The 138,632-nt window shown below is 44.5% G+C and overlaps 1 protein-coding gene across 1 annotated transcript; it reads right to left on the reverse strand.

The window, feature by feature from the left end:
- Positions 1-16,083: 16,083 nt before the first annotated feature.
- LOC137323079 (claudin-10-like) lies at positions 16,084-108,866 on the reverse strand. The gene is made up of 5 exons (XM_067986478.1): positions 108,441-108,866; positions 62,264-62,425; positions 49,986-50,067; positions 42,128-42,235; positions 16,084-16,776 (listed from the first exon to the last, which is right to left on the reverse strand). Exons 1-5 carry the CDS (start codon positions 108,658-108,660, stop codon positions 16,641-16,643), a joined length of 708 nt encoding a protein of 235 aa, XP_067842579.1. The 5' UTR covers positions 108,661-108,866; the 3' UTR covers positions 16,084-16,640.
- Positions 108,867-138,632: the final 29,766 nt, after the last annotated feature.

Consider the following 138,632-nt stretch of genomic DNA (forward strand, 5'->3'; position numbering starts at 1 on the left):
GATTCTTTGCCCCTAAGTCAGTATCTTGTGGGTTCAAGCACAACATGAGCTGACACTTTAGTACTTAAGGAGTTCTACATTGTTAGAGGTGCCATCTTTCGGATGAGACAATAAACTAAGGCCCTATCAAACTGTTCAAGTGACCATAAAAGATCGTAAGGCATTATTAGAAGAAGAACAAGGGTGTGCCCTGGCTGGCATCTATGCCTCAACCAACACTACCAAAACAGATTAACTGTTTATCTCATTGCTGTTTGTGGAACCTTGCTATGTACAAATTGGCTGCCGTGCTTACACTTTAACTACATTTTAATAGTAATTCTTTAGCTATGAGGCAATTTGGGACATCCTGTGGATGTGAAGGATGCTATATAAATACAAGGTCTTCTTTCGTAAAATTAGACCATCTGATTTTTGGTTTCATGTTTTTCAAAATTTGGGTCAAAAATCAGGTGAATTCAGCTACAAACAAATATGGATCTTTTTGAGTGAAAATAAACAAAATGGGGGTTAAATTGGATAAGCCCGATACTGGGTGTAGGGGTCACGATGTGCAATTAACCCGCGCCCGCTGTTACCGATGCAGGCAGCACGCGAGATTCATGCTGCATCTTCATTACCATGATTTCCACCTGCAGCCAGCGCCACCTGTGCTGTTGAGTGGTTGAATGCACCAGCAGGATGCACAATATGGGATGTGGCCAGCACTAGGTAAAGGCAGCCTGCACCTCTTAAAGGGGAGGTGCACTGTCAATGGAAGCAATGCAGGATGATAGGCAGAATGGCTGGAGCGGCAAAAGAGCGTGCCCCAACAGCGCACTAGAGGCCTTAGTGGGGGGAGTGGAGGAACGGAGAGTCATCCTGTAGGGTGGCAGGAGACCCTCCAGACACCAGAAGCGGAGGAAGTGGGAGGAAGTGGCCGTGGAGGTATGGCAGGAGCATAGCACCATGCACGTGGATACAGTGCCAGAAAAAGTTCACTGATTTGAGACGCGTGGTCAAGATGAGTGAATGCAAGTGTGGAGTGAAACATCCTACCAACCGCAGCACTGCTCCATGCATGACAACCCCCCCTCACCCACCCACCAACAAACGCTGCTCATTCTTATGCATCGCTGCACTTCAGAAGCTGCATCTCACCCTCACATAGTAGCACACTTGCAATCCACACACCCACCACTCACAGGTCACACACACTGGCAGCTATTCAACCATGACAGCCACATCACCCTAACACATTGCAGGACATTCACTGACACACTTCCCTCTGTCTTGTAGGAGAAGATGGCGCATAACAGTTGGCAGACCAAAAGACCCGAGGGAGGACAGGCCGCCTACACATCCTTACCCCCATGGAGGAGACAGTGCTGGGGATCATCGGGCGGGCCCTCACTGCAGATATGGCAACCGGCAGCATTGGAGGTCCCGATGAAGGGAGTCTCTGCATACCTAATCCTCCTTCTCGTTTCCCACATCTCCCTCATCCCACAATTTTTTCTGACGCACTTGCTGAAGATGGTGTCAGCACACACATCTTACTTGCTTCTATCCCCTCTCCACAACTGAACCCATCTCCCTTTGTCATTGCCGATACGCAAGAACTGGAGCCAGCACCGTCCGAGGTGGAGGAGGACACCAGTAATGAAGCCGCACCATCACTTGATCTGACACTCGCATCCACCAGCTCAGATACTGACACTGCGCATAGTGTAGAGGCTAGGATAGAGGAGGGATCTGCACGTGGTGAGACACCAGGCACAAGTGCGCAGGCACCAGTGCGGGGGGAATGGATACCATAGCTGCCAGCTCGCCAGAGGGCGAGGTCATATTTTAGTTCTGCTGCCGAGGAGTAAGATGAGGACTTCGATGGGCCAGACTACAGAAAATGGCTGATGGACGTACACCACCAAATGCTTGGTGCACTGGAAAGCCTGTTAGAAAGCCTGCGCACAATGTCAAGGGGCATGCCAAGTCCACATCGAACTTGGCACAGGGCATTGTGCAGAGCTTGGAGCCCATCCTTACCCACATGGTACAGCGGTCACCTCCATCAGCACACCTGTGGAACCCACCATGATGCAGCGTCTGATGACCAATGTCATGGCTTCCATTGCAGCACAAACCAATCTCATCAAAGGTCTGCATGCTTCAGTTAAGCTCAGACTGCTGCTTTGGAAGCGCAGACTGCTGCCACCGTGGCTTTGGGTACCACTGTGGAAAGTTGGTTCTGGGGCATCACAGCACTCCAGCAACCCATCTCCAGCTGATCACCAGGATTGCTGAGGCGCCGCCCCGTGCAGTGGCAGTGGTGCCATGACAATTGCTGTCCTCTGTCCAGACAACAGCATTCCTGCTCGCACCTCTGCCACTCTGCCAGTGCCCTTGTTGTTGCCTGTCGGCCAACCAGGCCAAACTGCTGCAGCCCATGCCAAGATGGTGCAGTCTGAAGCCAGGCCCTCCCGGCCCAGAGCTGCTCAAGATTGTCCTCCAAGGCCATCTGCACGCTCCTGAATTGAAGGCCACCAGCCCTCACCATCCATACTCCAGCCACTGGAGATGCACCTCGTAGGAGTTCTAGGAAAGGCAAAGGCACACAAACGACAGGCACTGAGGGAATGCACAAGTATGAATAGTCTAATGTTTGATACTTGAGTTAATGTGTTACGTTATAAATTGGGATTTGAAGTCACATTTGGTGGTAGTTTTTATTTATGCGATGAGCTGCAGGAGGAAGCAATGTGTAATCATATGGAAGGCGATTTGATGGTCATGTGGGAGAGGACAGGTGGGGAGTGTAGGATTGTTGTTGACTTGGGAGGTGGCATTGAGGTTAGTGCTTTTGCTCACGAATAAGGTGAGCACGCAGAGCACTGGCAGACAGGACCTGTGCACCTTGTTGCCTCCTTGCATCTTCCTTCACTTCCTCCTCCATCTCCACCCCTTCCTCCTCAGCCCCATCCTCCTCTTTCACTTCTTCTTCCTCCTCCCCCTCCTCAGCATCTTCCTTTTCATCCTCCCCTTCCTCTGCCTCTGGCTCAGGGTCTTGCTGGATAGGCAGTGTCAAGGGCTGTTCCCTCATAAGGGCGAGGTTGTGCAGCATGCAGCAAACCACGCAAATCTTGACACCCGCTCAGCGGAGAACTGTAGGGCGCCACTAGAACGGTCCAGGCAGCGGAAGCGTTGCTTTAGGAAGCCTACCATATGCTCGACAACGTTCTGTGTGACCGCATGGCTCTCATTGCATGTGCTCTGCACATGTGCATGCGTACCTCACCGGAATCACGAGCCACCTCATGAGGGAATATCCCTTGTCACCCAGTAGCCAGCCTTTGACTTGCCGAGCTGGTGCAAAGACAGTTGGGACATTGGACTGCAGCATAATGAAGGCATCATGACAGATACCAGGGTAGCGGGCATTGACCTGCATGATGCGTAGCATGTGGTCGCACACTAGCTGCATATTGAGGGTGTGGAACCCTTTTCTGGTCATAAAGATTGCCAAGTTGAGATGTCGAGCACACATGGTTATATACGTGCAGTCAATGGCACCCTGCACCATGGGGAAGCCTGCAATGCAAGCAAACCCTCATGCTCGCTCGTTCTGCTTCTTCCTGTCAAGAGGGAAGGCAATGAACCTGTTGCGCAGCTCATACTGTGCTTCCGTGACCTCCCTTATGCAGCAGAGGCCTGAAAGGATCCAGAGCCATAAAAGTTCAGCACCACGGTTACCTTGACAGTCACAGGCAATGCTGTCCTTGCCGTGCTCTGAGGCTGTAGTTGTGGCTGCAGCAGGTGACAGATCTCCATCACAACCTCGTTGGTGAACCTCAGCCGTCGGATGCACTGATCTTCGCTTATGTTGAGGTAAGAGTATTGTTCCCTGAAGGGCCTCATGGGTTATGGCCTCCTGCTCAGTGCCCGGTGCTTCCTCCTCCTCTTCCTCCCTCTCCTCGCAGCTTGACCTGGGAAAGGGGTAGAGGGAGGGGAGGGGAGGAAAGAACAAAAGGGAAGGTCTGTGATAGGGTAGAGGACAAGAGTGATTAAATGACAAAAGGGATAAATGGTGCAAGGCAAGGACGGTGGTAATGGAGCAGGTTAAGAAACAAAAGATCGGTCTGGAGTAGCTGTGAATTTTTTTTTTATTCGTTCATGGGATGTGGGCGTCGCTGGCGAGGCCGGCATTTATTGCCCATCCCTAATTGCCCTTGAGAAGGTGGTGGTGACCCGCCTTCTTGAACCGCTGCAGTCCGTGTGGTGACGGTTCTCCCACAGTGCTGTTAGGAAGGGAGTTCCAGGATTTTGATTTTGGCAACAGCAGAACAATTACCAGCACTTGCTGTCTGAAAGAATGGGAGCAGTGGTTATGGTCTGAAATTATTGAAATCATTGTTGAGTCCGGAGGGTTGTAAAGTGCCTGAACGGAGGATGAGATACTGTTCCTCGAGCTTCTGTTGAGCTTCATTGGAACAGTGTAAGAGGCCGAGGACAGAGAGGTCAGAGTGGGAGTGGGACAAGGAATTAAAATGGCAAGTGACCAGCAGGTCAGGGTCACGCTTGCGAACAGAGTGCATGTGTTCAGCAATGACATCACCCAATCTGCGTCTGGTCTCCCCAATGTAGAGAAGACCACATCGTGTGCAGCGAATACAGTATACTAAATTAAAAGAAGTACAAGTAAACTTCTGTTTCACCTGGAAGGAATGTTTGGGGCCCTGGACAGTGGGAAGGAAGGAGGTGAAGGGGCAGGTTTTGCATCTCCTGCGCTTGCTCGGGGAGGTGCCGTGGGGAGGAGAGCGGGCGTTGGGAGTCATGGAAAAGAGGACTCGGGTGTCGTGGAGCGAGTGTTCTCTTCGGAATGCTGAAAGGGGAAGGGAGGGGAAGATGTGTTTGGTGGTGGGATCGTGCTGGAGGTAGCACTAATAGCAGAGAATGATCCGTTGAATGTGGAGGCTGGTGGGGTGGAAGGTGGGGACAAGGGGGAACCCTATCATGGTTCTGGGAGGGAAGGGAAGGGGTGAGGGCAGAAGTGCAGGAAATAGGATATTTACTGATGCTTTGAGGGTTGAATTTCACAACTCTGGCCATTATTGTGTGAAAACTGTAAATGAGGGGCCTTTACATATATGTATTTAATTTTGATACCGTACAATTTTGAAAACTTAAAATGTGCGACAAAATGGTATTTCAAAATGTAACAAATGGAGGTATATAGGAACAGGAGTAGGCCGTTCAGCCCCTCGAGCCTGTTCCACCATTCAATGTGATCATGGCTGATATGTACCCTAACTCCATTTACCTGCCTTGGCTCCATTTCCCTTAATACCCTTGGCTAGCAAAAATCTATCGATCCCAGATTTAAAATTATTAATTAGTCATCTACTGCTTTTTGTGAGAGAGAGTTCCCCACTTCTACCACCCTTTGCGTGAAGAAATGTTTGTTAACTTCTCTCCTAAATGGCCTGGCTCTGATATTGGGGTTATGTCCCCTTGTCTTAGACTCCCCCACCAGTGGAAAAAGTTTCTCTCTATCTACCCTATCAATTCCTTTCAAAATCCTAAAAACCTCAATCAAATCACTTCTTAACCTTATACATTCCAGGGAATACAAACCTAGTTTATGTAATCTCACCTAATAATTTAACCTTTGGAGCCCTGGTAACATTCTAGTGAATCTGAGCTGCATTCCTTCCATGGCCAATATATCCTTTCTAAGGTGTGCTGCCCAGAACTGTACACAGTACTCCAGATGTGGTCTAACCAGGGCTTTGTATAGCTGTATCAAAACTTCCTCCCCTTTATATTCTAGCCCTCTAGATATAAAGGCCAACATTCCATTAGCCTTTTTGATAATTTTTGGTACCTGACCACTACATTTTAGTGACTTATGTACATGGACCCCTAAATCTCTTTGGACCTCTACTGTTCCTAGCTTTTCACCATTTAAAAAATACTTAGGTCTATCCCTTTTTGGCCAAAATGGATGACCTCACACTTATCTGCATTGAAATCCATATGCCACAGTTTTGTCCACTTACTTAATCTATCAATGTCTTTTTGTACTTTTATGCTCCCGTCTACACTACTTATGCCACCAAGCTTTGTGTCATTGGAGAACTTGGATATATTGCTCTCCATTGTGTTATTTAAGTCATTAATAAACATAGTGAATAGTTGAGACCTCAGCACATTTCCTTGTGGGACACCACAAGTCACTTCCTTCCAATTTGAGTACATACCCATTATCCCTACTCTGTCTTCTACCGCCGAACCAGATATCTGGTACTTAACAATACTGGGAGGGGAAATGTGATTTAGCTGCACTTGGGAGCAGTTGTGGGGGTAGAACTGGGGAATAGTTTTGGGGTTTTGCAGAGCTGGAGGTGGGGATCCTGGAATTTGACAGTAATGCACTGTTGAGGGGGAACCTTGGGGGGCGGGGGGGCAGAATTGTAGAAGGTAAACTTAAGGTTTGGCATGACTGGAAGTTTAATGTGAGGAATGGCTCACTGGTGGTGTCTGTAAGCAATGAGGGAAGGAGCAGAGCATAGGGCTGACAGCACTGGGTGGGGGACCCCGTGTATGCTCGTACTGGTTTGTGACATTCCAAGGGATCTCAGCAAATTGGTGTTTAGTGATTGATTTCTGGATGTGTGTTTCTGTGTCTGCCCCTCTCCCTCTGTCTCCTATATACACACACGCACACATAGCTATAAGAAAATGTAAACATTCTAATTGCTACCAACAAAACACAAGTGGTTATTAGAGCTTTCAAAATTCAACATTTTTTGACAAAACAAATTATGTGGAAAGACATTGGGCTCGATATTACCAGGGCGGCGGGGGGGTCTATTGGGCGCGTGGGTAACGCACCCGGTGAAGTCAGTCTGCCCCGCGCGCGATTGCAGGCTAATTGGATCCACTTACCTGGTCTTCCGGGTTCCCCGCTGCTGAGCTGCGCGGTGGGTGGACTGAGCATGCGCAGTAAGGTCTGTCAGCTGGAGGAGCTCTATTTAAAGGGGCAGTCCTCCACTGACTGATGCTGCAACAAATAGGAAAAATTACAGCATGGAGCAGCCCAGGGGGAAGGCTGCTCCCAGGTTTAATGATGCCTCACTCCAGGTATCATTGGATGGGGTGAGGAGGAGGGAGAGGACAGTGATCTTCCCCCCGGCGGGCGGGTGGAAGCGGCCTGCCTCTGCCACCAGGAAGGCCTGGCTCAAGGTGGCAGAGGAGGTCACCTGCACACCAACATATCGCCCATCTGCATACAGTGCAGGAGGCGCTGCAATGACCAAAGTAGGTCAGCCAAAGTGAGTACACTTACTCATTCCCCTACACTCCGTCTGCCACATCACCGCTCCCACCCCACACCTCCTTCTGCACTGCCAACACTACTCTGTCACATCACCCCTCACACCCATTCAAACCTCATCCTCATCTTACCTGCACTTACTCACCTCGCCAGGACTCATCCCGCCACTACCACTCAACCCAATCCTCATACAATCTCATGGATTTATCTCATACTCACCCTCTCATGCATCTCTTTCACGGTCAGCCTCACTCAACCTGCCACTACCTGTGCTGCAGCCACAGGGCATGCATCACATATGTGCAGTAGGCAGCGTAAGGCAAACGTGTCATGAGCATGAAGTGGATGCACAAGGGTGTTTGAGAGTTTGTCATGGTTTTTACTGATATTTAATTTCTGAGCAACTCACATCACATATATTGGTACCACTACTGCCACGTCTTTGCGAATCTTGTCTGGTTTGTGCAATAATGCCCTTTCCTGAGGATCACTATGAAGACCCACAACTGATGCCACCCATTGTGTCACTGCAGAGTGGGTGTAGGTGTATTTGCAGGGCTCTTTTGTGCAGAGGACTGAGAGACATCGGCAATGTCCCCTGTGGCACCCTGGAAGGATGCGGAGGAGAAGTTGTTGAGGGCAGTGGTGACTTTGACAGCGACAGGTAAGAAGATGGTGCTCGGGCCAGCCGGGAGCAGCTCGGCATGAAGGAGGCTGCAGATGTCCACGACTACATGTTGAGTGACTCTGAGCCTCCGTGTGCACTGCTGCTCAGAGAGGTCCAGGAAGCTGAGCCTCGGTCTGTGGACCCTGTGGCGAGGGTAGTGCCCTCTGCGACGCATCTCTCTCTGCGGTTGCCCTCCCTCCTGCTGTGCAGGTGGATGTGTCACAGCACTGTGTTGTGGAGCTCCACGTGTCAGAGGTGGACGGCGTGACCGGCGAGGCTGGTGATGGTGTTCGCCCTCCGAGGAGGTCATGACTGCAGCTACGGCGGCCCCCATCCAGAAGATGTACATCTGAGGGGGTCTGCAAGGTCTGGACCCCAGGGTAAGAGTGCAAGTTGGTGAATTTGATTGTCAGGAGGAGGGTGGTGGAGGCCAAACTTTGTCCAAAGTGACAGAGTGGCCTCCTGCAATGAGTGAGGGTCTCCCCCCCAACCTGTCAAATGGACCTTTGCAGCTGCCACAGGCTGCTGGCTGCAACACGTCCATTTCAACTGGGAGTGTTTCCCCCAGTATGGGAAACAGTCCCAGTTGTTTGTAAAATCCAACCCCATGTAAAATATCTCCTTAATCAGGTCTGTTAACGACCTGAAATTCCAGAATAAATACTTTTAAGTGGCACCCCACCGGCTTTAATTGCCTGCGGGAGTCCCACACGCGGGGGCTGCGCGCGCACGTCAGCACGTCTGTGCGGAACCCTGAAGTGGGCGGGTAGGAGCCGGGCTCCCGACCTGCTCTGGGATTCCCCGATTTTCGGAGCTCCCCCCCGCCAGGAACACACCCGATAGCGGGTGCTAATATCGAGCCCATTGTGTGTATATATGTGTGTGTGTGTGTGTGACTGCTGTTAACAGTTAGAATGTTTTCATTTTCCTTACTGTCAACATAACATAGATAATAATCAGGTGAGATAATTACAGGCTGTTTGCTTCAAAGTTTTTTTTTAAAAGAACAATACATGCATTACTCAAAGATTTTGAAGTTTAGCTTTCTTCAAATAAATTTGAATAACAGCTGACAAGAAACTGCTAGAAACTAAAGAAAATTATTCCAACAATATAGCTGACTGAACAGCTCCGATACATCCTGGGAAATTAGGTCGCTGCACATGATCAGACTGCATAATCCGAATCAGCTTACAGTGTCATAGCTCTCGGCAAAAGTAGCAAGTCCTTTGGGAGGAGCTGAGGCCTGCAAATAAAAACTTAAATTAAGCCACAAAAAACAATTCAAAGGCTAAATTTAGTCATGTTATTGTGAATTATGTAATTAGCCCTGCAAATTTTTTCCCTTCAAGTATTTATCCAATTCCTTTTTGAAAGCCATGATTGAATCTGCTTCCACCACCCTTTCAGGCAGCGCATTCCAGATCATAACTACTCGCTGCCAAGACCCTCCTCGGGGCTTGGATGCAGATGCTTCATGAGTGCATTGGAGGCCCTCCACCTGTAACCCTCTCTATTGAGTGATGTTGTGCAGGACATAACTTGGCTGCAATGGGGTTCTGCTAAAATTTATAAATTAAATAAAGGAGTGTTTGTTTAATGAAATGGGTTTTGTGAAAGAATTGTGAAATAAGTAAAAATAATGATAATGTGATGGTACTGATGTTGGACATTTAATGCCATATGCATGGGTAAATTTATGAATTAAATTAAAAAAAGAAATAAAATGTGGTTGCCCCAAAATTTATTAATGAAATAAAAGTATTGCAAATTTAATTAAGAAGTGTTGCATTAAAATTAATTCATGAAATATATAAAATAAGCTGAATATAGTTGTGAAAAACATGTAATGAAATAAAAGGAGCGAGTTTCATTTAATTATGGAGGTGCCAGAAATGGGCTGGGAACATTTGGGCTGCGGGTGGAACTCAGTGGGAATGTGAGAAGTGGGACTAGAAATATTTTAAAATGCATTATTATTGCAGTCAGGAGCAGAGTTTGAGGAGTGGGCACTGAGAAACAGAGCTATGCTAACAAGATTTTGGAGATGGTAGTGGGTTTAAAAAGCAGGCTTGGGCTGGGAATATTTTTAACATCTCATTTTGCTATCCTACCAGGATGCATCAGTACTCTTCAGTCAACTATATTGATGGAATAATTTTCTTTCGTTTCCAGCAGTTTCTGGTGCTGTACTGCCCTTAATATCCTGGTAGTTTCTAAATGCCCAAAATAATTTTTGCTCTTACTCCATAAAATATTACCCTCTCCATTTTACTGGTCTTCCTATTCCATATTGCTTTTCCTCCCAATCTCACTCTCAATGTTGTAATATGCCCCTTTGATCTCCTGGTATTTTTGTCTTTCTACACTTGCCTACCTAACAAGTGAATGTGTGCTCCTAACATGCCCTTATAATCCTTTGTCCCTCTAATATTCCCCGCAGGGTGTCAATATCTCCCTCTATCTAATGCTCCCTATCATTTCTCTCCCTTACTAACATTTCCTTCACCATCAGTCCCTAACATGACACCATTTACCTTCTGATGTGCAACCTCAAGCCTAGTAAACGTTATTGGCAAAGCTGCACTGCAGGGAGCAGGCTCTGGGACCAACTGAGGATTGGCATGGGTCACAAAAGCAGGGGAGCCAGTTTCAACAGATGGGGAACACACTGATTGCTATAATGAAAGGCGCTGAGTTGGAGATAAGGCCTGAACACTAAAAATGAGAAGTGGCCACTGGACTCAGGCCAAAGTGACTGGGATGGGAGCCCACATGGAAAAATTATGATTTCATGGAGACCTTTGGGAGTGGGTGGTCAATCAAGTGAGCGGCAAGTGATAAAACTGGAGGCAACAGGAGGGGAGCGGGGTCGGAGTCCTTAAGAATCAATGGGTAAGAGTGGGGGAGGGTAGACAACCTTGAGGAATGAAGTTAAGCTGGAGGCACCACTTGAGGCCTGAATAGCCACTCTGGAGCCTTAGAAAAAATGAGTGGGTTAGAAAAGGGTTGCCTTAAGGCTCAAGGCCACTGACAGCTGTGGCGAGAACACCAACATTAACAAACAGAGTTGCAGTCCAACGGAGGAAGAAACATTTTTCTGAGGGCAAAATATAAAAATGTATATTTTTAAGGGACAGAATAAAGGATTTATACCACCTGGAGTGAAGCCAGGTAGTGGGGCTGACAGCCATGGTGGTTTTTGCCGATGTTAATCATAGAATCATAGAAATTTACACAGAAGGCACAGAAAGAGGCCATTCAGCTCATTGTGTATGTGCCAGCTGAAAAAGAGCTATCCAGCCTAGTCCCACTTTACAGCTCTTGGTCCGTAGCCTTGTTGGTTACAGCACTTCAAGTGCATATCTAAGTTTTTTAAAAATATGATGAGGGTTTCTGCCTCCACCACCCTTTCAGGCAGTGAGTTCCAGACCCCCACCACCCTCTAGGTGAAAAAATGTTTCCTCAATGACCCTCTAATCCTTCTACCAATTACTTTAAATTCCCCCTGGTTAGTGACCTATCTCCTGAGGGAAATAGGTCCTACCTATTCACCCTATCTAGGCCCCTCACAATTTTATACACCTCAATTAAATCTCCCCTCAGCCTCCTCTGTTCCAAAGAAAAAACCTCAGCCGATCCAATCTTTCCTCATAGCTAAAATTTTCCAGTCCTGGCAACATCCTTATAAATTTCGTCTGTACCCTCTCCAGTGCAATCACATCTTTCCTGTAATGTGGTGACCAGAACTGTACGCAGTACTCTAGCTGTGACTGAACTAGTGTATTATACAGTTCTAGCATAACCTCCCTGCACTTATATTCCATGCCTCGGCTAATAAAGGAAAGTATCCCATATGTCTTCTTTACCACCTTATCTACCTGTCCTGCTACCTTCAGGGATCTGTGGACATGCACTCCTAAGTTCCTCTTTTCGTCTACACTTCTCAGTATCCTACCATTTATTGTGTATTCCCTTGCCTTGTTTGCCTTCCCCAAATGCATTACCTCACACTTCTCAGGATTGAATTCCATTTGCCACTTTTCTGCCCACCTGACCAGTCCACTGATATCTTCCTACAGTCTACAGCTTTCTTCCTCACTATCAACCACACGGCCAATTTTTGTATCATCTGCAAACGTCTTAATCATGCCCCCTACATTTAGGTCTAAATCATTAATATATACCACAAAAAGCAAGGGACCGAGTACTGAGCCCTGCAGAACCCCACTGGAAACAGCCTTTCAGTCACAAAAACACCCGTCACCCTTTGCTTCCTGCCACTGAGCCAATTTTGGATCCAACTTGCCACTTTTCCTTGGGCTTTTACTTCTGCCATATGGGACCTTGTCAAAAACCTTGCTAAAATCCACGTAGACTACATCAAATGCGCTACCTTTATCAACCCTCCTTGTTACCTCCTCAAAAAATTCAATCATGTTAGTCAGACACGACCTTCCCTTAACAAATCCATGCTGACTGTCCTTGATTAATCCATGCCTTTCTAATGTCGATTAATACTGTCCCTCAGAACTTTTTCCAATAATTTGCCCATCACTGAGCTAGACTGACTGTAATTACTCGGTCTATCCCTTTCTCCCTTTTTAAACAATGGTACAACATTAACCAACAGGGAACTGCAGTTGGGGAAATGTGGCTGACAAGGGGGATTAAAAATCTTTCTACATAGTGCTTGAGAGCACTGGAAAAACTGTCCCAAAGAGGAAAGAAGAAGAAAATAAGATATATTTAAAAAAATTGCCTGGAAACGTACTCACCTGAAAGGAAGAATTCAGTATGGTGACCGAACACAGAGAAACAACTCAGAGATTTGGTTCACAGAACCGTCCAGTTGCCACATTGTCCAACTACAGATTGTGACAAACAAAACCCATTAAAATGTCGACATACAAGGGCCAATTTTCACATAGAGCGCATATCAGACAGGCAGTGAGCAAAGCAATCACACCGTCTGCTCGATAGCTTTAATGAAAGGCCCGGACCATTTTTGTGCTCGGGCTTCATTTGAATGGAATCAATGAGCTACCGATCAGGATGAGAGGGGCCACAGAATTTTGGTGTCTCCTTCACAGAACTGAGTCGGAAGTCAGTGTTTGAAAGGGGGGAGGCAATCCTGATCAATAAGTGGCCACTAGTGGATGAGAAGATTTTGTGCCAAAAATCGGTGCCAAGGATCTTTTGGATGTTTAGGAGTGGCTTCCAGTGGTCCTTTTAAGGACCACCCGTACCAGCTCGAAAATTACATCGACTTCCAACAACCGGTGTAGGTGCCTGTTTTAGACATTGAAATAAGGGGCTCGATATTGCCAGGGCTGCGGGTTCGCGGCGGGGGGGGCGCCAGCAAAATCAGTCTGCCCCGCGCGCGATCGCAGCCTAATTGGATCCACTTACCTGTTCTTCCGGGTTCCCCACTGCTGATCTGCGCGTCGGGCGGACGGCGCATGCGCAGTAAGGTCTGTCAGCTGGAGGAGCTCTATTTAAAGGGGCAGTCCTCCACTGACAGATGCTGCAACAAATAGGAAAAATTACAGCATGGAGCAGACCAGGGGGAAGGCTGCTCCCAGTTTAATGATGCCTCACTCCAGGTATCATTAGATGGGGTGAGGAGGAGGGGGAGGACAGAGATCTTCCCCCCGGCGGGCAGGAGGAAGCGGCTTTCTTTTCCACCAGGAAGGCCTGGCTCAAGGTGGCAGAGGAGGTCACCTGCAACACCAACATATCGCCCACCTGCATACAGTGCAGGAGGCACTGCAATGCCCTAAGTAGGTCAGCCAAATTGAGTACACTTACTCATTCCCCTACACTCCGTCTGCCACATCACCGCCCCCACCCCACATCTCCTTCTGCACTGCCAACACTACTCTGTCACATCACCCCTCACACCCACTCAAACCTCATCCTCATCTTACCTGCACTTACTCACCTCGCCAGTACTCATCCCGCCACTACCACTCAACCCAATCCTCATACAATCTCATGGCTCTATCTCATACTCACCCTCTTTCACGGTCAGCCTCACTCAACCTGCCACTACCTGTGCTGCAGCCACAGGGCATGCATCACATATGTGCAGTAGGAAGCGTAAGGCAAACGTGTCGTGAGCATGAAGTGGATGCACAAGGGTGTTTGAGGGTTTGTCATGGTTTTTACTGATATTTAATTTCTGACCAACTCACATCACATATTATATTGGCACCACTACTGCCACGTCTTTGCGAATCTTGTCTGGTTTGTGCAATAATGCCCTTTCCTGAGGATCACAATGAAAACCCACACCTGATGCCACCCATTGTGTCACTGCAAAGTGGGTGTGGGTGTATTTGCAGGGCTCTTTTGTGCAGACGACTGAGAGACGTCGGCGATGTCCCCGATGGCACCCTGGAAGGATGCGGAGAAGTTGTTGAGGGCAGTGGTGACGTTGACAGCGACAGGTAAGAAGATGGTGCTCGGGCCAGCCGGGAGCAGCTCGGCATGAAGGAGGCTGCAGATGTCCACGACTACATGTCGAGTGACTCTGAGCCTCCGTGTGCACTGTTGCTCAGAGAGGTCCAGGAAGCTGAGCCTCGGTCTGTGGACCCTGTGGCGAGGGTAGTGCCCCCTGCGACACATCTCTCTCTGCGGTTGCCCTCCCTCCTGCTGTGCAGGTTGATGTGTCACAGCACTGTGTTGTGGAGCTCCACGTGTCAGAGGTGGACGGCTTGGCCGGCGAGGCTGGTGATGGTGTTCGCCCTCCGAGGAGGTCATGACTGCAGCTACGGCGGCCCCCATCCAGAAGATGTACATCTGAGGGGGTCTGCAAGGTAGGTACATGTGTCTGGACCCCGGGGTAAGTGAGCAAGTTGGTGAATTTGATTGTCAGGAGGAGGGTGGTGGAGGCCAAACTTTGTCCCAAGTGACAGTGGCCTCCTGCAATGAGTGAGGGTCTCCCCCCCGCCCCCCCACCTGTCAAATGGACCTTTGCAGCTGCCACAGGCTGATAGCTGCAACACGTCCATTTCAACAGGGAGTGTTTCCCCCAGTATGGGAAACAGTCCCAGTTGTTTCTAAAATCCCACCCCTCCTGACATATTCCCTTAATCTGTTAATGACCTGAAATAGCAAGGTAAATACTCTCAAGTGGCACCCCGCCAGCTTTAATTGCCTGCGGGAGTCCCACATGCGGGGGCTGCGCGCGCACGTCGGCGCGTCTGTGGGGAACCAACAACTGGTGTAGGTGCCTGTTTTAGACATTGAAATAAGGGGCTCGATATTGCCAGGGCTGCGGGTTCGCGGCGGGGGGGCCAAGCCGTCCACCTCTGACACGTGGAGCTCCACAACACAGTGCTGTGACACATCAACCTGCACAGCAGGAGGGAGGGCAACCGCAGAGAGAGATGTGTCGCAGGGGGCACTACCCTCGCCACAGGGTCCACAGACCGAGGCTCAGCTTCCTGGACCTCTCTGAGCAACAGTGCACACGGAGGCTCAGAGTCACTCGACATGTAGTCGTGGACATCTGCAGCCTCCTTCATGCCGAGCTGCTCCCGGCTGGCCCGAGCACCATCTTCTTACCTGTCGCTGTCAACGTCACCACTGCCCTCAATAACTTCTCCTCCGCATCCTTCCAGGGTGCCACCGGGGACATCGCCGACGTCTCTCAGTCGTCTGCACAAAAGAGCCCTGCAAATACACCCACACCCACTTTGCAGTGGGCTGGTTGGAGCCGGGCTCCCGACCCGCTCCGGGATTCAACAATTTTCGGAGTCCTCCCGCCAGGAATGCACCCGATAGCGGGTGCTAAAATGGAGCCCAAGGTATCCGCCTGTTCTAGGTGGGAGCACTGGTCACCGAATTCAAGTTGACACAAGGGGATCTTTTTAACCTAACCCGCCCAGTGGGAAAGTCAACGGAGAGTAAAACCAGGCGGACTGTCAACATGCGCTCAACCCCATCCCGTCAATTACCTGGCGGATGGGTTAGATTAACTCCATGAACTCCAAAAAGTATGACAAAAACATGACAACAGGGAGTCAAATTGTGCAGACAGGAAGTTTTTGCAGATCTAAGATTTTTAATAAGATATAGATACATAGAAGCTAGATATATATGGTAAACTCTAAAACTTTTAGGCATAAGAATGGATACATTTCCATTAAATTTGATTGAACACTTGACAACGCTTGTATTTGTTTTGAAAGATCCATTGCAACAAATTTCTGCTATGCTAAATAATAAAAATAGTCAAGAAACAAAACATTTTCTTTTTCTTGTAATTAAATAACCAGCTAAAACTTGTCAAAAGACTTAAAATATGTTTTTCACTTAACATTAAATCATTCTTTGATGTAGTACTCAACTCTTTGTATGTCTTACCAAATTAACCACTGATCAATTAAAGTATAATATTCTTGACAACAAGGAAATTAGTTACATCAAAAGGTCACTAGATAATACAGAATGATTTATTTTTCCATAAAGCTATGTATAGACAAAAGTATACCACCAGGTCAAAAACAACAATTTTAAAATCTGTGCAGTTTGTTGCTTTTGGAATTGTGAGAAACAAATGCAAATGTTACATATTTTAGTGAGTGAAAGGAAATTTTCTTTTGGACTGAATTTGAATAGTCATATATTTATCTTATTTGTGGGTTGTTTTTATTAAACATATGCATTCTTATCAAATTGTTTCGGTGGGATCCCTGCATTCCTAGTTGACTTCATATCTTCTGCAACATTGTGTGTCTTTGTCCGCGAAGAAAAGACAGATGCTGTAGCACTGTAGCCATAACCCACTCTGAAAGAAAAATACATAAAGCTGGTATGTCCAGTAATCAATTCGATTCCATAATAAAGCGCTGAATTAAATTTATCTATAAAAATCATATTTCAAATGTCTTGTTTTGACTGTGTTCTAACACTGATCTGAATGACATCAATAATAGTGATGTTAACAAATTTGCAATGCTAGTTGGTAGAAAAATGAAGTAGATTTTCCAAAGTTGCCTCATCATAATTGACAAATCTCTCATTCCGAAAACAACAGTGCTTCTGAACTTTATTTCTTTCCACCAGTTTCCTCCCCCTCTCCAAAGGCACTGACTCATACAACAGTACAACTGCCAGACAGCCTCCAGTACTTCACCCAAGTGACCATTCTTCATGTGTGAGCTCAGACATTTTTGGCATGCCAGTTACCATGGTGGACATGACATCCTAGGCAAGTCCTGTCCTCATCCAATAGCTATCATAGTATCATTGTATCATCAAAGTAGGTACAGCACAGAAGGAGGCCATTCAGCCCATCGTGCCTGTGCCGGCTCTTTGAAACGGCTATCCAATTCGTTCCATTCCCCTGCTCTTTCTCCATAGCCCTGTAAATTTTTCCCTTCAAGTATTTATCCAATTCCCTTTTGAAAGTTACTATTGATTCTGCTTTCAGGCAGTGCATTCCAGATCACTACAACTTGCTGCGTAAAAAAATGTTTCCTCATGTCGCCTCTGGCTCTTTTGCTGATCACCTTAAATCTGTGTCCTTTGGTTACTGACCCTTCTGCTACTGGAAACATTTTCTCCTTATTTACTCATAGAAACATAGAAATATAGAAAATAGGAGCAGGAGTAGGCCATTCGGCTCTTCGAGCATGCTCCGCCATTCAATATCATCATGGCTGTTCCTCTATCTCAATACCATATTCCCACTCTCTCCCCTTACCCCTCGATGCCTTTTGTGTCTAGAAATCTATCTAGCTCCTTCTTAAATATATTCAGTGACTTGGCCTCCACAGCCTTCTATGGTAGAGAATTCCACAGGTTCACCACCCTCTGAGTGAAGAAATTTCTCCTCATCTCAGTCCTAAATGTCCTACCCCATATCCTGAGACTGTGACCCCTTGTTCTGGACCCCCTAGCCAGGGGAAACATCCTCCCTGCATCCAGTCTGTCTAGTCCTGTCAGAATTGTATACCTTTCAATGAGATCCCCTCACATTCTTCTAAACTCGAGTGAATACAGGCCGAGTCGACCCAATCTCTCCTCATACAACAGTCCTGCCATCCCAGAAATCAGTCTGGAGAACCTTCACTGAACTCCCTCCATGGCAAGTATATCCTTTCTTAGGTAAGGATACCACAATACTCCAGGTATGGTCTCACCAAGACCATGTATAACTGCAGTAAGACATCCTTGCTCCTGTACTCAAATCCTCTTGCAATGAAGGCCAACATACCATTTGCCTTCCTAACTGCTTGCTGCACCTGCATGTTTGCTTTCAGTGACTGGTGTACAAGGACACCCAGGTCCCTTTGTACATCAACATTTCCCAATCCATCACCATTTAAATAATAATAAGGTTCTCCCTTATCTATTCTACCAGTTATATCCTCAAAAAACTCCAGTAGGTTTGTCAAACATGATTTCCCTTTCATAAATCCATGTTGACTTTGTCTAATCCCGTTGATATTTTCTAAGTGTCCTGTTATCACATCCATTATAATAGACTCTAGCATTTTCCCTACTACTGATGTTAGGCTAACTGTTCTGTAGTTCCCTGTTTTCTCTCTCCCTCTTTTAAATAGTGGGGTTACATTTGCCACCCTCCAATCTGCAGGAACTGTTCCATAATCAATAGAATTTTGGAAGATGACAAGCAATGCATCCAGTATTTCCATGGCTACCTCTTTTAGTACTCTGGGATGCAGATGATCAGGCCCTGGGGATTTATCGGCTTTCAGTCCCATTAATTTCTCCAGCACTATTTTTTTACAATTACTAATTTCCTTTAATTCCTTCTTCTCACTAGACCGTTGGTTCCTTAGCATTTCTGGGAAGTTATTTGTGTCCTCTTCCGTGAAGACAGAACCAAAGTATTTGTTTAATTGCTCTGCCATTTCCTTATTCCCCGTTATAAATTTTCCCGTTTCTAACAGTAAGGGACCTACATTTGTCTTCATTAATCTTTTTCTTTTTACATACTTGTAGAAGCTTTTATAGTCCACTTTTATGTTCCTTGCAAGTTTACTCTCATACTCTATTTTCCCCCTCTTAATCAATCTCTTAGTCCTTTTTTGCTGAATTCTAAACTGCTCCCAATCCTCAGGCTTGCTACTTTTTCTGGCAACTTTATATGACTCCTCTTTGAATCTGATACTATCCTTAATTTATTTTGTTAGCCCTGGTTGCGCCGTTATCAAAACCATTCATGATTTTGAACACCTCTATCAAATCTCCCCTTAACCTTCTCCTAAGGAGAACAACCCTAGCTTCTCCAATGTCTCCACATGACTGAAGTTCCTCATCCCTGGTACAATTCTAGTAAATCTTTGAAATTATACCCTGAAATTATACCCTGTATACCCAAGTCCAGTCATTAATATATATCAAAAAGAGCAGTGATCCTATTACTGACCCCTGGGGAACACCACTGTATACTTCCCACCAGTCTGAAAAAAAACATTCACCACTACTCTGTACTTTCTGTCCCTTAGCAAATTTTGTATCCATGCTGCCACTGACCCTTTAATCCAATGAGCTTTAATTTTGCTTACAAGTCTATTATGTGTTACTTTATCAAATGCCTTTTGAAAGTTCATATACACATCAACCGCACTACCCTCATCAATCCTCTCTGTTACTTGATCAAAGAACTCAATCAAGTTAGTCAAACACGATTCTCCTTTAACAAATCTGTGCTGACTTTCATTTATTAGCCCATACATGTATGCAATATCAGGAGTATAATGATTAGGGGATAGAAACCCTGGCTGATGCTTTTTTCTCTCCCTCAATAAGCAGCATGGAGGCCATTTGTAGCACTAATATAATCACACTGGGATCAGCTAACTCAGTGTACACTGAAGTTCAAACCTGGGAACCTTCTTAGTCCAATATGGTTCAGTTCCACACAGCTTATCAACTTTGCCATCAGGGAGCCTGGATTTCTGAACTCTTATCCCAAACGAATATGTGTTCAAAATGAAACATAGTTTAAATAGTGCTTTTAGTAAGCTAACCTATTTTACAATTCTTTACAGTTTACAGAGTAATTTTAAATCATGCTGTATGGCTTAATGTATAGGTATTCTTTGTATCAGCTACCTCAGTCCAATTGGCAAATGCACGTGTACAGGGATAATTGTGATAATTATCTTGCCACAGATTATTGTATTACACAACACTGCAAAACAACGCAATACAGTAGATAACAACAAAGGAAGTTGTGGACAACAAACATACTTTTAAATTGTTATAATTTATTTTGAACCCACATTTCCTATATCTCATTGTTTGATTTTCAGGTACAATGCAGCAAATTAAATAAAAGTTTCAAATCCACAACGATTTGAGTTCACTCAGGGACTCAACTCCTCCCCCACCAAAGCAGTAAGACCTTGGAAGATATGAGGAGAGTCATAGAAAGAATCATAGAATCATAGAACAGAAACAGCACAGAAGGAGGCCATTTGGCCCATCGAGTCCACGCGGCTCTATGCAAGAGCAATCCAGCTAGTCCTGCTCCCCCACCCTTTCCCCAAAAGCCCTGCAATTTTTTTCCTTTCAAGTACTTATCCAGTTCCCTTTTGAAAGCCATGATTGAATCTGCCTCCACCACCCCCTCGGGCAGAGCATTCCAGATCCTAACCACTCGCTGTGTAAAAAAGTTTTTCCTCATGTCACCTTTGGTTCTTTTGCCAATCACCTTAAATCTATGTCCTCTGGTTCTTGACCCTTCTGCCAATGGGAACAGTTTCTCTCTATCTACTCTGTCTAGACCCTTTATGATTTTGAATACCTCTATCAAATCTCCTCGCAACCATCTCTATTCCAAGGAGAACAACCCCAGCTTCTCTAGTCTATCTCTTCTGGTTAATCTCTTCTGCACCCTCTCTAAAGGCCTTCACATCTTTCCTGATGTGCGGTGCCCAGAACTGGACACAATACTCCAGTTGTGACTGAACCAGTGTTTTATAAAGGTTCATCATGACTTCCATACTGTTGTACTCTATGCCTCTACTTAGAAAGCCCAGGATCCCGTATGCTTTTTTAACCACTTTCTCAACCTGCCCTGCCACCTTCAATGATTTGTGCACATATACCCCGAGATCTCTCTGTTCCTGTAACCCTTTTGGAGTTGTGCCCTCTAGTTTATATTGCCTCTCCTCATTCTTCCTTCCAAAATGTATCACTTCTGCTTTAAATTTCATTTGCCACATGTCTGCCAATGCCACCAGCCTGTCTATATCCTCTTGAAGTCTATCACTATCCTCCTCACTGTTTACTACCCATCCAAGTTTTGTGTCATCTGCAAATTTTTGAAATTGTGCCCTGTACATCCAAGTCCAAGTCATTAAGATATACATGAAGAAAAGCAGTGGTCCCAGCACTGACCCCTGGGAAACACCACTGTACACCTCCCTCCATGAGCTGCAACCCTGAGTAAACTGATCATACAGGTTTTAGTTTACAACTTTATTTATTTCTCAGCATTATACCTAAAAGCAAATGATGCAAAACACAGCAGCCTGTGTTTTCTGATCAGATCTGGGGTACAAAGATGAATGGTTGAAGAAAGTGCCCGCCCATTTTTAGATGGTTCCTTAGGTGCAACTGAGGTGAAAATGATGATATGACATTTTCATTTTCCTGTGATTTCCACCTCATTTGCACTCTTTCATCTTATCCATCTAAAACAGGTGTCCAGAGTTGCTAGGTGCACAGCAGAAGCCAGAAGAGAATTTAAAGAACCAAACATCAACATTTTTCAGATCAGTTTAAAGCTTATTTTAGTCTTGTGTTGGACTTGTGAAGTTTTTTTGCCTTTGCCAAATACCGTGAGAGTTGCCTTTGTGCCAGATGCCAAAGTAATTGATAACAGCAAAAATTGGGCTGCCATTTTTTTCCCAGCCATTTCACACAGGGAACAATGGGGAATTCCTCTTTATCTTTGCTCTTTGTAAGAAGAAAAAGAGGAGCAGCAACAGAAGGATGCCAGGTTGGCTAGGCACCATCAAATGTGCACAACACCCACCTGCATGCACCTCCACACCAGAATATCAGTGAAGATATCTGCATTTGTCAGAGAAACAGTGCCTGTGGAGACTTCACTTTACAAAGGAAGCTATCATTGAGTCATGCCACATGTTGCAACCACACCCACAGGCTGTTGAGTCATGACTATCCTTAACTTTTTTGCTATGAGGTTATTCTAGGTTTCCAACAGTGACTTCAATAACATTAGCCAATACGTACTTTGCACAGATAGATAATGCAAGTGACAGTTTGCTAGAGGAAGCAATTTAATCTCCTTCCCTATGGATAACTGGTGATAAATGACAGATCACTGCAATTTTACAGAGTGGCAGGATTGTTCAAGCTGTAAGGAATCATAGATTGCACCCATATAGTGCTCCAGGCTCTCTTGCTCAATGCCACAACCTACATCAATGGGAACGGATTCCACTTTTGCAATGTGCAATCATTTGCGAGCAGCAGCATAGAATCATAGAAAGTTATGGCACAGAAGGAGGCCATACGGCCCATTGTGTCCGTGCTGCCAAAAAGAGCTATCCAGCTTAATTCCACTTTTCAGCATTTGGTCCATAGCCCTGCAGGTTATGGCACTTCAAGTGCACATCCAAGTACTTTTTAAATGAGTTGGGGGTTTCTGCCTCTACCACCCTTTCAGGCAGTGAGTTCCAGACCCCCACCACCCTCTGGGTGAAAAAATCTCTCCTCAGCTCCCCTCTAATCCTTCTTCAATTACTTTAAATCTATGCTCCCTGGTCACTGACCCCTCTGCTATGGGAAATAAGTCCTCCCTATCCACTCTATCCAGTCCCATCATAATTTTATATACCTCAATTAAATCTCCCCTCAGCCTTCTTTGTTCCAAAGAAAATAACCCCAAATTATCCATTATTTTCTCATAGCTGAAATTCTCCAGCCCTGGCAACATCCTCGTAAATCTCCTCTGTACCTCTCTAGTGCAATCACATCTTTCCTGTAATGTAGTGACCAGAACTGTATGCAGCACTCAAAGCTGTGACCTAACCAATGTTTTATACAGTTCTAGCATAACCTCCCTGCTCTTATAGTCTATGCCTCGGCTAATAAAGGAAAGTATTCCGAATGCCTTTTTAACCACCTTATCTACCTGTCCTGCTACCTTCAGGGATCTGTGGACATGCACTCCAAGGACTCTTTGTTCCTCTACATCTCTCAGTATCCTCCCATTTATTGCATACTCTCTTGCCTTGTTTACCCTCCCCAATGCAAATGAATGCTCATTTCCCTGGGATTTCAACTTATGCCCCCCATTTTAACACAGTTCACAGTACTAGCAAGCTGATACAGAAAGGTAAGTCACTGGGTGACTTCATGGCTATCGTCTGCAGCCACAGTTGGTAGCACCTGTGTGATTTCCCAGGGCCAGAACTGAGAATTGGAATAAAAAGGTCCATTCATGTACCAGAGTAATAATTAGCATGTTAATGTATGGTGCCTGGATTGACCTGGGGATGTCCCGCAATATTGGGGATGATCGCAAGGATTATGGTTGTGTGCTGCATGCTGCACAATTTTGCCTTACAAAGAGGCCTCATCTTGGAAGTCCAAAAGGAGGAAGGCCACCACAGTCAGCAAAGGGATTAGCAAAATAAGAAGGCTGCAGAGAATGCGGAGAACAATCAATGATCAAATGCGAGAATCATTTGTGCCATCTCTTGACTACCATGTCTAGCCAATATATTAACAATCCTATGTACATCTCCATCCTTCCCTCCAGAAATACACTATAATTTACAGAGCTTTCTCTGCATGCAAAACCTCATTAAACACTTCTTTATGCCAGGACCTGAAAATAACTTCCCCACAGTGCTTCTCCTAGTGCCAATGTATGAAGATTGTGCTCTTAACCCTAGCCTTTTGCTTCTCTTAGTTGCTGCCTAAGTGGCAGGACAGTGTGAGATGGCTGGCTGCTGTGTTGCAATAGAAGCACCCTGGGACTGAAGTGGTCCTTATTTGACAACAGCTAAGTCCTGAGATGCACCTCTTCTGCTGCAGCTGCCTGGGATTGCATTCTTCCTGCCACATGTGAGGGGCTGGTTATGAGGCATGCATGTGCTGCTCTCCTGACAGGAGCAGCATCCATGCCCATTCATGCTATACCACTAGTACTGGGGTGGCTCAGCTCAGTCACTGAGCTCCAAAAAATCTGATCTAATGGTACCACTGAGATTGGTGAATTCCTGCCTCACGGTTGTCCATAACTTGTTGTCAAGCTGGTTAAAGGCAGAAGAGACATTTCTCTCTAATCTGTCATGCCAGGCATCTATGGCAGCTGTCTGAGCATCCTTGGAAGACGAACAGCCTGCCCTTAAGACCTCTGTCATGGAGGCTTCACTGCAGATATCCCTGAACCTGCCAGATGCATCTGGTGGACTGCAGTGTTGTGATAACATCCTCTAATATGCTTCGCATGTTGCTGTTGGGCTGCTCCACCCGAGCTACTATCTACAGCAAAATGTCTGTTATGGTCCCCAAAACCTGCACCGACACTTGAGGAATTGCAAGCGGCATTTTTTTTAAAACCATGACCCATGAAATTTAGAACCTCATGCTCTTCAGCCAAAAGGCAAAGCATCCTGACCCTCTGGCCAGCAACATCTTCCTCCTCATGTGCCACTAGAGGCTGCTTCTGCTCATTTGTGTTCGAGAGAGCTTTGGGGCACTACCTCTCTGTTCAGTGTCCTGCTCATGTTAATAGCAGTATATAATACTGGGCTGCCCACACACCTGCAGTGGTGATACAGCCTGCCAAAGAACCCTCCCGGGACTCAGAAACCACAAGACGAGGACCACCTGCGTCACAAGAGGCTCATGATCTTACAGCACAACAAAGCACCCTCAGGTAGCACCTCGGTCCAGCACCAGGGTAGATTTAAGAACAGCACTGAGAGGCATCAGTGAAAGGCATGGTGGTTGTAACTATGTATGTGCACAGTAAAACCACCTTTGGTGTAAGTCCATTGTTTTGAGGCATGCCTGTTTATTTTTTGGGTTTGAGAACATGATTGGAGGTCAGTTTGCAACAGAAAGCAAAATTCCTTTTACTGCTCCTTAATGAACCATTGCCTCCTTAAAAAGAGCTCTATTGATACATTCTCAAAGGAGCAGCATGACCTGTAGACATTGGTACAAGGGTACCTCCCTAATTGGTCTTCTCCTTTGGTTTAGCTTTATTCTGTATGACTCTCCTGTGCCCTCTTCCTCCTGCTCCTGTTGTGTCTCCATCATAAGAAAATATATAGAAATGGCCATAGTGAGCCCATGGTAAGGAATCCATGATAGAAGTTTAGGAATAAAAAGATTTTCTTGCCTGAAACTGCTAAATGGCAACTTACAGATTCTTTTCTTAGCAACAGAGCTGAGAAATTATGGGCGCTAAATTGGGCTGTGTAGCGCCTGTTGTTTCGGCGCTACACGGCCTCTCCGACATCCAAGATTGTGTCTCAGCTGCGCACACATGTTTCCAGCGTGATGTGCACCAGATGCCATCTTGGTATAGGAGTAAGTGCATGCACAAATACCGAATGCTGGAAGCATGTAAAGTAGGAAGAAAATGCGTGTAATCAGTGTGCAACGCTGATTTAAAGCGACAGACACCATTTTGGACCTTAACGCTCAACTCAATGCACAGTCTTAACGCCGACCATCTGAACGTGTCTTACAGTGCCTAGAGGACCCCCCCCACCAGCCCTATTTAAAGGGGTCATGCACGTACTGGATTATTCCTTCTGGCTGCTAGTGGAGTAGGAAGTGTTTTTTGAAGCTGCCTGTACTTACTAAGAGCTCCTAGAGTACTTTTGAGAGTGCTTTGGCAGGTACTGCCTTATGGTTTGGAAAGTTACAACCGTGATTGAACAACATTCCAGGCAACCATGGGTGGTCTGCCAGGGTTCCCGCTAAGCATTGAGCACGACTGGGAGCATGCAGAGAGGCCACACATAGCAGGTCAAGCTGCGGGGAGAGAGAGGACGAGGAGGCGCAGGGCAGTGAGCAGGAAACCCTATCCAATGAGGGCCTTCCGGGACTAATTCTCTTACCTTAACATGACTGAGGAGAATTGTATCCGATGCCTGAGGTTCACCAAGGAAGCCATGACCAAGATCTGTCAACTGGTGCGGCCACAACTGCAACCTCAGAGCAGGGCAAGGACAGCACTGCCTGTAGCTGTGAAAGTCACCATGGCGCTGAATTTTTACAGCTCAGGATCATTTCAGGCCTCTACTGATGAAATGTGCAACAGCTCGTAGAATGCAGTGCACTGCTGCATAAGGGAGGTCACAGACACACTGTACGAGATGAGGAACAGACTCACCACCTTCCCTCTTGACACGGGGGTTCGCTCGCATTGCTGGATTCCCCAGAGTGCAGGGTGCCATTGACTGCACGCACATTGCCCTGCGTGCCCCGCATATCAACTCGGCCACCTTCGTCAACCGAAGGGGCTTCCATTCCCTCAATGTGCAGCTGGTGTGCGACCACACGCATCGAATCATGGAGATGCACGCTACCCTGGGAGCAGTCACAATGCCATCATCAAAGAATCAATAGAAAGGTTACAGCACAGAAGGAGGCCATTTGGCCCATCGGCTCTGGGTGAGCAATCCAGCTAGACCCACTCACCCACCCTTTCTCCGGAGCCCTGCAATTTTTTCCTTTCAAGTACTTAGCCGGTTCCCTTTTGAAGGCCATGATTGAATCTGCCTCCACCACCTCCTCGGACAGTGCATTCCAGATCCTAACAACTTGCTGTGTAAAAAAAATTTTCCTCATGTCGCCTTTGGTTCTTTTGCCAATCACCTTAAATCTATGTCCTCTGGTCCTTGACCCTTCTGCCAATGGGAACAGTTTCTCTCTATCTAATCTGTCTAGACCCTTCATGATTTTGAATACCACAATCAAATCTCCTCGCAACTGTCCCTATGCCAAGGAGAACAACCCCAGCTTCTCCAGTCTATCCATGTAACTAAAATCCCTCATCCCTGGAATCATTCTAGTAAATCTCTTCTGCAACCTTTCATGCGGCAGTCCAACGTGCCAGCTATCTTTCACCCAGCTCGGCAAGTCAAAGGCTGGCTATTGGGCGACAAGGGCTCTCCTCTCACACTGTCGTTCATGACTCCGATCAGGAACCCATGCACACGTGCACAGAAGGCCTATAATGAGAGCCATGCTGCCACACGCAACATAGGCCTCCTCAAACAATGCTTCCGCTGCCTGGACTGTCCTGGAGGAGCCTTGCAGTACTCTCCTGAGCAGGTGGGCAGATTCGCAGTGGTATAGCTGCATGCTGCACAACCTCGCCATCATGAGCGACCAGCCTTTGCCACCAATGATCGGAGAAGACCCTAAGCCAGAGATGGAGGAGGAGGAGGCTGAGGAGGAAGAGGCTGATAAGGAGGAGGAGGAAGAGGCAGAGGAGGAGGAAGAGGAGGGGGAGGAGCTGGAATAGGAAGTGGAGGAAAACCAAGGGTGCAACAGGAACCACACGCCTTGCTTGCAAGGGGTCTACGTGCTCACCTGATCCGTGCCCGCTATCAATAATGACAACTACATCCCCCAACTCACCAACAATCCTACACTCCCCACCTTTCCCCTCCCACGAGACAATCAAATCGCCCTCCACCTGATTGCACATTGGTTTCCCCCTCAGCTCATTGCACAAATAAAAACCACCACCAAATGCAAATTCAAAGTCACATTTATCAACGAATAAATAAAATTATGCAAACAGAACAGAAAACTATTCACCCTTGTCCATTCCCTTAGTGCCTGTTGTTCGTGTGCTTTTACCTATCCTAGTGCTCCTACGAGGAGCATCCCCAGTGGCTGGAGCATGGTGGTGGAAGGCTGCTGGCCTTCAATGGAGGAATGTCCAGATGGTGTCTGTCGCTTTAAATCAGCGTTGCACACTGATTACACGCATTTTCTTCCTACTTTACATGCTTCCAGCATTCGGTATTTGTGCATGCACTTACTCCTATACCAAGATGGCATCTGGTGCACATCACGCTGGAAACATGTGTGCGCAGCTGAGACACAATCTTGGATGTCGGAGAGGCCGTGTAGCGCCGAAACAACAGGAGACTAACCTGATGGTCATGACATTAGAAGAAGAGATCAAAATGATATAAACACATTTAAGATAGAAAGGGGGTGATAACTGATAAACTAATCAAACTTTGAGAGGATAAAACTCCTGGTCCGGATGGATTGCATCCGCGCATATTAAAAGAAGTTAGGGAAGAGCTAGCAGAGGCATTATTACATATGTAGAAAATTCATTAGAAAAGGGAATAGTGCCAGAGGACTGGTGGACAGCTAATGTTAGTCCTGTATTTAAAAAGGGAGATAGAACCAGTCCAGGGAACTATAGACCAATTAGCTTAATGTCAGTGGTAGGAAAGATAATGGAATCTTTACTCAAAGATATAATAGAAAAACATCTAGAAACTGAAAATGTAATAAAGAATAGTCAGCACTGATTTCAAAAGGGGTGGTCATGCTTGACCAACCTTATTGAATTCTTTGAAGAAGTAACAGAAAGGGTAGACAAGAGTAATGTAGTAGATGTAATATATTTGGATTTTCAAAAGGCCTTCAATAAGGTACTGCATTGTAGACTCATGACTAAGGTCAGAGCATGTGGAGGCAGGGAACAAGTAGCAGAATGCATAGCAAGCTGGATACAAAACAGAAAACAGAGGTAAAGGTAGTTATTCAGACTGGCAAAAGTTGGGAAGTGGTGTTCCACAGGGATCGATGCTGGGACCACTATTGTTCACCATTTATATAAACGACATGGACTTGGGAATCGGAAGTACAATTTCAAAATTTGGGGGTACAAAACACAGGAAGACATTAATAAACTTGCAGAATGGTTGTGTAATTGGCAAATGAATTTCAATATAGATAAGTGTGAGGTGGTACATTTTGGTAAGAAGGATAAGGAGGCCACATACTCCTTGGAAAGTAAGAGTCTAAATGGGGTAGAGGAGCAGAGGGATCTGGGGGCAGAGCCATATAAATCATTAAAAGTAGTGATGCAGGTTAATAAGCCCATAAAAAAGGCAAATCAAGCACTGGAGTTCATTTCTAGAGGGATAGAATTGAAAAGCAGAGAGGTTGTGTTAGACTTGTATAGATGTAAGGAATCTTACAACACCAGGTTATAGTCCAACAGTCACCGGCATCTCCACATCATGGCTACTATCGACACCACAAACTGCCGGCTCACAGTGGAGAGGATCGCCAAGAAGATTGCGCATATCGACACAGACATCAAGTTTTTACAGAGCTGCAAGAAAGCAGACAAGATCCCGAAAGGACTACAGATCACGAACCCACTCAAGTCGACATACAACTCAGATTACGCTGAGAGACTCTGCCGTCCTACCTCTCGCACACTCCGCAGCCATCTCGTACACCAACTCTACAGCAGACGCCGCAACCTCGAAACCAAGATAGAGTCCATACTCTCAACCTGTACTCAGGACACAGCAGACCAGCTACGAGACACCGCCAAACAGACGAGGCAACGGAACTACGCTGCCTACATGAAAACCAAGAGCAGGAAGCTTGAGAAACTCGACAGCACCACCAGCATCAACCAAGCCTCCCCCGGTACTACGGTTGCAACCACAGGGAAGTCTATCGTCAATTTGTCCGACCACACCCTTCAACCAGACGAAATTGAAGTTCTCAGCCGAGGGCTCAATTTCTGCCCCACCACCAGAATGGACCCCATCGGTCTAGTGGCGGACACAGAGGAATTCATCAGGAGAATGAGGCTCCGGGAATTCTTCCACAAATCCCAAGATTTCAGCAGCGAACCCAATGAGACAATCAACGATCCAGAACAGCAGACAGAGGGATCTGCGGTACAGCAACCGAAGAGGAAAGAGTCAAACTGGATTCCTCCGGAGGGTCGCTGCCCTCAGCTGGACATGTACGCTCAAGCTGTCAGGAAATGCGTCAATGCCAGATTCATCAGCCGCACTCAGAAGACAGTCCAGAATGTCACCCAAGCACAACGCAACGCCATCAACGCTCTCAAGACCAACCGCAACATCGTCATCAAACCAACGGACAAAGGAGGAGCCATAGTCATACAGAACAGAACGGACTATTGCAAAGAAGCATACCGACAACTGGACAACCAGGAACACTACAGACGGTTACCCGCAGATCCGACCAAAGAACACACCCACCAGCTCAACAAACTGATCAAGACCTTCGATCCAGACCTTCAAAGCATCCTACGCACTCTCATCCCACGTACTCCCCGCGTGGGAGACTTCTACTGCCTCCCAAAGATACACAAAGCCAACACACCCGGACGTCCTATCGTATCAGGCAACGGAACCCTGTGTGAGAACATCTCTGGATACATCGAGGGCAACCTGAAACCCATCGTACAGGGAACCCCCAGCTTCTGTCGCGACACTACAGACTTCCTACAAAAACTCAGTACCCACGGACCAGTTGAACCAGGAACACTTCTCACCACGATGGACGTCTCGGCACTATACACCAGTATCCCCCATGATGACGGCATCGCTGCGACAGCATCAATACTCAACACCAACAACAGCCAATCTCCGGACGCCATCCTACAACTCATCCGCTTCATCCTGGATCACAATGTCTTCACCTTCAATAACCAGTTCTTTACCCAAACACACGGAACAGCCATGGGGACCAAATTCGCACCCCAATACGCCAACATTTTCATGCACAAGTTCGAGCAGGACTTCTTCACTGCACAAGACCTCCAACCAACACTATACACCAGATACATCGACAACATTTTCTTTCTATGGACCCACGGCAAGGAATCACTAAAGAGACTACACGATAACATCAACAAGTTCCATCCCACCATCAAGCTCACCATGGACTACTCCTCAGAATCAGTTTCTTTCTTGGACACACGAATCTCCATCAAAGACGGGCACCTCAGCACCTCACTCTACCGCAAGCCCACAGACAACCTCACGATGCTCCACTTTTCCAGCTTCCACCCTAACCACGTCAAAGAGGCCATCCCCTATGGACAGGCCCTGCGAATACACAGGGTCTGCTCAGACGAGGAGGAACGCGATGGACACCTACAGATGCTGAAAGACGCCCTAGTAAGAACGGGATATGACGCTCGACTCATCGATCGACAGTGCCGACGGGCCACAGCAAAAAATCGCATAGACCTCCTCAGGAGACTAACACGGGACGCAACCAACAGAGTACCCTTTGTCGTCCAGTACTTCCCCGGAGCGGAGAAACTACGCCATGTTCTCCGCAGCCTTCAACATGTCATCAATGACGACGAACACCTCGCTATGGCCATCCCCACACCTCCACTACTCGCCTTTAAACAGCCACCCAACCTCAAACAGACCATCGTTCGCAGCAAATTACCTAGCTTTCAAGAGAACAGCGTCCACGACACCACACAACCCTGCCACAGTAACCTCTGCAAGACATGCCAGATCATCGACACAGATACCACCATCACACGAGAGGACACCACCCACCAGGTGCATGGTTCATACTCCTGTGACTCGGCCAACGTTGTCTACCTCATACGTTGCAGGAAAGGATGCCCCAGAGCATGGTACATTGGCGAGACCATGCAGACGCTGCGACAACGGATGAACGGACACCGCGCAACAATCGCCAAACAGGAGGGTTCCCTCCCAGTCGGGGAACACTTCAGCAGTCATGGACATTCATCCACCGACCTTCGGGTAAGCGTACTCCAAGGCGGCCTTCGAGACACCCGACAACGCAAAATCGTCGAGCAGAAATTGATAGCCAAATTCCGCACCCATGAGGACGGCCTCAACCGGGATCTTGGGTTCATGTCACGCTACACGTTACCCCACCAGCGAACAAATGTTATCTGTTTTTAATATAACGGGTCAGTTGCTGTCTTTTCTATGTTTCTACCTCTCTATCTCTGTTTTTTTTTGTTTGTTGTTTTTTTTTGGTGATTTGTATATTCTGAGACCTTGCAGGTAACACCTGTCTGTCTGCACACTGATTGCCTTGGCAACGGGCAGTTGAAAAAACTGTCTGTAATCACCAAGCATTGTTCTGTGAATTATAAATGCGATTTCATTTCGAGGATTTCATTTCCACATCGTTCACCTGAGGAAGGAGGAAGCCTCCGAAAGCTTGTGAATTTAAAATAAAATTGCTGGACTATAACTTGGTGTTGTAAAATTGTTTACAGAAGTCCATGTAGACCACGTCTACTGCACAGCCCTCATCTATCTTCTTGGTTACCCCTTCAAAAAACTCAATCAAATTCGTGAGACATGATTTTCCTCTCACAAAACCATGCTGACTGTTCCTAATTAGTCCCTGCCTCTCCAAATGCCTGTAGATCCTGTCCCTCAGAATACCCTCTAACAACTTACCCACTACAGATGTCAGGCTCACCGGTCTGTAGTTCCCAGGCTTTTCCCTGCCGCCCTTCTTAAACAAAGGCACAACATTTGCTACCCTCCAATCTTCAGGCACCTCACCTGTAGTGGTGGATGATTTAAATATCTCTGCTAGGGGACCCGCAATTTCCTCCCTAACCTCCCATAACGTCCTGGGATACATTTCATCAGGTCCCGGAGATTTATCTACCTTGATGCGCGTTAAGACTTCCAGCACCTCCCTCTCTGTAATATGGACACTCCTCAAGACATCACTATTGATTTCCTTAAGTTCCCTAACATCCATGCCTTTCTCAACCGTAAATACCGATGTGAAAAATTCATTCAGGATCTCACCCATCTCTTGTGGTTCTGCACATAGATGACCTTGTTGATCCTTAAGTGGCCCTACTCTCCCTAGTTACTCTTTTGCCCTTTATGTATTTGTAGAAGCTCTTTGGATTCTCCTTTGCCTTATCTGCCAAAGCAATCTCATGTCCCCTTTTTGCCCTCCTGATTTCTCTCTTAACTATACTCCGGCAATTTCTATACTCTTCAAGGGATCCACTTGATCCCAGCTGCCTATGCATGTCATATGCCTCCTTCTTCTTTTTGACTCGGGCCACAACCTCCCGAGTCATCCAAGGTTCCCTACTTCTACCAGCCTTGCCCTTCACTTTATAAGGAATGTGCTTACCCTGAACCCTGGTTAACACACTTTTGAAAGCCTCCCACTTACCAGACGTCCCTTTGCCTGCCAACAGACTCTCCCATTCAACTTCTGAAAGTTCCTGTCTAATACCATCAAAATTGGCCTTTCCCCAATTTAGAATTTTAACTTTTGGGCCAGACCTATCCTTCTCCATAGCTATCTTAAAACTAATGGAATTGTGATCACTGGTCCCAAAGTGATCCCTCACTAACACTTCTGTCACCTGCCCTTCCTTATTTCCCAAGAGGAGGTCAAGTTTTGCCCCCTCTCTAGTCGGGCCATCCACATACTGAATGAGAAATTCCTCCTGAATACACTCAACAAATTTCTCTCCATCCAAGCCCCTAATGCTATGGCTGTCCCAGTCAATGTTGGGAAAGTTAAAGTCCCCTACTATAGTGGAATCCAGAGCCACGATAGCAGCAGTCTGAGCTTCCAAGGCAGGAGTCAGACCTTTGATGGCAGATGTTTGTGCTGCAATGGAAGCTGTGACATTTGTCATCAGATGCTGTATCATGGTGGGTTCCATAGGTGTGCTGATGGAGGTGACCATCCATTCCATGTTGGAAAGGATGGGCTCTAAGCTCTCCGCAAAGCCCTGTGCCAAGTTGGAGCTGGACTCCTCCATGCCCCTTCTCATTGTGCGCAGGCTTTCTGGCAGGTTTTCCAGTGCTCCAAGCATTTTGTGGTGTAAGCCCATAAGCCGTCTTCTGTAGCCTGGCCCATCGAAGTCCTCATCTGATTCCTCTGCAGTAGAACCAGTGAGTGACCTCACCCTCTGGCGAGCTGGCCCCTATGGTATCCATTCCCTCCGACCCAGCTCCTGCGCACTTGTGTTCGGTGTCTCACCACGTGCAGATCCCTTCTCTAACCTAACCTCTAAAGGACACGCAGTGTCAGTCGCTGAGCTGGTGGAAGCAAATGTCAGATCGAGTGACGGTGTGGCTTCAGTGCCCCCCTACTCCTCGGACGGTTCCGCCACGTGTTCTTGGGTATATGCAATAACAAAGGGAAACAGGTTGAGTTGTGGAGCGGGGAGAGGAACACGTAAGACGTACGTGCCAACAGCATCTGCAGCATGTGAGTCAGAAAAGATTATGAGAGGAGGGAGCTGTGGGAAAGAAGAGGGAGCATTAGATATGCAGAAACCCCCTTCATTGGGACCTCCAGCGCGGCTCTTTGTCACGGCTGCACCGACGGCCCGCCCAATGATCCGAAGCACTCTCTCCTCTGGGGGGGCGGTGAGGATGTGTAAGCATAGAAACAAAGGGGGAAAATTTGGATAAGGGTCCGTTCTGGGCATTGGTAGCCCCACGCCCGACGGACCCTATGCAGGCAACATGTGAACTTCGTGCTGCCTGCTACTTACCATGAAATCTCCGTGCAGCAAGCGCAGCCCTCGCTGGTGAGAGGCTGCACGGAGAATGAGGAAGTTGGAAATGGGGCGTGCACAGCGCACGTCATCAGCAGCATGCACTACTTAAAGGTGCAGGCACATTTCCAATGGCAAATACACAGCCAAGTTGGAGAAGGGAGAATGGCATCGGGAGTAGCTGCACCGGCAAGAGAGAGGGCTCCACGATTCTCGGACGATGCTCTGGAGGCCCTGGTGGAAGGTGTGGATGAAAGGAAGGCAAGCATGTACCCGCAGGGTGGCTGGAGACCCTCTAGACTACAGCTGCGTAGGCATTGGCAGGATGTGGCGCAGGAGGTGAATGCTAGGAGCATTGCACCACGCACGTGGGTGCAGTGCCGGAAGAAGTTTAATGATTTGACACGAGTGGTCGAGGTGAGTGAATGCAAGTGTCAAGTGGCACATCCTACCAACTGCACCAATACTCCATGCATGACACCTCCTGCCCCCCATCCACCCACCAACAAACACTGCCCATCCATACGCAATGCTGCATCTCACCTGCACATAGTATTTGTTGGGCGTCCACCAACAAATGCATGGGGCACTGGAAAGCCTGCCAGAAAGCCTGCGCACAATGAGAAGGGGCATGGAGGAGTCCAGCTCCAATTTGGCGCAGGGCTTTGCGCAGCACACCTGTGGAACCCACCATGATGCAGCATCTGATGACTGATGTCACAGCTTCCATTGCAGCACAAACACCTGCCATCCAAGTTCTAACTGCTGCATTTGCAGCTCAGACTGCTGCCATGGAAGCTCAGACTGCTGCTATCGTGGCTCTGGGAACCACTGTGGAATGGGGCTTCCAGGGCATCACAGCACTCCAGCAATCCAGCTGATCACCAGGATTGCTGAGGCCCCGCCCCAGGAGAGTGACAGTGATGCCATGGCAGTCGGACCCGCTGTCCTCTCTCAGGACGACAGCATTCCTGCTCCCACCCCTGCCACTCTGCCAGTGTCGCTGTTGTTGGCTCTCGGCCAGCCAGGCCAGACTGCTGCAGCCCATGCTGAGATGGTGCAGTCTGAAGCTGGACCCTCCAGGCCCAGAGCTGCTCGAAGTCGTCCTACAAGGCCATCTGGACGTTTCACCACTGAAGGCCAGCAGCCTTCCACCACCCATGCTCCAGCCACCGGGGAAGCATCTCGTAGGAGCACTAGGATAGGTAAAGGCACATGAACAACAGGCACTAAGGGAATGCACAAAGGGTGAATAGTTCTGTTATGTTTGCATAATTTCATTTATTGATCCATAAATGAGAGTTTGATACTGCATTTGGTGGTGGTTTTTATTCATGCAATGAGCTAAGAGGGACACCAATGTGTAATCAGATGGGGGGCGATTTGATTGTCTTGTGGGACGGGAAAGGTGGGGAATGTTGGACTGTTGGTGAGTTGGGGGATATCGTTCCAATTATTGATAGCGGGCACGGATCAGGCGAGCACACACAGCCCTTGCAGACAAGGCGTGTGGTTCCTGCTGCACCCTTGTGTCTTCCTCTTGTCTCTTCCGGCTCCACCCCCTCCTCCAGCTCCTCCTCAGCTTCTTCCTCCTCCTGCTCCTCCGCCTCTCCCTCCCCAGCCTCCTCCTCCTCCTCCACCTCTGGCTCAGAATCTTCTCTGAACATTGGTGGCAAAGGCTGGTCCCTCATGATGGCGAGGTTGTGCAGCATGCAGCAGACCACCACGAATCTGCCCACCTGCTCAGGGGAGTACTGCAGGGCTCCTCCAGACCAGTCTCGGCAGCGGAAGCGTTGTTTGAGGAGGCCTATGGTGTGCTCCACGATGTTGCGTGTGGCAGCATGGCTCTCATTATAGGCCTGCTCTGCACGTGTGCGTGGATTCCTGACCGCTGTCATGAGCCACATCGTGAGGGGATAGCCCTTGTCGCCCAATAGCCAGCCTTTGCCTTGCTGAGTCGGATGAAAGATAGCTGGCATATTGGACTGCTGCATGACGAAGGCGTCATGACTGCACCCAGGGAAACAGACATCGACCTCCAAGATGCGATGCGTGTGGTTGCACACTAGCTGCACGTTGAGGGAGTCGAAGTCCTTTCAGTTGACGAAGACAGCCGAGTTGATGTGTGGGGCACACAGGGCAATATGGGTGCAATCCATGGCACCCTGCACCATGGGGAAGCTAGCAATGCGGGCAAACCCCCATGCTCGCTCGTTCTGATTGTCTCTGTTGAGAGGGAAGGTGATGAACCTGTTCCTAGTGTGGTACAGTGCATCTGTGACCTCCCTTATGCAGCAGTGCACTGCATACTGCGAGATGTTGCACATGTTGCCAGCAGAGACCTGAAATGCTCCTGAGCCTTAGAAATTTAGTGCCACGGTGACCTTCACAGCCACAGGCAATGCTGTCCTCACCCTGCTCTGAGGCTGCAGTTGTGGCTGCACCAGTTGACAGATCTCGGTGACGGCTTCCTTGCTGAACCTCAGGCGTCGGATGCAATCCTCCTCGGTCATGTTGAGGTAAGAGAATTGATCCCGGAGGGCCCTCATTGGGTAGGACCTCCTGCTCAGTGCCCTGCACCTCCTCATCTCCGTCTCCTCGCAGCTTGACCTGCTGGGCGTGGCCTCTCTGCATGATCCCAGTCATGCTCAATGCCCAGCGGGAGCCCGAGCAGACCACCCATGGTTGGCAGGAATGTTGTTCCACCAGGGTTGTAACTTTCTGACCCGTAAGACAGTACCTGCCAAAGCAATCTCAAAAGTAGTGTAGGAACTCTCAATAATAGGGAGCTTCAAAAAACATTTCCTACTCTTCCAGCAGCCAGAAGCAATAATCCAGCAACTAACCTGCATGGTCCCTTTAAATAGCAGCCATTTTCTCCCTACTTTACATGCGTCCAGCGTCCAGTTTTAGCGCATGCGTTAACTCCTATATCAGGATGGCGACTGGCGCATGTCCTGCAAGAAACGTGCGTGCGCATCCAAGACGCCATCTTGGATGTCGGAGAGGCCGTGTACAGCGGAAACAATGGGTGCTACACGGCCTAATTTAGCGCCCATAGAAAGATAGAAAAAGAGGAGCAGAGAAGGCCATTCAGCCCTTCGAGCCTGCTCTGCCATGCACTATGATCATGGCCGATCCTCTAGCTCAGTACCATATTCCCGTTCTCTCCCCATACCCCTTGATGCCTAGATATCGATTTAGCTCCTTCTTAAAGATATGCAGTGACTTGGCCTCCACAGCCTTCTGTGGTAGAGAATTCCACAGGTTCACCACCCTCTGAGCGAAGAAATTTCTCCTCATCTCAGTCCTAAATGTCCTACCCCATATCCTGAGACTGTGACACCTCGTTCTGGACCCCCCAGCCAGGGGAAACATCCTCCCTGCATCCAGTCTGTCCAGTCCTGTCAGAGTTGTATACCTTTCAGTGAGATCCCCTCTCATTCTCCTAAACTCGTGTGAATACAGGCCTAGTCAACCCAATCTCTTCTCATACGACAGTCCTGCCATCCCAGGAATCAGTCTGGTGAACCTTTGCTGCATTCCCTCTATGACAAGTATATCCTTTCTTAGGTAAGGAGAACAAAACTGCACACAATACTCCAGTTGTAGTCTCACCAAAGCCCTGTATAACTGCAGTAAGATATCCTTGCTCTTGTACTCAAATCCTCTTGCAATGAAGGCCAACATACCATTTGCCTTCCTAACTGCTTGCTGCACCTACATGTTTGCTTTCAGTGACTGGTGTACAAGTACACCCAGGTCCCTTTGTACATCAAATTTTCCAATCAATCACCATTTAAATAATACTCAGCCTTTCTGTTTTTCTTTCCTAAGTGGTTAACTTCACATTTATCCACATTATACTGCATCTGCCATGTATTTGCCCACTCACTCAACTTGTCTAAATCGCCTTGAAGCCTCTGCATCCTCCTCACAACTCACGATCCCACCTAGTTTTGTGTCGTCAGCAAACTTGGAAATATTACATTTGGTTCCCTCATCCAAATCATTGATACATATTGTGAATATATATGTGAATAAGCATGCCCGTCCACCCTCAAGCCTCTCCTGTGACAGGCTGTTATATGTCACCTTCTCCTGAAAGACAGAGAACAGTATATCAGTGAGTATCCTGCAATGTGTGTGGGTGACGTGCCTGTCATGGCCGAATAGCTGCCAGCGTGTGTGACCTGTGAGTGGTGGTTGTGTAACCTGCAAGTGTGGTACTATGTGCGGGTGAAATGCAGCATTTCATATGGATGGGCAGTGTTTGTTGGTGGGTGGGTGACAGGGAGTGTGATGCATAGAGCAGTGGTGCTGTTGGTAGGATGTGCCACTTGACACTTGCATTCACTCACCTTGACCACTCATGTCAAATCACTGAACTTCTTTCGGCACTGCAACCATGTGCGTGGTGCCATGCTCCTGGCGTTGACCTCCTGCGCTACAACCTGCCAATGTCTGCAGACCTGCAGGCTGGAAGGTCTCCTGCCACCCTATGGGTACATGTTGGCCCTCCTTTCATCTACCCCTTCCACCAGGGCCTCTAGTGCATCATCGGAGAAACATAGAGCTCTCTCTCGTGCTGGTCCTGCTATCCTCACGGCCATCTTTCCTTCCTCCTAGTGAACTGTGTACCTGCCATTTGAAATGTGCACCTGCACCTTTAAGAGGTGCAAGCTGTAGATGACATGGTCTGTGCACGCCCCATTTCCAACTTCCTCATTCTCTGTGCAACCTCTCAGCAGCATGGGTAGCACTGGCTGCATGGAGATATCATGATAATTAGCATGCAGCACGAAGTTCACGTGCTGAAAGTACAGAAAGTGATGGTGCAGCCCATCGATCTTATTTTCAGATATCTTCATCACGCTACCCCCGCCCGAAAACGGCCCTTATCCAATTCTTCCCCCTATTTTTCTAATCCCTCCAGTCAAAGCTGATATTTCAGATAAAGATTGTGGACAAAGCCTGTAAATTTCTGGGACAAGTTTTTCCCTCATTAACCTGTTGTTTCATGCACAAGCCACTTTGGAGGTGAGCACATCTCCTGCCAGCGTTCAGTTCTACCAGACTTTAGAGTCTATTTTAAGAATGGGTGCAACTCTGGTGGGTTTGACTTACACCCTAAATTTCCACCCCAATTATATTATTTTTGCCCCTAAAAGGTTGTGGCATTTTGAGCCAGAATGTCTTCTGATCTTAATTTGAGCTTTTTCAAATGAGTTGAATTTTGAAAGCTCTAATTATCTCCTGTGTTTTGTTGATAGTTGGTAATTAGAATGTTTACATTGTTTTACAACTGTCTGTGTGTATGTGAGAGAGAGGGAGAGAGAGAAAGAAAGAGAAAGACAGAGAGATAGAAAGGCAAACACAAAACCGATCACGATAAAACAAATTGAGTGTTTACAGAGATCCCACAGAAATCACAAGCCAGTGAAACCACACATGGGAGCCACCCTACGCAGTGCTGCCAGAACCATATCCTGCCCCTCCCCTAACTCCTGACAGACATCAGGAATGCACCAGTAAACCAACTTTCACTTTCCACCCCCAGTTGTGTCACACCCCAGCTTCCACAGTTCTACCAAACCAAAGTTCTTCCTTCGCAGTGATGTGAGACCACAAAAAAAGTCAGGGAGAGCAGATAGCTTACCTTGTCTGCTCTGGTCAGGTCATTAAATGAAGCCTCGGGTTCAAGAAGTGGCACTCACTGCCACAGCCACCTCCCTGTGCATCAATTCTTGGAGGGTTTCTGGCCCCCAACCCCAAACAACCCATTCCGCCTGCTCTGTCTCTTCATTATAAGGACATCAAGGTCGGAAACGCTGAGATTGGCTGCTCATCTTCTGCTCCTGTTATAGGTTTCTCCCTCTCCTTCAGCTTTTTTCTAAACACCCCCCTCTGCCAACCATTTTGGGTCAACTCCTGCCACTTCCCCAATTTTTCTGCCAACCATTTCCATTGTTGCAGGCTGGATTTGGAGAGTCCACATGCGTCCCTATATTTAAATTAACTGACCCTACAATTTATAGTGGGGTCAGTACCACATCATCATTGTAGATGGAAATCCCATCCTGCCTCACTGTAGGTGGTGCAATAATGCTATTGTCCCCCCTCCTCTCTGAGGTACCCTCTCTGTGTGTCCTTACATATATCAGAAATTGGAATGTTAATATTTTCTAAATGTCAATATAACATGAGTGATAATTACAGACTGTTTGCTTCAAAATCCAACTGATCATTTTCTGGAAAAATTAAATGAAATTAAGATGAGGACAGACTCTCTCAGGTTAATGCACTATCTGATGTTTATAGAACACAAAACTAAAGTTACAACAGGTGCGTAACCAGTAATCTGTCTTTTTTCTTTCTCTCTCACACATACATGCTTACACACACACACACTCCTCTCTGTTTTAAAAACAGTCAATACACTTTACCTGAATAAAGTTTTTGAAATTTATCCTCTAGGTTTCCTTCAGACAATTTTGAAAAACAACCGGGCAGAAACTTCTAGAAGCTAATGGAAAATATTCTAGTAGATCTGCTACTGACTGGTACTGATGCACCATGAAAAATTGGGTACACTGCACGTGCTCAGACTGCACAAACTGAATTCAGCTAACAGCATCAGAATTCTTGGCAAAAATATTAAATCAAAGCCCAGGCTTTTGGGAGAGGCTGAAGCCTTCAAGTAAAAGCTTTAATGAAGGAATTAAAAGATACAAAGGACAATTCAATAAAATATGTAATTTTAGAATGTTTTATTTTGTTTAAATCCTTATTTTGGAAATTAGAAATTTCAGTGACTGAGAAAAAATGGCAGGTGGAAAAAAATTGAGAAAGCATTTTGAGCTATTTGTGGTGAAAAAATAATACAGTGCCACATAATGGTCAGGACCTGTTATAAATTAACAAGAGCCAGTATATATAGGGTTTTTCCATTATAAGTGGACAAAGGAATTTATCATGAAAAACATTGACACAAAAATGTGCCAAAAAGCATGACAACAGGAAGTATGATTTTGTAGGCAGGAAGTGCGTATAGACAAAAGGGTGTAAAATTCAACTTTAGCGAGGACGCAAAATAGGCAGCAGTGAATCAGCCACCTATTATACATTCCGCCTGGTTTTACTTTCCATTGACTTCAATAGAAAGCAAAATGGGGCAGGGTGTAAAACAGGCGGACGATCCATTACTGTCCATTGTGCCTCTACCAAAATTGAATTTTAGCCCAAGATGTTTAATATGATTTAGATAAATGTAATAGTCAAAAAGTTAATTTTGGGAGCCAGGGGTTTATTTCAGTGAAGATTGAGATGTAATTTCAACTACCTTTGGTGGCAATGTAAGAAGAATTTTTAAGTTATACACATCCCTTGTATAACTCACAAAGATAACTGGTTAAAGGAGCTAGTCTACTGTAATGTTAACGTTACAACTTCTAATGAGTGTCCAGGTTGTTTTGTATGTTCATTATGACATGTTCAATTCCATAAGAATAGGATTCTAAATGCACTGAGTTTTCTTCAAACCATATAATATCTCAGCAAGCTTATTTTTTCTTACCTTGGAGAATCTTCACCATCAAATAAGGAGAAACAAAATATCACACCTCCCAATATGGAAAGTGAAGATCCAGCCCAGCCAATGAACAAAGCAGCTCCTAATTCATATCTGCAGAAGCAAGATAAATATTTTTTAATTTTTCTCTCGGACAGGTTGGCTAAGTGTTTACAACCTGCAATAATCTTAGTAGGTTACAGAGTTGATGTTATGAGATAGCATTCCCAGTATAGAGCTTTAGTGACAGGTGCACAAATCAAGAATTCAGGATGTGGAGATCAGCATATCACTAAAATGCACAGTATGTTAAACTCTGCATCGTGTAAAATTTACTCCATCTTGATAATTGTGACAAATTGATATCTATATTGTTTGAAACAGCAATTAAATAATTTTGTATGTAAAAGGTTAGTATGTAGAAATCAGCATATATCTAAAGCAACGTGATAGAAATGAGGTGATGTAAATCAACATAAAGGTTGCAAAGAAAAGTGAAGATTGGCTTAAAAAATACTACAACTGTTAGATCCCAATATTAGCGGGGATGCGGGATGGCAGCGGGGGGGCGATTGGGCGTGTGGCCAACCTGCATGAACCAAACTTACCGTTTATGACGAGATCGCACATTGATTGATATTGGTTAACGTCCTCTCCGGGTTTTGCTCCCGGCAGCTAGCCTGATTGACAGACTGGCTGCCATCAGGAGCTGCAATGTGAGGTGTGGGGGGCGAGAAAGAGAGAGAGAGCCAGACGTCATCCGATGCTGGAAGGAAGACCGGGACGGGGGTGGAGAATGGAAGATCCGGTGCTGGACTAGAAGACCGGGGGGTGGAGAGAGGGGAGATCGGGTGGGGGAGAGGGGAAGATCGGGAGGGTGAGATTGTGGGGACAGCGGGGGGACATCGGGAGGGTGAAGAGGGAACATCGGAACAGGAGACATCGGACATTGGAGCAGGCTTCAAAGGTAGGTGCATTTCGTGTTTTCACCTCATTGCATGTTTTTTTATTTAATTTATTTAGTTTCGTTTTCCCTGATCAGGCCCTTCATGCCTGCCAGGCAAGTTAAAAATCTTTCTAATCCCTTCATCTGCCACAGGTAAAGTACCTGAAGTACCTCAATGAGGTACATATGGCTCTTTAACTGTCATCCCGCTGGCTTTAATTGCCGGCGGGACTTCTGTTTTCGGGTCACCCACGCGCACACAGGTGGGTCCCTGGGAAACTCGGAAGCCAGCGGGCTGGAGCCGGCTTCTGAACCCGAACGGGATTTGGGCGATTTTCAGAGCACCCCCCCTGCCCCCAACGCACCCGCATTCGCCTCCTAAAATCATTCCCTTAGTGTCTAATCAATTAATAGTCACAGATTGTATATCCAACATTAAAAATCCATGGTAAATGTAACAATCTGTTACTATTTCCATTGGAGTAAAGATATAGAGGAGCTACGATACAGCTTTTAATTCTAAGTGGAATGGATTAGGTAGATACAAGCAAGTTATTTGATTGGACTGTAAACACATAACTGGAAGAAAGGAAGATAAAAATTCACATGCCTTACATAAGTCTTCAGGCTAGAAGGCATTTTTCATCCACTGAGTTTTAAATTCATGGGATAGGTTCCCAAATAAAGCCATTAATAATATGCTGATTAACACATTTGGAAAGAGCTAGTTGAATATTTGTCAGGAAGGTTATAAGAATAAGCTTATATAGGGATAATTGAATGTTCTGTGGAACATGATGGTTGCTGAGCTTCTGGGATTATGGAAATACCATACCAAGGCAGTTGGTCTAGGATGTGTAATTTAGATGTAAGAACAGATCAGTATTCTGGAGTTTTGTTTGACCTAACTTTGGGGCAGGAAGAAAAGTTTTCAAAATTAATTGGTTTGGTTACATCCATGAGAACCAATTATACATAGTCTGTGGAAGCAATAAATTAGGTGGGCGAAATGGCCTTCTCTTGTTCCATGCTTTCTTTCATTCTTAAGTGAGGCATCACTCAAAAAGTCCAGCAGATGGTACAGTCTTTCAGAATATACTTCCTTAGCATCCTAAACATATAATGTTACCCCTGCATGTCCAGCAAGCCTCATCTTTCAGACTGGATATTTCTGGTCTGAATTAGGGCTTTGAATTGAACAAACTACATTCAGGCACTGCACAATGCCAAATTGGCAATGAACCACATAATATTAGAATGTAATTCCCTGAGATATATTTTTTAACTTAAAATTTAGTGCAATTCAGGATGTTAAGTAGGAAACAATGGGAAGTCATTTAGTACATTCATACCAGTACATTAGATGACACAAAACTTGAAAGTGTAGTAAACAATGAGGAGGATAGTAATAGACTTCAAGAGGACATAGACAGGCTGGTGGAATGGGCGGACACATGGCAGATGAAATTTAACGCAGAGAAGTGCGAAGTGATACATTTTCGCAGGAAGAATGAGGAGAGGCAATATAAACTAAATGGTACAATTCTAAAGGGGGTGCAGGAACAGAGAGACCTGGGGGTATAACATAGTCACCACAGAGGAAAATCTAGGTTGTTATGTCATGAAAATATACATGAAGGAAAATAAAGCAAAATATGCAATGGTAGTAGGAATTGTATATGAATATAGATTATACATAATTCGTAGTAACAATGTAAGATTGTTTTAGATAAGGAAAAGCATGGCTTTATGTTACAAATTCTTAATAAGATGAGCCCACTGACCATACCAAATAAAGAGGGTTAACTCATCATATGGATCTTTTCAAGGTGTCATTCAACTAGACATGGGTATGTCAGAAACTGCGATAGCCAGATGTCAATTAGTTTGGCAAAGGCCCAGTGCTACACTTTTTGCTAGTGCTAGCTCATGATTAAGACATTAAGGCTATGATCCCAATTACCTCCAAGACTCTTACTTGTCATTATTCTTTCTCTTGCAAAACAGAGCGCATCTTTACTCAGAGCTCGGTTCAATATTAGAACAGGTTGATAATACAAGTGAGAACCAGGCTGAATATAGAAAGTTCAGAGGGCAAGTGAAAAAGGAAATACGAGGGGCAAAGAGAGAGTATGGGAATGGACTGGCAACTAACATAAAGGGGAATCCAAAAGTCTTATATGGGCATATAAATAGTAAATAGGTAGAAAGAGGAGGTTTGGGGCCGATTAGGGACCACAAAGGAGGTCTATACATGAAGGTGGAGGGCATGGCTGAGGTACTAAATGAATACTTTGCATCTATCTTTACCAAGGAAGAAGATTCTGCCAAAGTCACAGTAAAAGAGGAGATAGTTGAGATACTGGTTGGACTAAAAATTGATAAAGAGGAGGTACTAGAAAGGCTGGCTGTCCTTAAAGTAGATAAGTTACCAGGTGCGGATGGGATGCATCCTAGGTTGCTGAGGGAAGTAAGGGTGGAAATTGCAGAGGTACTGACCATAATCTTCCAATCATCCTTAGATACGTGGTTGGTGTCAGAGGACGGGAAAATTGCAAGTGTGTAAGGATAAACCCAGCAACTATAGGCCAGTCAGTTTAACCTTGGTGATGGGGAAACTTTTAAAAACGGCATTCCGGAACAAAATTAACGTCACTTGGACAAGTGTGGATTAATAAAGAAAAGCCAGCACGGATTTGTTAAAAGCAAATCGTGTTTAACTAACTTGATTGAGTTTTTTGATAAGGTAACAGAAAGGGTTGATGAGGGCAATGCGGTTGATGTTGTGTACATGGACTTTCAAAAGGCCTTTGATAAAGTGCTACATAATTGCTTGACAGCAAAATTGAAGCCCATGGAATAAAAGGGGCAGTGGCAGCATGGATTTGAAATTGGCTAAGTGGCAGGAAACAGAGAGTAGTGGTGAACGGTTGTTTTTCGGACTGGAGGGAGATATACAGTGGTGTTCCCCAGGGGTCGGTACTAGAACCACTGCTTTTCTTGATATATATTAATGATTTGGACTTGGGTGTACAGGGCACAATTTCAAAATTTGCAGATGATACAAAACTTGAAAGTGTAGTAAACAATGAGGAGGATAGTAATAGACTTCAAGAGGACAGAGACAGGCTGTGGAATGAGCAGACACATGGCAGATTAAATTTAAAACAGAGAAGTGCAAAGTGATACATTTTCGCAGGAAGAATGAGGAGAGGCAATGTAAACTAAATGGTACAATACTAAAGGGGGTGCAGGAACAGAGAGACCTGGGGGTATATGTGCATAAATCTTTGAAGGTGGCAGGACAGGTTGAGAAAGTGGTTAAGAAAGCATATGGGATCCTGGGCTTTATAAATAGAGGCATAGGATACAAAAGCAAGGAAATTATGTTGAACCTTTATAAAACACTGGTTTGGCCACAACTGGAGTATTGTGTCCAGCTCTGGGCACTGCACTTTAGGAAGGATGTGAAAGCCTTAGAGACAGTGCAGAAAACATTTACTAGAATGGTTCCAGGGATGAGGACTTCAGTTACACGGATAGACTGGAGAAGCTGGGATTGTGCTCCTTAGAGCAGAGAAGGTTAAGAGGAGATTTGATAGACATGTTCATAATTATGAAGCATTTAGATAAAGTAAATAAAGAGAAACAGTTCCCATTGGCAGAAGGGTCGAGAACCACAGGACACAGATTTAAGGTGATTGTCAAAAGAACCAAAGACGACACGAGGAATAACTTTTTTACGCAGTGAGTAGTTATGATCTGGAATGAGCTGCCTAAAAGGGTGGTGGAAGCAGATTCATTCATGGCTTTCAAAAGTATAACCTAGGGTGTAACAATAGTATCATAGTAGGTACAGCACAGGAGGAGGCCATTTGGCCCAAAAACATTGTGTATTCATACCAAGTTTTAGAAAAACAAAGACAATAGGTGGTTAATAAGCTATTAGAAATTATTTTCCCCAAAAACTGAAAACAGTAATCAATTCATTAGCTTCATCACACCCATTGTGTTGGGAAGTCTGTGTTCCTGAGCATTCAGCAAGGGTTCTGGTAGGCTTTCCCTTCCAGCTTTGATCAGAGGGCAATAAAGAAAATACAGAGCCAGAAACACAGACAGTCAGGTCCTGCAAAGGTTCTCAGTCCCCAAGCAAAGGCTGCAAGGAGGTTTGAATGTAGGGTTAGTAATTATTTTATTTAAGTCAAACAAGATGACTGGCCAATGTGGGGAAGTGTAGTATTGTGTATTATTATACAAAGATAAGTTGTATTTATTGAAGTAAATGAATCCAATTATAACTATTGCCCTGTATGTTCATATGCTGTGAAATAAAACAGCTTAACAATTCATATCTGGCCTCATCTTACCTAAGTGTTTGCCAGTCCTCCTTTGGAGAGATTGAAGAAATGGACAAGTGAATGACCCAGACATTTAGTTTAAATCACATGGGGATATTATTGAAGGGAAAAAATTGACAGGGCTATGGGGAAAGAGCAGGGGAATGGGACTAATTGGATAGCTTGTTCAAAGAGCCGGCATAGGCACGATGGGCCAAATGGCCTCCTCCTGTGCTGTACCTGCTATGAAACTATGATACTATTGTGACACCCTAGGTTATGCTATCATATAATTAGATTTTGGGCTGTGCAGGCATACCCCTAAATGTAAGATACTGCAGCTATTTACAGGAGTGACTAGCATCACTGTACATGAGAGAATATTTGAGGCAAAATCCTAAAGTTGTAACACTGGTACATGCAGCAGGGGATCCATGTTATGATCCCTGGGTCATGCTAGTAGATATTGAGTAGTAAAGATACACTCTGGATCAGAATGGATGTGGTCCACTTACAAGATTGACCAGTATGTGGAGATGCCGGTGATGGACTGGGGTGGACAAATGTAAGGAAATTCCTTACATTAAGATTGACCAGTGGTGCTGAACCTGTGAGAAATATCTGCTGTGGACTCATGAAAGTTGTAACAATAACCTTGTGGTTTATATGAGTTCCTCAAAATGTAAAAAAATGAAAATTGGGATGCATGTCCCGGGCGCAGACAATCTCTTCCTTGCAAGTCATGTAGGACATTATGACCCATAGGCACCCTCTACAGTTTCTTGTGGGAGGAAAGAAGGAACAGATGATCTTGTTTCTACTTCTGCAAACTGACACCCTCTGAGAGTCCTCAAAAACTGTCTGTTGAGGCAATCAGGATAACTGCACAAGGCATTGAAGCAATTCTGCTATCCAACACAAATCATGGCAACTGGGAAAAGTGGAGGATAGTGAGAAAACGTGAAGCGTAAAGCTTGGAAGGCTACCCATCTGCCACTTTTACCTCGATCACTCCACCTCGGTAACCAACCTTTTATCATTCCTACTGACCAACTTTGTCATTCATGCAAGTTTCTGTTATACTTATTTTTAAAAAGTATTAAAAAGAGTTATTTCGTGATGGTTTCTTCTGAGTTTTGAGAGAAGCCAGGGATTTACAAGCTATTTGCAATCTACAAAAATACTTTCTCATCAACAATAGAACCATTTTCTAATTAACCTAATGTGTCTATCAGTTATTAGCCTCTAATTAACATCAAGATGTGCCTATTTACAGCAATTAGACCTTGTGGCTTTAAAAGGACATGCTAGGTTACAGGCAGTTCCACTTTAGCCGCAGAATAATACATTGTGTATTACATGGTAGAATGCTCCTGCCCTTATAAAATAGTGTATCCCCCAACGTACGATGATTAACAACATTGGGGCATGTGTAAATTATCATTACTAGTGGGGATAAACTTAACTTTTTCTGCCTATATTTGTTTTTTGTTGTCAGTTTTTTTTGTGCTTTTCATTTTGCTTTTCTGATGACTCTCCCACAGCACCAGAACCTTGATCAAACCAGGTGCCTTTACCAACTGCAGGGCTGTCTGCTCTGTTGAGTTGTCACTGTGTTCTTGTAAGTCACATCCTCCTCTGCCCAATTTGACATCCACCTTTAGTATAGTTTACACGCAGTAGAACAGCCTAAACCTTAGACCTCAGTTCCCAGTAGGCTTCTTGGGCTCCTTAAGCTTCACCTGTGTTTTTTAAAAAGCTTGGAGATTAGATGAAGGTACAGCATCCCCAGTGAAGTACTTTTCAGCCTAAATGTCTCCTATCTGATTACTTATCTCACCCAATTTTTTTTAGTTAAGTAGGGTAGCTTAAAGATGATTGCTTTGTGCACACATTCAATCTTAAATGTTCTAACGGCACAATTAGCACAAGAACAAAGTAGGCAATTATATTTTTTCTCTCTTTACCACGAAGAATCATAATCGAGCATAACTAAAAGTTCAGTTTGAAGGAAATGTTTAGATCAGCTACTCCCTGCAGAAAAGGATGAGCACTTTCTATTTTTCCACTCCTAGTTAATTTTCTTCTCCCAATCTAAAAAATCTAGTGGAAGATCTTTAGAATCCAGTAACAAGTGAAAGAAGGACTCATCAATATCACTTCTGGACAAAAAGTGACTAATTAATTTTAGTAACACATGCTTAATATAAGCCATAGTACAAATCACAAAATTTGCCATTATTTAATACCAATTCCACGCTTCTATTCATTGCAATGGAACAAATAATATCACATAAAAATGAAAGAAGGTGTAGATCAAACAAGTTAAAGAATCAAAATTATTTCATTTAACAATTCAAACAAATACTAAAAATTTCAATACTAAAATTTTAAATTAATAAATCTTTTTAAAAATGCTGTTCTGGAGTCCGTATTGTATTGTTAATAGTTTTATTTGGTGTACTTAGAGAGGAATGGTGATGGCAATACTTTACATTCTCAGTGAGCTTCACTCCATTTGTCTGTCATTAAATTTAATAGCCTAGAAGAAAATTAAGCTCGTTCCATAGTGAAAACTTACTTTTGTTCTACAATCATGGGATCATAGAAGTCTGCAGTAATTCGATTAGCGTACCATGAAAAGGCAATTACAGATGACAACCCTGTAGGGAATAGATTCATATTAGTCCAAGATGAATAATACATTTCAGAACTGTAAATCCCTTATAAAACAGGTTAAGTTTATGTCATAGGTAGCCCATTCATATAATAGTTTGAAGTGAACATAGATTAAAGGGTTAAAGGTAGTGAAATATTATTACAGGTTACCTATGAGCAATTACAGTTGGAATAGATTTTCATCTTTGTCTTCTGGGTGTAAATTAATGGAAGGAAATTGGACTGGACTCCATTACAGGTGCGCAATTTGTTCTCTGTGCTCTGCCCATACTATGCTTCACATCCAGGCAGTAAAGGCAAAAAGCTACCTATTCTACAAAACTAAAGTAGAAAACTTACAGGTAACCTAAATTTCACGTCGACCCCATGTTTGCAATCAATTTGGATTGTTCTGAAGCAATTAAAATAAAGATATTTTCATTTCTAATTGTAATAGTTTAAATTTAATGCCTTGGATATATAAGAAATATAGAAAGTGAATGCTTGTAATCTAAGGTGAGTAGAAATCTTGGAGTGTTTAATATTATACTAAATGTAATGGTGATCTCAGCTATTGTCAAGGAGACTGCAGTCATGTTTAATAACATATGGTGTACAATTTAAAGACAAAATGGAGATTGGCTAACAGGCAATGCACCATAATGGCTGTTGGGATTTGGTTGTCCAGGAAACAAAGGTAGGACCTCGGAAGCCTTGCTGATAGAGGACATACTCCCAAAACTATATAACATGATGCTATGCATAGCCATTTGTAAGCAGTTATGGATAAAATATATATATGAGGTAGGGTTGCCAACTCTGGTTGGAGGCATTCCTGGAGGATTGATCATGTGACATTCTGATCACGTGACATCTGATCACATGACTTACAGACAGAGACGGGAGAATTTATAATGGGGAATACGGAAATGGCAGAGAAATTAAACAAATACTTTGTGCCTATCTTCACAGAAAAAGACACAAAAAAACTCCCAGAAATACTACAGAACCAAAGGTCTGGCGAGAATGAGGAACTGAAAAAATTAATATTAGTAAAAAAATAGTATTAGAGAAATTAATGGGACTGAAAGTCGATAAATCCTAAGCACCTGATGATCTACGTCCCAGGGTTTTGAAAGAGGTGGCTATAGAGATAGTGGATGCATTGGTTGTCATCTTCCAGAATTCTATAGATTCTGGAATAGTTCTTGCAAATTGGAGGGTAGCAAATGTAACCCCACTATTTAAGAAAGGAGGGAGAGAGAAAACAGGAAATTACAGACCTGTTAGTCTGATATCAGTAAAGGGAAAATGCTAGAATCTATTATAAAGGATGTGATAACAGGACACTTAGAAAATAATAATAGGATTTGGCAGAGTCAACATGGATTTATGAAAGGGAAATCCTGTTTGTCAAACCTTTTGGAGTTCTTTGAGGATGTAACTAGTAGAATACATAAGGGAGAACCAGTGGATGTGGTGTATTTGGATTTTCAGAAGGCTTCCGATAAGGTCTCACACAGGAGGTTGGTGAACAAAGTTAGAGCACGTGGAAATGGGGGTAATATACTGGCATGGAGTGAATTCTCAAGGGCAATTAGGGATGGGCAATAAATGCCGGCCTTGCCAGCATCCCATGAATGAATAATAAAAAAAATTTGGTTAACGGAGAGAAAACAGAGAGTAGGAATAAACAGGTCTTGACAGGCTGTGACTAGTGGGGTACCGTAGGGATCGGTGTTTGGGCCCCAGCTATTCACAATATATATCAATGATTTTGATGAGGGGACCAAATGTAATATTTTTCCAAGTTTGCTGATGATACAAAATTAGGTGGGAATGTGAGTTGTGAGGAGGATGCAAATAGGCCTCAAGGGGATATAGACAGGCTAAGTGAGTGGGCAAGAACATGGCAGATGGAATATAATGTGGAAAAATGTGAAATTATCCACCTTGGTAGGAAAAACAGAAATGCGGAGTATTTTTTAAATGGTGAGAGATTGGGAAATGTTGATGTTCAAAGGGACCTGGGTGTCCTTGTACATGAGTCACTGAAAGCTAACATGCAAGTGCAACAAGCAATTAGGAAGACAAATGGTATGTTGGCCTTTATTACAAGAGGATTTGAGTACAGGAGTAAAGATGTCTTACTGCAATTATATAGGGCCTTGGTGAGACCACACCTGGAGTATTGTGTACAATTTTGGTCTCCATACCTAAGAAAGGATATACTTGCAGTGCAACAAAAGTTCACCAGACTGATTCCTGGGATGGCGGGATTGCCGTATGAAGAGAGATTGAGTAGACTAGGCCTGTATTCTCTAGATTTTAGAAGAATGAGAGGTGATCTCATTGAAACATGCAAAATTCTTACAGGGCTCGACAGGCTAGATGCAAGGAGGATGTTTCCCCTGGCTGGGGAGTCTAGAACCAAGGGTCACAGTCTCAGAATAAGGGGTAGGCCATTTAGGACTGAGATGAGGAGAAATTTCTTCACTCAGAGGGTGGTGAATCTTTGGAATTCTCTACCCCAGAGGACTGTGGAGGCTCAGTCATTGGGTACATTCAAGACAGAGATCGATAGATTTCTAGATATTAAAAGCATCAAGGGATATGGGGATAGTGCAGGAAAATGGCATTGAGGTAGAAGATCAGCCATGATCTTGTTGAATGGCGGAGCAGGCTCGAGGGGTTGGATGTCCTACGCCTGTTCCTATTTGTTATGTTCTTATGTTCTTATGACTTCTACAAATGTCTTTGCATTCACCTTCTAAAGTTTGGATCCCCTGTAGTTCAGTATTTTTGCTTGTGGTTTTGCGCCAGTAGCTGTTGTGTGAGAGGTTCCAACAATCAGGAGGCCACCCATGAGCAGGCGAAGAGGGGGAACCAAGGGCAGGGAAGGGAGGAACCGAAGAACCCACCCCCCCCCCCATTTCAGATCCCCCATTTCAGAGACCCCCATTTCAGAGACCACCCCATTTTAGAGGTCAACCATTTCAGAGACCGCTCCCATTTCAGAGACCCCTCCTATATCTGAAACCACCCATTTGTGAGACAACCCATTTCCAAAACACCCCATTTCTGATACACCCCATTTTCGATACCCCTCGACTGCCGAGACTCAATCTCCAATTTCAGAGACCCCTCCCATTTCAGACACCCCTCCCATCTCAGACACCCCTCCCATTTCTGAGACTCCCTGATTCCTGACTCTCCAGCAGCCCACTCCCAACTGCACTCTACGAGATTGTGGCTTTGCAGGTAACATCACGGAGCTGGGGGGTGGAAGTGTGGGGGGAGTTGCACTTGACAGGAAATTTAAAAGGCAGATCGCCCGGGCTGCTGGAGGCAGCACTCGGGAGAGGAACCCCCAATTCCAGGAAGCTCCCAGTCATTCCATGAGGGTTCTGAATCCTAATATGAGGTACTATAGTCGTTATGTTACTGAGAATCCAGAGAATGTGAGTTCAAATCCCACCATGGCAGTTTGAGAATTTGAATTCAGTTTTCACTATGGAGAAGGACGATGTAGACATAGAAATATGGCAGGGGGACTGTGATATACTCGAACATATTAACATCGAGCGGGAGGAGGTATTGGCGGTTTTAGCAGGCCTAAAAATGGATAAATCCCCAGGCCCGGACGAAATGTATCCCAGGCTACTGTGTGAGGCAAAGGAGGAGATTGCGGGGGCTCTGACACATATATTCAGAACCTCTCTGGCCACAGGGGATGTGCCAGAGGACTGGAGAACCGCTAATGTAATACCATTATTCAAGAAGGGGAGTAGGGAAAAACCGGGGAACTACAGGCCAGTGAGCCTAACATCAGTGGTAGGAAAATTATTGGAAAAAATTCTGAAGGACAAAATTAGTCTCCACTTGGAGAAGCAAGGATTAATCAGGGATAGTCAACATGGCTTTGTCAAGGGAAGATCATGTCTGACTAATTTGATTGAATTTTTTGAGGGGGTGACTAGGCGTGTGGATGAGGGTAACGCAGTGGATGTGGTATACATGGATTTCAGTAAGGCCTTCGATAAAGTCCCCCACAGGAGACTGGTCAAGAAGGTACGAGCCCATGGAATCCAGGGTGCCTTGGCACTTTGGATACAAAACTGGCTTAGTGGCAGAAGGCAGAGGGTGATGGTCGAAGGTTGTTTTTGTGACTGGAAGCCTGTGGCCAGTGGGGTACCACAGGGATCGGTGCTGGGTCCCTTGCTGTTTGTGGTCTACATTAATGACTTGGATATGAATGTAAAAGGTATGATCAGTAAGTTCGCTGATGATACAAAGATTGGTAGGGTGGTAAATAGTGAGGAGGATAGCCTCAGTCTGCAGGACGATATAGATGGGTTGGTCAGATGGGCGGAACAGTGGCAAATGGAATTTAACCCGGAAAAGTGCGAGGTGATGCACTTTGGAGGGACTAACAAGGCAAGGGAATACACAATGAATGGGAGGACCCTAGGCAAGACAGAGGGTCAGAGGGATCTTGGTGTGCAAGTTCACAGATCCCTGAAGGCGGCGGAACAGGTAGATAAGGTGGTAAAGAAGGCATATGGGATACTTGCCTTTATTAGCCGAGGCATAGAATATAAGAGCAAGGAGGTTATGATGGAGCTGTATAAAACACTGGTTAGGCCACAGCTGGAGTACTGTGTGCAGTTCTGGTCGCCACACTACAGGAAGGATGTGATTGCTTTGGAGAGGGTGCAGAGGAGATTCACCAGGATGTTACCAGGGCTGGAGCGCTTCAGCTATGAAGAGAGACTGGGAAGATTGGGTTTGTTTTCCTTGGAGCAGAGGAGGCTGAGGGGGGACATGATTGAGGTGTACAAAATTATGAGGGGCACAGATAGGATGGATACTAAGGAGCTTTTTCCCTTCGTTGAGGGTTCTATAACAAGGGGACATAGATTCAAGGTAAAAGGCGGGAGGTTTAGAGGGGATTTGAGAAAGAACTTTTTCACCCAGAGGGTGGTTGGAGTCTGGAACTCACTGCCTGAAAGGGTTGTGGAGGCAGGAACCCTCACAACATTCAAGAAGCATTTGGATGAGCACTTGAAATGCCATAGCATACAAGGCTACGGACCAAATGCTGGAATATGGGATTAGAGTAGACAGGGCTGATGGCCGGCGCGGACACGATGGGCCGAAGGGCCTCTATCCGTGCTGTATGACTCTATGACTCTATGACTCTAAAAAAGTTTGGAAATAAAAAGCTGATACCAGTAAAAGTGACCATGAAGCTCTCGGATTGTCGTAAAAACCCAACTGGTTCACTAATGCCCTTTAGGGAAGGAAACCTGCTGCCCTTACTCGGTCTAGCCTATATGTGTCAGTCACACATCAACACACGTTGAGGGCTAAATGGGGCTGCGTAGCACCTGTTTTGTAGGCGGTACGCGGACACCTAAGCCCCAAAAATGGTGTCCGAGTTGTGCACGCACACACTTCTGTACTTAGGAGGCCATCTTAGTTGGTTCCACATGCGCACCTAACAAACGCTGGAAGCATGTAGAGTAAGGGAGATAATGATGTTAGTCAGTGTGCAACATTGATTTGAAGCATGTGGCGGCATTTTTGAACTCCCTGCTCTGGCCAACGCACTGTCCTAACCTCGCACAGCTGAACAGGAGTTAAAGGGCATGAAGGACACCCCCCCCCCACCAGCGCTATTTAAAGGGAGCATGCAGGAGTTACAGGTTAGTTTCTGGATTAGTTAGACTGGCTGCTGGTACAATTGTGGGCATCTGAGGAAGTTTCCAATACTTGGAGAAAGTTGCAATATTGAATGATAGACCAGGTTTATCTGGTCGTGCAATACTGGTCGTGCATTTAAAATAGTGTGCTGACCAAAGTTACTTCCAGACTTGGGTGGCCTGCTAGGGTTTCTTCTGGGAATTGGACATGGCTGGGAGCGTGCAGAGAGGCCAAGCAAAGTAGGACAAGCTGCTAGAAGAGAGAGGAAGAGGAGGAAGCACAGGGCACTCAGCAGGAGGCCATATCCAACGAGGGCACTCGGACCAATTCTCTTACCTCAACTTCAGCAACAACCAATGCATCCGACCGCTGCGGTTCACTAAAGAAGCCGTGACTGAGATTTGTCAACTGCTGCAGACACAACTGCAGCCACAGAACAGGGCAAAGACAATATTGCCTGTGCCTGTCAAGGTAACTGTGGTGCTTAATTTTTACGGGCTGTGGCTCCTTTCAGGCTGCTGCTGGAGATATAAGCAACATCTCGCAGTTTGCAGTGCACTGCTGTATAAGGGAGGTCACTGTGGCTCTGTACACACTCAGAAACAGATTCATCATGCTCCCTCTTGACAAAGACAAGCAGCATGAGGGTTTGCTTATGCTGCTTCCCCATGGTGCAGGCTGCCATTGACTGCACGCATATTGCCATGTGACCACACACAACGCATCAGGCGGGTCAATGCCCACTATCCTGGCAGCAGTCATGATTCCTTCATTCTGCGGCAGATATATTTCAACCAGCATGGCGAGTCAAAGGTTGGCTACTGGGCATCAAGGGTTATCACCTCATGAAGTGGCTCATGACTCCAGTGATACACAACAGGCATACAATGAGAGTCCTGCTGCCACACGGAACATTATAGAGCACACCATAGGCATCCTCCAGCAACGCTTCCGCTGCCTGGACCGCTCTGGTGGAGCCCTGCAGTACTCAGCTGAGCGGGTGTCAAGATTTGTTGTTGTATGCCGCATGCTGCACAACCTCACCAATATGAGGGAACCGCCCTTGCCACCATCTGTCTGATGAGAACCTGAGCAAGAGGTAGAGGAAGAGGAGGAAGAGGCAGGGAGGCAACAAGGTAAACAGGCCCTGTCTGCCAGGGCTCTGCGTGATCAGATGATTAATGAGTGATACCAGTAATCTCATTGATACCTCCCCATTCACCAACAGTCCCACACTCCTTACCTTTCCTCTCCCACATGACCATCAAATTGTCTTCTGTCTAATTACACATTTCTTCCTCCCTCAGCTCATAACAGAAATGAAAACCAACACCAAATACAAATTCACAACCACATTTATAGATTTACACATCAAATGATTCAAACAAACTAATACTATTCACCCTACATTCCCTTATAGTGCCTGTCGTTCGTGTGCCTTTACCTTTCCTAGAGCTCCTATGAGTTGCATCCCCAGTGGCTGGACCTTCAATTGAGGAGCGTGCAAGCGATCTTGGAGGACAACCTCGAGCAGCTGTGGGCCGAGAGGGCCCAGCTTCAGACTGCACTATCTCTGCCTGGGTTGCAGCAGTCTGGCCTGGCTGGCCGATAGGCAACAACAAGGGCACTGGTGGAGTGGCAGGTGTGGGAGCAGGAAGGCTGTCATCCTGAGAGAGGTCCGCAGGTTCGTCTTCCATGGCGCCACTGCCACTCTCCCATGGCGGCACCGCAGCAATCCTGGTGATCAGCTGGAGAACAGATCGCTGGACTGCTGTGACGCCCTGGAAGCCCCGTTCTACAGTGGAACCCAGAACCACGATAGCAGCAGTCTGAGCTTCCAAAACAGCAGTCTGAGCTGCAAATGCAGCAGTCAGACATTGGATGGCAGATCTTTGTGCTGCAAAGGAAGCTGTGACATCGCTCATCAGATGCTGCATCATGGTGGGTTCCACTGGTGTGCTGATGGAGGTGACCACCCATTCTATATGGGAAAGGCTGGGCTCCAAGCTCTGCGCAAAGCCCTGTGCCAAGTTGGAGCTAAACTCCTCCATGCCCCTTGACATTGAGCGCAGGCTTTCTGGCAGGCTTTCCAGTGCAGCAAGCATTTGGTTGTGTACGCCCATCAGCCGTCTTTTGTAGTCTAGCCCATCGAAGTCCTCATCTTACTCTTCTGTAACAGAACTAGTGTGTGATCTCACCCTCCAGTGAGCTGGCGCCTGCGGTATCCATTCCCCCCACCCCGGCTCCTGCGCACTTGTGCCCGGTGTCTCACCACATGCAGATCTCTCCTCTATCCTAGCCTCTAAACTACGTGCAGTGTCAGTCTCTGAGCTGATAGCTGAGAGTGTAAGAGCGAGTGATGATGTGTCTGCATCATCATTGTCATCCTCCTCTGCCTCCTCTGACAGTACTGGTTTCTGAACTCGGGTATCTGAAATGGCAAAGGGGCATGGGTTGAGTTGTGGTGCGGGGAGAGGAGAAAGTAAGACATGTGCGCTCATACCATCTGCAGCACTTGAGTCATAAAAGATTGTGGGATGAAGTGGGAAGTGAGAAGGAGGATTCGGTATGCAGAGACCTTCATCATCAATACCTCCAGCACTGCCACGGCTGCAGCGACGGCCCGTCCGATAATCAACAGTACTGTCTCCTCCATGGGGGTGAGGACGTGTAGGCATGCCAGTCCTCCCCCAGTTCTTTCCTGCTGCCTCCAGTTATGAGCCACCTTCTCCTGCAAGAAAGAGGGTAGTGTGTCATTGAGTGTCCTGCAAGATGTTTGGGTGATGTGGCTGTCATTGTTGAATAGTTGCCAGTGTGCGTGACCTGTGAGTTGTGGGTGTGCGGCGTTGCAAGTGTGGTAATGTGTGAGGGTGAGATGAAGCATCTGATTTGAAGAGTTGCGTACAGATTGCAAGAGTTTGTTGGTAGGTGGGTGACAGGAGGTGTAGTGTGTGGAGCAGTGGATGAGGCTAGTGGTGCAGTTGGTCGGATATGCCATGTGACAGTTGAACTCACTCACCTTGACCACTTGTGCCAAATCATTGAACTTCTCCCGGCACTCTATCCATGTGCGTGGTGCGATGCTCCTGGCATTGACCTCATGTGCGGCATCCTCCTACTGCCTCTTAAGCATGTGTTTGGAGGGCCTCCTGCCCCTCCCTTTGGATAAAGGATGCCCCTCTGTGCCTCCACCTCTTCCACCAAGGCCTCTAGTGCACTTTCCAAGAACCTAGGTGGATGCTCTCTCACAGGTGCAGCCATTCCTCACTATCCTGCAGTACAGAGTTAGTTACCAAATGAATTCCAGCTCTTCCTGCAGCCACAGTGCACCTCCCCTTTAAGAGGTGCAGGCTGCCTTTAAATAGTGCGAGCCACTCCTGATTTTGGGGCCCCCTGCTGGTGCATGCAGTCAATCAACAATGCAGCAATCATTCAAATAATCAGGCAGCACGAATGTTACACATTGCCTGCATCATAACCAACGGGCGCGGGTTGACTCCAGTTCCCGCTTTTGAGGGTTAACCCCTGTTGACTCTTGGCAGCCCTCTGAAGTGGCCTAGCAAGTCACTCAGTTGTATCAAACCGCTATAAAGAGCACCACAGCGATTCATGAAGAAGGCCCACCATCACCTTTCCAAAGGCAACTAGGGATGAACAATAAAATGTGGCTTTGCCAGCGAAGCCCACATTCTAAGAATGAATTTTAAAAATGCAGTTTGAGAGTGCACAAAGTTGTATTTAGGACCCCTGGCAGCAGCTCTGAAGTGCTAGATTGTATAAATGCAGAGATTAGACACGCGTGTAACAAAGGCATAGTGGTCTTAATGGGGGAACGTTAACCTTCACATAGATTGGGAAAAGCAGACTAGCAACTGTCAGAAAGGTAGTGAATTTCTTGAGTGTGTCCGGGATAGTTTTCTACAGCAGTATGTCCTAGAGGCAACAAGGGGTCAAGCCATATTAGATTTAGTAATGAGTAATGAACCAGATTTAGTTAACAGCTTAACTGTGCGTGAACATCTATCCAATAGCGATCATAACATGATCAAGTTCAATGTAGTGTTTGAAAGGGAAAAAAGTGAATCAGCTGCTAAGATTCTAGACTTGGGTAAGGCCGACTTCAATGGGATGAGACAGAGACTGTCCACAGTAAACTGGGCAAATCTGTTAATGGGTAAAACAACTGATGATCAGTGGGAAATGTTTAAAGAAACATTTAACATGATACAGAATCAGTTTATACCCCTGAGGGGCAAGAACTCCAATTGCCAAAAAAAACAGCCATGGACAACCAAAGAGGTGCGGAGAAGGAATAAGACATAGGAAAGGGCATACAAAAAGGCAAAAAATGGCACAGATCCTGGCGAATGGGAAAGATACAAAGATCAACAAAGGGTCACAGAACAGATAGTAAGAGCTACAAAAAGAGAGTATGAAAAGAAACTTGCAAGGAATATCAAAACCAATACGAAGAACTTTTATAGTTATATTAGGAAAAAGAGGGTGGTCAGGAGCAGTGTTGGCCCCTTAAAAACTGAAAGTGGGGATATTGTCATTGACAATGGGGAAATGGCGGACATGTTGAACAATTATTTTGCGTCAGTATTTAGAGTAGAAAAAGAGGATAGCATTCCGGAAATCCCAAGAAAACTAATATTGACAGGGACTCGATAAAATTAACATAAGTAAAGCAACATTAATGAAGAAAATAATAGCACTAAAGAGTGACAAATCCCCAGGACCAGAAGGTTTCCATCCCAGGGTTTTAAAGGAAGTAAGTGAGCAAAATGCAGATGCCCTAACTATAATCTTTCAAAGTTCTCTAGATTCAGGAACTGTCCCTCTAGATTGGAAAATTGCACATGTCACTCTGCTTTTTAAGAAAGGAGAGAGAGGGAAACCAGGGAATTATAGACCAGTTAGCCTAACATCTGTTGTGGGGAAAATGCTGGAGTCTATAATTAAGGATAGGGTGACTGAACACCTCGAGAATTTTCAGTTAATCAGAGAGAGCCAGCATAGATTTGTGAAAGGTAGGTCGTGCCTGATAAACCTGATTGAATTTTTTGAAGAGGTGACTAAAGTAGTGGTCAGGGGGATCTCAATGGATGTTATTTATATGGACTTCCAGAAGGCATTTGATAAGGTCCCACATAAGAGACTGTTAGCTAAGATAGAAGCCCATGGAATCGAGGGAAAAGTACGGACTTGGTTAGGAAGTTGGCTGAGCGAAAGGCGACAGAGAGTAGGGATAATGGGTAGGTACTCACATTGGCAGGATGTGACTAGTGGAGTCCCGCAGGGATCTGTCTTGGGGCCTCAATTATTCACAATATTTATTAATGACTTGGATGAAGGCATAGAAAGTCTCATATCTAAGTTTGCCGATGACACAAAGATTGTTGACATTGTAAGCAGTGTAGATGAAAACATAAAATTACAAAGCGATATTGATAGATTAGGTGAATGGGTAAAATTGTGGCAAATGGAATTCAATGTAGACAAATGTGAGGTCATCCACTTTGGATCAAAAAAGGATAGAACAGGGTACTTTCCAATTGGTAAAAAGTTAAAAACAGTGGATGTCCAAAGGGACTTAGGGGTTCAGGTACTTGGATCATTGAAGTGTCATGAACAGGTGCAGGAAATAATCAATAAGGCTAATGGAATGCTGGTCTTTATATCTAGAGGACTAGAGTACAAGGGGGCAGAAGTTATGCTGCAGCTATACAAAACCCTGGTTAGACCACACCTGGAGTACTGTGAGCAGTTCTGGGCACCGCACCTTCGGAAGGACATATTGGCCTTGGAGGGACTGCAGCGTAGCTTTACTAGAATGATACCCGGACTTCAAGGGTTAAGTTACGAGGAGAGATTACACAAATTGGGGTTGTATTCTCTGGAGTTTCGAAGGTTAAGGGGTGATTTGATTGAAGTTTTTAAGATATTAAGGGGAACAGATAGGGTGGATAGAGAGAAACTATTTCCGCTGGTTGGGGATTTTAGGAGTAGGGGGCACAGTCCAAAAATTAGAGCCAGACCTTTCAGAAGTGAGATTAGAAAACATTTCTACACACAAAGGGTGGTAGAAGTTTGGAACTCTCTTCCGCAAGTGGCAATTGATACTAGCTCAATTGCTAAATTTAAATCTGAGATAGATAGCTTTTTGGCAACCAAGGGATATGGGCCAAAGGCAGGTATATGGAGTTAGATCACAGATCTGCCATGATCTTATCAAATGGCGGAGCAGGCACGAGGGTCTGAATGGCCTACTCCTGTTCCTATGTTCCTATGTTCCTAATGTCGGGTTCTGCACAGCATTGTTTATCTATGAATGATTGGCAGCACAGAATGGGTCTTATGTTATAAGCCAAGTGAATAACCTGGTTCCTTTGCCTTTTAAATAAACAGCATTTGTTTTGGAATTGCAAACGTGCAGTGAAAACCTGCCAAGGACTGGATAGACTGCTCTTACACACTTGTGATCCTCCTTACCAGAAAGAATGAATAGCATTCCTGCGCAAAAGGTTATTTTTCCTTTAATCCTTTCTGAGCCTCCAATTTTTGTGCACTTCATCCCCACCAGTGACAAAATGAAACCAAAAAATCCCAGACAAACAGCAGCAATCATGAGACCTCTGCAGACCTGAATATAAGCTGGATGAGAAAGAAAACAAACATTAGCAAATTCTGAACATTTAATAAGATATTAGATTTATTTGCTATTTATTGCATTAGAAGTTAGGATTTACAACAAATTTATAATAATGTGAAACACTTTTTCTCTTATATGCAATGACAAATCTTTTTTTATTGAGATACCTGTATGAAGGGCCAAGGTACACATTGCACAGTGGCTGAATACATTAGGAAAGAAGAATAGGTAAATCACAAAATAGTGACTACATAATGCCATGCTTGGATTTTAAAAGCCTGTAGATTGTAGAAGTAATGGAAGACTAATGGAAGGAAAGACTTCCATAGTTTTGAGTTAGAGTGGGATATAAATCTGGATTATAAATTTACGTGCTTTCTTGAATTAGGTGCATAGTGCTTCACTTACATGAAAGAAACCAATATTGAGGGTATGAATTCTCAGCACTTGATAGCCTGACAGAGAGGTCAATGTGAAGTTGCAAGAGACAAAGATCATGTAAGTGGACTAGTTTTCCAAGTGCATACTGGTGGCAGAGAACCTTGCGCTCCACTAATAGTGCAGGCAACAGGGGTTGACATTCAATAGTAATATAAAATATATACAGGCAAATGTATAAGTCTCTGGGTTAGTTTTGGACAGAACCTCATGAACACATGAAACATGCATATACACTATTGGAGGAAAAAAAGCCCTTCAAAATGGCTATTAACTGTTTACACAGAGCCAGACGCTGGTCTTATTCAAACAATAATGAAACACAAATTTAAGTACATAGGTATAAGTAGGCCTTGGAAAGAAGCTATGTGTGAAGCAATTTTCAATGGGCACTAGGACCCTGAAAATTAGATTGTGGTCTCGATAACCCATTCCGCGGTGGAAGTTCACCCGAATCCATCTTCGATTGAGAATCCTTTTAAGCGTCCAATGTGCCCGCCTTAAATTGGTGGGTGCCGATTTAATACATGCAAATGAGGGTCCTGTGCTTGTGTAACGAACGAATGCCATTTTCAACAACTTTATTGTGCTACTCGTCAGGTCTACAATAGACTCACAAATCATGAGCGGGAACAGTCGGGAAAGCAACACATCCAACATTATCTAAAGGGATCATCAGCCGTTCTCAGGTAAATCACCATTTTCATTTTGACTCCTAGTGCACTGCTTTTGCTATTTTGGCTGTGTTGGCTGTTGTAACATATATTAAACTTTCCAAAATGTTATCTGGCTAAGTCTTCATTGGAATTTTGACCAAGGGCTTCCAGCAAACTTCAGGTTGCCATTATGGGTTTGGTGATTAGGATGCCACTGTGGTTGAAAGGGGAGGAGGAAGAGGAATAGCAACAAACAAGATTAACTAGCCAAGCTGTTCCAGTACAGCTACAACACTGGCATCTACCCGACAATGTGGAAAATTACCCAGGTATGTCCTGTCCACAAACAGCAGGACAAATCCAATCCGGACAATTACTGCCCCATCAGTCTACTCTCAATCATCAGCGAAGTGATGGAAGGTGTCGTCGACAGTGCTATCAAGCAGCACTTACTCACCAATAACCTGCTCACCGAGGCTCAGTTTGGGTTCCGCCAGGACCACTCGGCTACAGACCTCATTACAGCCTTGGTCCAATCATCGACAAAAGAGCTGAATTCCAGAGCTGAGGTGAGAGTGACTGCCCTTGACATCAAGGCAGCATTTGACCGAGCGTGGCACCAAGGAGCCCTAGTAAAATTGAAGTCAATGGGAATCGGGGGAAAACTCTCCAGTGGCTGGAGTCATACCTAGAACAAAGGAAGATGGTAGCGGTTGTTGGAGGCCAATCATCTCGGCTCCAGGACATTGCTGCAGGAGTTCCTCAGGGCAGTGTCCTAGGCCCAACCATTTTCAGCTGCTTCATCAATGACCTTTCCTCCAACATAAGGTCAGAAATGGAGATGTTCGCTGATGATTGCACAGTGTTTAGTTCCATTCGCAACTCTTAAAGATAATGAAGCAGTCCGAGCCCGCATGCAGCAAGACCTGGACAACATCCAGGCTTGGGCTGATAAGTGGCAAGTAACATTTGCGCCAGACAAGTGCCAGGCAATGACCATCTCCAACAAGAGAAAGTCTAACCACCTCCCCTTGACTTTCAACAGCATTACTATTGCCGAATCCCCCACTATCAACATCCTGGGGGTCACCATTGACCAGAAACTTAACTGGACCAGCCACATAAATACTGTGGCTACAAGAGCAGGTCAGAGGCTGGGTATTCTGCAGCGAGTGACTACCCAAAGCCTTTCCACCATCTACAAGGCACAAGTCAGGAGTGTGATGGAATACTCACCACTTGCCTGGATGAGTGCAGCTCCAGCAACACTCAAGAAGCTCGACACCATCCAGGACAAGGCAGCCCGCTTGATTGGCATCCCATCCACCACCCTCAACATTCATTCCCTTCACCACCGGCTCATGGTGGCTGCAGTACCATCTACAAGATGCACTGCAGCAACTCACCAAGCAGCTCACAAACCTGCGACCTCTACCATCTAGAAGGACAAGGGCAGCAGGCACACGGGAACAACACCACCTGCACGTTCCCCTCCAAGTCACACACCATCCTGACTTGGAAATATATCCCCGTTCCTTCATCGTCGCTGGGTCAAAATCCTGGAACTCCCTACCTAACAGCACTGTGGGAGAACCTTCACCACATGGACTGCAGCGGTTCAAGAAGGCAGCTCACCAACACCTTCTTGAGGGCAATTAGGGATGGGCAATAAATGCTGGCCTTGCCAGCGATGCCCACATCCCCTGAACGAATAAAAAAAAGATTTCAGAGACCTGAAGCTGAAGAGAGAATAGGCAGAAGGAGGGAAGCTCTCAGAAGGCCTAATCCCACTAAATTGTAAAGGTCAAGAACTTCAGACAGGCAGTCCAGCAAGGTTCTGCTTTACCAGGGAGGCCATCGCAGAGCTACGTTACCTACTGCAGTGCCAACTGCAGCCTAGCACCAGGTCACGCTCGTCCTTGCCTGTGGCTCTAAAAGTGACTATGGACCTGAATTTTTATGCTTCAGCTCATTTTAGGCTGCAGTCGGTAACATTAACAACACTAGTCAATCTGCTGTGCGTGCCTGCATCAAGCAGGTGATGGATGCACTCTTCATCTTCTTCCCTATAGAGGCCACAAAGCAGGAAGACAGAACTCTGGGCCTTGCCAGGCTTGCAGGCTTCCCACAGGTGCAGGACATCATCGACTACACAGACATAGCCTTGCGGTTCCAACACAATACTCTGGAGTATATCTGAAAAGGAAGAGCTTTCACTCGCTAAATGTGCAGTTAGTGTGCAATGACATGCAGCGCATCATGCAAGTCTGTGCCCGGCATCCTGGCAGCTGACATGATGCCTTTATCCTACGCCAATCCTCAATTACCCCTCTCCCAGACCACGGGTCAGAGGCTGACTACTTGGAGACAAGAGTTATCGCCGACAGATGTGGCTCATGACACCTGCCAAGAACCCCACACATAGATCCCAAGTTTAGATACAATCAAAGCCATGCCTTCACCAGAGCTCTGATAGAGCAAATCATTAGCATCCTGAAGCAACACTTCCACTGCAGAATTCATTCCAGGCTGCAGTAGGTGATATTAGCACTATTAGTCAATCTGCTGTGAATGCCTGTATCAAGCAGATGGCAGATACACTCTTCACCAGAGCCAACAACTTCATCTCCTTCCCTATGGAGGTTACAAAACAGGAAGGCAGAAAACTCAAACCTTCAACTATCTTGCAAGAACTCTTCAAAACTCAACTATCTTGCAAGAACTCTTCAACAGTAGGTAGCCAGGGGCATTTTGGCTAAATCATTATTATTTCCCTGCACCAACAGTCCTTCCCAACATCAGTCCCAGTCCTTCCACTATCCTTAGGTCTGCACTCAACTCAAACACCAACATGGGTCTTTCAGTCAAATCACAGGGCCTGGTCAACAAATTCTCATCAAACAAACTCTGCACACCAAGAATTTTGTAAAAGGCTGTAATTGACAATGAGCATTAACACATCCATAAACCAATGATCACTCTGGTGCAAGCCCCTAGTGCATTGCTTTAATGCTTTCCTGCCTATAATGGAGCTCCTATGAGGTCCGACCCTGGGAGCTTCAGTGTGGGAGGTGGAAGGTTGATGAGCTTCCGATGAGGGCACTTGAGACGGCCTTGGTCGGTGACCTCAAGAAGCTCGGCCATCAAAGGCCCAGCTGCGCATTGCAGCATTGTGACTACTGCTGGGCCCAGCTGACTTTCTGGCACCAGGATTATATTAGTTGATGGTTTGGCTGGGGAGCAGTCTTGCCCAGCTGCATTTCTGGGACCAGATGGGCATTGGTTGAGGGGTTGACAGGGGGGCAGATGTGATGTCATCTCGAGAGAGGACAGCAAGAGCTTCTTCCATGGTGCCACTGCAACTCACATGGGGCTGCACCTCAGCACTCACACAGAAGCCCCTATCCATCCTTTGATGCAAACTGTGGAAGCCAGTGGAGATGCTGAAGCCCAGAACCTGAAGGCAGCAGTCAGCTTTCATTGAAGCTGTCAGAGTTGTCACCACTGGTTTCATTATTAAGGGCCCTGCTGCAGCATTTGTAGAGCTGACCACAAGTTTCATGGTTAACTGCATTGCCTCAATGCCATCTACAATGATTCCACACACTGTCCAACATGATGCAGAGGCTCCTCAGCAGGCCGTCCAATGCACTGAACAATTATTGGTGCACACCTATCAGTCTTCTTTTAAGGGAAGTCCTCATCTGTGCCCTACAGCAGAGCTAGGATGTGAGCTCACCCTCTGGAGAGGTGTGTCAGGCGCCATCATTTGCCTCTGCCCTTATTCTTCCTCTCCTGTGCACAGGGAATCACCCAGAACAAACTCTGAAACTTACTGCCTAAAATACACAGAGTGGCGATTACTGCGCTGGTGTTTTGCAAGAGTCAAAGTGAGTGACGGTGCTTCTTTAAGAGGGCTGCTTTCCTTTTCCTCTGCTACAACTGGTCCCAGGACTTGCAAAGGACCTGGAAAGAGGGGAGCTAGACAAGAGTTAGCACATAGGGGCAATGGGAAGCAGCAGCAGAACAGTGAATGGGCCACTTACTTGTCATTCTGAAAGTGTGAGGGACAGAGTTCAGTCTCAAGAGAAAAGGAGAGGAAAATGGCCAAACACCCCAAGGGACAGTTCCTTCAGCCTGGTCATCTGCCATAGTTTCTGCTCTTTCTATGCCTATAACAATGATTGCAATCTCCTTCATTGATGTGAGCTCCTAGATTGATAGTTGCTCCCTCATATTGTGCACCAGCTTCTGCTGCAGGAAGAGTGGGAGCATGTTAGTGTGTGGCCTGCTGAAGTGATGTGAAGAAGTCTGTGGCAAATTTGCTTGGTAAATAGAAAGAAGTAGCAGGTGTGGGGAAGAGGGAGCAGTAACTGAAAAGTAATCTAAAATTTTAGCTTTGCCCATACAAGGTGATGGTTTGTTACATTCATCATTCTCCAATGAAGAGAAATCCATATCTGTTTAACCCTGGCGAGATGTAGCGGCTGATTTATATTACAGGTGACAATGTATCTTTTTCATCCAGTTATTTATCTTTATCTACCCTATCGAATCCTTTCAACATTTTACAGCACCTGGATCAGAGTGTGCAAGTGGAATTAGGAGGAGGTACATTGAAGTGTGCTGCTGTGATTGGAGCGAGATGGAAAGTTGTGGTGGTAAGGCTTGTTAATGCTGGGGCTACAGTAGAGTGGTGCAGGGCTGTGCAGATTGTAAAAAAGCTGTGAATGGGAATCTTACCTTAGCAGCTCTGGTCAGGTCATTTAATTTCTTCCCACAGTGCTGCCAGGTCCATGATGCTAGACTCCTGGCATTCACATGTTCTGTTACCTCTGCCTACTGTTGCAGGGCACTCTGTGCCTATCTATAGGGAACAACTCCTCCTTCTTCCTGGTCACCTCTAACACTAAGACCTCCACTGAGAAATGGGGGGTTGTAGCAGCAGAAGTTTTTCCAGCAGCAGCATCTCTGACATTCACCATTGACTAAAGACGGCTACCCTTTAAGAAATTCAGGTTGCCTTTAAATCATGGGAGCCTCGCTGGATTTCTGCCCACCCTCAATGGGAAAGTTGCCAATTACAAGTGCAAGTAGCGCTGACAGCTTACTCTTACCATGGAAACAAGGCACGCCCCTCAAAATAGCAAGTGCCTCATGTCATCAGATTCAGGTGGTCGTAGCAGCCCACTTTGTGCCCATTTTTGTTGGAGAGTTCAGGTAGAAGTATCCCAACAGCATGCAGTGAGTATTAGAAAAAAAGAACTTGCATTTATGTAATGCCTTTCACATCCTCATGATGTTCCAAAGCAGTTCACAGCTAATGAATTCCTTTTGAAGTGTAGTCACTGTTGTTGTGTAGGCAAATATGGCAGCCAATTTGCATACAGCAAGATCCCACAAACAACAATGAGATAAATGACCAGACAATCTGTTTTGGTGGTGTTGGTTGAGGGATAAATTTTGCATGAACAACTCCCCTTCTCTTCTTTGAATAGTGCTATGGGATCTTTTACATCCAACTGAAAGGGCCTCAGTTTAACATTTCATTAAAAAGGCGGCATTTCTGACAATGCAGCACCCCCTCAGTACTGGACTCAAATCTCAGCCTGGATTATGTGCTCAAGTCCTGGAGTGGGGCTTGAACAGACAACTTTCTGACTCGGAGTTGAGAGTGCTACCACTGAGGCAAGCTGACACTTTTGAACAGTGTACATGACAGAAACTGCAAAGCAGAGGAACATGGTAACAGAACAGATCTAAAAACTCCAAAGGCAACTGTAACAGACATGTTAGGGGCTAACAGAAATGGTACTTGTCTCCATGACAGGGTAGAATCACAACTCTATGACTCAGACCAACACCAATCACAAAGCAGAAAGAATCCCATTGGAAAGTATCTTTATAACAGCAGCAGAGTCCAGGAGAAGGTTATCAGGTAACCAGTTCCAGTCAGCATTCTCCCTCTGGAAGTCTCTTCCATCAACCAAAGTCCTTCCCTAAAAGGAGACAAAAGACAAGGATATCAGGAGTAGCAGAAACTAAAGATGATATTAAAAATAGTCCAAGCGCAGGAATCTTTGCAAGAAATGTAGGAAAAATTAATGGATAATGGTTATAATGCCTTTAAAGTGACTTATATGTAATCTAACCTTACCTGTGTCATATGACATATATTTTAGTTCAAGCAATGATGACTACTACACATAAAGGTGCATAATCTATCTTTACAGTGATTACTGCTTTCAAAGTGCTTCTTTTGGTGTGTCCCAAGAAGTTGTTGCAAAGGTTGTTCCTCAATATTCTCCTCAAGCCAACCTTCGCTGACTCTCGAAAACTGTTTGTCGATATCCTGGCATAGTAAGGAGAAGGACTGGAGGAGTCTCACCAGTATTGCTTTAACCAGAGTGATTTTGTAACAGCTAGTGATTGCAAAACATTTTACAGTGCACTTATGTCCCCATGCACATGATCGAACCCCTGCTGCAGGGTGTCTCAAAATGTATATGACTTCTGACATTTGGAGCTATGGTACTTCTCCTGTGTGCACTGGGAATTCTGGTAAGGAAGATGAAGGGGCATCATCTGTGCACTCTGGCTAATGTGTCCCTCTTATCGGCCATACCTCCATATAAGATATTGCCTGCTGCTGCCCAGCCAAGTACTGAAGGATCTTCTCCCTACATGCATTTCTGTGCATGGATTCTGTTTCCAAGCCTTCCTCAGCTAAACTAGATTCATCATGCTAACCAGGTACCTCCTCCTTTGAAATCCCAATTGATTGGTCTTGTTCCTATTTGAAGGATGAAAATGTTGATGAATCATCTGTGAAGATATAAGGAGAATATGGTTTTGCTCAGTTCATGCTGTACTAAACATAAAATGCTGAAGGGCAATAACGTGCTATAGGACAACAACATTTTCCAGACATTTGAACATCAAAGAAGTGTGGAATCAACTGATGACAAAGGAATTGATATTGGATCAAGTCAATTATGTATGCGTTAAAGGACTTTCATTACACATTATTGCAACACGTATTGTACAATAGGGAATAGATAAAAATGAATCTGAAATTCTGAATAGGTGTTTCATAAACAAATGTAAAACTTACCAAAATCAGTGAAGCTAGATGATGGCCAAGCCCTTGTTCCACCAGGTAGACTAGTTGGGTCCTTGAAAATATTCCTCTGAGTGGCTACATTTGGATCTTGCATACCCAGCATTTATTACTGAACTCAATGTTTTGCCTGACCATTCTATGCAAATCATTAATGTATTTCATGCAGCCTTCAAGTGTTATTGGAATTTTTAAAACTTGACTTTTTTTAACGACAACCCATTAAATGCTTAATGATTTTCAGTTATACGTGGTTGCCTTTATGTGCCTAAAGTTAAACCTATCAGTGTAGTAAATTATTTAACTAATACTAAGGCCCCGATATTACCAGGGAGGCAGGATGGCAGCGGGGGGGCGACTGGGCGCGTGGGTAACCCCCCCAGTGAAATCGGTGCATTCCCCACGTGATCGCGGGTAAATTGAAGGCACTTACCGTGGTTTCCAGGTTTCCCGTCATTAACCTGCGCAGCGGTGGACTGCGCACCCACATCACAGACTGTCAGCTGGAGGAGCCCTATTTAAAGGAGTAGTCCTCCAATGCTGTTCCTGCAGCAGACAACCAAAATTATACAATGGAGCAGACCAGGGGAAAGGCTGCTCCCAGATTTAACGATGCCTCACTCCAGGTCCTACTGGATGGGGTGAGGCGGAGGAGGGAGATTTTCTACCCAGTGGACAGGAGGAAGTGACCTGTCTCTGCCACCAAGAAGGCCTGGCTCAAGGTGGCAGAGAAGGTCACCAGCAGCAGCAACGTCTCCTGCACCTGGATACAGTGCAGGAAGCGCTTCAATGACCTAACTAGGTCAGCCAAAGTGAGTACACTTACTTACCCATTCTCCTGCACTCAGTCTTCCACATCACAGCCCCCACCCCACAACTCATTCTGCACTGCCAACACTACTCTATCACATCATTCCTCACACCCACTCAAACCTCATCCTTAACTTACCTGCACTTACTCACCTCCCCAGTACTCATCCCACACTACCACTCAACCCAATCCTCATCCAATCTGATGGCTCTGTCTCATAGTCACACTCTGATGGATCTCTTTTATGGTCAGCCTCACCCAAACCAATGCATTCAGCGGTTGGCCATGTCACCATCCCTCACTCACGTTTCTCTGCTTTCTCCCCTTATAGGAGAAGAGAGCCCAGAATGCACGGGAGAGGGCGAAGACCGGAGGGGGGCCACAATATCAGGTCATCCTCACGAAAGCAGAGCAGGAGGATCTTGAAGTGAGCCGCACCCTCGAGTGCCTGTCCGTCGGGGATGCCGAGACTGCCACCCGACAAACAGCTGGTGACAGAACTTTAACATTGAGCACTCACAATAGCAATTGATGTTAAAATGCCTTGCCATCTTCAGCACCTCAACATCTGTCTTCATGCTTAATATCGCCTTCTGTTCTCTTAAAAGGCCTTCAGCGACCGCCGTGATGGTGGAGGGCGATTCCTCAGAGGACTTGCCGGCCTCTGAGGGGGCACCATCACATCTGAGCAAGCCATCCACCAGCGCAGATACATACACCTCGGTGGGTCCCCGTCCTCAGTTAGTTGGGGTCGCACATGGTGAGTCACCACACACATGTGAGCACGAGCAGACACTGGTGGCAGGGGCAGCTGTGGAGAGTCGGCGTCGGTGGGAGCATTCTTCTCCAGGTTCTGCTCAGCTGGACACAGATGCTGAACCCTGGGGGCCATCCTTTAAAAGGAGAACGATCGAAGGGCAGCAGCACATTTGCGAGGTGCTGGAACAGGTGCCACATGCACTCTCCACAATTGCACAGAGGATGGAGGAGTCCAACTCCTGCATGAGTGGAATGGTGGAACAGGTACAGGAGGGAATCTCTGAGATACTGTCACAGGGACGTGAGGGCATCTCTGAGATAGTGTCGCGGGTAAGTGCGGGAATGTCTGCGATGGAGGGAAGGCTAGCCTCCATCGAGCTTCAATTACGGTTCACCAATGAGTCCATTGAGGCCCTGACAACGGCCCTTCGGACTCAGGGTGAGCAACTTTCTACCGCCTTAACCAGGCAGGCAGATACACTAGCACTGGCCTTACAAGGCTTCACACATGTCCTCCAAACTGTCGTCCAGCAGCGTGGTAGGAGTGATGTGGGTCTGGCCCAGGAAAGGGATGATGGCAAAAAGGGACATGGAAGTGGGGACACCACTCAAAGTGCTCTCACGTCTCACCCGTTGCCCCCCTCTCAACCAGTACCCGAAATACTGCCTCCTCTCCAGGTGGTCAAGTCTGCCCCTGCACAGGTGCATGTGGAGCAGTCTTTGCAGGGCCCTCACGGGCACCGAAACCCAGAGGGCGTAGGCCCAAAGCATTTAATTGGTCAGGGCATGAAAAAGAGCAACCTGCCACTACCTCTGCTGCAGCCACAGGGGAAGCACCACATAGGAGTAGTCGTAAGTGTAAGGCAAAGGTTTTGTGAGCACAAACGGGATGCACAAAGGTGTTTGACGGTTTGTCATGTTTTTTATTTATATTTGATTTTTATTAATGGCACATTAAATATTATTAGTGTCACCACTACTGCCACGTCTTGGCCATTCTTGACTGGCTTGTGTAATAAGTCCCTTCATGAAGTTTACCCTGAACACCCACACTTGATGCCACCCATTGGGTCACCCTACAGTGGGTGTATGTGTAGTTGCATGAGTATTTTGTGCAGGCATCTGTGGTGCAGCACCGTGTTGTGGAGCTCCACGTGGCAGAGGTGGACGGCGTGCCTGACGAAGCTAGTGATGTTGCTCATCCTCAGATGAAGTGATGGATGCAGCTATGGCGCCCCCCCATCCTGACGGGTCCGCAAAGTAGGTAAATGTGTTTGCATAGCAGAGTTTTGAGTGGAAAGACAAAGGTGTTGCAGCCAAAACTTTGTCTAAAGTGACAGAGTGCCCTGCTGCAATAAATGAGGTTTTCCCCCCCACCTGTCAAATAATCCTTTGCATCTCCCACTGGCTGCTGGCTGAAACACTTCTGCTCCAACAGGGAGTGTTTCCCACAGCACGGGAATCACACTGAGGATCCTTCAAAATTGCACCCCTGCCAAAATCTCCAGTCAATGAGGTCTGTCAAGTACCTGAACTACCTAAATAACAATGTAAATTATCATCCCGCCGGCTTTAATTGCTGGTGGGACTCCCACATGCAAGAGCTGCGCACACACCCGAATGCGTCATTGGGGAACCCGGAAGTCAGCGGGTTGGAGCCGGGCTCCGAACCTGCTCTGGGATTCCAATATTTTAGGAGCCCCCCCCCACCCCCAGCGCACCAGATCAGCCATCCAAAAATCGGCCCCTAAGATTAGACGGTTGATTTTATCTTTCGATGGTGGCAGAAAATGGATGATAGCAGATCGGCCGTCCATTATATACCCTGCTCAATTTTGCTTTCGATCAACTCCATGTATAATGGAGAGACAATCCGTTACCATTTGTTTTCCACAACCGCTGAAAATTACAATCAGCGCTCAGATGTCTGTACTCAGCTCCATTTTCTGTTCTTTGGGGAAAACGTTTTTAAATAGGCGAAATGGTTCTTTTATGATATCATAGAATCATTTAATCATACAGCACAGAAGGAGGCCATTCGGCCCATTGTACCTGTGCCGGCTCTCTGGAAGAGCTACCAGTAAGCCCCGCTCCCCTACATTTCCTCACAGGCCTGCAAATTTTCCATTTTTAAGTATTTATCCAATTCCCTTTGGAAAGTTTTGATTGAATCTGCTTCCACCACCCATTCAGGCAGTGCATTCCATATCATAACAACTTGCTGAGTAAAACAATTTCCCCTAATCTCCCCCCCCTGGCATTTTTGCCAATTATTGTAAATCTGTGTCTTCTGGTTATCGACCCTCCTGCCAGTGGAAACAGTTTCTTCCTATCTACTCTATCAAAACCCCTCATAATTTTTAACACCTCTATTAAATCTCCCCTTAACCTTCTCTGTTCTAAGGAGAACAATCCCAGCTTCTCTAGTCTCTCCACATAACTGAAGTCCCTCATCCCTCATTCTGGTAAATCCCCTCTGCACCCTCTCCAATGCCTTCATCTCATTCCTAAAGTGTGGTGCCCAGAATTGGACACAATACTCTAGCTGAGGCCTAACCAGTGATTTATAAAGATTTACCAACACTTCTTTGCTTTTGTACTCTATGCTTCTATTTATAAAACTTTCTCCGCTCTAAGGAAAACAATTCCAGTCTCTCTAGTCTCTCAAGATAACTGAAACCCCCAAACCCTGGTACCATTCCAGTAAATCTCCTCTGCACCCTCTCCAAGGTCTTGACGTCCATTCTAAAGTGTGGTGCCCCAGAATTGTACACATTGGTCCAGATTTTGCTGTCAAAATAATGGTGAGGCTAACGGTGGTTGCTGTTATTTAAGCGTAAATGGTACAACTGCACACAGTATTCTAGATGTGGTCTCACCAGTGCCCTGTACAACTGTAGCAGAACATCTCTACTTTTATATTCCATTCCCCTTGCAATAAATGACAACATTCCATTTGCCTTCCTAATCACTTGCTGTACCTGCATACTAACTTTTTGTGATTCATGTACTCAGACACCCAGATCCCTCTGTACCTCAGAGTTCTGCAATCTCTCTCTATTTAAATAATGTACTGCTTTTCTATTCCTCCTGCCAAAGTGGACAAATTCACATTTTCCCACATTATACTCCATCTGCCAAATTTTTGCCCACTCACTTAACCTATCCATATCTCTTTGCAGACTCCCAACATCCTCTTCACAACTTACTTTCCTACCTACCTTTGTGTCATCAGCAAATTAACAACCATACATTCGGTCCCTTCATCCAAGTCATTGATATAGATTGTAAATAGTTGAGGCCCAAGTACTGATATCTGTGGCACTCCACTCATTACATCTTGCCAACTGGAAAATTACTCATTTATGCCTACTCTCTGTTTCCTGTTAGCTAACTAATCCTTTATCCATGCTAATATGTTAACCCTATACCATGAGCTCTTATTTTATGTAGTAGCCTTTGATGTGGCACCTTGTCAAAAGTCTTCTGGAAATCCAAGTACACCACATCCACAGGATCCCCTTAATCCATGTTGCTTGTTATTTCCTCAAAGAACTCTAATAAATTACAAACACAATTTCTCTTTCACAAAGCCGTGTTGACTCTGCCTGATTTTATTGAGATTTTCTAAGTGCCCTGCTATAACCTCCTTAATAATAGATTCTCGCATTTTCCCCATGACAGATGTTAAGCTAACTGGCCTGTAGTTTTCTGCTTTCTGTCTCCCTCCTTTCTTGAATAGAGGAGTTACATTCACTATTTTCCAACCTGATGAAACCCTTCCAGAATCTAGAGAATTTTGGAAAATCAATACCAATGCATCTACTATCTCTGCAGCCACTTCTTTTAAGACCCTAGGGTGATGTCCGTCAGGACTTGGGGACTTGTCAGCTTTTAGTTCTAAGATTTTTTTCAAAACCCTTTCCCTGATGATTGTAAATGTTTTAAGTTCCTCCCTCCCTTTCACCTCTTGATTCACAATTATTTCTGGCATGTTATTTGTATCCTCCACAGTGAAGATGGACGCAAAATATCTGTTCAATTCATCTGCCATTTCCTTATTCTCTATTATTAATTCCCCAGACTCACTCTCTAGAGGACCAACGCTCACTTTACTAACTCTTTTCCTTTTTAAAAACCTGTAGAAACTCTTACTATCTGTTTTTATATTTCTAGCTAGCTTTTTCTCGTACTGTAATTTCTCCCTCCTTATTATTCTTTTAGTCATTCTTTGCTGTTTTTTATATTCTGACCAATCTTCTGATCTTCTAGTAGAGTTATGTCTTTTTTGAACGAGAAAATTCTTTTACAAGCACAAAGGGGAAGTAGCTAAAACTTCTTGCTGGCCAAATTTCTTTGTTCACAATGACCTCTGAATAGTGGAAAGTCATGACCTCCCCAAGTACCATGGATGCAATGAGAGCAAATCTGCCACTCAAGCAAGTGACAGTTCTGAGCAAGTGCAAACCCATACCCAAATAACAGGAGCCTGTACCTGTGAAAACATACAGCTCACAGCGGAGCAGCTTTGAACATAGCTTGCATAGATGCTGGTCCATCAGATATAGTCATAGATAGAAGTAGTAGGCCTTTTCCATGATTTGCAACTGGGCCTCTTCCATTGCCCCATCACTCATTTTGCGTCCACTAGGGATCACTCAACAGTAGACACCATCAGTTATTTTTACGTGGAAGTGCACGCATCATTGTAGGGTGCCACAATAGAGAACCACTCTGAACAAGTAACATACGTAAGCACAGAAATTAATTAAGGAAATAAAGTTTAGTTATTTTGAACCACATTATGCTTTAAATATAAATGCAATTCAACAAAAGATCACAAAAGCTAATGTTGTTTTGCAATTTGTACAAAAGTCTTCTATATATTAGTTGTGCCCATAGGCACAGCTTCTTGAAAGAAAGAGGCAATCAACTATTTTTGCAACTCTCTGCCTGCCAGCTCTTGCTCCTTAGCCATGGCTTTCAGCAACTGTTCACCCAAGACTGTTGAGGTCTTTGTTGATCACAATATTACACAATGTGAAGCATACAACAATTATTTTATAGACCTTATCTGGTGCGTACTCCAAAGCACCTCCATATGGTCTAGGCATTGAAACTGTTACTTCAGAATACCAATAGTGTGCCCTATTAATGTTCTTCTATGCACATGTGCATGCTGTATCTATTTTGTGATCCTATATCAAGATTGTGGTGGTGGTGTCATCAACTGTGGTTGCAGTGCTAAGCCCATATACCCAACGAGCCAATCGGCCTTCTTTCACTTTCAAAAGGAGATTTTCTTCAGAATATAAGAATTATGAGTTCTCTCTGGGAAGTAATCTTTCCTGTGTAAAATTTTCCTGCAAGCGTTGCACACCACCGAAATTAGTAAAATAATAGTCCTTCCTATCTATGTATAACTCAGGATTGATAGTGAATGCATGAAGAGTGACACAAGTGCATTTTATGATGCCCTATGTTTTGAGGCGGCCCCAGATCAGGAAAAACTTCTAACTCCTCTGCCACTGCTCTTCTGGGTTTATGCTGTAGCAATACACAGCATGGTGACTGACTCCTGATATGTTCTCCATGGTAGCCTGAAATCATTGAATCATAGACTCCTGGAATGGTTGCAGCACAGGAGACCATTCGGCTTATCGAATCCATGCCGACTCTTTATTAGAGCAATCCAGTTAGTCCCATTCCCCCGTTCTTTCCCTGTAACCCTGCAAATTTTTCCCCTTCAAGTATTTTTCCAATTCCCTTTTGAAAGCCATGATTGAATCTGCTTCCACCACCCTTTCAGGCAGCGTATTCCAGATCATAACTACTCGCTGTGTAAAAAAAGTTTTTCCCAATGTTGCCTTTGGTTCTTTTGCTAATCACCTTAAATCTGTGTCCTCTGGCTCTTGACCCTTCCGCCAATGGGAACAGTTTCTATTTAGTTACTTTATCTAAACCCTTCTTGATTTGGAACACTTCTATCAAATCTCTTCTTAACCTTAACTGCACAAAGGAGAACAAGCCCAGCTTCTCCAGTCTATCCATGTAACTGAAGTCCCTCATCCCTGGAACCATTCTAGTAAATCCTTTCTGCATCCTCCCTAAGGCTTTCACATCCTTTCGAAAATGCGGTGCCCAGAATTGGACACAATACTCCAGCTGTGGCCAAACCAATGTTTTATAAAGGTTCAACATAACTTCCTTGCTTTTGTACTCCATGCCTCTATTTATAAATGTAAGGAATCTTACAACAGAGGATGAGACCGGGAAATTAATGGTGGGAAACATGGAGATGGCAAAAATGCTGAACAAATATTTTGTTTCAGTCTTTACAGTAGAGGACACTAAGAATATCCCAACACTGGACAAACAGGGGACTCTCGGGGGGGAGGAGCTAAATACGATTAAAATCACTCAAGAGATGGTACTCAGTAAAATAATGGGACTCAAGGCGGATAAATCCCCTGGACCTGATGGCTTCCATCCTAGGGTCTTGAGGGAAGTGGCAGTAGGGATTGTGGATGCTTTGGTGATAGTTTTCCAAAATTCCCTGGACTCAGGAGAGGTCCCGGCAGATTGGAAAACTGCTAATGTAACACCGTTATTTAAAAAGGGTAGTAGGCAGAAGGCTGGAAATTATAGGCCAGTTAGCTTAACATCTGTGGTGGGTAAAATTTTGGAGTCTATTATTAAGGAGACAGTAACGGAACATTTAGATAAGCATAATTTAATAGGACAAAGTCAGCATGGCTTTATGAAGGGGAAGTCATGTCTGACAAATTTGCTTGAGTTCTTCGAGGATATAACGTATAGGGTGGATAAAGGGGAACCAGTGGACGTAGTGTATTTAGACTTCCAGAAGGCATTCGACAAGGTGCCACATAAAAGATTATTACTTAAGATAAAAAATCACGGGATTGGGGGTAATATTCTGGCATGGGTGGAGGATTGGTTATCAAACAGGAAGCAGAGAGTTGGGATAAATGGTTCATTTTCGGACTGGCAACCAGTAACCAGTGGTGTTCCACAGGGGTCGGTGCTGGGTCCCCAACTCTTTACAATCTATATTAACGATTTGGAGGAGGGGACCGAGTGCAACATATCAAAATTTGCAGATGATACAAAGATGGGAGGGAAAGTAGAGAGTGAGGAGGACATAAAAAACCTGCAAGGGGATATAGACAGGCTGGGTGAGTGGGCGGAGATTTGGCAGATGCAATATAATATTGGAAAATGTGAGGTTATGCACTTTGGCAGGAAAAATCAGAGAGCAAGTTATTTTCTTAATGGCGAGAGACTGGAAAGTACTGCAGTACAAAGGGATCTGGGGGTCCTAGTGCAAGAAAATCAAAAAGTTGGTATGCAGGTGCAGCAGGTGATCAAGAAAGCCAACGGAATGTTGGCTTTTATTGCTAGGGGGATAGAATATAAAAACAAGGAGGTATTGCTGCAGTTATATAAGGTATTGGTGAGACCGCACCTGGAATACTGCATACAGTTTTGGTCTCCATACTTAAGAAAAGACATACTTGCTCTCGAGGCAGTACAAAGAAGGTTCACTCGGTTAATCCCGGGGATGAGGGGGCGGACATATGAGGAGAGGTTGAGTAGATTGGGACTCTACTCATTGGAGTTCAGAAGAATGAGAGGCGATCTTATTGAAACATATAAGATTGTGAAGGGTCTTGATCGGGTGGATGCAGTAAGGATGTTCCCAAAGATGGGTGAAACTAGAACTAGGGGGCATAATCTTAGAATAAGGGGCTGCTCTTTCAAAACTGAGATGAGGAGAAACTTCTTCACTCAGAGGGTGGTAGGTCTGTGGAATTTGCTGCCCCAGGAAGCTGTGGAAGCTACATCATTAGATAAATTTAAAACAGAAATAGACAGTTTCCTAGAAGTAAAGGGAATTAGGGGTTATGGGGAGCGGGCAGGAAATTGGACATGAAGCTGAGTTCGGATCGGTCAATGCCCTGTGGGTGGCGGAGAGGTCCCAGGGGCTATGTGGCCGGGTCCTGCTCCGACTTCTTGTGTTCTTTAGATTTGTGGTTGGGATCAGATCAGCCATGATCTTATTGAATGGCGGAGCAGGCTCGAGGGGCCGATTGGCCTACTCCTGCTCCAATTTCTTATGTTCTTATGTTCTTATAGTCCAACAAATTTATTTTAAAATCACAAGCTTTCGGAGATTATCTCCTTCGTCAGATGAATGAAGCCCAGGATCCCGTATGCTTTTTCAAACACTTTCTCAATCTTTCCTGCCACTTTCAAAGGTTTGTGCACACATATCCTCAGGTCTCTCTGTTGCTGCACCCACTTTAGAATTGTACCATTCAGTTTATATTGCCTCTCCTCATTATTCCTGGCAAATGAATCACTTCGCATTTCTCTGCGTTAAATTCCATCTGCCACGTGTCCGCCCATTCCACCAGCCTGTCTATGTCTTCTTGAAGTCTATTACTATCCTCCTCATTGTTTACTACACTTCCAAGTTTTGTGTCATCTGCAGATTTTGAAATTGTGCCCTGTACACCCAAGTCCAAATCATTAATATATATCAAAAAAAGCAGTGGTCCTAGTACCGACATCTGGGGAACACCACTGCACACCTCCCTCCAGTCCGAAAAACAACCGTTCACCACTACTCTCTGTTTCCTGTCACTTAGCCAATTTCGTATCCAGGCTTTTATTCCATGGGCTTCAATTTTGCCTTTAACAAATCCATGCTGGCTCTCCTTTATTAATCCACACTTGTACAAGTGACTATTAATGTTATCCCAGATTATTGTTTCTAAAAGCTTCCCCACCAACGAGGTTAAACTGACTAGCCTGCAATTGCTGGGTTTATCCTTACACCCTTTTTTGAACAAGGGTTTAATATTTGCAATTCTCCAGTCCTCTGGAACCACCCACATACCTAAGGATGATTGGAAGATTATGGCCAGCACCTCTGTGATTTCCACCCTTACTCCCCTCAGCAACCAAGGATGCATCCCATCTGGACTGGGTGATTTATCTACTTTAATTCCAGCCAGCCTTTCTAGTACCTCCTCTTTATCAATTTTTAGCCCATCCAGTAGTATCTCAACCACCTCCTCTTTTACTGTGACTTTGACAGCATCTTTTTCCTTGGTAAAGGTAGATGCAAAGTACTCATTTAGTACCTGAGCCATGCTTTCTGCCTCCATGCATAGATCGCCTTTTTGGTCCCTAATCAGCCCCACCCCTCCTCTCACTACCCGTTTACTATTTATATGCCTGTAGAAAACTTTTGGATTCCCGCCAGTCTATTCTCATATTCTCTCTTTGCCCCTCTTTTTTCATTTTTCACTTCTCCTCTGTACTTTCTATATTCAGCCTGATTCTTACCTGCATTATCAACCTGACATCTGTCATACGCCCCCTTTTTCTCTATCTCTTTCATCATCCAGGGAGCTCTGGCTTTGGTTGCCCTACCTCTCCCCCTCGTGGGAATGTACCTAGACTGTACTCGAACCATCTCCTCTTTAAAGGCCACCTGTTGTTCGATTACAGTTTTGCCTGCCAATCTTTGATTCCAATTTACCCGGGCCAGATCCATTCTCAACCCACTGAAATTGCCCCTCCTCCAATTAAATATTTTTACTGTAGATTGTTCCTTGTCCTTTTCCATAACTAATCTAAACTTTATGGTATTATGATCACTGTTCCCTAAATGTTCCCCCACTGACACTTGCTCCACTTGACACACTTCATTCCCCAGAACCAGATCCAGCAATGCTTCCTTCCTCATTGGGCCAGAAACACACTGATCAAGAAAGTTATCCTGAACACACTTCAGAAATTCCTCCCCCTCTTTGCCCTTTACCCTATTACTATCCCAGTCAATATTAGGATAGTTGAAGTCCCCCATTATCACTACTCTATAGTTCTTGCACCTCTATAATTTCCCTGCAAATTTGCCCCTCTATATCCTTCCCACTAGTTGGTGGCCTATAGAATACATCCAGTAGTATAATAGCACCTCTATTGTTTCTTATCTCTAACCAAATAGATTCTGTCCTTTGACCCCTCCAGGACATCCTCTCTCTCCAGCGCTGCAATATTCTCCTTAATCAATACTGCCACCCCCGTTCCTTTTTTTCCTTTCCTATCTTTCCTGAACATCTTGTATCCAGGAATATTTAGTACCCAATCCTGCCCTTTTTGGAACCAGGTATTCATTATTGCCACATCATATTCCCATGTGGCTATTTGCGCCTGCAGCTCACCAACCTTATTCACCACGCTTCGTGCATTTACACACATGCACTCTAAACCTATCTTAGACCTTCTTGTATTCTCTCTTCGTCTGATCCCACTTAATACTGTACTATTTTTTACCCTGGTGCTATCTGTCTCTCCCAATCGTTTGTGCATCTTGTTTCTCCTTCAAATGCTACATCCTGGTGCCCACCCCCCTGCCAAATTAGTTTAAACCCTTCCCCACAGCACTAATGAACCTCCCCACAAGGACATTGGTCCCAGCTCTGTTGAGGTGCAGCCCATCCATATTGAACAGGTTCCTCCTGTTCCAGAACTGGTCACAATGCCCCAAGAATCTGAAGCCCTCCCTCTTGCACCATGTCTCTAGCCACGCATTAACCTGCCTTATCTTCCTATTTCTGTACTCACTCGTGCTTGGCACTGGGAGTAATCCAGAGATTACTACCTTTGAGGTCCTGCTTTTTAACTTCCTCCTTAGCTCTTGAAACTCTAACCGCAGGACCTCATCCCTTTTCTTCCCTATATCATTGGTACCCACATGGACCACAACTTCTGGCTGTTCCCCTTCCCCCTGCAGAATGTTCTGCTCCCTCTCCATGATGTCCTTTACCCTGGAACCAGGGCAGCCACACACCTTATGGACTTATTTCGTAAAAGTTGATGGCAGTGGTGACCTTTAATGCAAGTGATAAAGCAGCATGAATTGTTGACTGTGTCTCCAGATCTTTGACTATTAAACTGTGCATTTCTATGATGATCTTCCTACTGAGCTTGGGCTTGTTGATGCCAAGGAAGTGACAGAGGCCACGGTGCAATGGATTAATCAATTACCCTATGGAAAGGAGCCAATTAGGTGCAAAGAATTCTCAAGAGTACAGGATGTGATATATGACACCCATGTATTATACAGACCATTGAACCTGGCTGCCACCTCCTGCTCTGATTTCCTCTTGGGAGGGTACCATGAGGTTTCAAACAGAACAAAGCCACTGATCATCGAAACAGAATTCACAACGCAGAAGGAAGCCGGTGCTACTGCACAGGAACTATCTACTCTAATCCAAATTTCCTACTCTTTCCTGTTACTTGGTTACAACACATTCACTGCTGGGGGTAATGTCTGATATGAATAGTATGCATGCTACGCTCCCTGTGCTCCAGAACCATGTTCTCCTTTACTTCTGCTCCAATAATTATATATTACCTATGCCTACTATTCTCATTCTGAAAACCAGTAGAGAGGTCTAGGGTAGAAATTTCTACACTGCATTGCTTGGAAAACAAGTACTAGTCCATAAGTGTCATCAGAACCATTATCATGAGGCTTGCAATGCCTATTTGAAGCACAAGGAAGCATTCCCCAGAGAAGTAAGGCTGGAAGTCAGCAAGCAGTGCATTTGGGGTGAAGAGCTGGCATAATGGTTTCTGTTCATTTTCCCACTGCATTGCATTTTGAAAATAGATGCACTTAGAGTGTAGAGAAAAAGTGGACCCATTATTTCTACTCCCATAATTAGCCCAGGATCCTTTACAGATTTCGCCAGACCTAGCTGCACATGTCACAGAAGACTTGTCTTTGCTGCCTCACCTTCATAAGCGAGTGGTCACATAGTTATATTATCTCATAGAGCCTGACCTGCAGACAATTTATACCACAGAACTAGCTGTTCCTGTGGACATTCATTATATTTTTAGACCACCTGATCTTTCAAGCCACCAAACATATACCTCAAATCTGTCAGTTGTCAATTTTAAAGGTAGTGGCTGTATTTATAAAGCTTCAAAATGAATTTAAATATTTATCCGCTTTTGCTAAGGAAGTGTCAGAGGCCTTGTTTGCTTGGAGCAACATATTCATCAATTTTCTTATGGAAAGGAGCCAATCAGCTGGACAGAGCACCAGGTATATGGCACCCATGAACTGTACAAACCATTGAACCTGGCTGCCACCGTGGGAGGCACACATCTGAGATCAGCTCCAAGTTGCATAATTCTTAAACAAGATTCAAGGAGAGATGGAAGACAGTTGTTGAACACCATATTTACTGAAACTTCACAAGAAAGTACAATATCTTCTCCAAAGCCATGGTCAGAGTAAAGCTATTGGCTGCAATGGTATAGGTGCTCAAGTTCTCAATATGGTGCCTGAGGAATTAACTGGTCACCTAACCAATTATTTCAACTCTTCCTATCAACTAGTGGCTCCATGTAGAAAGCAGATAAAGTGCTTATCCACAAGAGGGGAATCTGAGAAATATCCATTAAAAAGAAATGTGGGAGGAATGAATGTGAGCTTATGCTTTAGATCCTCCTTTGACCAATAACATGTGAAGATGGTGAAGGAAATTAAGCATTAGGGATTCACCTGGGTTAAGTACGCAGGCTTTTCTTCATGCTCTTTGAAGATCCAAAGCTATAATTCAATTGATGCATTCAGGTGGCTCCATAAAATGCAAGTTTGAGTGGCAATTGGAAGATAAAATTGCTACCTAAAACTGAAAACTTAGCAAACATGTATTGGTCAACATTTTCATCATGAATGAGGTTTCCTATGTAGCACAATATATTTCAGACTATTTTTCTTAGTGTCTAAGATTTTTTTTAGAGAAATAGTAGCTTATTTCTATAGTTCATTTGTTGACTTATTATATCTCTACAATGTTTTGCACTTATTAATATTTAAACTTTTCTACAATCAATGTTGAAAATTGCTTTTAGACTATAAATAATTAATAAACAACATAGAACTATGTAAAATACATAAACTTTCACTCAGCTATTGTTTTGTTTTTGGCACTATCCTGAAGCAAAACCCAGATATCCATTTTCTCAAAATTGATACTATGACAATTGATACTACAAAATTGTCATTTAAATATCCTGCTATCTGTCTAATTACTATAAACCTTATTTCAGTTAGTTGTATATATTGTATCATATCATTTCTGAGACGATATCTTGTGAATATGGAAAAAAGAAGTTTCTAGAGTCAGTTAACAGTTAACATTTTCTAGTATTTTTATTGAGTATTGAACATGAACACAAGTACTCTGGGGAGGAGACAATTCATGTCTGTCTACAATACTATCTCTACAATAAGTGTTTAAATGTAGGGAAGGTACAATGAAATTAGTATGGTTGGTTTTAGTTCAGCCCTTTATCTGTGCACATGCAGCGGGAGGAGGAGAAGGTGGGCTCCTGTGACTTACCTAGGGAATAGGCTGCTTCCATTAGAAGGTGGAAAGACTGAAAGCTGAACTCTGAATTTGGATAGCTGATGTCAAGCTTGATATATTACCAGTACTGGACTTCTGTAGTTAAAACAGCCCAAATGATGTATTCCAACTTATTCTTCTAGGGGGGATTGTAGACTGCAAAAGCAATGGATGCATTTGCAGCAATCCTTGAAGAATGAAGCCATTGTTGCTGGCTGAATGCGTATTAGGTATCCCTTGTAGAACTAGAAAGGCACTTTTTGCATGACAGCTGGTGCTTATTACCAACAATGTTGTCACTATTCAAGGAGGAGGTGCTTCTGTAGAAACTTAATCTTTCAGTTGAGCCAGACACTATCTTCAAACAATGGTGTCAAGTCAGCAAATGCTACCATGCTCACAATTCACTGAAGACAACCTCTCCTCTGCTGGGGTAGAAAACACAAGTGTCTGAGTACTAACTAGAATTGTTCCAGTGCAGCAGTCAATAACTAAATAGTCAGCAGGTGACAAATCTACTTAACTAAAGTCAAATTGCTTTCTTCAACTTTTTGGAAGATATTAGTTGGACAGAATTTTATATCAAATATGCGTAGTTGAGAGTCTACACCAGTTCATTAACCACTGAGGATTACCTCTACAACAACAGGAGAAAGTAGACAGAAATGTTCAGATAACATGAGACCATAGAATTACTGAAGTACCGAGTGGAATCAGCCATCTGTTAAAAAGGCAAGAATCAATTTCTGAGCAATATCATGGTAAAAGATTTGTATTCACCTTCATAAATTAATTATTTGGGAAATTGCTAACTCCTATTCTTTAATATACCTATTGGATATGAGCAAGGAAGAGCTGCTAAAAGTGATATATCTAAGCTGCAGCCATGACCTGATATAGTATTGATCAGTTTGCAGTAGTACCATTCAGGCTCTGTAATGCACCATGCAATTTTACAGAACCTCCTGAACTGAGTATTGATAATCAGTATATTTGAGATTATAGGTTTGTGAGTGTGTGTTTTTTTTCCATTTAATCATTTTGTACTATTATTTTACAGCTATTTTCTAGTTGAACTTTTGTTTGATTGGTTGGCTGGACAGTTCTGTATCAATACTCCCTGTTCTCAAAAGTAACTAAGCAATACTCCAGAAAATTCAACCATCCTCACTACCTACTGTTTAATTGGGGCCCACTATTGTCCACTGACAACATCTTCTATCTCATGAGTATAGGGACCATTGAATCCCAGAGATTATTTCAATGTGTACCTATCACTATCCCATCCAATCCAGTCTCCAACCAAATACTTATCCAGCTCCTTTTTGAACGTGTTAATTGGTGCTGTAATCTATTTCACACCTTCACTGCTCTGTAAGAATCAGAATTCCTAGTCTCACGTGAGGTTGCTAATTTTAAGTCTGTGCCCTACAACAACAACAACTTGCATTTGTATAGTGCATTTAACGTAGTAAAATGTCCCAAAGCGCTTCACAGGAGCATTATCAGACAAAATTTGATACCAAACCACACAAAGAGATATTATAAGAGGTGACCAAAGGCTTGGTGAAAGAGGTAGGTTTCAAGGAGCATCTTTAAGGAGGAGAGAGAGGTAGAGTGGTGGAAAGTTTTAGGAAGGGAATTCCAGAGCTTAGGGCCTAGGCAGCTGAAGGTACGGCCGACAATGGTGGGACGATGGAAATCGGGAGTGTGCAAGAGGCCAGAATTGAAGGAACGCAGTGATCTCTGTATCTCTATAACCTACAGTTCTGTGTTCACAGTCTAAGTCAAATAGCCTGCTCATACCTACATTATCTATGTCTCTCAGTAGTTAAAGACCTGGATTATGACTACCCAACCTTTCTTTCTCTAAATGAAACAAATTCAAAACTGCATAGGGGGAATTGTCAACAATCACCTGAAATGAGTGCAAAGTCAGTGGGGTGCCTGCTACACCTGCATGAACCCGATGACGTCAGGCACACGCTACTTTTTGGAGTGTACCTCATTTCCATTGTAAGGCTGAGCTGTCAGTGCTACTCACGCTTGTAATTGGTAGCTTGCTGATTGGAAACATGGGAAATGGTGACAGGACTCCCTCGACTTAAAGGCAGCCTGCACCTCTGAAATTGGTGATGCTATTGCTACTGCTGCAAGCAAAATATCTGTTACTAAAGCCCTCATTTCTCAGACAATATGGTGGAGGTCTTGGTAGAGGAGGTGGCCGTGAGGAAGGAGAGCACAAAGGGCCGCAGATGGGTACAAAATGTCCCACAAGATTAACTTATAGGGAGAGGTTGGATAGACTGAGACTTTTTTCCCTTGAGAGTAGGAGGTTTAGGGGTGATCTTATAGAAGTCTATAAAATAATGAGGGGCATAGATAAGGTAGATAGTCAAAATCCTTTCCCAAAGGTAGGGGAGTCTATAACGAGGGGGCATAGATTTAAGGTGAGAGGGGAGAGATACAAAAGGGTCCAGAGGGGCAATTTTTTCACTCAAAGGGTGGTGAGTGTCTGGAACGAGCTGCCAGAGGCAGTAGTAGAGGCGGGTACAATTTTGTCTTTTAAAAAGCATTTGGACAGTTACATGGGTAAGATCGGTATAGAGGGATATGGGCCAAGTGCAGGCAATTGGGACTAGCTTAGTGGTATAAACTGGGCGACATGGACATGTTGGGCCGAAGGGCCTGTTTCCATGTTGTAAACTTCTATGATTCTATGATTCTGAGATAGCCCTGCAACAGTGGGCAGAGGTTACAGAGCACGTAAATGCCAGGAGTCCGGCATCATGGACCTGGTAGCAATGTAGGAAGAAATTCAATGACCTGATCAGAGCTTCTAAGGTAACATTCCCATTCACAGCTTTTTTACAATCTGCGCAGCTCTGAACTACTCTTGTGTAATCCCGATACTAACAAGCCTTTCCACCCCCACTTACCATCTCTCTTCAATCACAGCAACGCACTTTAATGTATCTTCTTCTGCTTCCACTTGCACACTCATCATCATTCCCACACCTGCTATTTCTCTCACCATGCAATCTATGCTAAGCTACCACATCTTCACATCCCTTCAATAGGCCATATACTAACTCACTCCCACTCCTCTTTCAGGACAAGCTGGTGCTCAACAGAAGGCTACCAATAATTCAGGACCTGGTACCAATGGAGAAGGTGGCCATCGATGTAATTGGTGGAGGTAGAGCACAAAGTATGGCAGATGGCAAGGCTAGAGGACGTGTCCCTTAGGGTGTTTGGCCATTTTGCTCTCCTTTTCTCTTGAAACTGAACTCTGTCCACCCCACAGTTAGAATGACAAACTGATGGCCCAAAGAGCAGCCATTCATCTGCTGCAGCTTCCCATTGCCCCTATGTGCTAACTCTTGTCTATCTGCCCTCTTTCCAGGTCCTTTGCAAGTGCCAGAACCATCTGCAGCAGAGGAAAAGGAGGGCATCCCTCCTGAAGAAGCACCGTCACTCACTCTGACTCTTGCAAACACCAGCTGAGAAATCAGCACTCCAGCTACTTTAAGCAATGAGTTTCAGGATCTGCACTGGGCAATTCTCCGCGAACAGGAAAGGAGGAGTAAGGCAGGACAAAAGGATGGCCCAGGAACCAGCCCTCTGGGGGTGAACTCATATCCTAGCTCTGTTGTAGAGGGCAGAGATGAGGACTTCCAAGGCCCAGCCTTTAAAAGAAAACTGATAGGTGTGCACCACTAATTGTTCAGTGCATTGGACAGCCTACCCTAGAGCCTCCGCTCCATGTTGGACAGTATGGAGCAGTCCACTTCCATTGAGACTATGCAGCCAACCATGGAGTGTGTGCTCAGCTCTGTGCACGCTGCAGTGGGGCCCTGCATTATTGAGCCTGTGATAACAACTTTAATGGAAGGTCAGACTGTTACCGTTCAAGCTCCAGTCTCCATCACCTTCATGGGCTTCCAGATTTTGTGTGAAAGCATGGATAAGGGTGTCACAGGCCTCCTGCAGTCTGTTCTCCCACATATCAGTGTGGGAGAACAGACTGAGTCACAGCCCCATGCAAGTAGCAGTGGTGCTATGGGAGAGGCTTTTGCAGTCCTCTCTCAGGATGTCAGTATATCTGCTCCCAAAGAAACCCCTCAACCAATGCTCTTCCTGGTGCCAGAAAGCCAGCTGGGCTAGACTGCCCTGGCATTAGCCGAGATGCTGAAGGCATCCCTTTCAGGACCTCGCGTGCCTTCAACGGAGACGTGGCAGCCTTCCACCTCCCATGCTGAAGCCAGCAGTGTAGCACTTACAAGAAGCACCAGAAAAGGTAGAAGAGCACTAAAGTCAGGCACCAGAGACTTGCATCAGTGATCCTTAGTTTCTGAATGTATTTATATTCATTATCAGTAACTTTTTCTTTACAGAATCCTTGGTGTGCAGAGTTTGTCTAGTTAGTATTTGTTGACCAGGCGATGTGATTTGACAGAAAGATCCATGCTGGTGTTTGGGTTGAGTGCAGTCCTAAGATAGTAGAAGGACTGAGACTGATGTTGTGGAGGACTGCTGATGCAGGAGAATAAGAATGATTTAGCTGAAGCACTCCTGGATGACCTGCCGTGGAAGATCTCTTGCAGCTGGCAAGATAGGTGGGTCTTGCTCCGCCCATCTTCCTCATTTGTAGCCTCTGGAGGGAAGGAGATGCAGTTGTTGGCTCTGGCGAAGAGCACATCTGGCACCTGTTTGATACAGGCATTCACAGCAGATTGACTGATGCTGCTATTTTCACCTACTGCAGCCTGGAATGATCCTGAGGCATAAAAATTCAGGCCACTGTGTGACCTGAATTTGTGACCTGGTGCTGGGCTGCAGTTGGTAACGTAGCTCTGTGACGGCCTCCTTGGTAAAGTTAAACCTCCTCACACACTGCTCCTCTGCCTTTTTTCGCTGCAGATGCAAGTCTGTGGACTCATCCTGTTGCTGCTCCTCCTCCTCTTCCCGCCACATTGGCATCCCAATCATCAAACCCAGAATGCTAACTACAATTTTGCGGAATCCGCTGGTCACAATTCCACTGTAGACTCAGCCAGATAACTTTTTGGAAAGTTTAATGTCAGCTACAACAGCCAACACAGCCAAAATAGAAAAAGCAACATACTAGCAGTCAAAGGCCTGGAATTCATAACAATAGTGATAATGCCAATGAAAGCTATGTTAGACCATTGTGCTCCCGCTCCTCCAGTGGCAAATTCATGCCACAATTTTCTGGGAAAGTAAATAGAACATGCTGCAGTGAGAATAACGGCAGAATGGGAGCAGCGCAGCCAATGTCTGATACTCATCCAAGGTACCGGGGCCCCGCACAGAACGGAACAGCAGGTTATTTAACAGGGACGTGTTTAAGAGCATTGGCTCTGATCTGATAACATGAAGATGGGTTATAGTATGTACGGGCAGAATGTCCTGGCTGGGTTTAATTTGATTGATGAGTTTGTACTGAAGAAGGGTTGTCATTGGGTTGTCTCCCAAACTGCGTGCGATCCCTAGCCATATTTAATTACTAGTTGCAATGAACTCAATAAATATTAATATAAAAATAATATCAATCAGGGTAAAATCAGTACATGCCCAGCTGTGAAAATAAGTTCCTAGAACAAATCAGTAAAAATATTGCCCTCAGACAACCTGTTGAGTGACTGAAAATTTTACTGATTCTGAGCCGTCCAGCACCATTCTGTAATGGTCTAAGTGGTTGCGGCAATCACAATAGTGTTAATTCACCAAACTCGAGTGATTTTGATGGGGGGAGTGGAGCTATGATAATAAGCTGTTCAACATTTTCAGTGAGTGTCTCTGTGGAGTAGCACAAAAGTCCCAGGACATTATGGCATGATGCATGTAATGGCATAAGTCACTCACGCTATAATTTCCTGGAATTTCTCCACCATAATAATGGCGTACGCCATTGATTCACCATTACTATGATGGACGTTTTCACCAAATTCAGGTCCAAACATTCTGATAAAAGGTCACACCTGAAATGTTAATCTGTTTTTTCTCTCAGGTGCTGATTGACCTACTGAATATTTTTGGTATTTCTTGTTTGTACTTTTAGGTAGATGTCTTTTCCAAGAAATATACAAAATGCTTGGGATTGATAATTTCCCTAAATCCTCAGTCAAGTGGAATGGCTGAGTGTTGTAGCTGTATACTGGAACATATATTTTCAAAGTTTGTGATCAAAGAGACTGGAATCATCATTTGTTACTATTAGTGATCTACATGGCTGACACCAGATTAGATGATGTCTGGGTAAGAAATTAACCTCATTTTGGACAGGGTTGTCAGCCTGAACAGCTCAATAGTTAGGGAACTGAAGAGCAACTGAACAGTGTTCATTATCTTATTTGCAGTCAAGCATAAAAATTAATTATGACATGAGATTTAAATAATTAAAATCTATAATCTTGGACAGGCAGTTTGGTTGTGTACCTAGAAAGAAGAAATAGTCTGTCCTAAATTTCAGTGATCATAAGGTGAGTTATTATTCATCATCAAAGGACTTAGAGCAAGGGCGCCTTGAATTTTCAGTAAGCCACAATGATAACATTTCTTCCCCCAGCCTCTTGCCTATGCGGCATGCCCCTGACTTGGCTTGGCCCATTTTATCTGCCTCAGGCGGGAGAGGGATATGGTTTGGCACCTTTGCTGGGTTGCAGGTGACGGGAAATACGTCATATCCGCCTGATCCAGTTAACATGGATCCTTTCAAGCAGAACCATTGTGTGAGGAAAGCTTTGTGTGAGGATGCATACTATTTTTGCAGGGGGTTCTTTGAGTGGGGTATTCTTCACCACAGTTGGTAAACTGGTTGGCTATTTTTTCAGTTCACAGTTCAAGCTCTATAATGCACCAAAACTTTCTAGCACCTCATGGACCAAGTGCTACAAAATGTTTCTTGGTGAAGAGCATATTTAAAGCCAGTGTAAACAAAGTCCACCACCCACCCACCCCCTCCCCCTTCTCCCACTCTTTTAATAGTCTAATCTTCTGGAAATACCTATTTGCTTGAGATTTGGATTGGTTGAAATTAAACTGATCTGGAGTTGATTGTAGGTTGTAAAACAAAATATTAGGGAATAAAAACAAATACACATGCACTTCCTGTCTGCACAAGTTGACTTCCTGTTGTCATGTTTTTGTCACACTTTTGTGTCAACCTTTTTTCATTGTAAATTCCTATGTCCACATTTATAATGGGTTGTGGGTGTATAAACTCGTCACTCTAGCTTTCAGGCTCCACAAATTGCTCAAAATGCTTTTAGGAACTGTTTTTCATTGCCTTTTTTTTTCTTAGCAACTGAGATTTCCATTGTCTAAAATAAGGGCTTAAACAAAATAAAATATTCAAAAAAATTACAAATTTCACAATAACATGATTAAATAGAGCACTAAATTGCCTTTGTGCCTTTTAATGCTTGCATTAAAGTTTTTATTTGAAGACCTCAACTTCTCCCAAAAAACCTGAGCTTGGACATAATATTTTCTCCCGAGATGTGACTAAGTGAGCTGCATTTGGATTGTGCACTTTGAGCATGTGCAGTGTACCTAATTTCCCAGGATGCCTCAGTACCATTCAGTCAGTTGTACTGGTAGAAAATTTTTCTTTAACTTCTGCACAAAAGTTTTTCAATTTTGATTTGGAGAAAAGCTAGAAGATATATTTCAAAATCTTTATTCAGGTAAAATTTATATTGAGTGTGGCTTGTGTTTTTTTTAGACTGTGCAAGTTATAAAGGGACTACTGTTTACATGCCTGTTCTAGCTTTTGTTTTGTTTTCTTTAAGAGTCAGAAAGTGCATTAAGCTCAAAAAGAGACAATGCATCTTTCCTCAAAATTGAGTTAATTTTTTTTTTAAAGTTAAATTGTGAAGCAAACAGCCCTAATTATCTCACCTGATTATCATCCCTGTGGTGTTGATAGTTGCTAACAGCTGTCAGAGACAGAAAGACATAGAGACAGATATTGAGGGCTAAATTTTGACAAGGAGACAGGATCTCAGTAGGGGGGGGTCAATAATCAGGTGGAAAACCCAGAGAAAAAAATCGCGCAGTTTCCCGAACAATCGCGGCTCAATTGAAGCCACTTAACTCAACTTCCGGGTTTCACGTCCTGAAGCTGTGCAGCGGGCGGGCTGCGCACCCGCAAGACACATTTAAGGCCCACTATTTAAAGGGCCACTCAAACAATGCATTTTGAAGGAGAAAGAAGGCTAAAATGAATATGCAAGTTTCCAGAGCCAAGCCAGCACCTAGATTCTCCGACGCCATAGGGACATTGCTGGGCACAGAGAGAAGCAGAAGTAAGAAACCTGGATCTGTCACAAAGAAGGCATGGCTGGAGGTGGCAGAACAGGTCAGCAGCAGGAGCATGGTGCCTCAGTTGTGGCTGCAATGCAGAAAGAGATTTAATAACCTAACCAGGTCAGGAAAAGTGGGAACAGTTATTGATTGACCTGCATTCTGTGGTGAACATTACCCTCCCTCACACTGCCCTGCGAAGCCTACTCCATCACATCACTCCTCATACCCACTTAAGGCTCAGTGTCAAGTTACCTTCACTTTCTGTGCACTTCTTCACCCTCCAATTTGTCCACCCACTTCTCCCACTCACCCCTGATCCAATGTGATCAATCTGTCTGATAGTCACCCTCTGATGCATCTGTTTCATTGTCATCCTAACCTAAAACAATGCATCCACCGGGTGACCACTTCACCCTCACTCACTCACACGTCTGTACTTTCTCCCCATGTAGGAGACGAGAGTGCAAAATGCAAGGGAGAGGGCGAGGACTAGAGGGGAGCCTCCACAAATCATGGCCCTCACAGAGGCAGAGGAGAAGGCGCTGGAGATGATCCGGACGGTGGAGTGTCTGGCCGTCGGGGATCCCCACAAATATCTGGTGACAGAACTTTAACATCCCTCACACACAACATGGGTTGATGTTATCAATGATTGACTTGTTGCTCGCCTTAGTATGCTCATCGCAACATTACTTCTGCGATGATAATTAATATTGTTGTATGTTCTGTTCCAGAGGTGTCACGAACTGAAGACATGGTCGAGAGCGATTCCTCAGAGGAGCTCCCTGCCTCTGAGGGCGCACCATCACATCTTAGTGAGCGCAGATACTCACACTTCGGTGGGTCCTATTAGAGAGGTAGTTGGGCTGTCACCTGGTGAGTCAACACACACAAGTGAACACGAGCAGACACTAGTGGCAGGAGCAGCGGTGGCGAGTTCGCGTCGGTGGGCTCATTCCTCTCCAAGTTCTGTTCAGTTGGCACAGTTGCTGAACCCCAGGGGCTATCCTTGAGAAGGAGAATGATAGAGGTACAGGAACAACTTTACGATGGAGTGGAAAACGTGCCATACACACTCTCCTCAATAGCGGAGAGGATCTATTGGATTAGTAGCGGAGGGAAGTGCGGGAATGTCTGCAATGGAGAGAATGGCAGCCTCCATTGAGCTTCAAGAACGGCTCACAAATGAGTCTATTCAGGCCCTGGCAAAGGCCAGGTGGGTTCAGGGCGAATTACATTCTGCTGCCTTCGACAGGCAGATACATACATTAGCACTGGCCTGACAAGGCAAGACACATGTCCTCTAAACTGTTGTCCAGCAGCGTGGTAGGAGTGATGTGGGCCTGGCCCAGGGTAGGGATGATGGCGAAAGGGGACATGGAAGTGGGGATGCCATTCAAAGTGCTCCTATGTCTCACCTGTTGCCCCCCCCCAACCTCTACCCGCAATGCTGCCTCCTCTCCAGATGGCCGAGTCTGCCCCTACACAGTTGCAGGTGGAGCAGTCTTTAGAGGGTCTCTCAGGGGCTCTAAAACCTAGAGGGTGTAGGCCGAAAGCATCTAAGCAGTCCGGGCATGAAACTGAGCAATCTGCCATTACCTCTGCTGCAGCCACAGGGGATGCACCACATAGAAGCTGTAGGAAGAGGAAGTCAAAGGTTTTGTAATCACCAAGGGTATGCACAAGGGTGTCTGACAGACTGTCATGTTTTTCATTTATATTTGGTTTATGTTAAATTCACATTAAATGTTATGATTATCACCACCACTGCTACGTCTTGCCCATTCTTGAGTCCCTTTTGTAAAAGCGCCCTTACACTTGGTGGCTCATGAATGGCGAGGCTTGATGCCACCCATTGGGCACATTTGCAATGCGTGTATGTGTTTTGTGCAACATGTGGGGATGGTTGTAGTGGTCCTTACAGGTGGTCTGAGTACTTAGCTGTAGTCACTTTGCAGATCTCCCAATGAGAATCTATCAAATATGAATGACTCCCCGGTGGATGAGACGCTTCCCTGCCGATGTTTCGCCCAATGTCGTCCTCCTCATCATCCTCCTCATCCTCCTTGTCTTCTTCTTCAATGTTGATGGCAGGTGCGGCTGCTTCTGGAGCACATGGGACCTCATCCACTGGTAACCTTCTCTTTTGAACGATGCTATGCAGGACGCAATACACGACTGTTATTCTGCACACCCTCACCGGTGTATACGGAAAGGCTCCCCCAGATCAATCCAGGCACTAGAAGTGCATCTTCAGCATTCCTAGGGCTTGCTCTATGACAGATTTGGTGGTGATGTGACTGTAGTTCTAACACTTCTGTGCCTCGCTGGTGGGGTTCCTCACAGGTGTCATGAGCCATGTCTGCAGGGGCTATCCCTTGGCTCCAATCCCTTAAGTGTATCTTGTGCGTGGAAGAGAGCCGGAATGTTGGATTCGCACAGAATGAAGGAATCATGGCAGCTGCCCGGGGATTTTGCACACACCTGCAAAAACCTCTTCTGGTGGTCGCAAACCAGCTGCCCGTTGATAGAGTGCTAACCTTTTCTGTGGATGAACATTCCTGGCTCATGTGGAGGTCCTCGGATTGCTACGTGTGTGCAATCAATTGTGCCCTGTACCCGTGGGAAGCCAGCCAGAGAGTGGAAACCCACTGCCCTCTCAGTCTGGCTGATGTCGTCAATGGGGAAGTTGACGTAGTCGGATGCCCTGGCAAACAATCCATCCGTGACCTGTCGTATACACTTATGGGCTGAGAGATCCTGGTGATGTCACCGGTGGCAGCCTGGAAGGATCCAGAAGTGAAGAATTTAAGGGCAGTGGTGACTTTAACTGCAACGGGCAATGTGTGGCCACCAGGCCCAGTCGGGAGCAACTCTGCATGACGGATCGTGCAGATGTCTGTGACCACCTGGCCACTCATTCTTAACCTTTGTAGGCACTGCTCCTCAGAGAGATCCAGGAAGCTAAACCTCTGCTTGTAGACCCTCTCAAGAGGGTAGCGCCTCCTGCGATGTTGGGCCTTCCATTGTTCCCCTCTCTGCTCTATTTTTTTAATTCGTTCATGGGATGTGGGCGTCGCTGGCAACGCCAGCATTTATTGCCCATCCCTAATTGCACTTGAAGGTGGTGGTGAGCCGCCTTCTTGAACCGCTGCAGTCCATGTGGTGAAGGTTCTCCCACAGTGCTGTTAGGTAGGGAGTTCCAGGATTTTGACCCAGCGACGATGAAGGAACGGCGATATATTTCCAAGACAGGATGGTGTGTGACTTGGAGGGGAACGTGCAGGTGGTGTTGTTCCCATATGCCTGCTGCCTTTGTCCTTCTAGGTGGTAGGGGTCGCGGGTTTGGGAGGTGCTGTCGAAGAAGCCTTGGCGAGTTGCTGCAGTGCATCTTGTAGATGGTACACACTGCAGCCACGGTGCGCCGGTGGTGAAGGGAGTGAATGTTTAGGGTGGTGGATGGGGTGCCAATCAAGTGGGTTGCTTTGTCCTGGATGGTGTTGAGCTTCTTCAGTGTTGTTGGAGCTGCACTCATCCAGGCAAGTGGAGAGTATTCCATCGCACTCCTGACTTGTGCCTTGTAGATGGTGGAAAGGCTTTGGGGAGTCAGGAGGTGAGTCACTTGCCGCAGAATACCAAGCCTCTGACCTGCTCTTGTAGCCACAGTATTTATTTGGCTGGTCCAGTTAAGTTTCTGGTCAATGGTAACCCCCAGGATGTTGATGGTGGGCGATTCGGCAATGGTAATGCTGTGGAATGTCAAAGGGAGGTGGTTAGGCTCTCTCTTGTTGGAGATGGTCATTGTCTGGCGCGAATGTTACTTGCCACATATCAACCTAAGCCTGGATGTTGTCCACGTCTTGCTGCATGTAGGCACGGACTGCTTCATTATCTGAAGGGTTGCAGGTCCCTGTAGCACACCTCTGTCTTGTGGAGCTGGAACTCCCATAACTGCACGCTCTGTCTGGCGCGGATGGTGATGTGCCTCCTCCTCAGATGTAGTGCTGAATACATCCATTGCGCCCCCCCCATCCTGATGGTGTCAGTTGGAGGGGGTCCAAAATGCAGGCATATATGTGTGAACACAAGAATTCTGAGTGTGAACAAAGAAATCTGAGTCTAAACACCAAGAACTCCCAGCCAAATGTTTGTCTGAGAGAACTGCTTGCCCTGCTGCAAAAACTTACCTTTTATCTCCATTTATCAATCACAAGTTTAAATGTCCAAATGGCTGCCGGCTGCAACTCACCTCCATTTCCATGGCATGTTTCAGAGGCCACAGAAGACATGTTCAGGCAGAGTTAAAATTGTTTGTCTGCCTCAATCCCCACAAATTTAATTGATTTAAGTACTTCAGCAATGTTAATTCCTCCTTTAAATGTCATACCGTCGGTTTTAATTGCCGGTGGGACTTCTGGGTTTCCGAAGCATGCATGCACCCAGATGTGTCTGGGTGAAACTCATATTTTGGCGCCTTGGAGCCGGGACTTGTTCCTGCTCCAAACTTTTAAAATTTTTACCGCCCACCCCCGCCCCCAACCCACCTGTTCTTCGGGGTTAAAATCATGCCCTGAGTGTCTTTCCCTATTTATTTTGTTTTTCAGCTATCCTTTATGTAGTTTGTCTAAATTTTTTGTACACCTTCCCTCTTCTAGCTGTAGAGTTTGTGGCAATTTCAAATATATAAGGATCCTTAAGGATCGTGAATACCTGAAAAAAACTTCCTTAAGCCTTCTCTTCTCCAGTGTAACCATCCCAGTCTCATCAACCTCTCCTCATAGTTCAGATACCTTAATCAATCATAGAATCATAATTATGGCACAGAAGGCGGCCATTTGGCCCATCGTGTCTGTGCAGGCCGAAAAAGAGCTAACCAGCCTAATCCCACTTTCCAGCTCTTGGTCTGTCACCTTGTAGGTTACAGCACTTCAGGTGCAATATCCAAGTACTTTTTAAATGCAATGAGGGTTTCTGCCTCTACCACCCTTTCAGACAGTGAGTTCCAGACCCCCACCACCCTGAGGTGAAAATATTTTTCCTCAACTCCCCTCTAATAAAGGAAAATCCTAAGATGTTTTATAAGTATATTAAGGGTAAGAGGATAACTAGGGAAAAAATAGGGCCCATTAGGGACAAAAATGGCAATCTGTGTGTGGAGCCGGCAGATGTAGGAGGGGTTCTAAATAAATTTTTTGCATCTGTTTTCACTATGGAGAAGGACGATGTAGACATAGAAATACGGCAGGGGGACTGTGATATACTCGAACATATTAACATCGAGCGGGAGGAGGTATTGGCGGTTTTAGCAGGCCTAAAAATGGATAAATCCCCAGGCCCGGACGAAATGTATCCCAGGCTACTGTGTGAGGCAAAGGAGGAGATTGCGGGGGCTCTGACACACATATTCAGAACCTCTCTGGCCACAGGGGATGTGCCAGAGGACTGGAGAACCGCTAATGTAATACCATTATTCAAGAAAGGGAGTAGGGAAAAACCGGGGAACTACAGGCTAGTGAGCCTAACATCAGTGGTAGGAAAATTATTGGAAAAAATTCTGAAGGACAAAATTAGTCTCCACTTGGAGAAGCAAGGATTAATCAGGGATAGTCAACATGGCTTTGTCATGGGAAGATCATGTCTGACTAATTTGATTGAATTTTTTGAGGGGGTGACTAGGCGTGTGGATGAGGGTAACGCAGTGGATGTGGTATACATGGATTTCAGTAAGGCCTTCGATAAAGTCCCCCACAGGAGACTGGTCAAGAAGGTACGAGCCCATGGAATCCAGGGTGCCTTGGCACTTTGGATACAAAACTGGCTTAGTGGCAGAAGGCAGAGGGTGATGGTCGAAGGTTGTTTTTGTGACTGGAAGCCTGTGGCCAGTGGGGTACCACAGGGATCGGTGCTGGGTCCCTTGCTGTTTGTGGTCTACATTAATGACTTGGATATGAATGTAAAAGGTATGATCAGTAAGTTCGCTGATGATGCAAAGATTGGTAGGGTGGTAAATAGCGAGGAGGATAGCCTCAGTCTACAGGACGATATAGATGGGTTGGTCAGATGAGCGGAACAGTGGCAAATGGAATTTAACCCGGAAAAGTGCGAGGTGATGCACTTTGGAGGGACTAACAAGGCAAGGGAATACACAATGAATGGGAGGACCCTAGGCAAGACAGAGGGTCAGAGGGATCTTGGTGTGCAAGTTCACAGATCCCTGAAGGCGGTGGAACAGGTAGATAAGGTGGTAAAGAAGGCATATGGGATACTTGCCTTTATTAGCCGAGGCATAGAATATAAGAGCAAGGAGGTTATGATGGAGCTGTATAAAACACTGGTTAGGCCACAGCTGGAGTACTGTGTGCAGTTCTGGTCGCCACACTACAGGAAGGATGTGATCGCTTTGGAGAGGGTGCAGAGGAGATTCACCAGGATGTTACCAGGGCTGGAGCGCTTCAGCTATGAAGAGAGACTGGGAAGATTGGGTTTGTTTTCCTTGGAGCAGAGGAGGCTGAGGGGGGACATGATTGAGGTGTACAAAATTATGAGGGGCACAGATAGGATGGATACTAAGGAGCTTTTTCCCTTCGTTGAGGGTTCTATAACAAGGGAACATAGATTCAAGGTAAAAAGCGGGAGGTTTAGAGGGGATTTGAGAAAGAACTTTTTCACCCAGAGGGTGGTTGGAGTCTGGAACTCACTGTCTGAAAGGGTTGTGGAGGCAGGAACCCTCACAACATTCAAGAAGCATTTGGATGAGCACTTGAAATGCCATAGCATACAAGGCTACGGACCAAATGCTGGAATATGGGATTAGACAGGGCTGATGGCCGGCGCGGACACGATGGGCCGAAGGGCCTCTATCCGTGCTGTATAACTCTATGACTCTATGACTCTATAACTCTAATCCTTCTACCAATTACTTTAAATGTATGCCCCCTGGTCATTGACCTCTCTGCTAAGGGAGTAATATAAGTGTTACTTCTAATACTCTGACACTGCATTCTTGTTGTAGTACAATGATCAAACTGTGCGCAGTATCTAATTGTGATGATACCAGTGCCTGTTACCTCGCAGGCTTTCAGATTTTTTCCATCGCTGCACTGCAGGGGGCATGGCTTACAAACAGCAAGCACTGGCATGCTTTGTGAATGCTAATTTGAATAAGAAAGGAAGGATTGTTAACTGAACTCTGCAGCCAAAATAAGGAGGGAATGGGCTTGCCATGATTGTCATGTACAGCAGCCAATCACAAGAAACTCAAGCCTTTACAGAAAAAATGTCCACCAGTGTCGAACCCAATAATTAAACCTCAAGCAGACTGTTCCAAATTGGACTTGCAATCCAGAAGTAGCCTTCTCTGAGAAAATATTTTCCACAGATTTACAACACCATCAGGCCATTCTATGAGTAAAAAAAAATAAATTTATACCGAACTGGCTATATCTTTTGGATAAATGTGTAATATTATGTTGTAAATATTACTTTTTTTCTGTAAATTTTAGCTGGGGGGAAATCAAAAGTATTGGATGAAACCAGGCCTCAAACCATTAGCCGGTGCTGATGCCTCTCCCCCATTCCAGTTGTCCACCTCCTTCACCTCTTGCAGCTGTTTCCTCCCACCTTTGAGTCTCCCCACAGCCAGCTCTTTACTGAGCTGCTTTATACCCCATTCCCCCTTCTATCCTACCATCTCTGTCACTGCTAGCTCTCTTTAGGCCCTACTCTCTGTTCTCGTTCACTGGCTCTGCCTGTTCTCACCTGCTCTACAACTTCTTATCCACTTTAAGCCCTCTACTGTTCTGCCTTAAGCCTGCTCCCATTCCACTTCTCAGACCACCATCTTTTGACACTTTCAAATATGACATTTCATAAAATGTATTCTTAAGTAAACACCTCAGTCCATCTGTTATATCTAATGGTATTCTGAAAACAGGCTACCCCTCAGTTCTAATCATTTCCCTCCCTACCTAAACCACAAGTCTTTCACTTACCAACCCACCCCACCTCCATATCCTCATTTACCCTACCGTCTGACCTACTATGACCAATACCTCAGGATATCTGCCAGCAATATATTAAAACTTTTGCATATAGTGTGCATTTTTTGTAACGGTCATACTTACTTTCTGTAACACTTTCCTACCACGCCTATTTCCGTCATGCTATTCTTCCATGATTAGATTTACCATTTCATTTTACTTACCTCTGCTTGAGTTCTTTCACTTGGCGTCAAAGGTAGATGGCATTGCTGCATACTTAACTCTGAGACCTCCTAACTCCATCTCGAAGATAGGTGGCAAGTGGCACTGCCGTCCACAGTATAATCACCTTGGAGCTGGTGAAATTTGTCCTCTGGACAGATGCTGATGGGCCCTTCCATGTTGCTGCCTCTTGCAACCACTGGCTTCCCTGCTACTCCAGGCTCCTCCATTTCTATTACCGGATAACCAGACCCCAACCTCCAGCCTTCAGTCCCAAGATCCCCACTACAATGACAAAAGCCTCATGTCTGGTCATTGCTGGCAACCCATTTAAAGTTCTTCACGTCACATTGGATAAGTGGAAAGTACAAAGGGGGTGGAAGACAGTGGGGGCTGGACTTCTTAAACGAGTTTCCTCTTTAAATAAAAGTCAGCACTATCTATTGTAAATGATATAGGTTTCCCCAGGTTACTGCAGGGAAAATACTTTTCTACACTTTTGAGGAGTAAGAGTTTCAACCTGCTCACCCCTTACTCCAAACCCACCCACCCCAATAATCCTTACCTAGCCCCCACATCTTGCCCCACCATTGCCGTCAGCACCCGCACTCCCACCCCCCACCCCTCACCTGCTCTCTCCTGCTGCCTTTCACCATTCCAGCTCCCCCCATGTCGAGCACACATGCTTTTCCCTCTGCTTTTCATTGTTGACACCCCTGAGAAAGTCCCTATTTTCACACTTTTATCAGTGGCATTCTGCAATCCCTCCTCCCATCATTCCCACCCTCTAGGATCCCCCTCTCAGTACTCCCACACCATCGACTTCTCCCAATGCTCCCACACTCCAGGATTTTCCCCAGTGCTGCCAACATCCCCTTCCCACTCCAGACCCTTGTACACCTTCCAGATGTTACCACAACTTGCACTCTCCTCCCAGTTCACCCATAGCTTCACACCGCTCCCCACGTTCCTATACTCCCAAATGTCAGGACCATCCTCCCAACAATACCAACCCAAATGCACCCCCCTCACTCAGCAATACTGCTACATGCAGGTCATACTATTTCCTATCAACCTGCAACCTGGAACATCTTCCCTACCTTCTCCTTTGTATTCTGGGCTTTAAAAAAGGTATTGATAAAATGAATTACATAGTTAAATGAACATTTAAAAGTAATCAAGCAAGTTTCCAAGCAAATATGCACATAATTACAGAATTCAAGCACAAAAAATATCATTTCATTCCTACAAAACAGTATAATAAAAATGCAACTTGACTTATTCAATGATTGTAACTCAGTGGCCTTGATAACTTATTGTACATTACAGTTTTTTATTATTTTTTCATGGGTGTAGATGACAAATTTCTATCTCCCACTTGATGGCTGAAATATTACATTCATTAAAGAGACAAATCACAACTAAACAGGTAGGAAAAATACTAACTGGATAAATAAACAGATGTGTATGGTATGTAGGTATGTAGTTTACCCTAATGAAAACTTAATTATAAACTGTGGAATACATTGGTTTAAGAACAAGAGGGGACAAGTTTCATTGTTGCATAAAATATATAGTACTATATTTATTTGCTTAAGAAAATAAAATCAGTACTTCCTGGAGGAAAATTATGTTGTTCAAACAGGAGGTATTTTAATAAGTGGATTATATGCATTTGAAAGAATACTTTCATACTCAAGTTCAACAACTGAAGTTTTTAACAGAGTTTAAAGTATACATATCAGTGCAACTTGATGTATCAAGAGAGCCTGGTCTGGACCCATTGTTCAAATATACCTACAATGGTGGCTTATATTGTTGTTTGTTTCGTAGTTATGTATACAAGTTTTAATTCCCCAAATAATGCTGGAAAATACCTTGGGTTGGAAACCAATAGCTGCATTTTGCAGTAGCATTCAATTTATTGTAAATTCCATAGTGTAAGGAAATGAATACAGTTGAATAGCATTTTGTTTAAAACAATACTGATGGTAAAACAGCCAGATTAACTTTGGTGTGGATGTTTAAATTGCTCCTCTTGTCTCTTTTTATCAGATAACAGCACAATTTCAGTGCTATATGTACTGGATTCCAAAACGTATCCAGTATATTTTTGAAATTCACCAGACATGGCATATTTAATTACAATTACATCCAAGTCTTATGCAAACACACACATTCAATATATTCTAAAGGTCACAAAAATGCATTTTCTATGTCAACAATAAAGCAACAAACTTTTTCTTTCTGATAATAGAGGGCATTAAATCCGACACAGCTACCAGCGCCAATGTTCAATTTACCAATATTTTTCAATTTACTGCTCACTGAGACATAAAGCAATTATTCTTAGTAAAAAGTAAATAATTAAAACAGAGTATATAAGACCGGAAGGCATAATTTTACACACATTGGATTTATTGTCAGCATTTGTAGCTAATTAACACTTTAAACTGCTCAACCATAAAATAAAAATAGCTCAGAGCTCGCAGAAGTTTAGATTTACGACGACGTTTCCAGGGAAATTTGTTGAATATTTACACAAATAAAAACAAACTGGATAACCCTAGAATACTATAAGGATAAAATAAAGGACTTCGTCAGTCATGCGAACACATAAGTCATCAAGGTTTTACAATGAGGTTGCAAACTTGCTTTAATCAGGTCAGTCAGCAGGGGCTATGGGGCTGCTCAACCAGCCTTGAAATAGGTTCAAGTTAAATATTAGAAACTGCAACGTATCTGTCGATCTCACTATCTATATCACATAATATGTGGATAACCTATTTAATTTCTATATGTTGAGGTATCTAATCTAGTTATCCTATGTATATAAATATATATACAAATATTGCTATCACTTACGATATTTCCACGTGTACAGTTAGCTGCTCAATATGTGTTGCTCTGAAATTGATGTCTATGAAATTTTACCGTGAAATCGATGCCTCAATATATGAGCCAAACCTTCTTACCAAATATCCACTTAACCCCCTTGGGTATCAAAATCAGAAAAGCTTTCTCTCAAACCTTGACCAGAATACTGCAGTCACTGATACTAACATGCTTTTGTCATATTCTAGGTCAATTGGAATCTCGAAAGTTTAAAAACGTATGATTTGTGTCTGAAATCAGGACATAAATCATACTTTAAATTAAAGTAAGCTCATTTTCTTACCGTAAGAATTGCCGTTTCATTCTCTTTCAGTTCTAATAAATTGTTCAAAATATTACTTATTAAAAATTACTTGGCGTCTTTTCAACTGGAAGAACCACCCCTTAAAATGTAATGCAAATATATAATTTCTTAATTTTCTTCTAATTATTATAAAATGTAAAATTAAAATATCTGTTCTTTGAAATCTTGTTATACCCAATAGATCGTGACAGGGAAAAATGTTATAATCAGACTCGAACATAAAAGAATGGCTATTCTGATACAGTATTAGGGATAGGCCGCTTGTTCCATTACATTTGCCTTTAGCAAGGCTTTTCTGCATTAATTTATCAGATCTGTGTATAGGTTGTGGGTTTTACTAAAAATACAAGCGGTTATCTGATGTATAACATCTGTCGCAATCTCTAGAAGCCTACGGTATAATAATTAAGTATATTACCTCCCACCACCCCCCTCCCCATCTTCAGAAGAGAGCTTAAACGCCAAACACTTGATTAGAGATTAATTTGGTCTGGATGAAATGGGCATGTTTCGAGGTATTGCTGAAACTTTTAGCCACATCCCACACTCCCGTCGAGTTACATGCCCAAACTCTTATTAAAATAAATCAATATGCATTATATATAAATCAATAAAAATACAATCCAACTTTCATAGGAATACTTCTGATTACGGCAGGATCTGATCAGAAACAAACTGTATCCGCGGAGGCAGCTTTACTCCGTTCGCTATGTCTGGTGAAATCGTAAACGTGTTGAAGAATGTATTTACGATTTCGCTACCCATATCAAGCAGAGGAAATCTTCCTATTTCAACATTGTTCCCAACAATTTCAAAAATTAAGAATTCAATCAGCTTTCTGTGGGACAGATCGGTCGAGGGAATGACTAAAAGCAAAAGACCTGGATGGGATTATTTCGACACAGGCCATTTACTCAGACAGTACAAGAAAAACAACGGTAAAGCAAATGCAACGAATACTATGGGCATTTACCCAACAGACGGTTAAGTTCTTCCCTACTCTTAGTTTCCAGTCTCACAATGTGCCGGGCTGCCTCCGCTGTACAATATTTATGCAAACTAGAATATATTTGTCGATATGGAAATGATTTTGTTTGAAAGGACAAAGCCTGCCTGTGTTCTACAAAGATAACATGTCCGGTTGCAAATCTCATGATTCTTGTGATCCTTTCCCTCTATATTGAAACCCGCACAGCATTAATGGAACTGACCAAAAAAAGTGGGTAGGATAACACTAACAAGGTACTTCCACCTAAACAAAAAGGCTGACAGTCCCTGGAGAGTAATAGGTTGAACAGAACGTTTGAACATTTAATAATACACAGATCTCATAGATATGCAAAACACCCAGAGCACCATTAATGAAGTGACATTTCAAATGAGCATAAATCAAAGCCCAGAACTAGAGGTACCTCTGGGGAGAGGGGGTGGAAGGCTAACCCTTCTCAGTTTTTTGCTTTAGCACTAGTTTTCGAATAGCCTCATATACCGAGCTATTCACTGCGGCCAGGATTTCAGCAACGTAGTATTCGCCAGGAGGTTGCGCAAGTGTGCAGATTCTGACCCGCTACTAGTGGAAAAAGGAGGGGCGATCTTAAAAGGAAGGTAGTAGCAGAAAGAATAAAATGCGTCAAAACAGTACATCGAGATCAAGAAGGTCCTAAAAAATCTCTACTAGACTCGGCTGAAACTTTTGTTCCCATTTTCCAATGAGCTCCTCTTCTCGCTTACAGCGTCCAACATTTAAGGGAACGGCCGCTGTTATCATCACAATTTGTAAGATTGTAAAAGACAGTAACACCAGAAATACTGTTATTCGAACTGAAATAAAGACGAAGTTAAGGGAAAGAAGTATAATTGAGAGTAATCGAGAAAAGCAGCAGAGAGGTAGCAGGGAAGGGGAGTGAGAGGCCAGCGTTACATGAAAAGCGATGAAAAAAATAAATGAGTGGAAAAATATAAAGTTAAAGGGAGAGCACCGGGCAAGACAGGAAAAGTAAGAGTCGTTTCAAATAAGAAGAAATAGAATATAATTTCAGTAGATTCTTACAATATGATACAGAAAGTTAGAAGAGCAGAGGTAAATAGTAAAGCGATGAAATTAACTATATTACCGACTACGCTAATGGTTATTTTAGACATGGTTTATGGTTGTTTTAGATACCCGGCACAGTATCTCAATGTCCATGTGTTTTTTGCTTAAGTCAAGTTCTTGTTAAAATTGGCTTTTGAAGCAAAACGGAATTGATCGTATCAAGACGCTGTCTTGCGACAGATGGACAGGCAGTGTAAAACAGGATGAGTGAGTGTACTCATAAGTGAGTGTTTGTGTAAAACCAGACTCCGTGGAATACAAGGGAAAAAGATAAAGCAAAATAACAAAACGTGATAATAGTGAAATCTGGACAAAAATGTTTATGGCATTTCCGAACTAGAACCCCATATTAAGGACAGGCACTATACCTGCACCCTGGTTAAAGCATATAGCTGCACTTTATTTTCTACAGGAAATAGTAAATCAAAAGAATTAAGATTTAGGACCGGGGGGCGGTAGACTGCAAATACAGGTAATCTGCACATCCCCGGGATATACACGGCAGGTTCGTAAGCATCTGAGAAAAGATAGGTTACTGTTTGAGATGTAAAAATCCGAAGGGTCTATAACCCAAATATTAACCCACCTTTTTAATTCAGATGCCAACGGATCTCCTCTGTAATTTTAGCATTTTCTGCTTTTTAAGATTATACTATGATTCTTAGGCAAACGATGAATTGCTGGATTAAATGCCTCCCTTTAAAATGTCTAAAATCTAGCTGTGACAAATTATTTTATTTAGTCACCATAAGGCTATAACTTCCACATAGGTTGACAGGAATTGAATAAACGATAGATTCAGAAAGTATAAGAAAGGAACCTACACGATACATTACATCTGCAGGCAAGTACAGAGGGGAAAATGGCAAGGAGAGGCAGTAAAGGACTAGGAGCTAAAAAAGGGTTCATTAGACCGATTAATTGTTAAAATCACGAACCATCGAGTGCCAGCATAGATGGGAAGTCCTTGCAGTTGGAGACTCCAGTGGAATCTGTCACACAAGTTTTCCAGAGATTGGCCCAGAAAGTGGCAGTGGTGATAACTGTACCGTCGATAGTAGACACCTTCCAATAGTCTGTGGGCAACGTCGAAGACACCAAAATAAAACCAGATACGGATAACATGAAGGCAACGATTTCAATTGCCATATTCGCCATCTTAAGGAATTTCGAATAGTAATAGTATAGTTTACTGTTTATGATTTAACGCAACTTAATTCTGATTCAGCAGAGTGTCTGTATATATATCATTCAATATACTACGTTTTGTAGAGGTAAAAACCAATCCTCTAGACGGACCGATCGTTGCTCTTGTTCCTGTAGGGAGGATGTGAATCCTCAGTTTCTTTAGGACTGAGTGAAACTGAACTTTGCTGAAACTTGAAATCTGTGCCGTGGCCAGTTACCTTACGTCACAGGACTGTCACACTCTGTTCAACACCTTTAAACATCGTAAGTATCACAGGCGGCCAATGCCCTTCCGATACATTCTAAAAATTTACAAAACTGTCAGAGAAACATCCAGGAAAACAAAATTGACGGTGTACACAAACTTATATAGCTTACCAAATGCAGCAAAATATTGAATCTAAGGTGAATTTACAGAAGATGTGGCGGTATAGAGTCATACTTTCGAAATGACCAAAAACAGAAAAAAATGTTAATGTATATATTAAAGGCCACATCTTCTGTAAATAATTGATTAGATAAGATGTAGAAAGATTTTCCATCAAATTGCAAGAAAGAGTTCGCCAATATATTCTTCGTCCGAAAAGATAATGGTGAATTATAAAGCAATAGCAGTCCAGGGGACTCGATGTCATCAAAAACCGTGTCCATAAAGCTCAGTAACTGAACCCTGAGATTGGATTATTCCCTGTTATCCTCCTATAGTCATTTAGGACATTAAAAATACTAGTAGATCTCCCGTGGCGTTGCTCACTCAGTGTTAGAGGATTCGGTATTTTACAATAGGGGTTAGTGCAGAACATTTTAAGTGACTAAATTCCAGTTTTATTTAATGGTATTCTTGAATGTTGACCAGTGTTTTGGGGAATAAATAACGCAACTCTGTCCATTATTCTGTGAAAACTGTAAATCAGTAGCCTCTAGTTTATGTATATATTCCTTTACCTATGTATCTAATTTTGTCCTTTACCATTTTTAAAGCTGAGAAGATAGAACAAGATGGTATGCAAGATGCATCAATTGGAGGTCGATATCCAGCATTTGGAAATATTGGGGAGGGGAATGGGGTTTAGGTGTACTTCAGGGGAAGTCCTGTGCTTTGGTATCTCTGGAAAATCATCCTGAGGTTTGGCAGAATTGGGGTGGAGGTACTGGAGTATGACAGTACTGCAGTGGGGCTGCTGGAGTGTGACAGCATGGTGGATACTTTGGTCTGGCAGCTGTGTGGAGGGGAAAAATAAGGTTTGGCCTGACTGTGGAAAGTGAAATTGTGATTTGGCACAACCTCTTTCTGTCGGCAGTGAGGTAGCTTTGGGTGGGGCAAGGGCCTGACAGCACCGGCTAGAGGGATCCCATGGCTGGCAGTACAGGTTTGTGACTTTCTAAAGGATCTCTGTAAACACCAAATGTAATGTTTTTGATGAGTTCCTGGATGTGTATCTCTATGACTGTTTCTGTCCATATCTCACTCTAACACTGCTGTTAGAAATTCATAGAAACATAGAAAGGTTACAGCACGGAAGGCGGCCATTCAGCCCATCAAGTCCATGCCAGCTCTATGCAAGAGCAATCCAGCTAGTCCCACTCACCCGCCCTATCCCCGTAGCCCTGCAAATTTTTTCCTTTCAAGTACTTACCCAGTTCCCGTTTGAAGGCCACGATTGAATCTGCCTCCACCACCCCCTCGGGCAGTACATTCCAGATCCCTAACCAATCGCTTTGTAAAAATTTTTTTCCTCATGTCACCTTTGGTTCTTTTGCCAATCACTTTAAATCTATGTCCTCTAGTTCTTGACCCTTCCGCCAATGGGAACAGTTTCTCTCTATCTACTCTGTCTAGACCCTTCATGATTTTAAATACCTCTATCAAATCTCCTCTCAATCTTTTCTGTTACAAGAAGAACAAACCCAGCTTCTCCAGTCTATCCACATAACTACAGTCCCTCATCCCTGGAATAATTCTAGTAATTCTTTTCTGCACCCTCTCTAAGGCTTTCACATCTTTCCTAAAGTGCGATGCCCAGAACTGGACACAATACTTCAGTTGTGGTCGAACTGTTTTATGAAGATTCATCAGGACTGCCTTGCTTTTGTCTCTATGCCTCTACTTATAAAGACCAGGATCCCATATGCTTTCTTAACTGCTTTCTCAACCTGCCCTACCACCTTCAACGATTTGTGCACATATACTCCCAGGTCTCTCTGTTCCTGTATCCCTTTTAGAATTGTGTCCTCTAATTTATATTGCCTCTCCTGGTTCTTCCTACCAAAATGTATCACTTCACATTTTTCTGCGTTAAATTTCATCTGCTACGTGTCCACCCATTTCACCAGCCTGTCTATATCCTCTTGAAGTCTATCACTATCCTCCTCACTGTTCACTACACTTCCGAATTTTGTGTCATCTGCAAATTTTGAAATTGTGCCCTGTACACCTAAGTCTAAATCATTAATATATATCAAGAAAAGCAGTGGTCCTCCTAGTACCGACCCCTGGGGAACACTACAGTACACCTCCCTCCAGTCCGATAAACAACCATTCACCACTACTCTCTGCTTCCTGTTACTTAACCAATTTTGTATCCATGCTGCTACTGCCCCCTTTATTCCATGGGCTTCAATCTTAATGATAAGCCTATTATGTGGCACTTTATCAAAAACTTTTTGAAATAGTAAACATTCTAATTAAGATGAGGAAAGTCACCGCTCTCTCAGCTTAATGCATTTTCTGAAGTTTATAGAATGCAAAACAAAAGTCACAGTAGTACGTACTTTTTCTCTCTGCCTCTCTCTCTCTCTCACACACACACACACCCACACACACTCTCTACTTAAAAAAAAATATAAACTTTCCCTGAACAAAGGTTTTGGAATTTGTTCTCAGGTTTTTCTGGAAATAGTTTGGAAAACCAATGAGCAGAAATTGTTAGAAGCTAAAGGCTTTTGATACCTTCAAGAGAAAAATAGTGGGAAAAAAAAGTAGGAATTTGTTTTGGACCTCAGACCTGGCTAGAATGTCCTGGCTAGAACGTAAAGTACTGTGCAATTCTACCAACTCTTAAACCTAAATCAAAATGCAGAATAATACTATAGCACATAAAATGAGGGGATTTATTTCCAAATATGCCTGAGTATAATAACCAGTGTACCATGCTTTAGTGTCAATATGAAGAAACTCTCTAATACAATGGGTTTGAATGGTATGAATCTGATCTAAGTAACTGAAGTGAGATCTCATTGAGACAGTAAGCTTTTATAGCTTTGGGTTTGCACTGGTTTCAGCATAACTGCAACCAGTGTGAAGAAAATGTTAAAACTTTTCCAAGCAGTCCAACTGATTGCCTGGGAAGTTTCTGTATTTCATTTTTTTTCTTCTTAATGTGACCAAAGGCCTGATTGTCCCTTTGACTTTGTTACATTAGAATTTAACTGGCATTCAGATCTTGATCAGAGCTCTTCTCATGCATTTTAGTACATGTATAAAGGCACACATGAACATTTGTACTGGCCAGAGAGCAATGTGAGACTACTTGTAAGGCAATTATTTACTATCCTCTTTGACTAACACTTGACACTGACTAAGTACCAGAGGAACTATTGTACTAGTCTAAATTTTTTAAGAAGTGATACAGCAACTAATAGGATACCAAAAGTTATGAAGAAGAAATGGAATTGAAGTATTCTAATCAGATGTCTGCAATTGCAGAACAGGTTAATTATTAAATGCCAAATGCAAAATACTGCAGATGCTGGAAATCTGAAGCAAAAACAGAAAATGTTGGAAACATGAAGCAGGTCAGTCAGCATCTGTGAAGAGAACAGAGAATTAGCATTTTGGGTGTGGACTCTTCAAAACTGAAAAATAAGAGGCAAATCGACAAATTAACAGACTCAGAAGAAAATGTATATATATATATATATATAAACACAGAGATAATGGAATAATGTAAGAGATCATCTCAGTCAAGTAATGGACAGAAACATCAAAACATTAAAGAGTCAAAGGTAAATAGCTAATGATGTTATGAGAGAAGGGGGAGAGGCAGAAACACAAGAAATGGGACAGACTCAGACATGGGCCATATTGACCAATGCAGAAGGAAATGCTTGGCTGAGGAAAAGAAGGTAATTTCAGAAGCTCTGGTACATGAAGGTAGAGTCACCAGAGCGTATTCAATAGTTACGGAGAAAATGGGAGAATGGGTTGGAGTCTTTACAGAAGATAGGGTAGGAAGAAGCATGCTCCAGGTAATAGTGGGAGTCAGTGAGCTTGTAGTCAGTGGAAAGCCTATTGCTGGAGATGGAGGGAGAGGAAAGTCCAGAAAGGAAAGGGTGCAGTTAGAGGTGAACCATATAAAAATGAGGGATGTTTGGAAACTGGAAGTCTCAAGGTCAGAGCGAGAGCAAGAAGCAGCACCCACATAGTCATTAATGTTATAAAGAGGTCTGGGAGAGGATCTAAGTAGGACCAAATAACGAGTGTTGAACATACCCTACAAAAACAAAGACATAACTGAGACTCGTGGGTCCCCATAATGACATCTTTAATCTGGAGGAAGTCAGTGAAGTTAAATAAGAAGATGTTTAAGGATGAGAACAAACTCAGCCAAGTGAAAGAACTTGGTGATGGATGGGGACTGATTGGATTATTGTTCAAGGAAGAATTGGAGAGCCAACAGGTGAGGGAGGTGTAGAGGTACCATTGTTGGGGCCAGAGAATCTGAAATTGTTAAAAAGGCAGAAAGCATCAGATAAATCACAGATATAGCTGGGTAGAGACTAGACAAAGGAGGGAAAGAAGGGCATCAAGATAAGAAGAAATTAATTCAGTGGTGCCAGAGCCAGCTGAAACAATCAATCTTTTTTTAATATATTTGTTCTGGGGATGTAAGCAACACTGGCAAGGCTGCATTTATTGCCCATCCCTAGTTGCCCTGAGGGCATTAAGGGTCTACCAGGTCAGTGCTATTTGTGTATCTTGGGGAAGAAGTAGAGATGTACTGTAAGGGTTTAGAAAACTATGAGGTTGGAGGCACAGGGGAGGGTGGGGAGGGAGTAAGAGATAAGGTCAATTAAGGTCTGGGAAATAATGGCTTGGTTGTGAAATACAAAGAGTCGTCAGAGAGTTGGTGTTTGATCTCAGCAAGGTAAAGGTCCTTCTGCAGTACAAAAAAAGGAAGCCTCTTTATCAGCAGGTTTGGTAATGATGGTACTTAGAACTGAGGGAACAGAGTGCTGCAAGTTTAGGGGTTAGATAAATTAGATTCAGTAAAGGGAGTGGGGAAACTAAGACGGCCAATATCATGGTGGCAGTTCTTGATGAAAAGATCAAGAGAAGACAAGAGGCCAGAGGGAGGAGTCTGGGTGGATAGTGAGAGCTAGACACAGGAGAAAGAAAGAAAGACTTGCATTTATATAGCACCTTTCATGACCTCAGGATGTCCCAAAGCACTTTACAGCCAATTGATTTGTAGTTGCTGTTGTTATGTAGGGAAATACGGCAGCCAATTTGCACACAGCAAGGTCCCACGTGCAACAATGTGATTATGACCAGATAATCTGTTTTAGTGATGATGGTTGAGGGATAGATGTTGGCCAGGATACCGGGGAGAACTTCCCTGCTCTTCTTTGAGCATAAAATGCACAAGGGAGATCTTCTTGGTCAAATAAATAAAGCATGGAGGCAAAAGCAGCAGAAGAGCTCGGTGAGGTGGGGACGTAGGTGGATGAAGATGAGGTCTTTGCTAAGAACAAATTATTCAGGGTCAGAGAGGGGAAGATCAGAGGGAATGGAGGGTAGGTGAAGTTAGAAGAAGAGAAAGGGTCAGAAAAGGATGAAGGGAAAGAGGGAATGAGAGATAGGCTAGCATCTCTGAAAGGAAGAAGAAAAGATTTTTTGTTAAAATGCCAAATGTGACAGAGGATGATATGGACTGAGGACCAGGACAGTTATGAAATAAAGTGAGTTGGTGATCCTGAAGGGTTTGGTCGAGACCATACATACAGTGGCGCATGTTGGAGAAGCTGGATTACACGAAACGTTGAAGTGCTGCGTGTTGAATATCATGGAGATAACATTGATCATGGATGGACCTGAAAGAGGAAGGGTGAAATTTGAATTGGGATCGATGTGGATTGAACTGGATTTGGAAAAGAGAGCAGGACCGGGACCAATGGCCTCACGGGGGTGTTTGCTAGTGCTGTTGGGGAAGGTTTAAAAGAGAGTGGCAGGGAGATGGTAACCTGAGCGGGGATTCAGAAGGGAGTAAAGTTGAGAGCAGCAAGAGAGGGGAAGACCCAGGGGAAATTTACAATACAAATAGTACAAACAGTTGTTCAAGAACAAGTGAAAGGGAAAAGTGTAGAGCAGCAGAAAGAAAGTGTACTTTAGGCACTACAGATGAAGTGAAAACTAGAAGGCGTAAAGCGATTAACCCAGCATCAAAGCTGAAGGTCAGCCTAGGGTGTGTGGCCCAACTAAGAGTTCTATATACAAATGCATGGAGTATAAGGAATAAATTAAATGAACTATAGGTTCAAATTCAAATAGGAGGGTATGACATGATAGCTATTACTGAGACATGGCTGCAGGATGGTCAGGATTGGGAACTAAATATATCGGGTTATAAGGTCTACAGGAGAGATAGGGAAAATGGAAGAGGGGGAGGAGTAGCCTTAGTTATTAGAAATGAAATCACTTCAATGATAAAGGAGGATATAACGAGGGATAAGCAGCCAACAGAGACCTTATGGGTTGAATTGAGAAATAGGAAAGGATCTAAGACTATAGTGGGAGTTGTGTATAGGACCCTTGACAGCAGCTCTGAAGTGCTAGATTGTATAAATGCAGAGATTAGACAAATGTGTAACAAAGGCATAGTGTCTTAATGGGGGACTTTAACCTTCACATAGATTGGGGAAAGCAGACTAGCAACTGTCAGAAAGGTAGTGAATTTCTTGACTGTGTCTGGGATAGTTTTCTACAGCAGTATGTCCTCGAGGCAACAAGGGAGCAAGCCATACCAGATTTAGTAATGAGTAATGAACCAGATTTGGTTAACAGCTTAACTGGGCGTGAACATCTATCCAATAGCGATCATAACTTGATCGAGTTCAAGGTAGTCATGATGTGGAGATGCGTAGGCTTCAAGGAGATCCTGAACATTTACCTGAGGAAGGAGGAAGTCTCCGAAAGCTTGTGAATTTAAAATAAAATTGCTGGACTATAACTTGGTGTTGTAAAATTGTTTACAAGAGTTCAAGGTAGTGTTTGAAAGCGAAAAAAGTGAATCAGCTGCTAAGATTCTCGACTTGGGTAAGGCCGACTTCAATGGGATGAGACAGAGACTGTCCACAGTAAACTGGACAAATCTGTTAATGGGTAAAACGACTGATGATCAATGGGAAATGTTTAAAGAAACATTTAACGTGATACAGAATCGGTTTATACCCCTGAGGGGCAAGAACTCTACTTGCCAAAAAAAACAGCCATGGACAACTAAAGAAACAGTATAAGACATAAGGAAAGGGCATACAAAAAGGCAAAAAATGGCACAGATCTTGGCGAATGGGAAAGATACAAAGATCAACAAAGGGTCACAAAACAGACAGTAAAAGCTACAAAAAGAGAGTATGAAAAGAAACTTGCAAGGGATATCAAAACCAATACGAAGAACTTTTATAATTATATTAGGAAAAAGAGGGTGGTTAGGAGCAGTGTTGGCCCCTTAAAAACTGAAAGTGGAGATATTGTCATTGACAATGGGGAAATGGTGGACATGTTGAATAATTATGTTGCATCAGTATTTACAGTAGAAAAAAAGGATAGCATTCCGGAAATCCCAATAAAACTAATATTGAATCGGGGACAGAGACTCGATAAAATAACATAAGTAAAACAACAGTAATGTGAGGAAAATAATAGCACTAAAGAGTGACAAATCCCCAGGACCAGATGGTTTCCATCCCACGGTGTTAAAGGAAGTAGGTGAGCACATTGCAGATGCCCTAAGTATACTCTTCTAAAGTTCTCTAGATTCAGGAACTGTCCCTCTAGATTGGGAAATTGCACATGTCACTCTGCTTTTTAAGAAAGGAGAGAGAGAGGGAAACCGGGGAATTATAGACCTGTTAGCCTAACATCTGTTGTGGGGAAAATGCTGGAGTCTATAATTAAGGATAGGATGACTGAACACCTCGAGAATTTTCAGTTAATCAGAGAGAGCCAGCATGGATTTGTGAAAGGTAGGTCGTGCCTGACAAACCTGATTGAATTTTTTGAAGAGGTGACTAAAGTAGTGGACAGGGGAATGTCATTGGATGTTATTTATATGGACTTCCAGAAGGCATTTGATAAAGTCCCACATAAGAGACTGTTAGCTAAGATAGAAGCCCATGGAATCGAGGGAAAAGTACGGACTTGGTTAGGAAGTTGGCTGAGCGAAAGGCGACAGAGAGTAGGGATAATGGGTAGGTACTCACATTGGCAGGATGTGACTAGTGGAGTCCCGCAGGGATCTGTCTTGGGGCCTCAATTATTCACAATATTTATTAATGACTTGGATGAAGGCATAGAAAGTCTCATATCTAAGTTTGCCGATGACACAAAGATTGGTGGCATTGTAAGCAGTGTAGATGAAAACATAAAATTACAAAGGGATATTGATAGATTAGGTGAATGGGCAAAACTGTGGCAATTGGAATTCAATGTAGGCAAATGTGAGGTCATCCACTTTGGATGAAAAAAGGATAGAACAGGGTACTTTCTAAATGGTAAAAAGTTAAAAACAGTGGATGTCCAAAGGGACTTAGGGGTTCAGGTACATAGATAATTGAAGTGTCATGAACAGGTGCAGAAAATAATCAATAAGGCTAATGGAGAATCTTCAGATCTTGTTACTCTCCTTAACCGTAACATACACATAGAAGCTTTTCTAGGTGTTCAAACTCCTTCATCAATACGTATAGAAATATGTTTTATACCAGTTGAACTGAATTTTGGCAGGAATATCAAAGGTTCCCATGACCGTACTTTTGAACCTGAAAATACAATGCCTACTGCAATTATTTGTGCTAAATACCATGACCATGTCAAATGATGCCTAGCAAAGGCAAAGGCAGCTATATAATATAGGCATTAAACACTATAACAAAACAAAAATTATAAGAAATGTCTTTATTATAAGAATTGCCATCTATAAAACAGTTTGCATAACTATATACTCTATTTCTGTTCTGTTAAGTCAATGCCATGGATCTTACTAAACCATACACTGATTAAGATCTTCCAGGTCTATAGTTGCCTCTGAAGAGGAAACATATAATAATTAATGTTGTGGATTTGTCTTTTTGATTAATCTGATGCCTAACATCAGGTTGCCTATAAAATGCCATAGCTCTGATCATTGTTTCAAGACAGTTAGGGGAAAAAAAATCTCCAAATCCTCAACAAAATCAAATCAAAGCACTTTAAGTAGGGATCATAGTTCAATTTAATTCAGGTATTAAATTTGGACACATTACTAGGGAGTCTAAAATTCAAAGCTTTCCATGTCTGAATGTTTCAATCAATCCATACAAGTCAAAATCATAGCTGCTCTTAACCATATTTCTTGGTATTGGTAAAATCATTTAGAAAGATTGAAGTGCATACTTTAGAAAAGGGGTAATAACTATTCCACCTTAACTTGTGTACATAGACTGAATGGCCCAGAATTTGCTGGCAAAATAATGGTGAGGCTAACGGCGCTCACCGTTATTTATGTGCAAATTGCACACCATATTCAGACGAGGGCAGGTGCGCAGTTAAACAGTAAAATCCGAGATGCGCTGCTCCGCTGTTAGCTTCGCAAAAATGGCATCTCGCTGTCTGTCTCATCATTCAGATGCATTGAATGGCGTGAAGTTCCTGTACTTGCATGGTAGATACGAACTAAACTGTCCACAGAAAGTTAAGGCTTGTCCATTACAGTCTCAGTACCCTTTTAGAGTCATAGAGTCATAGAGTCATAAAGTCATAGAGTTATACAGCACGGATAGAGGCCCTTCGGCCCATCGTGTCCGCGCCGGCCATCAGCCCTGTCTACTCTAATCCCATATTCCAGCATTTGGTCCGTAGCCTTGTATGCTATGGCATTTCAAGTGCTCATCCAAATGCTTCTTGAATGTTGTGAGGGTTCCTGCCTCCACAACCCTTTCAGGCAGTGAGTTCCAGACTCCAACCACCCTCTGGGTGAAAAAGTTCTTTCTCAAATCCCCTCTAAACCTCCCACCTTTTACCTTGAATCTATGTCCCCTTGTTATAGAACCCTCAACAAAGGGAAAATGCTCCTTAGTATCCATCCTATCTGTGCCCCTCATAATTTTGTACACCTCAATCATGTCCCCCCTCAGCCTCCTCTGCTCCAAGGAAAACAAACCCAATCTTCCCAGTCTCTCTTCATAGCTGAAGCGCTCCAGCCCTGGTAACATCCTGGTGAATCTCCTCTGCACCCTCTCCAAAGCGATCACATCCTTCCTGTAGTGTGGCGACCAGAACTGCACACAGTACTCCAGCTGTGGCCTAACCAGTGTTTTATACAGCTCCATCATAACCTCCTTGCTCTTATATTCTATGCCTCGGCTAATAAAGGCAAGTATCCCATATGCCTTCTTTACCACCTTATCTACCTGTTCCGCCGCCTTCAGGGATCTGTGAACTTGCACACCAAGATCCCTCTGACCCTCTGTCTTGCCTAGGGTCCTCCCATTCATTGTGTATTCCCTTGCCTTGTTAGTCCCTCCAAAGTGCATCACCTCGCACTTTTCCGGGTTAAATTCCATTTGCCACTGTTCCGCCCATCTGACCAACCCATCTATATCGTCCTGCAGACTGAGGCTATCCTCCTCACTATTTACCACCCTACCAATCTTTGTATCATCAGCGAACTTACTGATCATACCTTTTACATTCATATCCAAGTCATTAATGTAGACCACAAACAGCAAGGGACCCAGCACCGATCCCTGTGGTACCCCACTGGCCACAGGCTTCCAGTCACAAAAACAACCTTCGACCATCACCCTCTGCCTTCTGCCACTAAGCCAGTTTTGTATCCAAAGTGCCAAGGCACCCTGGATTCCATGGGCTCGTACCTTCTTGACCAGTCTCCTGTGGGGGACTTTATCGAAGGCCTTACTGAAATCCATGTATACCACATCCACTGCGTTACCCTCATCCACACGCCTAGTCACCCCCTCAAAAAATTCAATCAAATTAGTCAGACATGATCTTCCCTTGACAAAGCCATGTTGACTATCCCTGATTAATCCTTGCTTCTCCAAGTGGAGACTAATTTTGTTCTTCAGAATTTTTCCAATAATTTTCCTACCACTGATGTTAGGCTCACTAGCCTGTAGTTCCCCGGTTTTTCCCTACTCCCTTTCTTGAATAATGGTATTACATTAGCGGTTCTCCAGTCCTCTGGCACATCCCCTGTGGCCAGAGAGGTTCTGAATATATGTGTCAGAGCCCCCGCAATCTCCTCCTTTGCCTCACACAGTAGCCTGGGATACATTTCGTCCGGGCCTGGGGATTTATCCATTTTTAGGCCTGCTAAAACCGCCAATACCTCCTCCCGCTCTTAACAACATGTTAAGTGTTAATTACTGCCAGTCACCCTCTCCGGCACTGAAGATTAACTGTTACAAGTGTGGAGTCTCATTTCTTCTAGTTTTAATTGTTGGTGGAGATTTAAACAAAAGAAAATAATTTTTTTTAAACTTTTTTTTTCTTTTTTTTCCCCTCTCTCTTAATCCAATCTTTCTTTCCCTCTCTTCATTTCTTTTTCTGTACCTGATTTGTCATTGAATTCACTATTCTAACTTACACTTCCTTGTTCAGACTCTGCACTGGTCATTTCACAATCCTCCACTCTGATTGGTTAAGGAGATACACAGTTGCTTGCCCTGGCCACACAGTTCCCAGATGCCCTGTAAAGGGCATGTGCCGTTTCTATCTCCTGCTTACAGCAACTTCCAGTGCAAAATCTCATGGAAATTAAATGGGAAAGGGGAAGTCGAATGAACTCTTGGTTGACCAGCTACAGCAAATTCTGGGCCATTATATTTATAGCACTGTCACACACCAACCTCCCTTTGCTCATTATAAACAAACAGAAAATTCTAAATTTTCAACAGGTCAGTTAGTATCTGAAAATGGATCAACTAATATCCTTCATCAGAACTGGCACATTCAGATGGAATGCTCCTTTTAGGTGGGCTTTAAAAGTCAGCACATGTCCAAAAGAACAAAGCGAAGAGCTGAGAACAATAAGTAATGGTCGAGAGCTCAGATCTACTAACTATTTCACTAAGAGACAGTTCATAGAATAGAATCATAGAAAGTTACGGCACGGAAGGAGGCCATTCGGCCCATCATGTCGGTGCCGGCCAAGAAAGAGCTATCTAGTTTAATCCCACTTTCCAGCACTTGGTCCATAGCCCTGTAGGTTACGGCACTTCAAGTGCACACCCAAGTACTTTTTTAATGAGTTGAGGGTTTCTGCCTGTACCACCCTTTCAGGCAGTGAATTCTAGACCCCCACCACCATCTATGTGAAAAAATTTCTCCTCAGCTCCCCTCTAATCCTCCTACCAATTACTTTAAATCTATGCCCCCTGGTCACTGACCCCTCTGCTAAGGGAAATAGGCCCTCCCAATCCACTCTATCTAATCCCGTCATAATTTTATACACCTCAATTAAATCTCCCTTCAGCCTCCTTTGTTCCAAAGAAAACATCCCTAGCCTATCCAATCTTTTCTCACAGCTAAAATTCTCCAGCCCTGGCAACATCCTCATAAATCTCCTCTGTACCCTCTCGAGCGCAATCACATCTTTCCTGTAATGTGGTAACCAGAATTGTACACACTACTCAAGCTGTGGCCCAACCAATGTTTTATACAGTTCTAGCATGACCTCCCTGCTCTTATATTCCATGCCTCGGCTATTTTTTTATTCGTTCATGGGATGTGGGCGTCGCTGGCAAGGCCAGCATTTATTGCCCATCCCTAATTGCCCTTGAGAAGGTGGTGGTGAGCTGCCTTTTTAAACCACTGCAGTCCGTATGGTGAAGGTTCTCCCACAGTGCTGTTAGGAAGGGAGTTCCAGGATTTTGACCCAGCGACGATGAAGGAACGGCGATATATTTCCAAGTCGGGATGGTGTGCGATGTGGAGGGGACTGTGCAGGTGATGTTGTTCCCATGTGCTTACTGCCCTTGTCATTCTAGGTGGTAGAGGTCACGGGTTTGGGAGGTGCTGTTAAAGAAGCCTTGACGAGCTGCTGCAGTGAGTGCATCCTGTGGATGGTACACACTGCAGCCACAGTGCGCCGGTGGTGAAGGGAGTGAATGTTTAGGGTACAATTCTGTACAATTATACAAGGGTCACTTTAAATATATACAGGCATTTGAAAGATTGTCAGATATTGCTCTAAAATGGAAGGGAAATAGCAAGAATGTGAATGGCAGGTAGCACGGGAAGGTTCAATACCTTCAACATCATGGATACACAGGGTCAGTAATCGTGTACCAATCATTAATTAGTGGCTTAAAATGACTGGAATTCATTTGCACCATGGATTAAAGGCTTGTTATAGGGAACAGGATCTAGTAAGAATAAAGTGAGCAGTTGAGATATTCCTAAACCCAAATTGATTTGAAATTGCCCAATTTAGATCTATTCTTATGTTTCCAAATTTTGTCTCCTTCTGATCCATTCATATCTGGATGTGTGGCCAATTGAGGGAGGAAAATACAGAAACTTACCAAAACTATCGTATTGCTCAGGAATCTAAAAGTTTTCCTTCCAGTTCTGCACAGGACCTGAAATTTCCCAATCCCCTTACTGTATGCCTTCACTCTTCCTGCCTTGTGTCTCTGTGCTTTTGTTTCAAAGCTTGCCTAGCTACCAATGTAGGTTGCTAGTGCCGTATTTCAGTGCTACTCCAATTCCTTCTTAATCTTCTGGCCGGAGAAGCAAAGAATTGCTGCTGAGAGGAAAGCTTTTGCAGCCTTCAAACTCTAAGTGAAAGGGCTCAACTGATTAGATTCATTTTACTTTACAGGTTCATTTTTTATGCCTCCCTCGGGAACTTGAGTTATGTGCAACGGGGGAGGACGGTACATGAGGTTGTATCATCAAATAGATGGGATGGCCTTTGATGACCGTAATGGTTTTTTTTGCCCTTTTTTCGTGTTTGTATGTTCATAATACAGAGATAGCTCTGCCTCCTATTAGTGGCTCTTCCTCTAATCTTTCCAGAGAGTGAGAGGAAGAGCCACTAATGGTTAGGCCACAGCTGGAGTACTGTGTGCAGTTCTGGTCGCCACACTACAGGAAGGATGTGATCGCTTTGGAGAGGGTGCAGAGGAGATTCACCAGGATGTTACCAGGGCTGGAGCGCTTCAGCTATGAAGAGAGACTGGGAAGATTGGGTTTGTTTTCCTTGGAGCAGAGGAGGCTGAGGGGGGACATGATTGAGGTGTACAAAATTATGAGGGGCACAGATAGGATGGATACTGAGGAGCTTTTTCCCTTCGTTGAGGGTACTATAACAAGGGGACATAGATTCAAGGTAAAAGGCGGGAGGTTTAGAGGGGATTTGAGAAAGAACTTTTTCACCCAGAGGGTGGTTGGAGTCTGGAACTCACTGCCTGAAAGGGTTGTGGAGGCAGGAACCCTCACAACATTCAAGAAGCATTTGGATGAGCACTTGAAATGCCATAGCATACAAGGCTACGGACCAAATGCTGGAATATGGGATTAGAGTAGACAGGGCTGATGGCCGGCGCGGACACGATGGGCCGAAGGGCCTCTATCCGTGCTGTATAACTCTATGACTCTATGACTAAGAGTGAGAGGAAGAGCAAGCAGCATTGCCCATTGATACTGGCCACCAATAGCAGGAACTAAGTGAGCAAGGAAAGAAGGTACAGGTATACCTGAAATGGAGTGGGCCGGATGGCAAATTGGAGAGAGCAGTGTGAGAGTAAAAGTAGACCTATAGGCGGAATGTGAGGCAATCATATTTGAAGAATGCAAGGCAAATATTTCAGGCAGACACGTGAGAGATTGGAGGCAAAGGCAGAAATCGGAGATAGTTGTAGAAATTAGAAATGTGCTAGAAAATAATTATGGTATCACTATCCATTAGAAAGGCTGAAGAAAAAAAGTGAAGCAAAGCGGAAAGAGAAGATCAGTAAGAGAAAACAACGAGGTAATGCAAAATTTTCACATAAAATATAAATTTAATATCTTGGTTCATTTGGGAGTATAGGGGACGATTCTCATAATTTCTGGTGCATGTACAGTGCTGGAACAGCAAAGGAAACTTTTCCAGCAAGAAAATCCAGATGGAAGCCATTTCTGGCACTTGTACACCTTTAAAAGGCTTCCCCCAAGTTTCCTCACACTTCTGGAACCATTCACAGGACTATGGGGAAAGAGCAGGGGAATGGGATTTATTGGATAGCTTTTTCAAAGGGCCAGCACAGCCACGATGGGCCAAATGGCCTCTTCCTGTGCTGTACCTACTATGATACTATGATACTTTCATACCGTAATTCAACTCCATGTCCTAATTTACATATGTCAAAGTGAAAGCCAGTGGTGTTGTAGCTTCAAGTTCCTTGATTTAGATGCCTGCTGTACTTGAGGTAAGATATACATGATTGTATGAGATCATGTAGGAGGCAGAGCTATCTCTGCATTATGAATATACAAACATGAAAAAAGGACAAAAAAGACCATTATGGTCATCAATGGCCATCCCATCTGTTTGACGCTACAACCTCATGTACCGCCCTCCCCTGTTGCACATAAAGCAGCTGTCAGGATCAACTGATACTGGTGGAAGTGAAGAGTTCCTGACAGTGTACAGATCTTTGAATGCAGATTTCTGCAAGTAGGAAACAATTTTTAGTATTTTTTTTTGCAGTCTGCCTACAACCATTGCACTTGCTTCTAAATGTTTTTCAGATTTACAGACCCCCACTTTCCTCCCACCCCCTATCCAGTGAGGGCTTCTCAGGAGCAAGTATGGCATTCCCTATGGGCATACTTTTGTATGTCAAAATCATGGGAAAACAGCAGCACCACAGGATGCAGCAAAATAGACTCAGGCACCATTTAATACAAGAGGCATCACTGAAATCTCCTCTTCTGTGGAATAAAGTCTACCTTTGACACCACGGTCTTATCTCCTTCTACTCCCCCTTGCCAATAAAGGGATATTCTCTCAAACCATTATTCATCCTACCATGTGACAACACAATCTTTGCCCCTACATGAGCATGCCAATCATCATCACATCAGTGAAGATATTAGTACCCTTTCCTGTATAACTAACCTCCATCAGGAACAAAACACCATATCAGGCACATTCTAATTTATTACAGTGAATTCCAAAATGCAAGCAATCAACCTGCTCTTTCTTCACACTGTGCATCACCTAGATGTATATACGTGCTTTTTTAAAAACCTATTTGCCTGTTTCTTCTAGGTGCCACCTGAAGGCCAGGATTGTGGGAGATGATTGGCTGCTCATGGGACTGAGCTCCTACATTCCACTGGGCTAGTGCTGTGAAGAGGATAGTCGGAGACCTGGCATGTGTTGCTGTTCTGAGAGTCAGCAGTATCATGCAGCTGTGAATCCTGGGTGGTTTGGCCTTTTTCATCCTCTTCACCAACATTATCATCTTCCTCCACTTATGCCACCTGTAGCTGTAGTGGTTCTGCAGGAAAGGAGGGTAGAAGTCAAAATGGGTGAGCATGACCATATTGTGATTAAGGAAACAGAGAGGGGATGGAATATTATGCCTCTTTGGTGCTTCTGAGGGATGCCAGGGAGACAATAGATGTGCTCAGTCAGTAACCTGGTGCCGGCAAGATGCCGCTGACTTCGCCGTCTCCCACAGCAAGAGCTGAAGGCCTCCCCATGAGCTGCATAGCCTTCTACTTGAAGGAGACAAGGTACTTAAGATTGGAGAAACAACAACAACAACTATTTTCATTTATATAGCGCCTTTAACATAGTAAAACATCCCAAGGCGTTTCACAGGAGCAATTATCAAACAAAATTTGACACCGAGGCACATAAGGAGCTATTAGGTCAGGTGACCAAAAGCTTGGTCAAAGAGATAGGCTTTCAGGAGCCGCCTAAAGAAGGAGAGAGAGGTAGAGAAGCAGAGAGGTTTAAAGAGAAAATTCCAGAGCTTAGGGCCGAGGAAGCTGTAGGCACGGCCGCCAATGGTGGAGCGAAGAAAATCGGGGATGCGCTAGAGGACAAAATTGGAGCAGCACAGAGATCTCGGAGGCTTGCAAGGCTGGAGGAGGTTACAGAGATAGGGAGGGGCAAGGCCATGGAGGAATTTGAAAACAAGGGTGAGAATTTTAAAATCAAGGCGTTGCCGGACCGGGAGCCAATGTAGGTCAGCGAGCAGAGAGGTGAGGGGTCAACGGGACATGGTGTGCGTTAGGGTACGGGAAACAGAGTTTTGGACAAGCTCAAGTTTACAGTGGGTGTAAGGTGGGAGGCCAGCCAGGAGAGCATTGGAATAGTCAAGTCTAGAGGCAGCAAAGGTATGGATGAGGGTTTCAGCAGCAAATGAGCTGAGGCAGGGGCGGAGATGGGCGATGTTACAGAGGTCGAAGTAGGCGGTCTTGGTGATGGAGAGGATATGGGGTCAGAAGCTCAGCTCAGGGTCAAATAGGACACCAAGGTTGCGAATAGTCTGGTTTAGCTCCAGACAGTGGCCAGGGAGAGGGATGGAGTCGGTGGCTAGGGAATGTTGTTTGTGGTAGGGACTGGCGACAATGGCTTCGGTCTTCCCAATATTTAATTGTAGGACTTTTCTGCACATCCAATGTCGGACAAGTAGTGTGACAAATCAAAGGAAGTGGAGGGGTCGTGAGAAGTGGTGGTGAGGCAGAGCTTTGGTGTCGCTAGTGTACATGTGGAACCTGACATTGTGTTTTCGGATGATGTCACCAAGGGGCAGCATGTAGATGAGAAATAGGAGGGGGCCAAGGATAGATTCTTGGGGACTCTGGAGGTAATCGTGCAGGAAAGACAAGAGAAGCCATTGCAGTCGATTCTCTAGCTACGACTGGATAGATAGGAATGGAACCTGGCGCAGGCAGTCCCACTCGGCTGGACAAACAGAGGAGAGGCATTGGAGGAGGATGGTGTGGTCAACCGTGTCACAGGCTGCAGACAGGTCAAGAAGGATGAGGAGGGATAGTATGCCACAGTTACAGTCACATAGGATGTCATTTGTGACTTTGGTAAAGGCCATTTTAGTGCAGGAGCGGAAAACTGATTGGAGGTGTTCAAACGTGGAGTTGCAGGAAAGATGGGAACGGACTTGGGAGGCAATAACACATTCGAAGGCTTTGGAGAGGAAAGGGAGGTTGGAGATGGGATGGTAGATAACAAGGACAGAGGGGTCAAAAATGTTTTTTTTGAGGAGGGGGTGATGACTGCAGATTTGAAAGGGAGGGGGACATTACCCGAGGAGAGGGAACCATTAACAATATCAGCTAACATGGGGGCCAGGAATGGAAGTTGGGAGGTCAGCAGTTTGGTGAGAATAGGGTCAAGGAAGCAGGAGGTGGATCTGATGGACAAGATGAGCTCAGAGAGGACATGAGGGGACAGGAGAGAAACTAGAGAAAGATGCGAGTTCAGGGCTAGGGCAGGGGGTAACCTTAGGGGAAATTTGGCTTGGTGGACAAGGGAAAGGGAGGGAGGCGGCAGAGGCAGCTGAACAGATGATCTCAATCTTAGGACAAAGAAGTCCATGAGGTCCTCGCACTTGTTATTGGAGGTGAGGGGAGAGGGGAGAGGAGTTTAAGAAGGTGGTTTGCAGTGGAGAAGAGAGGCTGGGGGCTATCTTTGCATTCCAGGATAATCCTGGAATAGTGAGCAGTTTTGGCAGAAGAGAGCAGGACCCGATAGTGCTTTATGTGGTCCAGCCAGATCTGGCGATGAATGGCTAAACCAGTTACACAGAATTACATAGAATGTACAGAACAGAAACAGGCAATTCGGCCCAACGGGTCCCTGCCGATGTTTATGCTCCACACAAGCCTCCTCCCTCTCTATATCATCTAACCTTATCGGCATATCCTTTTATTCCTTTCTCCATCATGTGTTCATCTAGCTTCCTCTTAAATGTATCTATGTTAGTCGCTTCAACTATTCCTTGTGGTGGTGAGTTCCACATTCTAACCATTCACTGGGTAAAGTCATTTCTCCTGAATTATCCATTGGAATTATTAGTGACTATCTTACCTTATGGCCCCTAGTTCTGGTCTCACCCACAAGTGGAAACATCTTCTGTACGTTTACCCTATCAAACCCTTTCATAATCTTAAAGACCTCTATCAGGTCACCCCACAGTCTTCTCTTTTCTAGAGAAAAGAGCCCCTACCAGTTCAATCTTTCCTGATGTTGTCCACCATAAACGTTTAAACCTGTGTCCCTTGCACTTAAGGAAGCAGAAATGGGGGTTGTAGCAGACATAACAACCAGGGTGAGAGAGCAATGGTTTTAATGAGGACAAGGGCATCAAAGGTGGAGGTGAGGATGTGATTGAGCAGATTGGTAGCTGCAGAAATGGAGTGCTAACAGCTAGACAGTTGTGAATTTGAAAGTGCCATTGTAAGTGACTTGGGGTGAGTTTTTTTCCAGGGGCAGACACAGAAGGGGGATGTGGGTGGTGAGAGATGCAAGGAAGTGATCAGAGATGGCCTTGTCTGTGATTGACACGATGGGAGTAGAGAGAGAGCAGATGAGATGGCAACATTGAGAGTGTGGCCCTGAATATGTTTAGGGGAGTTTATATGGAGGGAGAGATTACGGGAGGATAGAAGGGCAGTGAAATCAGAGATAGCGGTTGAAATCACTGAACACAAAGTTGTTCAGTGAAGAGGCTGAAGGAGGAAAGGAGTGAAGATATCTCAGTGAGAAACATGGTGTGGTACTTGTGTGGACAGTAGAGAATGAGGATTTTAAAGGAGAGGCGAGAGGGGTGGAACAAGGTAAGGTGCTCAAAGGAGGAGAAGGTGCCAGAGGAGTAGGGGGACAGACGAAAGGGTAATTTGGTGATAAGGGCCACACCACTACTGCAGCTGTCTGGGCAGGGCAGGTAGTGGAAGGTATAGCCAGGCGGTGAGGCTTCATTAAGGGATGTGGAGATTGATCGAATAAAACAACAGAAGGGAAATGTTGAACGACAGTGTGCTTGTGCGTCACTGGATATTTGGCCATGTTGAGCAAGAGACATTCTTTGTAAATTCAACTGTAACCTTGTCTTCGAGCTATCCTGTGGAAACTTAATGCGAGTCAGAAAAGAAAAGGATCAAAGAATGTGACTATTAAGGACAATAAACGTGGCAACGGTGTGAGACCAGAACACAAAGTGTGATGGGCCTGCAGATCACTAAAAAGCAGATTGTGGTTTAAAACCACCCCGGACATGGAATATGCTGCTTTGTTCTGTAAAGAAGAGTTGAACCAGCAGGATAAGCTGATCACGAAAAATGTGTTGAACCAAAGATTAGACTTAAATGATGTTAAGTGTAGAAACAAAAGATTGAGATCATAAGACCCCCGAAGCACCATTGGCTGAAGCTGTGTCACCAATAACAAGAGAACACATACCTTTATAAAGCGCTGGTAGGGCCTCAACTGGAGTATTGTGTTCAATTCTGGGCACCACACTTTAGGAAGGATGTCAAGGCCTTAGAGAGGATGCAGAAGAGATTTACTTGAATGGTACAAGGGATGAGGGACTTCAGTTATGTGGATGGATTGTGGTTGTTCTTGGAGCAGAAAAGGTTAAGAGGAGATTTGATAGATGCGTTCAAAAACATGAAGGGTTTAGATAAAGCAAATAAAGAAAAACTGTTCTCATTGGCAGAAGGGTCGAGAACCAAAGGACACAGATTTAAGGTGATTGGCAAAAGAACCAAAAGGGACATGAGGAAAAACTTTTTTACGCAGCGAGTAGTTATGATCTGGAATGTGCTGCCTGAGAGGGTGGTGGAAGCAGATTCAATAGTGGCTTTCAAAAAAGAATTGAATAAATATGCGAAGGAAAAAATTTGCAGGGCTACGGGGATAGAGCGGGGGAATGGAACTAACTGGATTGCTCTTACAAAGAGCTGGCATGAGCTCGATGGTTGAATGGCTTCCTTTTGTGCTATAACCATTCTTTGATTCTATGATTCAAATACTAACTACCAACAAGACACAGGTGATAATTAGAGCTTTCAAAATTCAATTCATTTGAAAAAGCTCAAATTAAGATGAGAAGACATTCTGGCTCAAAATACCACACCCTTTTGGGGTCAAAAATAATATTGTTGCGGCGGAAATTTAGGTTGTAAGTCAGACCCACCAGAGTTGCACCCATTATAAAATACACTCTAAAGTCTGGTAGAACTGAGCGCTGACAGAACATGTGTTCACTTCCAAAGTGGCTTGTGTATGGACGTAACAGGTTATTGAGGGCAAAACTTGCTGTCCCAGAAATTCACAGGCTTTGTCCATGATCTTTGTCTGAAATATCGGTGTTGACTGGAGTGATGAGAAATATAATTTCTCAGCTCTGTTGCTAAGAAAGGAATCTGCAAGTTGCCTTTCACCAGTTTCAGGCAAGAAATTTTTTTTATTCCTAAACTTCTATCATGGATCCCTTACCATAGGTTCACTATGGCCATTCCAATATATTTTTTATGATGGAGACACAACAGGAGCAGGAGGAAGAGGACATAGGAGAGTCATGCAGACTAAAGCTACACCAAAGGAGAAGACCAATTAGGGAGGTACCCTTGTACCAATGTCTACAGATCATGCTGCTCCCTTGAGAATGTATCAATAGAGCTCTTTTTAAGGAAGCAATGGTTCATTAAGGAGCAGTAAAAGGAATTTTGTTTTCTGTTGCAAACTGACCTCCAATCATGTTCTCAAACACAAAAAATAAACAAACAGGCATGCCTCAAAACAATGACTTACATCACAAAGTGATTTTACTGTGTACATACATAGTTACAACCACAATGTCTTTCCTGATGCCTCTCAGTGCTGTTCTTAAATCTACCCTGGTGCTGGACCGAGGTGCTACCTGAGGGTGCTTTGCTGTGCTGTAAAATCATGAGCCTCTTGCAACCCAGATGGTCCTTGTCTTGCGGTTTCTGAGTTCAAGGAGGGCTTTTGGCAGGCTGTATCACCTCTGCAGGTATGTGGGCAGCCTGGTCTTGTATCCTGCCACTAACATGCATATGCATCTGAGGAGGCTGGCTGGAAAAGTCATATGAACCATCATCAGGAGAGAGGATGGCATCATGAAGTCAGATTCTAGCCATGCTAGTAAATCTCTTCTGCATCCTCTCTAAGGCCTTGAGTGCTCACTGGTCAGCAGGATGGTAGATCTAATGGTATCAGTTAGATCCTGCCGACATTAAGAGTTGGTGCCCAAAAGCTGTCTGAAACACAAATGAGCAGAAGCAGCCTCTAGTGGCACATGAGGAGGAAGATGTTGCTGGCCAGAGGGTCAGGATGCTTTGTCTCTTGGCTGAAGAGCATGAGGATTTAGATTTCATGGGCCTTGCTTTTATAAAATGCCGTTTGCAAGTCATCAAGTGTCGGTGCAGGTTTCGGGGACCATATCAGACATTGTGCTGTAAATAGTAGCTCAATGGAACAGTCCAACAGTAGCATATGAAGCATATTAGAGGATGTTATCACAACACTGCAGTCCACCAGATGCATCTTGCAGGTTCAGGGATATCTGCAGTGAAGCCTCCATGACAGAGGTCTTAAGGACAGTCTGTTCATCTTCCATAGAGGCCTGGCATGACAGATTGGACAGAAATGTCTCCTCTGCCTTTAACTAGCTTAACGACAAGTTATAGACAACCATGAGGAAGGAATTCACTGATCTCAGTGGCACCATACGGTCAGATTTTCTGGAGCTCGTGGCCGTGCTGAGTCACCCCAGTACTAGTGGCATAGCATGAATGGGCATGGATGCTGCTCCTGTCAGGAGAGCAGAACGTGCATGCCTCATAACCCCTTACGTGTGGCAGGAAAGATGCAATCCCAGGCTGTACAGGCAGCAGCAGCAGAAGAGGTGCATCGCAGGACTTAGCTGTTGTCAAATGAGGACCACTTCAGTCCCAGGAGGTTGGTGAACAAAGTTAGAGCACATGGAATTGGGGGTAATAATACTGGCATGGATTGAGAATGGGTTAACAGACAGAAAACAGAAAGTAGGAATAAACAGGTCTTTTTCAGGTTGACAGACTGTGACTAGTGGGGTACCGCAGGTGCTTGGGCCCCAGCTATTCACAATATATATCAATGATTTAGATGAGGGGACCAAATGTAATATTTCCAAGTTTGCTGATGACACAAAACTAGGTGGGAATATGAATTGTGAGGAGGTTGCACAGAGGCTTCAAGGGGTTATAGACAGGCTAAGTGAGTGGGCAAGAACATGGCAGATGGAATATAATGTGAAAAAATGTGAAGTTATCCACCTTGGTAGGAAAAACAGAAATGCAGAGTATTTTTTAAATGGTGAGAGATTGGGAAATGTTGATGTTCAAAGGGACCTGGGTGTCCTGGTACATGAGTCACTGAAAGCTAATATGCAGGTGCAACAAGCAATTAGGAAGACAAATGGTATGTTGGCCTTTATTACAAGAGGATTTGAGTACAGGAGTAAAGATGTCTTACTGCAATTATATAGGGCCTTGGTGAGACCACACCTGGAGTATTGTGTACAATTTTGGTTTCCATACCTAAGAAAGGATATACTTGCCAGAGAGGGAGTGCAATGAAGGTTCACCAGACTGATTCCTGGGATGGCGGGATTGTCGTATGAGGAGAGATTGAGTAGACTAGGCCTGTATTCTCTAGAGTTTAGAAGAATGAGAGGTGATCTCATTTAAACATACAACATTCTTACAGGGCTCGACAGGGTAGATGCAGGGAGGATGTTTCCCGTCTGTGGAGTCTAGAACCAAGGGTCATAGTCTCAGAATAAGGGGTAGGCCATTTAGGACTGAGATGAGGAGAAATTTCTTCACTCAGAGGGTGGTGAATCTTTGGAATTCTCTACCCCAGAGGGCTGTGGAGGCTCAGTCATTGGGTACATTCAAAACAGAGATCGTTAGATTTCTATATATTAAAGGCATCAAGGGATATGGGGATGGTACAGAAAAATGGCATTGAGGTAGAAGATCAGCCATGATCTTGTTGAATGGTGGAGCAGGTTCAAGGGGCCGGATGGCCTACTCCTGCGCCTATTTCTTATGTTCTTATGTCCTTATGTAGGATGCTTTTATTGCAGCCACCTCACACAGTCCTACCACTTAGGCAGCAACTAGGAGAAGCGCAAGGCTCGTGTTAAGAGCATATTCTTCATACACTGGCACTCAGGGGAAGCACTGTGGGGAAGTTGTTTTCAAGTGCTGGCATAAAGAGGTGTTTAATGAGGCATTGCATGCAGAGAAAGCTTTGTAAATGATAATATATTTCTGGAGGGAAGAATGAAGATGTACATAGGATTGTTAATTTGTCTGTCGAAAAGACAGACAAAATGGATAATAAAGGATGAGAGAAGGACAGTATTGAGAAAGGATTGTGGCTCGGGAGATCAAGAAGTAGAATCAGTATGGGTGGAGGTAAGAAATAACAAGGGAGTAGCTTATTGGCCCCCTAACAGTAGCTATACTGTTGGACAGAGCATTAATCAAGAAATAATTGGAGCTTGTAACAAAGGTAATGCAATAATGGTGAGGGACTTTAATCTTCGTATAGACTGGACAAATCAAATTGGCAAAGATAGTTTGGAGGACGAGTTCTTGGAATACATTCAAGACAGTTTCCTAGAACAATACATCATGGAACCAACCAGGGAATAGGCTATTTTAGATCTTGTCTTCAGTAATGAGACAGAGTTAATTAGTATTCTCATAGTAAATGATCCTCTGGGGAAGAGTGATCATAATATGATAGAATTTCATGTCAGTTCGAGAATGACATATTTAAGTCCGAAACTAGAGTCTTAAACTTAAACAAGCCAATTACATAGGTATGAAGGGCGAGTTGGCTAAGGTAGATTGGGAAATTAGATTATGAAGGTAGATAGGCAATGGCAAACATTTAAAGAAATATTTCAAAATTGTCAACAAACATACATTCCATTGAGAAATAAAAACTCCATGGGAAAGGTGATCCATCTGTGGCTAACTAAAGAAATTAAGGATAGTATTAGATTAAAAGAAGAGGCTTATAATGTTGCCAAGAAGAGTAGTAAATCTGAGGATTGGGAGAGTTTTAGAAACCAGCAAAGGATGACCAAAAAATTGATAAAAAGGGAGAAAATAGAATATGAGAGTAAACTAGCAAGAAATATAAAAACAGATTGTAAGAGCTTCGACAAGTATGTAAAAAGGAAGAGAGTAGCAAAAGTAAACATGGGTCCCTTAGAGGATGAGACAGGAGAAATTATAATGGAGAATAAGGAAATTGCAGAGACGTTAAACAAATATTTTAAATCTGTCTTCACAGTAGAAGACACAAAAAAAATACCAGTAATAGTGGGAAACCAAGGGTCTAATGAATGTGAGGAACCAAAAGTAATTAATAATAGTAAAGAAAAAGTACGGGAGAAATTAATCGGATTAAAAGTCGACAAATCCCCTGGACCTGATGGCTTACATCCTAGGGTTCTAAAAGGTGGCTGCAGAGATAGTGGATGCATTGGTTGTGATCTTCCAAAATTCCCTAGATTCATAGAGTGGTTCCAATCGATTGGAAGATAGCAAATATAACACCGCTATTCAAGAAAAAAGGGTGAGAGAAAACCTTAAGAGATAGGAGCAGGAGTAGGCCATTCGGCCCTTCGAGCCTGCTCTGCCATTTAATGAGATCATGGCTGATCTGATTTTTACCTCAACTCCACTTTCCCGCCCTTTCCCCATATCCTTTGACTCCCTTGCTGATCAAAAATTTGTCTAACTCAGCCTTGAATGTATTCAATGACTCAGCCTCCACAGTTTTTTGGGGTAAAGAATTCCAAAGATTCACGACCCTCTGGGAGAAGAAATTCCTCCTCATTTCCATCTCAAATGGGCGACCCCTTATTCTGAGACTATGCCCCCTAGTTTTAGATTCCCCCATGAGGAGTAACTGCCTCTCAGCATCTACCCTATCGAGTTCCCTCAGAATCTTATATGTTTCATTAAGATTTCCTTGAAATTCCATTGAGTATAGACCCAACCTGTTCAATCTTTCCTCATAATGCAAACCTTCCATACACGGAATCAACCGAGTGAAGCTTTTCTGAACTGCCTCCTTCCTTAAATATCCTTCCTTAAATAAGGGCACCAGAACTGTACGCAGTACACCAGGTGTGGTCTCACCAGCATCCTGTACAGTTGTAGCATGACTTCCCTGCTTTTATACTCCATCCCCTTAGAAATAAAGGCCAATATTCCATTTGCCTTCCGGATTACCTGCTGCACCTGTATGTTGACTTTTTGTGTTTGATGTACGAGGACACCCAGATCCCTCTGTACAGCAGCATTTTGTAGTATTTCTCCATTCAAATAATATTTTGCTGTTTTATTTTTCCTCCCAAAATGGATGACTTCACATTTTCCCACATTATATTCCATCTGCCAAATTTTTGCCCATTTGCTTAACCTGTCAATATCCCTTTGCAGACACTTTGTGTCCTCCTTGCAACTTGCTTTTCCACCTATTTTTGTAACATCAGCAAATTTGGCCAGAATATACTCTATTCCTTCATCCAAGTCGTTGATATATATTGTAAATAGTTGAGGCCCCAGCACTGAGCCCTGCAGCACCCCACGAGTTATAGATTGCCATTTCGAAAATGACTCTTTTATCCCGACACTTTGTTTTCTGTTAGTTACCCAATCCTCTATCCATGCCAGTATATTACCTCCAACACCATGAGCTCTTGTGCAGTAACCTTTTATGTGGCACCTTATCGAATGCCTTTTGGAAATCCAAATATACTGCATCCATTGGTTCCCCTTTATCCACCCTGCCCGTTACTTCCTCAAAGAACTCTAATAAATTTGTCAGACACGATTTGCCCTTCATAAAACCATGTTGACTCTCCTTGATTGTATTGGGAGTCTCCACATGTCCTGCTACTACTTCCTTAATAATGGATTCTAGCATTTTCAGGGAACTACAAGCCAGTCAGCCTGACATCAGTCATCGAAAAAATGCTGGAATCCATTATTAAGGAAGTGGTAACAGGGCACTTAGAAAATCATAACGTGATTAGGCAGAGGCAGCATAGTTTTATGAAAAGGAAATTGTGATGACAAATCTATAGAGTTTTTTGAGGATGTAACTAGCAGGGTAGATAAAGGGGAACCAGTGGATATAGTATATTTGGATTTTCAAAAGTCATTCGATAAGGTGCCACATAAAAGGGTGTTACACAAGATAAGGGCTCAACCGGACGGACCACCCGGCATCGGACCACTAGGCACCGGACACGACAACGGCAAAACACCAACGGCAAAACACCAAGCCCAGTCGACCCTGCAAGGTCCTCCTTACTAACATCTGGGGACTTGTGCCAAAATTGGGAGAGCTGTCCCACAGACTAGTCAAGCAACAGCCTGACATAGCCACACTCACAGAATCATATCTTTCAGCCAACGTCCCAGACTCTTCCATCACCATCCCTGGGTATGTCCTGTCCCACCGGCAGGACAGACCCACCAGAGGTGGCGGTACAGTGATATACAGTCAGGAGGGAGTGGCCCTGGGAGTCCTCAACATTGACTCTGGACCCCATGAAATCTCATGGCATCAGGTCAAACATGGGCAAGGAAACCTCCTGCTGATTACCACCTACCGTCCTCCCTCAGCTGATGAATCAGTCCTCCTCCATGTTGAACACCACTTGGAGGAAGCACTGAGGGCAGCAAGGGCACAAAATGTACTCTGGGTGGGGGACTTCAATGTCCATCACCAAGAGTGGCTCGGTAGCACCACTACTGACCGAGCTGGCCGAGTCCTAACGGACATAGCTGCTAGACTGGGCCTACGGCAGGTGGTGAGCGAACCAACACAGGGAAAAACTTACTTGACCTCGTCCTCACCAATCTACCTGTCGCAAATGCATCTGTCCATGACAGTATTGGTAGGAGTGACCACCGCACAGTCCTCGTGGAGATGAAATCCTGTCTTCGCACTGAGGACACCATCCAACGTGTTGTGTGGCACTACCACCGTGCTAAATGGGATAGATTCAGAACAGATCTAGCAGCTCAAAACTGGGCATCCATGAGGCGCTGTGGGCCATCAGCAGCAGCAGAATTGTATTCCAGCACAATCTGTAACCTCATGGCCCGGCATATTCCTCACTCTACCATTACCAACAAACCAGGGGATCAACCCTGGTTCAATGAGGAGTGTAGAAGAGCATGCCAGGAGCAGCACCAGGCGTACCGAAAAATGAGGTGCCAACCTGGTGAAGCTACAACTCAGGACTACATGCATGCTAAACAGCGGAAGCAACATGCTATAGACAGAGCTAAGCGATTCCACAACCAACGGATCAGATCAAAGCTCTGCAGTCCTGCCACATCCAGTCGTGAATGGTGGTGGACAATTAAACAACTAACGGGAGGAGGAGGCTCTGCAAACATCCCCATTCTCAATGATGGCGGAGTCCAGCACGTGAGTGCAAAAGACAAGGCTGAAGCGTTTGCAACCATCTTCAGCCAGAAGTGTCGAGTGGATAATCCATCTCAGCCTCCTCCCGATATCCCCACCATCACGGAAGCCAGTCTTCGGCCAATTCGATACACTCCACGTGATATCAAGAAACGGCTGAGTGCACTGGATACAGCAAAGGCTATGGGCCCCGACAACATCCCAGCTGTAGTGCTGAAGACTTGTGCTCCAGAACTAGCTGCGCCTCTAGCCAAGCTGTTCCAGTACAGCTACAACACTGGCATCCACCCGACAATGTGGAAAATTGCCCAGGTATGTCCTGTCCACAAAAAGCAGGACAAATCCAATCCGGCCAATTACCGCCCCATCAGTCTACTCTCAATCATCAGCAAAGTGATGGAAGGTGTCGTCGACAGTGCTATCAAGCGGCACTTACTCACCAATAACCTGCTCACCGATGCTCAGTTTGGGTTCCGCCAGAACCACTCGGCTCCAGACCTCATTACAGCCTTGGTCCAAACATGGACAAAAGAGCTGAATTCCAGAGGTGAGGTGAGAGTGACTGCCCTTGACATCAAGGCAGCATTTGACTGAGTGTGGCACCAAGGAGCCCTAGTAAAATTGAAGTCAATGGGAATCAGGGGGAAAACTCTCCAGTGGCTTGAGTCATACCTAGCACAAAGGAAGATGGTAGTGGTTGTTGGAGGCCAATCATCTCAGCCCCAGGGCATTGCTGCAGGAGTTCCTCAGGGCAGTGTCCTAGGCCCAACCATCTTCAGCTGCTTCATCAATGACCTTCCCTCCATCATAAGGTCAGAAATGGGGATGTTCGCTGATGACTGCACAGTGTTCAGTTCCATTCGCAACCCCTCAGATAATGAAGCAGTCCGAGCCTGCATGCAGCAAGACCTGGACAACATCCAGGCTTGGGCTGATAAGTGGCAAGTAACATTCGCGCCAGATAAGTGCCAGGCAATGACCATCTCCAACAAGAGAGAGTCTAACCACCTCCCCTTGACATTCAACGGCATTACCATCGCCGAATCCCCCACCATCAACATCCTGGGGGTCACCATTGACCAGAAACTTAACTGGACCAGCCATATAAATACTGTGGCTACGAGAGCAGGTCAGAGGCTGGGTATTCTGCGGCGAGTG

Source organism: Heptranchias perlo, chromosome 6 (genome assembly GCF_035084215.1).
Source record: "Heptranchias perlo isolate sHepPer1 chromosome 6, sHepPer1.hap1, whole genome shotgun sequence".
Classification (NCBI taxonomy): Eukaryota; Metazoa; Chordata; class Chondrichthyes; order Hexanchiformes; family Hexanchidae; genus Heptranchias; species Heptranchias perlo.

Bases quoted from the DNA above. Each gene is read 5' to 3' on its own strand.
- LOC137323079 (XM_067986478.1), bottom strand. From the start codon at position 108,660: ATGGCGAATATGGCAATTGAAATCGTTGCCTTCATGTTATCCGTATCT. The intron at 62,426-108,440 runs GTTCGTGATTTT...TTTCTCATCCAG, and splicing joins ATCTATGCTGGCACTCGATG to CTTATATTCAGGTCTGCAGA. The intron at 16,777-42,127 runs GTAAGAAAAAAT...TTTTTCTTTCAG, and splicing joins GATGGTGAAGATTCTCCAAG to AGTGGGTTATGGCTACAGTG.